Source organism: Bubalus bubalis, chromosome 1 (genome assembly GCF_019923935.1).
Source record: "Bubalus bubalis isolate 160015118507 breed Murrah chromosome 1, NDDB_SH_1, whole genome shotgun sequence".
NCBI lineage: Eukaryota > Metazoa > Chordata > Mammalia > Artiodactyla > Bovidae > Bubalus > Bubalus bubalis.
Genome location: NC_059157.1, coordinates 118,429,153 through 118,547,660, shown reverse-complemented (window position 1 = coordinate 118,547,660; position 118,508 = coordinate 118,429,153). Strand labels below are relative to the sequence as shown.

Sequence of the window (118,508 nt, the reverse complement as noted above, 5' to 3'; positions counted from 1 at the left end):
TTCAGTGGATGTTCCCAACCCAGGGATAGAACCCGGGTCTCCTGCATTTCAGGCAGATTCTTTAGCATCTGAGCCACCAGGGAAGTTCCTGATTGCACTAATTGGTTTTAGGAAAACACTCTGTTGATCACAATCACTCAAAAAGTCAGATGGTACAAAACTTCAGTTTTTCCACTGCATGGCTCTTCAGTGCCTATGGGGTCAGCCTGGCACGGGCATCCAGGGCCTGTCCCCCTACTTCTGTCCTTTCCCAGGTGGCCCTGTTCAGCCCTCACCTGTTCTTCCCTTCCCAGTGGCCCAGCTGTCTTGGAGGCAGAGAAGGCCATGGCCCCTGAGTTCCAGATGCATGGTTGTGGTTCCAAGCTCATTCCCACAGCCCTGGCTTCTCTCTGAAGGAGGAATTTTAGTTTTTTCCTCAGAGCAGTGAATCCCAAAGACAGGCATCGCTTTTGCTCACCTGGACAGCCTTTCATAACAGGACTGGGATGCAGCCACCACCTGTCTCTGATCACTTACTCCATTTTATAAAAAACCAACACATACAAGGAGAAACAACAGAGGACAGTGCAGGTGAGAGAAAATTTCAACCAGCTATACATCTGTATTTGTGTGTAAATTAATACATATTAATACATACATACATATATATTAATACATATGTTAATACATACTTTGTCTATATCTCATATATAAACACATAGAAAAAGATCTAGAAGGATACATATAAAATTGCTACAGTAGTGGGGAGCAGGGAGCAATAATGGAGGATTTTTTTATAACTGTGTATTGTTTTAAGTTTCTCTTAAGAAAATACACAGATGAACTTAATTCTAAAAGAGAAAGGACTCACGAACACAGAAAACAAACTTATGACTACCAAAGAGGAAAAGGAGGTGAAGGGAGGGATAAATTAGGAGGCTGAGACTAATATATGCACACTAATATGTGTAAAATAGATAACCAACAAGGACCAACTGTAGAGCACAGAGGACTGTACATCAGTACTTAAACAATATTGTAAATCAACTATACTACAATTTTAAATTTTTAAATGAACACACATTCTTGAATTGCATCTAATTGATCATTAGAATGACTATTTTAAAAGATAAAAATAAAATTCTATTTTTTAATGTTTCATTTTATTGCATTGAGACCTATCTCCCTGGGCCCTCTACCAATGGTTCTCTCCCCCTCTTCAGGCCCCATCATGCCCGCTGTCACCCATGGGCCAACCCCTGGGATGCTTGGGGCCCGTGAGCAGGCTCACCCCTTTCCAGAGCCCCCTCCTTTCCTACCCCTTTGGACACATCATACAGTCACTTCCCTCCACCATCCTGGTTGCTCAGCTTGGAGCCCCAGCATTCACTCAGCAAACTGAGTGTTCAGTGAAAAGCAGGTCTGGCCAGGGGCCCGCATACAGAAATGAATTTGTCTGAAAGGGACTCACACACGTGAACAGTCAAGCATAAGGCCTGTGTGAGGTGGGGCCACACAAGGGAGCTGCCCAGCCTGCCTGAGCTGCAGGAGGAAGGCTTCCCCTAGGAGATGACTCTTGGTCTAAGTCTGGTAGGATGGGCAGGCCTTTGGGCACTCTGAGAAGAACAAATAGCATTTGCAAAGGCACGCAGGCACCAAAGACCATGGCGTATCCAAGTTGTAGCAAATAAACCACAGGCAAGGTGTGTGTGAGGGTTCTGTAGCAGCACCATCTAGGGAAGAAAGCAGAGTGTGCCGTGTGAAGGGTCCCACCAGCTGGACTCATTCTGCAGGCAGTGGAGGGCCATGGAAGGGTTTAGTCAAGGAGAGATTTATCAGCTTGGGGTCAAGCAGTGGTTTTCAACCAAGAGTGATTTTGCCACCCTGCCCTCCCAGGGACATTTGGCAATGACTACAGACATTTTTGGTTGTCACAACTTGGAGAATGCAAGTAGCATCTAGTGAGTACAGGTCAGAGATGTTGCTAAACATCTTCCTAGACATGAGACAGTACCCCTACAACAAAGAATTATCCGGGCTGAGATGTCAAGAGTGCTGAGGTTGAGAATCACTGATACAGAGGATGGACAGTTCTGGCAGCAGTACAGAAGATGGATTGCACGGGAGGAGGGGGTAGGGGTATGGAGACAGGAAAACAATTACAGCAATAGCTCAGATGGGAGACGGTGAAAGCCTGAGCTAAGACAAGGCAAGGACTGAAAGAGAAACCTGAATCAAACATTATATTAGGAGTTAAACTGGTAAAATGTAGTGATGGATTGGTTATGGTGGTTAAGTGAGAGCTGTTACTATATGGATAAGATGACAACAAAGTGAGCCCCCAAAAGCAAGAGTTTAAATGAGTGCTTATTTTCCATCTAGAGCTGGAATGGTGCTGCATCAGGTACTGGGTTCCCATCTATCTGATTGAGATGGAATTCCCATCTCAATCCATGGTTGCCATCTCATATCCAAAATAGCTGCTCCAGCTCCAGCCTTCACATTCATATTCCAGCCAAAGGAAAAGCAAGGAAAGAGGAAGCGAAGGACTTAGTCCTTTTCTTTACAGAAATGACCTAGAGGCTATACATACCACTTCTGATCACATTCCATCAGTCAGAACTTAGTTGCGTGGCTGCCGCCATGTATAAAAGCAAAGCTCTTATACCTATGGAAGTAGGGGTGAGCAGCCTTGGAAGAACTCGCAGCAGTCCATGCCACAGGTGATGAAAGAGAAAAAAATCATGAAGGAAAATGGGCAGGTGTTCAGCTTGGGTGACTGAGTGGGTGGTGGGTTCTGTTAAGAGGAGGAAACACAGGGAAGGGCATGTGGGGAGATGGCAGAGTCACTTGGACAGACTGTATTTGAGCCCTATGGGACCACAGTGTAGACTGTCTAGCAGAGTCCAAGATCAGGGTCTGAGCTCAGAGGAAGGGTCTGGGTGGGGATGGAGATGTGAGGAACTGTCAATAAGGACACTGTCCAGAAAAGGTGCTGGATGTGGAGTCCAAGAACCCCAGCCATTCAAGCAGGCTCTACACATAGAGGACGAGAGGGAGAGGCCACCTGTGACCCCCTGATATCGCATGTCAAAGCATGTGCTGTGCAGGATCACTTTTCTAGGGAGACAGCTTGCAGCTGGCATCAGATTCTCAGGGGTCTGGGTGCAGAGTAAGAAGGTAAGAAGGGGTTCAGAAAGGCAGTCTGGGGCTCCCCAATATTATCGAGGCAGGCAGAGGAAGAGGAGCCCAGCAGAGGGACCAGAAAGCAGTAAGGAAGGTAGTAGTGCTGAGCAGCAGGATGGAGAATTAAGATGGGGATGGCGGTTGACAGGTGGGGCCTATAGACATGGCATTAGTGTACAGGACCAGAACAGATGTAGGAGACGGGGTCCCGGAGGGAAGGATGGGAGAAACGGCCCATCCTGGAGGGGACACGGGGCTTCTGGGATGACAGAGGATTAAATGTGTCAGACGTTGAGTGCAAATGTCCAGCAGAGAGAGTGGGATTGTGAAGAGAGAGAGAGGGCAAATTATATCTTCTTCTTGAAACCAGTTCCTGATACCAGCTTCAGGTGTGGTCCACCAGGGACCACAGATGCACTCTTTTCTTGCTGCCACAGAAAAGGGCTCAGACTGCTGGAGTGTCTTCCACCTCTGCCTGTCTTATCTGACTGGGTCCTTGATAAGTTAGTCGCCTCTCCAAGCCTCCTTGTCTCCGTGTGTGAACTCAGATGAGAAGAAAAATCATGGGTGAAATACCCAGCTCAAGCCTGATCACAGAAGGTGCTCAGTGCTTGGGAGGGCCCATCTCTCCTCCCCATCCTCCCTTTCTTACAGGACAGCTGCTTTTTACTTCTCAGGGAAAGGACAGTCTTTAAGAAAATGACTTTATAATCTTCCTACTTATCCCAAAGTATCAGGATTTGGGCCATTTAAAGGATTGTACACCAGCCTCACAAAGGAAGAATGAAATGCTTAAAATACACAAAGTAGGACAAACAAATTAATGGGACAAACAAACAGAAAGTCACCTTATTTTTCTTCCATCATAGTTTATTACAGGTTCTTGAATATAGTTCCCTGTACTACATAGTAGGTCCTTACTACTACTACTACTAAGTCGCTTCAGTCGTGTCCGACTCTGTGCGACCCCATGGACTGCAGTCTACCAGGCTTCTCCATCCATGGGATTCTCCAGGCAAGAACACTGGAGTGGGTTGCCATTTCCTTTTCCAATGCATGAAAGTGGAAAGTGAAAGTGAAGTCGCTCAGTCGTGTCCGACTCTTAGCGACCCCATGGACTGCAGCCTACCAGGCTCCTCCATCCATGGGATTTTCCAGGCAACAGTACTGGAGTGGGGTGCTATTGCCTTCTCCGAGTAGGTCCTTACTGTTTATCTATTCTATATATAGTAGTGTGTATCTGTTAATTCCTCCTAGTTTATCTCTCCCCACTCTTTCCTCTTTGGTAACCCTAAATTTGTTTTCTATTTCTGTGAGTCTGATTCTGTTGTGTAAATCCGTTCATTTGTTTCATTTTCTAAGATTCATATGTAAGTTATTCATAGGGTATTTGTCTCTCTGTCTGACTTACTTCACTTAGTATGATAATCTCTAGATCCATTCATGTTGCTGCAAATGGCATATTTCATTCTGTTTTCTGGCTGAGTAATATTCCATTATATATATAACATCTTCTTTATCCATTCCTCTGTTGGTGGACATTTAAGTTGCTCCCACATATTGGCTGTTGTAAAGAATCCAGGTGTGAACTTAGGGGTACATGCATCTTTTCCAATCAGAGTTTTGTCCAGATATATGCCTGTGGGATTTCTGGATCATATGGTAGCTCTATTTTTAGTTTTTAAAGGACCCTCCATACTGTTCTCCATAGTGGCTGCACCAATGTACATTCTCACCAACAGTGTAGGAGGGTTCTGAAAGTTACCTTAAAATCCTCGGTGACAACTCCTAGACTCATCTCCTTCCATAACTGGTTATTAGTGGTAGTTCTCCAAGTGTCATGAGATGGTTCTTTATCCTCGCGTTCTGTTCCTGATGATGATGATGTGTTTAGAGTTATGAGTGTCCCAAGGAGGCTGTTTGGTCAGAGGCTGTCAAGCCTGGAAGCAGTGGGTGGAGGAGAGAGGATTTCACATGTGAAAAAGCAATCTTAAAAACAAACAACCCAATTAAAACATAGGCAAAGGACTTGAGTAGATATTTCTCCAGGAAGATACACAACTGGCCAACAAGCACATGAGTAGATGCTCAACATCACTAGTCATCAGAGAATTGCAAACCAAAACCATATGTATCACTTCACACTCATCAGGATGTCTGGTATCCCCAAAATAGAACCTAGTAAATGTTGAAGAGGATGTGGGGAAATTGGAGCCTTTGTGTGTTTCTGGTGGGAATGAAAAATGGTCCAACTGTTGTATATAAAAACATGGTGGCTTCTCAAAAATTGAACAAAGCAAGGCCCTGTACTTAGTACTCTGTAGTAAACAATATAGGAAAAGGATCTGAAAAAGAATAGATATATCTATTTGAATAACTGAATCACTTTGCTGAACACCAGAAACTGATACATTGTAAATCAACTGTACTACAATATAAAATAAAATTAAACACAGCATTATTGTATGACCCAGCAATTTCTCACACACACACACACACACACACACACACGTATATGTTGTTGTTTAGTCACTAAGTTGTGTCCTACTCTTTGTGACCCCATGAACTGTAGCCCTCCAGGCTCCTCTGTCCACAGGATTTCTCAAGCAAGAATACTGGAGTAGGCTGCCATTTCCTTCTCCAGGGGGATCTTCCCAACCAGGGATCGGACCCAGGTCTGCTGCATGTCTCCTGTATCACAGGGAGATTCTTTACTGCTAAGCCTGGGAAGCCAAATTTGGAAAACTCAGCAGTGGCCACAGGACTGGAAAAGGTCAGTTATTCTGATCCCAAAAAAAGGAATGCCAAAGAATGCTCAAACTACCGCACAATTGCACTCATCTCACACGCTAGTAAAGTAATGCTCAAAATTCTCCAAGCCAGGATTCAGCAATATGTGAACCGTGAACTTCCTGATGTTCAAGCTGGTTTTAGAAAAGGCAGAGGAACCAGAGACCAAATTGCCAACATCTGCTGGATCTTGGAAAAAGCAAGAGAGTTCTGGAAAAACATCTATTTCTGCTTTATTGACTATGCCAAAGCCTTTGACTGTGTGGATCATAATAAACTGTGGGAAATTCTGAAAGAGCTGGGAATACCAGACCACCTGACCTGCCTCTTGAGAAATCTGTATGCAGGTCAGGAAGCAACAGTTAGAACTGGACATGGAACAACAGACTGGTTCTAAATAGGAAAAGGAGTTCGTCAAGGCTGCATATTGTCATCCTGCTTATTTAACTTCTATGCAGAGTACATCATGAGAAATGCTGGGCTGGATGAAGCACAAGCTGGAATCAAGATTGCTGGGAGAAATATCAATAACCTCAGATATGCAGATGACACCACCCTTATGGCAGAAAGTGAAGAGGAACTAAAAAGCCTCTTGATGAAAGTGAAAATGGAGAGTGAAAAAGTGGGCTTAAAGCTCAACATTCAGAAAACGAAGATCATGGCATCCGGTCCCATCACTTCATGGGAAATAGATGGGGAAACAGTGGAAACAATGGCAGACTTTATTTTTTGGGGCTCCAAAATCACTGCAGATGGTGACTGCAGCCATGAAATTAAAAGACGCTTACTCCTTGGAAGAAAAGTTATGACCAACCTAAATAGCATATTCAAAAGCAGAGACATTACTTTGCCAACAAAGGTCCGTCTAGTCAAGGCTATGGTTTTTCCAGTGGTCATGTATGGATGTGAGAGTTGGACTGTGAAGAAAGCTGAGCGCCGAAGAATTGATGCTTTTGAACTGTGGTGTTGGAGAAGACTCTTGAGAGTCCCTTGGACTGCAAGGAGATCCAATCAGTCCATTTTGAAGGAGATCAGCCCTGGGTATTCTTTGGAAGGAATGATGCTAAAGCTGAAACTCCAGTACTTTGGCCACCTCATGCGAAGAGTTGACTCATTGGAAAAGACTCTGATGCTGGGAGGGATTGGGAGCAGGAGGAGAAGGGGACGACAGAGGATGAGATGGCTGGATGGCATCACTGACTCGATGGGTGTGAGTCTGAGTGAACTCCGGGAGTTGGTGATGGACAGGGAGGCCTGGCGTGCTGCGATTCATGGGGTCACAAAGAGTCGGACACAACTGAGCGACTGAACTGAACTGAACTGGGAAACCTATATATATTTATCCAAATGACTTGAAAGGTTGGTTCTATGACCTGTCCACATTGGGTGAACCAGGAACCAGATCATTTAGACTGGGTCTCTGTGTTTATCTTTTTCAAAAAGGCCTCGTTTTTAATTGCATAGGAAAACATTTTACCAGTTAAACAAGGATCTTCAACTCTGTCCCACATAATTCGATATGAGAATTGCTTTTTTTGTGTTGTAAAATACATATAACATAAAACTTAGCATTTTAACCATTTTTAGGGGTACAGTTCAGTGGCATTAAGCATATTCATATTATTGTGCAACCATCATCACGATCCATCTCTAAAGTTTTGAATTGCCCCAAACTGAGACTCTGCACCCATGAAGCACTGGCTCCCCATGCCTCCCTCTCTTAACCCCTGGCAACCACCATTCTACTTTCTACCTTAATGAATGTGAATGCTTAGGCACTTCATATAAGCTGTGTCATACAGCATTTGTCCTTTTGGACATTTGGGTTGCTTCTCCCTTTTGGTTATTATGAATAATGCTGCAATTAACATGGGTGTACACTTATCTTTCAAGTCATTTAGAGATACGCATGGCAAAAAGTGAAGAGGAACTTAAGAGCCTCTTGATGAACATGAAAGAGGAGAGTGAAAATGCTGGCTCTTAACTCGGCATTCAAAAAACTAAAATCATGGCATCGCTTCACGGCAAATAGATGGAAAAAAATGAAACAGTGACAGACTTTATTTTCTTGAGCTCCAAAATCAATGAGGATGATGACCTGAGAAATGAAATTAAAAGACTCTTGCTCCTTGAAAGAAATCTATAACAGACCTAGACAGCATATTGAAAAGCAGAGACATCATTTTGCTGACAAAGGTCCATCTAGACAAAGGTCCATCTAGACAAAGGTCCATCTAGTCAAAGCTATGGTTTTTCCAGTAGTCATGTATGGATGTGAGATTTGGGCCATAAAGAAGGCTGAAAGCCAAAGAATTGAAGCTTTTGAACCGTGGTATTGGAGAAGACTCTTGAGAGTCCCTTGGACTGCTAGGAGATCCAACCAGTCAATTATAAAGGAAATCAACCCTGAATATTCATTGGAAGGACTGATGCTGAAGCTGAAGCTCCAATACTTTGGCCACCTGATGCAAAGAGCCAACTCATTGGAAAAGCCCCTGATGCTGGGAAAGATTGAAGGCAGAAGGAGAAGGAGACAACAGAGGATAAGATGGTTGGATGGCATCATTGACTCAATGGACACGAGTTTGAACAAGCTCTGGAAGATGGTGAGAGACAGAGAAGCCTGGTGTGCTGCAGTCCATGGGGTTACAAAGAGTCAAACATGACTTAGTGACTGAACAACAACAACTATATATATATATCTCATATATATATAGATATATATATCTCATATGTATATAGATATATATATCTCATATATATATATGAGATACATATATGTATATAATATATATGTGTGAACAATTCTCATACTGAATTATACTGGACAGAATTGAAGATTATAGTTTAACTGGTGAGATATTTTTCTATGCAATTAAAATTAGGCCTTTCTGAAAACATTATCAAAGATAAATATAGAGACTAAGGCAGCTGGTTCCTGGTTCAGATGGACGTGGACAGGTCATAGAACACACCCTTCTGCTCTGGCCGGAACTCAGCTCACTTCACCCAGCAGACATGTCTGAGCCTTTGAGAGAGACTGGCCTGCCTCTGGGTGACGAGCATATGAGCCATCTTTCCCTCCCCTATAATTTTTTGTCTTCTGTAATTTTTCCACATTTTCTGTAATTGATTTGATGATTTTTACATTGAAGAAAACATTCCTTAAATTCCCCATATTTTAAAGACCCCATCCTCCATGCCTGCCCCTATGATCGAGGGCTCAGTATTTCTCAGGAGGGACCTCCATTGCTCAGGACCAGCCCTCGAGTGAAACTCTCTTTTGCTAAGTGAGTCATGCAGGTAGGACCACAGGGATAGGTTAGGCTCACAGTCCAGATGAACAGGCCTCCCAGCAAACCTTCGTGGCCATCAGCTGAGCTCCTGGTAGGCACTTGTAGAAGACAAACTGTCTGCAGAGACAAACTGGAATGACCTTCAAGGCCGCATCCTGAGAGGTCAGTCTCAGGGGCCTGAGACACATAAACAGCCACCATAAATCATCCCAAACCAAAACAGCTCCTGACCTCATGCAAGCAGAATGTCCGGAAAGGACAGAAGAGGGCAAGGTTCCCCAGCCAAGACTGATCAAGGAAGCCAAGGTGGGGAGGTTGCAGGCTTCAGAGAGTGAATGGGGTTCTGAAAGGGTTTGAGGTGGATGAAGAAGCATTCCAGACAAGGGCCACGGGGTGATCAAAAGCAGGAAAGGGTACTGTTTGAAGGGTGCTGGTTGTCAATCGTGAAGCCCTTGTATGTCCAGCTGAGAGATTTGGGCTTCATTAGCTGACTGCAAACCAGGAGGGTGGTTGGTGGTGGCCATGGTTTCATTTACTTTATCAGGAGACTAGCCCACCTGGACCATGAGGCCTCAGAGTCTGTTTTGTTGTCCTGGCAGCCTCAAGTCATGCCAGGAGGACAGTGTGAGCCTAACCAGTAGCTGTCTCAGAATCTACAGACTGACTCCAGCAAGCCTGCCAAATGTCTTTTTAAACATTGCTTTTCAAAGAGCCCCATCCTCCATTTCCCTCAAAGCGATTCAGGGAGTTTTAAAATAGTTAACAGACAGGAGTGGGAAGGGGACAGAGCTAGAAGAAGGGAAAAGTTCTCTTTGGCCTAAAGCAATTTATTTGAGTTACATTTAATTGCACATTTTAATGTGAGACTTCCAAATTTTATGCCATAATAAAACAGAGAAGCCTTTGAAATGATTATACTAGCAAGTTCCTGGTCCTCATGGCTAGAACAGCTTCCAGCGCGTCACCACACCTAATTAAAGGTCAGAGATGAGCGAGGGGAGGGCAGCTGTGTTTTCCTTAATTATGACACGAATGAACAGGTCTGTTTTGAATGCCCTACATGACTGAAGTTTACACAAAAACACAGGGGCACGTGGGCTCTATCTGAGGAGCTCTATTCTTCTCCTGGTTCCCACTTTGAGAAACTTGCCTGGCTCATCACTCCCACTACAAATGCCTCTCTGTGTACAACCCAAAAAGGAGCAAGAAGATGCTTTTAGCTAGACCAACATGTTTAAGACAGTCAGGGACAGCCAGGAGCCCAGAATCTGGACCTTAGTAAGTCCTGTTCCCTTTTGGGTATCAGTTTTCCCATCCATAAAGTGGGGACATTATGTGAGCTAACTATTTATAACAGTCTGTTTTTCTGTGAAAAAATCATAAATTTTCATCCAATTCCATCTGATAAAGGAGAAGAAAGAAAGGAGGGAGGGAGGAGAGAAGGGATAGAAGGAGGTGGGAAATTTTTGTTCATATTTGCATTTGCCTTGACTCCTTTCAGGCTTCCCTAGTGGCCCATATGGTAAAGAATCTGCCTGTAAAATAGGAGATCTGGTTTCAATCCCTGGGTCGGGAAGATCCCCTGGAGAAGGGATTATTGGCTACTCACTGCAGTATTCTTGCCCAGAGAATTTCATGGACAAAGGAGCCTGGCAGGCTACAACCCATGGAGTTGCAGAGAGCTGGACATGATTGAGTGGTTAACACCTTAATTTTGACTAATTTCAGACCCTTTTGACTCCATACTGTGCACCACATACATCAGTTCCCAGACTCGACAGCTTCCAGCTTAATTTATTATTGTTGTTGTTTATTATATATAAATGGTAAACAAGATCAGAGAAGGCCTTCTCTCACCACAGGTGCATAGAGGGAACCAGGCTCCTTCTAGACTTGGCTGGGGAAGTGGAGGCTCTTGAAGGATGGGAGTCCGCTGGGCTGGGTCTGGATAAGTCCCAGACCCAGATTTTTTCACAGAATAACAGACTGTCATAAATAGTTAGCTCTTCAGAGGTTTCATCGCACTTGGAGCCTTCAGCGACTCAGTTCCATAGTAGGACCTAAAAAGAGCATTTCAAATTGCAGCCCCTTCAGATGGCTTGCCTGAGCTGAGGCCTCTGTAATTCTGCTCCTGTTTGCTTCAAAAAACTCCCAACTTGTGTTTTTAGGTCATCTATTCAATCCTGTACCTTGAAAGGTCATGACACCTACTGTTCAGAAACAGAGACACTTTCATAGCAAGGTTGCCATTTCTCCTTTTAAGGACTTGTGCAAAAAGGAAATAAATCTATAAACTTTTCCAAATAAAATCAGTATCAGACAGAATTGGGGTTTCTTCTTTCATTCAAACAATTGCTTATACATGTGTTATTCTCCAGAACAATTTCTGTCACTTAAAAGTGGTCAGGGTCCTCACAATACTACCCACCCAAACCATATGCTTTTGGGGAGGTGTTGGGGGGAAGCCAAGATCTGGAAAGGACCCTAGACCTCATCTAGTTTAAATCTACACTCTTCTAGAAAAGGAAACTGAATTCCAGAGAAGTCTTGGTCAGAGATTGAGATTAGAGTCCTGCATTTTCTATTATACAGAGTGAAGTAAGCCAGAAAGAAAAACACCAATACAATATACTAACGCATATATATGGAATTTAGAAAGATGGTAACAATAACCCTGTATATGAGACAGCAAAAGAGACACTGATGTATAGAACAGTCTTTTGGACTCTGTGGGAGAGGGAGAGGGTGGGATGATTTGGGAGAATGGCATTGAAACATGTATAATATCATATATGAAACGAGTCGCCAGTCCAGGTTCGATGCACGATACTGGATGCTTGGGGCTGGTGCAATGGGATGACCCAGAGGGATGGAATGGGGAGGGAGGAGGGAGGAGGGTTCAGGATGGGGAACACATGTATGCCTGTGGCGGATTCATTTTGATATATGGCAAAACTAATACAATATTGTAAAGTTAAAAAATAAAATAAAATTAAAAAAAAATCCTCAAATCAAACAAATAATAGAGGGGAAAAAAAAACTGCCTTCTGGTCAGCTTTTGCATAAGAAATAAGGCAAATGAACAAGCTGCTGCTCTTCATTAATGACGCTGTGGTTACTGCTCGGAGGGGAAAACAAGGGTAAATGACGGTAGTGACTGGTTCCATCGTCAGAGCCATCACCCGACAGGCTGTCTTCTCTGGCATCAGTCATTTCCCTGGTGACAAATTAAGGGACATAACTAAGCTTTGCTCCTGACAGCAGAGGATTTTGAAGACAGAAGTGCAGTGCTGGAGCTTATTACAGCTGGAACCTAGAAGGAAGTGGCAAGTGGTTAACAGGCTGAGTGGAGACCCAGGTGACAAGTGACAAGGAGGAGAGAGCTGATGTCAGAGCTGGTGTCAGGACTGAACAAGGATTCCCCCTGGCTTTCTTCTGCTCTGATCATCCATCCCTCCTGGGAAGCCTTTCCTCACGTCTAGGATGGAGTCACGGTCCTCAGGACTAGTGACTTCGGGTGGACCAGCTTCCCAGTCATCTGAGAACTGTGTATTTATCCAGACACTCATTCATCTTTTTGCATATTTACTCTCATCCCTTCCAGTTCCAGAATGGATTTGAGGTAGCTCAAATAAAAGGTCTGTATAGTCATGACGTCCATCTAGTCAAAGCTATGGTTTTTCCAGTAGTCATGTATGGATGTGAGAATTGGACCATAAAGGCTGAGCACCGAAGAATTGATGCTTTCAGACTCTGATGCTGGAGAAGACTTGAGAGTCCATTGGACAGCAAGGAGATCAAACCAGCCAATCCTAAAGGAAATCAACCCTGAATTTTCACTGAATGGACTGATGCTGAAGCTGAAGCTCCAATACTTTGGCCACTAGATGTGATGAGCTGACTCTTTGGAAAAGACCCTGATTCTGGGAAAGATTGAGGGCAGGAGAAGAAGGGGATGACAGAGGATGAGATGGTTGGATGGCATCACTGACTCGATGGACATGAGTTTGAGCAAACTCTGGGAGATGGTGAAGGACAGGGAAGCCTGAGGTGTTGCAATCCACGGGGCCACAGTCAGACATGACTGAGTGACTGAACAACAACAAAATAAAATGTAACAAAACATTTATAAACAAAACCTAAGTTAAAAGGAAGAAGGAAAGAAGGAGGAAAAGCAAAAGTGAAGGACTAAAAGGGATTCTGAAGGAGACTCAAAGTGGACACTTCAAACTTCATTTTGTGATCATTCATCCAGTGGCACACATGTGATTCATGTACTTTTCTGTATGGGTTTATGGGTGGAAATTTAAAAAACCGGTTCGCAGCTCTCTACACTGCTTGCTTGTCTCAGGGACATCTTCTAGGGGGCCTGGGGGAGTGCCTGAACCACTTCCCATGTCTTCTCTTTCCAGCAACTTGCCCTAAACATTGCTCTACTCACCTGAGATTTGAAAGAACATCATGTGGCCATGAGGCTAACTCTGCTGTCTAGGCCAAGTGTCAAAGTACAGGGCTTCTCCCCAGAAATCCAGACCTACCCATGCTGGAGCTGACCTCTTGTAAAATCTAAGTGTTTTTGAAAGGGAGAGTCTTTAAAAGCCCCCAAAAGGACCACCTGGTTAATCTGAGCAGAAGCAGGTATTCCTCAGGAAGAAACAAAGATGTGGGAACTGGTTTTCCACTGGGTGTTTAAGTGACATCCCATAACTCGCTCTATAAGCCACGTCCAAAGGGCAGGGCTCTGATTAAGAGGCTGGCACTGCAGGCCCATCAGACCCGTCAGACTCCTCAGTGCGGGAGGGCTGTGGGGGTATAGCCCAAGCAGGGATCTCCATGGCCCCACTGGCTCCCTCCTCTGCCCAGACCACTCTGGTTCCCTGCTGCCTCAGCCTTGGTGACAACTCAGGCGTCCCAGGGAGGCAGAGAAGAGCCTTGAGTTCACTGAAACTCACTGAGAGCAGGGGCTTGTGGTGGTCTGACATTGACAGCAAATTTCTCGATTTGCAGTTGAGGGGACTGAGATCACAGAGATGGAGAACTGGCCGAGGGCACTGCAGTGAGGGGCGTGGCCAAGAAGGAGTCCACACGCAGTCTTTGTCTCATTCTGTCTCTCTGTCTCTGTCTTGCTCTTTCTCTCTTTCCAGGAAGCATCTGACTCAACGTGTCTAAGCCCAGTAGCCCCAGTTGACCTAACATGCCTCCCCCGATGCTACCAATGAGAGCCCAGCCACCGGGAGGCCCTGCCTTACTGTCCCAGTTGACCTCCCAGATGTGGTCATTCCTCACAGAGAACTCTGCTGCTTACAAAACACTTCCTCACCCAGGTCTCACCATGATTGTTCCAAGAACACCTGTGTCCAGCCATCGGTGGGGGGAGAGAGCAGGGCCAGGATCACCCAGAGAACTCTTGCCATTACACTAGGATGAGCGAGATTCCAGGACTGCCAGAGGGTGGCAGGGACGAGGCGGCAGGCAGCTGCTGCAGGACAGGCAGGCTCTATTCCCAATTAGCAGGGAGCCCTGGGCCCAGCCACAGCGCCAACTGAACCCAGGTCTCAGAGGGGACCTTGCCAGGTGGCCTCCAACCAGGAGTCATGAGAACAATGCTAAAATGTGCTTCTGCAAAGGTGGTAGGAATGCATATGGGGACAGAGACACTTGGACAGACTCAGACTCTGTAGTTGCTTAAGTATTAGGAAGGAGATGAGACACTCAACTATTCAAGGGCAGCCTAGGGTGGGGAGACAAGTGGCAGGGATGTGTCTTTGAAAGGACAGAGGCAGACGGACAAAGGAGGGAAGTGTTTTTTTCAGGGTCTAGACTCTGGGCTCCGGTAGCATCAGAGTGGGAGGGGCCTTCTGATTCAGACCCCTACTTTACCAGTGGGGACACTAAGGCCCAGGGAAGGGAAAGAAGGCATTCACAGTCACACAGCTGGTCAGTATCAGAGTGAGGATCTGATCCCTGGGTGGCAGAGTGGTGGAGCTGGGGGAGTGGGTATCTAAAGGAAGGGCACAGGAAGTTAGGAGAAAAGCAAACACACATTTTGGCCAGGGGCCAGCCCTCAAAGGACTGTGGGAACCTAGGACTGAGCTTTTCCAAAGCAATCTGGAATATAAACCCCTGGGAGGCCCTGCTGGCCAGTGACAGGCCTCCTCCCCAAAAAGAGCAAGCTGCAAAAATCCTGCTATTGGGACAGCAGGCTTTATGTCTGAGGACGGGACTGACCCCAGGGCATTAGGCACCGACACCAACACAGTGTCAGCAAATCGCTCTTCCTTTTTGTTCAAAGCAGCTTAACAAGGCCATAGCCAGTGTCTCCAGAGGCCAGAGTCTGGGCAGTGGGTTACACCCGTATTTGCCCAGGTCAACCCGGGGCAAGGTAGAGTAATCACAGGCTATATGAGGGAGAAGGGATCTTAAAGGGCATGATCCAGCCTCACACCTGTCTCCATCAAACACTGGAATTCCTTCCATCTCCGGGTGGCTCAGCTGTAGCTTGAGCAGCTCACAGAGACAGCTCATGCCCCCACGTGACGGCCACTCCAATCCTTGGGCCAAGCGTCTCCCCCACCACCCACTGTGTGTTCCCTGCCAAGTGGTCCTCCTTCTGTCCCTTGGGACCAGAGGGGAGAGGGAACAAGTCCCTCTCCCTTCCCCATAGCAACCCTGAACTGGTTAAACACAGTGATGTATGTGTGCTCAGTGGTGTCCAATTCTTTGCGACCCTGTGGACTGTAGCCCGCCAGGCTCCTCTGTCCATGGGATTCTCCAGGCAAGAATACTGGAGTGGGTTGCCGTGCCCTCCTCCAGGGGATCTTCCCGACCCAGGGATCAAACCCCAGTCTCTTGTGTCTCCTACATTGGCAAGTGGATTCTTTACCATGAGTGCCACCCGGGAAGCCCTGAACACAGAGATCAGCCCCCCAAATCCTCTCCTATCCAGACTAAACACCCCTGCTTCTCTCAACCAGTTTCCTTATACCTGGGTTCCAGTCTTTCACCAGCTCCCCCTCCCACCCTTCGCCCTAATCATTTTCTACTACACTGCCTCCACTAGATTAATTACTAATCCTGGTTCCACATAACATTCAAGGTGAAGGCCAACATCTCAAATCACCCTCCTAGAGACCTAAGGAGGCAGCTTATCCACAGGCCCCTTCTCCTTCCTGCCATCTCTCCTCTAAGCTTCAGAGGCACACACACAAAGGCCACAATTTCTCAGAGAACAGTTACGTGAACCTGTGCTCATAATTACATGCGTGGTAAATCCTGATTTTCCAAAACCTTAAAAAGGAAGAATATTTAATTCTTTAAAAGGCAGGACATCTGTGTGGCAGCTGACCTCTGTCAGGTCTGATTCTGGAGTTCAAATTAGGTAAGGAATATTCATTTAGGAGAGCAAGCTCTGAGCACCTATTAGACCCAGGAGCACCATGGCAGAAGGCTACTTAATATATAGCTTTTATTCCAAGAAGCCCAGTTAAGGAGATCCGTACATGTAGAATTACAGTAAACATTGCTAGATGCTGTGATCAAGGCATGGAAATGGGAAAAGCTAGTTTCCTATTGCTGTAATAATGAATGACCACCAACCCAACATGTGTCTCCCTGGTGTAAAATCAAGGTGTCAGCCGGGTTGGGCTCCTTCAGGAGGTACCAGAAGAGGACCCACATCCTTGCCTCTTCCAGCTGCTATCGGCTGCCTGCGCTCCTTGCCTCACAGCCCCCGTCTCCATCTTCAAAGCCAATAGCATTGTCGTCGAATCTTCAATTCTTTCTCCAGCTTCTGCCTCCCTTCACTTATGAGAACCCTTGTGATTGGGTTCACCTGGATAATCTTCTCAACTCAAGATCCTAAACCTAATCACTTCTGCAAAACCCCTTTTGCCTTGTAAGGTAAACTATTTATACATGCATAGGTTTGGGGACTAAAACCTGGACATCTTTGGTGGCCATTATTTTGGCCATTATGTTCCACAGGGAATAACTAATTGCTTGTGGGAATAGATTCTTTAAGGCATTGTAGTTGTATGCAGGAGGCTTCCAGGTGGTGCTGGTGGTAAAGAACATGCCTGCCAATGCTGGAGACATGAGGCCAATAACTCATTAGAACACTAGCATTCCCAAAGCTGGGTGGGCTGCAGGGTTTCACTGCAGTCCTCTCCTCTACCTCTGCCCTACAAATTAACTGAAAAGAATTTAAACTGAGGCTGACTTTGACCTTGAGTTTGAAGGGGGCAAAAACACAGAAATACTGACATTTTCTGTTTCTCTTTTGATGTCACTGAGGATCTGAATTGCTAGGGGTTTGGAGCCAGGAAAGAGGCCCAGCTTTCTGCCTTCTGTCAAGGCAGAGACAGCCCCTAGCTCTGTCAACCCCCAGCTCTCCGGGGTTCTACTGGGGTTCAGTCTGGCAGCCCCCGCTATGGTGGTCGAGGGGAATGTGGGTGCTCTGGGCTGCAGGGCCTGTGGAGGGAGGCCAGGACCATGGGAAAGGCTTGTGTCCCTGTTGTCCCTTTGCATCCTCTGCTGTGTTTTTCAATGCTGGGTCTTCTTTGTGTTGAGCAGGACTGTTCTGGGTTATGCTCTGAGTTGTGGAGGCCGTGGATGAAAAACCACCCTGCCCTCATGGTGTGCTGACAACAAGGAGACTATTCCCTGCTGAACAGAACTCTGGTTTACAATGCACTTTTACACCCATGATCATCTTAGACTCGATTTTTTTTTTGGCTACATGCGACATGTGGGATCATAGTTTCCCGACCAGGGATCGAAACTACTCACCCAACAGTGGAGCTTTAACCAGAGTCCCTTTCTTTGACTCTGATAATACCCCCAAAGTCAGTCAGGGAAGTCAGTCAGTGGCATTGCTGAGACCCACAGCTGAGACCAACCCTCTGCCACTCCCACCGCACAACAGTGCCTCCCGTGGGCTCTTGATGGTGACTGCTGGGTTGAGGCCATCCTTGCAGCCACCGTCAGAACTTCCTTTCTCTTGTTTCCTTCTCCTCTCAACTACCTCTCTCCCACTCTTTTTTCTTCCCTATTCCTCTCTCTTTATCTCTCTTCTTTCCTCCTTCTCAGCAACCAAAGCCCCCCAGATAACTCTCAGCTCTCAGGGAGCCCCCAGTAGGCTTAAGGGACTAGAACTCCTAGGTCAGGATGTCTACAACCACAAAAGAATGTCCTCCTGATGCTTGCCTCCCATAATCATCATGTCCTGGGTTGAGCGGGTGACCTGTCCATACCAGGAGAAGCACTGGGGGCTTGGAATAGTCTAGGCCAGAAGCCAGGACACCAGAGCTCACAGACAGCTCTGCCAGTCATAACCTTAGGTACATTACTGCTCCACTCTGGACCTCAGTCTTCTCATCAATAAAGTGGGACAATAACAACTACCTCTCAGGGCAGTTTGAGGGTTAGGAAAATTGGTTTCATGGTACTAAGCATGTATTAGATGTTTAATAAAGCTTGGTTGAATGAGGCAGATGCTGGAACACAGAATCCTCCCAAGCAGTGGACTTGAAAATATCAATATCTGTGCTGGGGTAATAAAAGTCAAGAAGCACCTGGAAGCATCAACAGAGAGGTGGAAGGGGATGGACGAAGAGTGTCATTGGGGAGGGGCTGTTTATTGTTTCTCCCTGCTGGGGGCATTTCACGCTCCCTGTACTCTGGATCCAGCCACTGAATTCAATTAATGCTTGTCTCTTTATGATGGTGAGGAAATCATGTTGTAACATTCCAGATGCCTAATGAGGGTGTGTGCAACGACTGGGCAGTGAGTCTCGGAATCTCCCTGCCTTCGACACGCCCTGGTAGTAATGGTGATTTTTAAAAGCTGGGAAGCCCAGAGTGACTTCTCCCAAAACAGACTTGGTCAATCCCAATGTCAGTAGAGATTCAAAGTCCAACTTGCAGTCATTCCAGAAAGAGAAGCCAATTACAACACGCTGGGGGGAGAGGGGATTGGAAACTTGGAGAAAAGAAATGGATGGACTTGCAGTTACACATGCAAATTGATTGTCCCCATTTATCTCCTCTCCCTCCAGGGACCCCACTTAGATAGTAGTAAAGGAACTGAAATGATAAACCCACTACATCACAGGGAATGGAAAAAGATTATCAATGGAGTAGAGATTTCAGCACATTTATGGAACTAACAGAGCTCCAGAGAGGTTTGAAAAGTGATTATACTGGGAACAATGCAGGACAGTTTTCAGGCTTCCCTGATAGCTCAGTTGGTAAAGAATTCTCGTGCAATGTGGGAGACCTGGGTTCAAACCTTGGGTTGGGAAGATCCCCTGGAGAAGGGAAAATCTACCCACTCCAGTATTCTGGCCTGGAGATTCCATGGACTACAGTCCATGGGGTCACAAAGAGTCGGATACCACTGAGTGACTTTCACTCATTCAATGCAGGACAGGTGGGTGTGAGATATGGGATTAAAATCCAGGGGGCTGTTTGAAACTATATGGGACAGTTGCCTCTGCTTCCGTCCCTAGGAAAACAAACAAATTAGTTTTTAAAATTACATTGTGCTAGAGAAAACAACCCTCCACAAATATTCTGGCCTGTCGAGATCCCCAGGATAATACTCAGCCTGCTACTCCAGAACCCTTAACATGAAGCTTGCCCATGTGCACAAAGCTCTCAGAGTCGGTGATTTTTATTGCCTCACTTTTCAAATGTGAGCTAATAACCAAGCACTTAAGGGAAGCAAATAACAACAACAAATCCCAGAGAAAATAGATACAGCTCAGAAAGGAAGCCTTTAAAACCTCAAAATTTTGGATAACCAACAAGGACCTACTGTACACGTGGAACTCTGTTCATGTGGCAGCCTGGATGGGAGGGGGAGTTTGGGGGAATGAACACATGTATATGTATGGCTGAGTCGCTTCACCATTTACCTGAATCTATCACAACACTGTTTGTCAATTGGCAATCAGTTCAGCTCAGTTCTGTCGATCAGTCGTGTCCAACTCTTTGCGACCCCATGAATCGCAGCACGCCAGGCCTCCCTGTCCATCACCATCTCCCAGAGTTTACTCAAAGTCACGTCCATCGAGTCAGTGATGCCATCCAGCCATCTCATCCTCTGTCATCCACTTCTCCTCCTGCCCCCAATCCCTCCCAGCATCAGAGACTTTTCCAATGAGTCAACTCTTAGCATGAGGTGGACAAAGTACTGGAGTTTCAGCTTTAGCATCATTCTTTCCAAAGAAATCCCAGGGCTGATCTCCTTCAGAATGGACTGGTTGGATCTCCTTGCAGTCCAAGGGACTCTCAAGAGTCTTCTCCAACACCACAGTTCAAAAGCATCAATTCTTCAGCGCTCAGCTTTCTTCACAGTGCAACTCTCACATCCATACATGACCACTGGAAGAACCATAGCCTTGACTAGACGGACCTTTGTTGGCAAAGTAATGTCTCTGCTTTTCAATATGCTATCTAGGTTGGTAATAACTTTTCTTCCAAGGAGTAAGCGTCTTTTAATTTCATGGCTGCAGTCACCATCTGCAGTGATTCTGGAGCCCAAAACAATAAAGTCTGACACTGTTTCCACTGTTTCCACATCTATTTCCCATGAAGTGATGGGACCAGATGCCATGATCTTCGTTTTCTGAATGTTGAACTTTAAGCCAACTTTTTCACTCTCCACTTTCACTTTCATCAAGAGGCTTTTTAAAAAGTTTAAAAAAAAACTAGGAAATTTTAAATTCTATTATCCTAAGAGAAATCCAAGAGATTGCATCAATAAAACAAAAGTCTATGAGTGCTAAATTGCTTCAGTCCTGGTGGCTCAGTGGTAAAGAATCCACCTGCCAGTGGAGAAGACACAGGTTTGATCCCTGGTCCAGGAAGATCCCACATGCCGTGGATGAACTAAGCCCATGCACCACAACTATTGAATCTGTGCTCTAGAGCCCCGGCTCCACGACAAGAGAAGCCACTGCAATGAGAAGCCCGAGCACCATAACAAAAAGTAGCCCCTGATCTCTGCAACTCGGGAAAAGCTCACACAGCGACAAAGACCCGGAACAGCCACATAAATAAGATTATTTTTTAAGAAAGTCAGATAGTGAAAAAAGATACTTGCAAAGAATATAATTTACAGAACATTAGTGTCCAGGATATGTAGAGAGTTCTTACAAATTAGTAATAATGAAAAGACAAAATGTCCCATCGTGAACTGGTTGATGTATATGCACAGATAATTCAAAGAAGGATCAAAACATTCAATAAACATTTAAAAATAAGTTCAAGTTCACTAGTTATCAGGGAAATATAAAATAGCTATGAGATATCATTTCATACTTTTCAGATTGACATAAATCTAAAATTTTGATGTTATCAAGAGTTGGTGAAATTGTAGAGTAATGGGGCATAAAAAGAAAAGAAAAACACTGGGAGTGAATGTCCATCAACAAGAGAACAGGTAAGTTGTGGTATATTCATTCACTATTATGTAGCTATTAAAATGAACTCGAGCCAAATACTTCATGTGGATAAATCTCAAAAATGTGAGCCCAGGAAAAAATTTTAATACTACATGCAAAGTAGCATTTATATACAATCTTGAAAATAGGCAAAGGATTCCACTTGCTTAGAGAGTTGTGGGCACAAGTAGTAAGAGTATAAAAAGACACCTAGGGATGTGAAAGATTCAATTTATTAATGCGGTTACCTCTAAGGAAAGGAATGAGAACAGGGGAAAGACGGAGACAGAGCCTTAAAATTTATCTGTTGCATTTTATTTGGTTAAAACAATATTTGAAGCAAATAAAGCAAAGTATAAAGATTTGACACAGCTGGTTAACGTGTCCAAAGACATTCTCCACACGTTTCTGAATGTTTGAAGATAATGACCAGGAATTTGGAGGAGATGTTTTAGTTGAAGGGGACACCAAAATGTAAACATTTTGTTTTATTTGCTATTTTTATTTGCTTCTTTATCCTTCTGCTTAGAAGACTGCCTGGTACAGAGGAGGTAGTCAATAAACAATTGCTGAATAAACACGTGTGCGCAAAGGCATTGAGACGCGATAGAACATGCTGTGTTCTAAGAGAGCAAATCACAGTAATAGCCAACTTCTGCTGCTGCTACTGCTAAGTCGCTTCAGTCGTGTCCGACTCTGTGCGACCCCATAGACGGCATCTCACCAGGCTTCCCCAGCCCTGGGATTCTCCAGGCAAGAACATTGGAGTGGGTTGCCATTTCCTTCTCCAGTGCATGAAAGTGAAAAGTGAAAGTGAAGTCGCTCAGTCGTGTCTGACTCTTAGCGACCCCATGGACTGCAGCCCACCAGGCTCCTCTGTCCATGGGATTTTCCAGGCAAGAGTACTGGAGTGGGGTGCCATTGCCTTCTCCGAATAGCCAACTTCTATCAAGCCCCATATGCAGTGGCCTGGATTATTTCATCCTTGCAAGAAAGCATGGCGGTTAGGACTAGAGTCCATAGTCCATCAAAAAAAAAAAGTCTGAGTTTTATGCTGTAGGTAGTTTCAAAGTGTGGAGGAGTGGAAATAAATAAGGAGGCACACACATACACACACTCCCCTAGAGTGCAAGGTGAGCGGGCCAGATGGGGTGGGGAGCATGCCCAATGCCTGACAGCCTGAGAGGGGGCACACAGAAGGGGACACTTTTAGTCTGCCAGGAAGACTTCACCAGGAGGAGACATCTGAACCTGACCTTGAAAATGAAGTGCACCTACAAATGCCAGGAACCCCTAGCTCTTCCTGTTCCATATCCAGTGGTTGTTGTTGGGGGATCTATTTCTCTGGACCCTGAGCACGGAGCCTGACTGCACAGGGCTGAGACCACTCACAAGTGAAGACAGACTAACTTGAATGTAAGCACCCATTCCAGGATGTTTGGTCTCACCTTTAAATACAACAGAGGAAAAAAGAAAAAAAAAAAAAAAAAAAAAAACTACCAGCTCAAAGCTCTTTTAAAATTATGACAGCAGTAATAATTGCTTGCCCTTTAATAATAAGAGCTACCATTTATTGAGCATTTACTGTATGCAGGGCACTGGGCTAAGTCATCAGAAGCTTGTCTTTAGTTCTTACAACAACTATAAGAGGCAGGTACTATTTATTCCTTTCCAGGGATGAGGAAACCAAGGCTTGGAGATTTCAGGGGTGTTGCCCACAGACCTATGCAGTTAGTAGGTGGAGCTGGGATCCCAACCCACCAGTTTCTGACTCTTCTCCAGCCCATGCTTTAACCACTGCTTCTCCCAAGCAGACACCCAATTAAAGAAAGGAGGGTTTTACTGCCTTCAATTGGAATAAATGAGAACGTGATCCGAGCATAATAAACTAGAACCCAAGCTCATCATTACATTCATGAACACCTGTCACTGTCAGGTGTCCCGTAAATGCTTGTGAAATGAGGTAGCGTTTAGTTCCAGGAAATGAAACCCAGTGTCAAAATGACAGACTTCACCCTTGTGGGACTCCAGTCGGAACTCACAGATCATGTGAACAAGCAGAGCAGGGCTCCTCGGGCACGCAGCAGCCGGGGACAGTCGAGATCAACAGCATCTCCCAGCAGCACACTGAGAGCCCCTGGAACGTCCCACCCTCCCTGATGCCCGCCCTTCTCCAGCTCCTGGGCACTCAGCCCGCACCGCGCTGGGTACCGAGCTCTTAGAGAAAGGGCTGGGTTGTCTCTCTCTCAGCCCATCATCAGTCACACAAGCCTATCCACACTCTTGCGTGGATGGAGTTCAGCGCTTTCCCCCAAATCCGACAGGTCAGACATATGTAAAGTGAGAAAAAACGGGACGAAAAGAACTGTGAAATAGTTCTGCTTTTCAGATAAAGGGAAAGAGAGCAACCCATCTTCTCCCCTAGGAAAAGCCACCATCGCCGGATCCCACGCATTCTATTTATTCATTTCGCAAACATTTGCAGACATCTACCAGGTGCTGGAGGCAGGCCCTGGCCTGGAGCTGGCTGTCTCCTTTGCACCCAACTCTCAGTTCACAGTTCAGAGACAGCTTTCGTCACCCCACCCACCGACCCCTGACTGTGGGCACAGGGAGGAGCCGTCGCAGTCCGCGCTGCCAGGAGCACACTGTGAGTAGGCAGACAGGCACAACAGACAGTCACGGTTTACCACTGTAAATGGTACGGGGGCTCAGAAGGAGAGGGGTCACTGAACGGGGAGGAGAGAAGGAGGGAAGGAGATGGCAGAGGAGGAAGGGAGAGGAAGATAGCGTCAGCGGGTCTGGGCTCTCTCCGGAGCCGCGTCCGCAAATACTCCGGTCACGTTTTAATTAATTGCAAGGTTTTCTCACCGCCTCAAACCAGAGCTCTGTGATTAATTTCCGAAAGAGCCTGCCGAGTTTAATCATCGCAAACACAATGATCCCGGTAATTAGGGCCTGAGCAGCTAAAAGCAGAAAATAAAGACCCCAGAACAGGCTATGGTCCTGACTTTGGCCCTCAGCCACCGGCCGGGTCCACGACTCGGAGCGCGGGCAGCCGAGGTCGCCGGCCTTCAGGGTCCAGAGCAGTCGGCCGGCGTGCGGCCCGGGCCCGTGACACCGCGGGGGCTCGGCTCGACCCACGAGGCCCACGTGCCGCCGCAGCCACGCCAGGAACGGCCCCAGGCCACAGTCGCAGCGCCAGGGATTGTGTCCCAGCAGGACCCCCGCCAGCCGGGGCAGAGCTTCAAATGCGTCGCCCGGCAGAGTCTCCAGCTGGTTGTGGTCGAGCTGGACCTCCTCCAGGCTGCTGAGGTTGCGGAAGAGAGCGCTGGGTAAGGCGCGCAGCCGATTGCTGCGCAGCGACACGTGGCGCAGCCTGCCGAGGCCGCGGAGCAGGCTGGCGGGGAGGGAGGCCAGGCTTGTGGAGCTCAGGGCGAGCACCTGCAGCTCGCCGAGGCCTCGGAAGGCGTCCTCAGGGAGCGCGCTCAGCCTCGGGCTCAGCGACACCTCCAGGACGCGCAGGCCAGTGAGGTTGCGGAAGGCGGCGGCCGGCAGGGTGCGCAGCTGGGTGCTTTTCAGCCTCAGCTCCCGCAGGCCGCCTATCTCCCCGAAGAGCACCTTGGGGAGTTCCTCCAGCGGGTTCTCAGACAGGGTCAGGAAGGTCAGATTGTGCGAATGAAGAAAGAGGGCGGAGGGCAGGAACTCGAGGCGGTTTTCGGAAAGGGTCAAGGAGCTCAGGCTTCGCAGCCGATCGAAAGCTCCGGGGACGATGGAACGGAGGTGATTGGTGTGGAGCTGCAGCTCCGTCAGGGCGCGCAGGCTGTCCAACAGCCCCGACCCCAGAGAGGCCAGCCGGTTTGAGTGGAGCAGAAGCTTCTGAAGCTTAACCTGGACCCCAAAAAACCCCTCGGGCAGGTGGGTCAAATTGTTTCCCGATAAATCCAACAATTTAAGGTTCCCCAGGTGTGCGAAGAGGCTAGCAGGCAGGAAAGCGAGTTGGTTTTGGTTCAGAAAGAGCTCCTGCAGGTGAACCAGTTTCTGAAACAGGTTTTGGTCAAGGCTCTTTAGTTCATTGCCGTCCAGAAACAACTGTTCCAGGAGCACCAGGTTATCCAACAGTGCGCTTGGGAGATGAGTGATCTTGTTGCGCGATAACCTCAGGGTTTTAAGTTTTATAGGGTCGTTGAACGTGCCCGGGGCAATGGCGGAAACGTGGCTGTCGGACAGCAACAGGCGCTGCAGGACGGTCATGCCACTGAAGCTGTTGTTCTGCAAGGTGCCGCGGCCCATTTGGAAGAGCAAGATGTGCGTGAGGTTGGTGGGCAGGCCGAGCGCGGCGATGCCGGCCACCGTGCCGCGCGAGCACTGCGCGGAGTCGCGGAAGGCGCACCTGCAGGTGGGTGGGCAGGAAAAGGGCTGCGCGCGCAGGAGCCAGAGCGCTGCGCATAGCAGAGCGCTCCTCAGCATGTCTGAAACGGCGTCCGCGGCAGATCTGTGGGCTACAAGCAAAAGGGCAAACGCTCGTAATTCTGCATGATCCTTTCACCCGGATTATCACTGACTTTAAATGTTACCCGGATCCACGCTACGTCTCCCTCTTAGCAGTGCTGATTTTTCCTGGGTGGTGAAAAGACATTCATTTTGCACTCCGAGGTCTCATCCTCTTGTTTCACTGATTTTCCACTCTTCATTCAAATCGGTAAAATTAAAGCATTTGCAAGCTATGGAAAAGGTAATAATACCTTTAAATCTTTACATAGCAAGAACTAAAGTAATCTTTCTCACAATCAAGCTTGGAGGTATCACAGAGCAGTGCCCGTTGTGAAAATAACCCTGCTCTTGACTTTATTATTATTAATTTTTTGGATTCACCTTAAAAATTTTCTTTAATTATTTATAATTTAGCCAGGGGTGCCTATGACCTACAGCCCTGAAGGGAACAGCAAAGTCTGTTAAAACAGCAGCAACCACAGCCTGATTCTTTTAATCACTATCACACTGTATCTGCAGTGCCTTCTTACTCCACTAACACAGGAACGGCTCAAAATAATGAATAGTCTCAGCTACACTGAGACAAGTAGGTTAACAGTACTTCATCACGTTATGCCACACACTGGTCTCAGCACTGTATTTAAATTAATGCATTTACTCCTTACAGTAACCCTGTGAAAGTGAAAGTCACTCAGTCATGTCTGACTCTTTGCCACCGTAGCAGGCCAGGCTCCCCTGTGCATGGAATTCTCCCAGCAAGAATACTGGAGTGGATAGCCGGTCCCTTCTCCAGGGGATCTTCCCGACCCAGGGCTCCAACACAGATCTCCCGCATTGCAGGCGGACTCACTGCAGTCTGAGCCATGTGAGTTGGGTTATCCGCAATTAAAGGATGATGCAACTGAAGGCACAGAAAGGGTAAGTAACTTAACCAGGGTCACAGAGCTAGAATTTGAAAGTATTTCTGATTGTGCCATAAATAAGGAACTATTACTTCTAACATGCTAAATTAAAAATTAGTACTCAAGGCACTGAATTATCCGTGAAATACACACAGTAATACTAATCTGCCAAAACCATGTTTCCCACGTGTAATTTCAAATAAACTGCATCTTGTACTAAATTTCACTTATTTGCGCAGACTAGCCAAGCCGTCCAGTTACCCACACTTAATTTTTAGAATATTTGGCCTTACCTGAAATGGTGCTGCACCCCAAAGCAACTGAATGGTTTAGAGCTTTGCATGTGATTTGGCACTTTCCAAAGGAAGAGAGGAGTATCTTTGCATCCTGAAGATAAAGACTTTCCCAGAACAAAAGTCATGGTAAGAGCCCTATCGCAGAGGGCATATTCTGGTTTTTTAATGACAAATAAATGACAACTATCTTCAAACTTGGAAAGAGACTGTATGTAACCCAAGTCCTGCTGCCAAAGCCGAAAGATGAGCAGGAGGGGTGCAGTTTCTTCATAAATGGCACAGTATGACCTGGTGATGTGTGTCTAGTGTCACACAGAAGAATCATTGCAGCAGCCATATATCCCTGGTTGGTCTACACTTCCTTGGGACGTTCCTTTATCTGCTACTTCACTACAAGTCTACTCAGGTTCCCCTCTGCCCCTTTTAAGAACAATAAGGTTAAGGACACTCTCAAGTGCTCCACTCATTTTTTAAAAGTATTTTCAAGTATGTTCCCTAATGGCCTTGCTGGGTTGAGGGTGTCCACATGTTCAACTGAACATAGGAATGTCCAACTGCTTTGCAAAGTAGTTGTACCAATATATGTTGTCACGTACCATGTATGACAGGTCCTGTACTTCATCTCTGCCCATGCCTTGACATTTTTTTTAACTTTAATTTTTGCCATTCATATTAAAGAGTTGTGTGGTTTTAGTTTTTCATTTTCCTACTGAACAACGAACTTGAGCATTTTTCACATTTTTAAGGGCCAATCTTCTGAGAAATTTGGGTTCTTCTGACCATTTTTCTATATGGAAAGATATGTCTTTTAAAAAGTAAATTGTAGGCATTCTTTATATATTGTGAATATTAATCCTTTGTGGATTATAAGTGTTTGTTGCAGATATCTTCATCTAATATGTGCTTTGCCTTTTCACCTCCTTTATGTCTTTTACTGAACAGAAGCCTTAATATAGGCAGTTATTAATATTTATGATTTGTTTTTTGTGTCTATCAAAATAATTCCTCTTCTCGCAAACCAAAAAACTTCTCCTATAATAACTCACTACACTTTAGAATATTGTCCTTTGCATTTAGGTCTTTATTGCACCTAGAATTGATTTTTGTGTATGATGTAAGAACAATGTTTTTTCCAATAGATGAGTTGTTCTCTATATATATCCTTTCTTCCCTCAGAGCTACAATGTCAGCACTGTCACAGATCACCATGGATGAATGTGTGGTCTGTGTTCTTGGCTACTTGATAATCCCTGTGCCAACACCACACTGAAATATAAAGCCTGAAAATATCCAGCATTTTATCAAGTGTGAAGTAGTAGACATTCTCATACATTGGTGGGAATATAAATAGTAGCAAACTTTGGGAAGGGAAACTTAATTGTATCAGCCAAATTTTAAATATACATATTCTTTGTCCAGTAGTTCCATTACTAAAAATACACACTATGGAAATGCTCATTAAGACATCTACACAAAAATTTATTTGCAGGATTGTAATAGAAAAAAGGAGATCCAACCAATCCATCCTAAAGGAGCTTAGTCCTGGGTTCATTGGAAGGACTGATGCTGAAGCTGAAACTCCAATACTTTGGCCACCTCATGCAAAGAGTTGATTCATTGGAAAAGACCCTGATGCTGGGAGGGATTGGGGGCAGGGGACAACAGAGGATAAGATGGCTGGATGGCATCACCGACTCGATGGACTTGAGTTTGGGTAAACTCCAGGAGTTCGTGATGGACAGGGAGGCCTGGCGATTCATTGGGTCACAAAGAGTCGGACACGACTGAGTGACTGAACTGAACTGAATAGGAAAAAAAAAAAGCCTAAATGGCCATCAATAGGGAAGTAGTCATTTAAATTATAGTACATCCATGCAATAGGATGCCTTGCAGACTTTGAACCGATTTGAGCTGCAACTACTGATATAACTTTCTAAAATACACTGAATGACATAAAACAAGGGCTGTGTAGCATGTAACAATGGGGTTCTACACAAATGTGTAGGATTTTTAAAAACATGAGCATATATATATTTTTTCTAGAATACACCCAAGAAACTTTAGTATTCACCCTTTGAGAGAAACTAGGGAAAAGGCGACTTCCTTACATACCTGTGAGGTTGAAATTTTATCAAATGTGCTTAATGTCACTGTTAAAATTTTTTTAGTGCAAATATAATTTGGAAGGGAAAATGGCATTATTTAAGAAAAAAAGGAAAGAACATAGGTATTTTAAGATACTGGGAAAAGCCAGCGGCTGAAATGCAAAAGAATAAACATTAACTTCTGGAATTATTGACTGGAGTGGTGCTACAGAAATGGTTTTTCTTTTATCCTGGTTGGGAAAAAAAAAAGTCCCCCAAACCGACACTGGCAGGTGTAACAGAAAAGGAACTGAAATCTATTCAGCCTTTGATGTAGCCAAATGCAGGCAAAGCCCATTAAATGCTAAACTGACTGAAATTACCTTCTAAGGCATATAGTCCTAAACCACAGGGAAAGCCACTCCCTATGCCAGGTGTTGTGGGAGGCCTGTCTTCCCACTCAAATCAAGGGAAGCAACTCCAGAGCTCAAACCAGCTCCCCAGCAGGAAGTCTGTCATGCACATACATGGCCATGCCAAGTGAGAGGCCCCTTGCCCATCAAATGCCAGGATCCAGCCCTGGAAGAGGTGCTGTGGATCAAAGTACAGCTTCGAGTCAAACTCAGGAGAAGCTTCCTTGGCCTATTGCCCCAGGAAGATTTCCAAGAATTATCTCCAAGTTTTATTTTGAAGAGAGGACATTACAATCACCCAAGGAGGGAACACGGGGCACAGAAGTTGCAGACAGTAGAGGAACACTGAGTTCATTCAATGGACAAACTGATGAGCTACTGAGAACTTTGAGCACTGAAGTAATGACACCAGTGTTTCCAGTCCTTTGGATTTTGAATCCATGAAACAAGTCAGGAACCTGCTGTCCTAAGTGGCAGCTTCTGGATCAAAGTCACAGAACCCTGGCTTACAGGGTTTGGCCATTCAAAAGCAGGTTATCCACCGGAATGAGATATGCTTTTCTTCCTCCATGGAGGGGAAGATTCCAAGGCCAGGGCACTGCAGGGATCTCTCTGTGCTTGGAGAGTAACCACAACCCCAACTTGGCATGGGGACAATCTCATTCAAACTCCTAGGACTCCCTCTGTCCTCTCCTGCAGTATACACGTGGAATTGATGGAGGGGGAAGAGGATGGAGAGACAAGCACAACTGTACTACCACCAGCAGGCTGTGGTGCAAGGGACAGGATCAACCCACACTGAAGGGAAGGAACTTGGGCTCAAACTAGGTCTTAAACCATATAACCATCCACACAGCTCACAGCAGACACAGAGCTCCTGCAGAACCTATGATACAAGGAAAGCCCTCCCACCCAAACAGAAGGCCAGGTACAGTCTGCCCTCTCTGGGATTCCTATGGTCAGTAGTTAGTTCCAAGTTTTCCCACTCCATGGAGTGCTCTTTTCACATTCATGGGTGCCACTTCACCTCAAGTGTACCATGGCTTACATGGCATTAGCTTTTAGTTTGATCTTCCTAACTATTAATAAATTCTGAGTCCCTAGTCTTCTATTTCACCATTCCCCTCAGATCTCCTGATACTAACATTTGGCTCTACAATGCATCTGACTGATGGGTTACCATGGGCTGGTCACAGACATGTGACATGTAAAGCTGCATTGTTTTCTTGAAAAATTCAAAGTTAAAAAAAAGAAAAAGGAGAAATATTAAGCAGGAAAATAAATCCAGAGTGGGCAGTATTCATGTAACTGAAGAACAAACAGATGTATATAAAGACACAGAAAAAAAGAAATGTTATATCATTCATTTAAATCTTTATTTTGATCAGCTTCAATCAAAAAAAAAATTCATAAGGTTATTTACAGTGCTGAATGTACAATTTGAATGTATGCCTTTTTGACATCAGGGTACCATTCTTGAGCAGCAATACAATTTTAAAAATATAAAGATGCAGTATCATTTCTGATATAAAGTTACTTAAAAAAATCCAAAGTCTTAGGGAATTCACAAATCATAACAGAAAGTAACTATTAATTTAATGTGCACATAATTACCAAATCTTAATGCATTAAAAATATGTGTAAATGCCCACAGACTGTACAAAAATTAACATTTTGTTAAAAGTTCCCAACCACCTCCCACCACAAATATACAAAAGTCTATTTTCAGATATGTCAAAACTGCATGCGTGAAATCTTAGAATGTTTTCTAAAGCTGGAATTCTGCTCTTCTCTGGACACTGCCATTTTGGGAACAGAGTACATAAATGGTGATATAATTTTCCATGCCTTTGAAACTGTGCAGTTACTTTCTTAAACATGGGAAACAAAATAAATAGTAAAAACTGCGACAGTTTTATTTAAATGCAAGTAGAATTTGGAAAGCTTTCCAATGGAGGGATTACAAAACTAATATAAAAAGTTTTTATTTTATTGTTGGCTTAGCCACTTTTTATTCAAGCATTATCTGCAGCATTGCTTTACAGCAGTTGGTGCTAAAAGTTACAAAACATATAGTTACCACTATTTATATTTGAGGGAGGGGAAAAAAAAAACTTTAAACAACCCTGAGGGAGACACACATTAAAAATCTTGTTATTTATTTAAAAAGTTAAAAAGTTACATATTATTTAACAATTACTTTTCTGGACATTTCTGTCCTTTAAGTATATGCATAAATAAAATTTAAATCAGCAATATTTATTAATCTTAATACATCAAAATAATATATGTACAGATTTTAAAATTTAGATCTGTATACACTCAAATAATTTAATGTGAAATTCAGAATCAAAATTACTATGTAATGGTGACCTACAGAGAGAGGAGGACTCTATCTATGGCACTGAGCAGGACCCGCACCTGGACTCACAGACATTCTTCAAATCACATTCTGGAAGCCATCCAATAACCACCTGATCTACCCACCCTGTCTATATTCAAATCTAACCTCCTACAAATGCTTTGTCTACCTACCTAAAAACCTCATTCCTCTGAAAACAATATGGGAAGATGTGATATAAAACCCTTATAAAATCTAAAAGTTAAAAAAGGGGGGAGGGTGTCAAAAATATAGCTCTTTTATGATCATGCTCTTAAGGATGTTAAATACAATCTAATAACTGGATTTTAAGCTGCTACTTAGCAATTAATTATATGCTTCAGTATTTAAATCAAAGGATACACTCATATGTATTGAAAGTGAATTAAATGTGGAAATTATAAAATGATTAAAAGAGTAACTATAGAAAAAAGTGCTAATTCACAGCTCAAGAGGTCTAAGATGCATAGCTTCATAGAATCATTCATGGAACAACTGTTCTTATCATCTAATGTGTATTAACATAGTATCATACTTTTTGATGGAAAACTTCGATTATATTTTTGTAAGAATCATCAGTGGCCATAGCAGTAACAGTGATCCTGAGTGTAACTTACATTTTTCTACAGTTACCAAACATCATCAGGTCTCTGCAGCATAAAAAATGAGAACCATGTGGTTCTACCGTTCTGGGTAACATGTGATCAAATTGGTAAATATGTATCAGGAAGATAATGATCAGCTAGAAGCAGAAAGCACAAGCATGCTACTGGTCAAGGAAGAACAGAGGATAAGATCATACAGTCTTAGTAGTTTAGTAGCTACTTTACAGCAGTATCAGTTTTCCTGTTTATCAGAACTCGGCTTTGCCAAACTACTGGATCTTACCTATAAAGACATTTTTAAATCACCTTAATTTTGTTTAGAATTTAAACGCTAACCAGGAAAAACAGAAAGGTGAAAAACATGTTCCACATTTCTTTTGGCTCAATGAATGTTTTTTTTTTTTTTAACTTCATTTTTTTTCTCCCAGAAATTTCCACAACCCAATATGTTCATTTGCAAACACTCAATCCAAAATAGGTACGCTCTGACCTGTGGCGCCACCTAATGGCATAAAACAAACTCACCAGGTTCATGCTGGTTTGAAAAAAAGCAGTCATTCAAAGCCGCTCATTTTATAAGCCTCATTATTGACAGGAGAGACCTACATCAAACCTTTAAAATTTTAAGAGGGAAAATTCTAACTCCAAAACTAAAACACAAAAAACCAAAAGACAATTATCCTATGTCTTTAGGTAATAAGAGACGTAAATGAAAATAAAAAGGCATTTAAAATAATATAAAACCTGAGAGGGGGTAAAAAACAGGTATGAAGGGATATTAGAAAGACAGATCTACATCTACTTCCAAAAGAAATAAGCTTTCTTCCTACTGAAAAATATTTAAACATATAACTAAAGCAAATGACACTACTGACACCAGACGTAGCCCAAGATGCACTTAATAGCTTTGAGGGACATCTCAAGAAGGCAGTGAAGCACCTTGCTGATAGGAAAATAAAACCCAGGCAGTCTGTACAGAAAATATACAACCATAAATGGAAATTACCTGAGTTGTTCTATAAGCAACACCCTAAACTCACTCCTAACTCTAGGCTATCAAAGGGAACTGGTGTATGTATACAAAGTTTTCTTTGGGAGAAATACTGAAATCAAATGAAAACAGGCTTTTTACCTATTTTCATTGGAGGCTAATTAACACCCATTTTATTTATCAATCACAAATTTAGGGACTGTATATAAATGATGATTTTTTCTAAAAAGGGGGCTGTGAAAATAAAGGCATAAACTAATAAGTCTTAGAAAATAATATCTAAACACCTTTCAGATACCAACTTTCTTCTCTACCCTATAGAGTATCACTGGAGGGTAACAAGGAAGCAAGTTCTGGAAATATAATATTTAGAGTTACTGAATGAAGGTATAGGACTTTATAGATAATTATTTAGCTGGCAGGCCAATTTCTTTTTGTTTTTGTTTAAAAAAAAAAGCTCTCAATCAGCTACTCTATTGGAAGGGGTACAAACTGAAAGGGTGCCATTCTGACACACAGGATCAGATAAAGTCCTACATTTACACTCTCCTCAATACTGCTACTAGATTACCACTGAGACCGATTCACTGCTAGGTTATGGTGATGATCTGACATGACCCATTGTCCTTTACTAAAGCTTTAGCTTCTGTGGTTGTTTGAGGTTTTGGTGGCCATTCCGGGTCAACCAAGAGCTCCTGAGCCAGATACATGTACTTGGCCTTTGGCATCTTCTTCCTACAGTTCAGGGCCCAAGACAAGCAGCATTTCTCCCACCAATCCAGCGACTCCTAAGAACATAAGCAAAAAAAAGGTACACCCAGTAAATTAAGAGCTGCTGTTTTTAACAATTTTGTTAAAGCATAGTTCATCAAGCACAGAAAAATAAGAGGAAATGACTTCTGAGCACAAGAAATCATGAAAAAAAAAAAAGCTTCAAAAAGTCAGCTTTCAATTAATTAGGAACATTATTTTTTTTAAGAGTATAGTTTTAAAATTATCTATGTAATTTACTTCATTTTATTTAGTTCTATGTTCCTATCTCCTCTTGTATGCATACACATTTAAAAAATAACTTGTATACCTGGAGGCTATGATTCCATTACATAAAACATCTAATGTATTGAGAATAACTTTAAACTATTCAGAAAGAGAAAAAATTGTTAATATTATATGAAAGCCCCAACTATCTTTTGGTGCTATTGCTTCTAGCAACTTAACCACCTGATCATTTTTGGAAGAAAATGGTGTAAAGATACCACTGCTACTGTTAGTATCAGCTTTCAAAGTATTATTTAAATATTGTTAGGTCAAAATCAGAGCTTAGATCATGTTTAATGTCTATCACTTCTTTTAAAACCACATTCTCATTAACATAAAAAAACAAATTTATTTTATAACGATGGTTTCCCCTTGGTGCTCCACAACTGGAAAGAGAGGTATAAAGCAAGTACTATTTCTTAGTAATATTTCACTATAAAAAGCTCTGCTGTCACAGAAATCCTTCTGATCAATCCTAATGTTTTCACTGAATGTGATCTTAGATAGTTCTTGGAGAACAAGAAAGCAGAGTTCCTGGTTACTGTACAAAAAATGTAAATTCAATACAGGTCCTAAGAATTTGCCTTAACTGAAACTGGAAATAAAACCAAATGACTATACTGAGATCTGTAGTTACTTTCATCTCTGAAGAACAGTCAATCCTTAAATTACTTTGACTGTTTCTTCTACAAAGAAAATTTAAACCCTAGGTTGTTTTGTTTTGCCATCAACATATAACCCAGGCTTCAACCAGGTGTAATCTCAACTGCAGTAAAGATGACCCTTGAGCAACATGGGTTTGAACCTGCGCAGGTCCACTTACACGTGGATTTTTTTCAGTAAACAGTACAATACCACATGATCCATAATTGGGTGAATCTGAAGGTACGGAGGGACCCCATTATCTGAGGGTTCTTAATTATAAATTATATAAATCTTGGCAGATTTTTGGCTGCAGGGAGGGTCAGCGATCCTAATCCTTGCCATATTCAAGGATCACCTGTAATCTCACAGAATGGAAACACAACGTAACTGACAAAGACATTCTAATGTTAACTCTCAAAACACCTTCATGATGGAGAAAGACAAATTTGATGTAACACAGATCCTGAAACATAGGTTTCTCACTTGGCCAATGGAGAACAGCAAAAATACTTTAAAATGAAAACCTTTTTAAAATTTCTTCATACTTTTACTCGGTAGGTCTCCAGGACCTACTACTCTCTCTCTCCCTTCAAAACTGGGGATGGGCACGCGGCACAGCGCGTGCAGGAACGTAAGACACCACGAAAGAAGTGAACGCCGCTCAGTTGTGTCTGGCTCTTTGCAACCCCATGAAATGTACAGACACCATAACGACGTGCTTTTAAAGGCCTTCTAGTTTACTCTTGTTGACAAAACACAGTAAGCTGCACCATTACCAAGCGTTTAAAGGCAAAAACTGTGACCTGTCACAAGTAAGCTATACTGAATTAGTGGTGGGGTGGGTGAGTGGGGATACAGATTTGAGGGTTATTTATCTAGTAGCCTCTATATAATAGCTAAAAAGTTATTATCACCTTAAAGGAAATCCACAGGAGAACATCTGCCTTAGAATACAGAAGAGACTAGACAGAGGATTCTTCAGGCGATCAAAGAATAATTCCTTTCCAGTACAGGCACATGCACGACATACCTTAATATTTAATCTAAAATTATGGTTCACCACTTGGACCTATCTTTTCCCCAAGATTTGTTCAAATTCTTCAATCTAACTACAGAAAAAAAAAATCACTGTTCCTAAATCAATGTGAAAGCTGTCACTTTTTACTTTATAGCAAATGACATGGTTAAAGGGCGAATGGTGAAGGAAGGTGACTTTAAAAAAAAGAAGAGAGGGGGACCAGAAACATATAGGCATTGTTGCCCAGATGAGCCAGCTAGGCTGAAAGCAATGCATAACAGGCTGAATTAATAAAGTCACAGTCAGGTGTATTCAAATATAAGATACACACACACACACAAATTAAATTAAATCCATCATTCCCCACCAGTAAAGAAAGGCAAGCAATAACATTTTAAACAAATTCCATTGCAAACAGAATCACAACTGCATAGTATTCTTTTTAAAGTGTATGTTTTTTTAAAAAAATCCCCATGTCCCTATTAAAAGCAGCATACACTTGTTATAACAAATTAAGTCCCATGGAACACTAGGGATCCCCCCTCCCCATTAGATTCATATTTTGTTCTTGAACCTTCACCTCCCCTGAACATTATACACAAAAATACACCATAAGCAAGCACAGACTTGTTAGTTTACAAACACAAGCATACCACAAACATCCTCAAACAATGGAATTCATTGGTAGAGAAAATAAAAGGTGCTACAGGCATGCCAAAATGAGAACTAAATCAAGGGAGAGACGACGGTGGCAAGAGGACAAAGGCAAGCACTGTGCAAGGACAGGGAAGAGCTGCATCACGGGGCTAAGAGTGTGCACCAGGCCCCCCTAAACATCAAGGCCAAGTCCCTGAAGCAGAACACAGGAGCCCCAGTAACAGGATCCTGTGACTTGCTGCTGAAAGGAATGGTTAAATAACCAAGTGTATCCCTGAGAGAAATGGAAAATAGCTACTGCAGCCCAGCAGAGAAACCACAAAGAACTTTCAAAAAGTTAAAATTCTTCTGCTTTTTAGAAGACCAGTCCAAGCTGTTCATTACAGAACCCCAATGGTTACTCCTAGCAGTGTCTTTTAGGAAATGTTTTCAGGGGTAGAAAGTAAAATATAAAGCTATGCTACTGGGAAAATGTTGTAATGGTACTGTGGTATTCATATAAGTCTTTTTTCATACCAATCCTGAATATAAAACAAAGACAATCAGAATTAACATTCTATCTAAATAAGCTTGAATAATATCCTAAGTGGCATAAAGACTATGACTGACATCTGGATTTTTTTCCCTCTAAAAGGAAAACAAAATCAGGACAAATTCTCAGGCATATCAAAATACCTGATATTAATGACTTTAGTTTTACATCCAACACTAAGCAGCCTCGGTTTAACAGACACAGGATACACACAAACGCTTCTTTAAAAGAGAACATGCAGCACAGATCTCAAACACAGGGAAAAGTTGCATAGTAAGCCACAGGTGATGGGGTCCTCCACTGAACACTCCTCATTCAGCAGATGAAGGGTGGAGCTCAGGCATTTTGTGAATGTCCTTGCTTGAAAATCACTGCCATTTCAACAATCTTTTTTCCTTTCTCTACTTTTTCTTTTTGGTCAGAGAATAAGTATTAATATCTGGGCCCACTAAAGATCATTGTAGGAAAAAAAATAGTTACATAAAAGTTTTAACTTTGATTATTTACAAATGGTTTATTTAACCATTTGATTCAATTTGATTCAATGGACATTTACTGAGGCCACTGAGCGTTAATAAGAAAAAAACTTATTAATATTTTATTAATAATAAAAAATATGGGAAATAAATGACTATTATATAAAAACATTACCTGTATCTAAATTAGGTTAGCTGCATAAATGTTCAGTGGGCAAAAAAAAAAAAAAAAAAAAAAAAAAAAAAAAACAACCCATATCTAAGACATCTACTATTAAATAAAATGACACCTAAAAGTTTATTTGGTTTTTCAAGAATTTTCAGGCCTCTGAAGTCTTTCCTGGACCCAGATAAAACTGAATTTGAATTCCAGTTCTAACACCATTTCCTCATCTGTGAAGACAGGGGTATCTTTAATCTCTCTATCCTAATCTCTTAGGTGATTGTAACAATTAGAGAGAATTTATACAAAGTACCTCCCAGTGTCTACCATAAAAAGTAGGTATTGAAACAGCAGCTATTGCTTGTCTCCATTTTGTCACTTGATTGTTATGTTACTTTGCATCTCTATGGCCCCATAAAGCGAGGCAGTGTGGCATACTGGAAAAGACATTCCTCTTGAAATTGGAAACCCTGGCTTCAACTCCCAGCTCTGCCACTCTCATAAACTGCATAACCATGGCATGCTGACTGAATGCTCTTTATGTATTAACCGAAGTTAGAAATACCTTAAGATTGGAAGGGTGTGTGTGTGTGTGTGTGTGTGTGTGTGTGTGTGTGTGTGTGGCGGGGGGTGTAATTATTCCTGACTGAATCTTACAGTAATCTGACTAACTGATCGGTCTCCAAGGGTCACAAATATGAACGGTGAGAGTCAACTACAAACGGAAGTGTTAGAAGATGAAAGCACAGCATTCTGTGCTAAGAGTTTCTAAGAACTCTCTTTACTAAAGCCAGTACTTTTAAAAATGCTTCCTTAAATCATGACCATAGATAATGAAGACCAAAATCCTTGTCTACTCAGTGATGCTCAGAACTGGTAAACATGTGGGCCTGGTGGAGCTGCCTGCTCTAGACCACTCTTCTGCCTTCACTCTCCCCCACAGCACTTCAGAGGTACAGCTTCACATGAGAGGCACAGACTCCTAAAAACAATGAGGACACATACGTACTTATAAACTTTTAGAAAACAGATATAACAAATGATAGAATTTTCTGCCACTTAATTTTGATTGAAAAGTGAGGAGGGCTTTCCAATTCAAATGGTTTAAAGGAGCTTTATGATACCCACTTTTGACTTAATCAGGGTATAGTTCCTCTTCAGAATCTGCATTTCCTGTTTAGATTAATTGTCAGAGATCTCTTTGGAAAAACTAAAAACTCAACAGAAATGTTTTCCTGGGCCAAGGCTTTGACAGTACAGACATTTTATTTGAGGACTGATGGTATGACCCAGACTTAACCCTCTGAAGTAATGCAGTGAGGTAACCAGGACAGAGGAGGTCTTGCTCAGGACTTGAGTCTCTAATACAGCTCTGGTCACACTACTGGGGACAACTGAGTACTACACTGCATTGAGAAAAAGAAGTGAAAGCAGATTCCAGAATTATCACTTCATTACAAAACTATCCCTACTCATCATCGAGCATGAGAAGAGGAAATGGTGCTCTATAGGACCTCTTATAAACTGATCCTGTGATACTATGCTAGGCATCAAGCCTAATGAATTACTACAGCAAAGCTCAGAACACAGCTGCTCAGGTAAAAGAAGGCTAAAAATAAGTGAGTGACCCACGCCAGGGAATCCTCTTGAATTCGGAAAGCGTCTGTGTGGCTTGGGATGAGAGAAAGGTTTAGAACTCATGTGTATTAACTGTACCTAAAAATAGCAATGGGCAAAATGAGGGAGTGAGGCTTTATGTTGTCAAGTTCTCTGCACTCAGTAAGCTGGCTCAGTGCTGTGATTCAATGGTACTGGTTTAAAAAATAAGACTAACCTATATTTTCTGTCAAGAATTTCAACATCCTAATACCAAAAAAAAAATTGGTTCTATTCTGTTTCTCTTTCCTTTTTACCACAAAAACAGTAAAAAGTCCTAAACCATGGTTTGCATAAAAATGAGCACTCTCTCTGAAAATTTTTCTGAATGATGAGAGATTGGGGAAACCCAAAATTAAGATATAGTAACTAACAAAGAATCAGAAATAATTCCTCAAAATTTTGACTTCTGAACACTGATCCATGAAGAAACAATCTCCATTTCATAACTTTATTTACATCCATCTCATTTAGCTTCTAATGGGACTCTCTATAAAAACCAGAAACAAAATTAAAGCCAGACAGAAATGAGAAAATTAATTCTTACCAGTGAGGACAAGACCTTCGCATACTGACATGAAAGAGATCGGAATGGAAAAGAGATTTTGAAATTTCTGAAGTCCTAAAACATCTGTAACAACTGCTTGCCATGAATTTTCTAGGATGTCTTTACAAAAAAATGAAATACCAGGCACAGAGGGAAAGGTTGAGCAACACACAACAGAATACCATCCTACACATCCTACACAATGCAGAGTACACAAGTGATGTGAAGAATTGAGTAAGGCTGATTTCCAACCTGTGGTGGCTGTGTGGTGGTGAAGCGATATTCTCCTTGTTTGTCTCGACTGAACACAACTTTCCAAAGGACCATGTCAAGGAAGAAATTCTGAGAGACAGTCCAGTGAGTTAAGCATTAAAAACAACTACATCATTCTTTATTAATGCACACGTTTAAAAAAGCTCTCACAATGCAGAAACATTAGTGAAAAACATGATTTGGTTTTCACACAGAATTTCAGTTAATATTGAAAAAGGATAAAGAATACAACAGGACTTTTGTAACAAATATAAATCATCACAAAATTCTTGGTAAAATGGGGTCTCTAAATTTTCCACAAAATATGGCTTTTATATGAATCCTCAGGCCCTTCTCATATTAAAATAATGCTCTGTAATATGAATTATTTTTTGTAACAATGAATTATTTATATTTAAATATACCTATGTGAGCATGATGAAAAGTAATTCTTTTGATAGTGAGCAAGAATAAATCAATGGAGATTAGAAAGGATTCCCCAGAAATCTGTTTTTTTTAAATATTTTATCTTAAATAACATTAACATGAAAAGATAAACTATAGAAAAAGGAAAGCTTTTAATATACATTATCTTAGATGTGCTTTCCATAAAATAGCAAAAATACATTAAATTGGGCAACCTAAAAAGATTAGTACCATATTACCAGGCCACCACTATGGCCCCAATTTTAATACAAAGTCATTTTTTGGAAAGATAACAAATTAAACATAATTTCTAAGTCTAGAACTATTATCTCTAAAGTATACATATTTTCCACAAATACCTAATTTTAATTCAAAAGCCTACTCTATGAAACCCTTAACTTAAAAAAATCACAACTGGAACTTCCCTGGTGGTCCAGTGGTTAAGAATCTGTCTGCCAATGCAGAGGACACAAGTTCAGTCCCCGGTCTGGGAAGATGTAACCCATGCACCTCAACTACTGAAGACTGCAAGTTCTAGAACCTGTGCTCTGGAGCAAGAGAAGCCATCACAATCAGAAGCAAATGCAGCACGACCAGAGAAAGCCCATGTGCAACGATAAAGACCCAGCAGAGCCACAAATAAATTTTTTTAAAAAATCACAACGGTATCTCCTTCTTCATTTGATATACTTCTACTCTAAGAGTGAATTATAACAGTAGTTCTGAGAAGAGACCAAATTTTATTAATAAGCATCAAATGAGAACTTACTATCTCCTTTTAGAAAAGCTGACCTAAAGGCAATCCTAGAGAATAACCAGATGGTATACAATGGATCAAAGAGTACTTAAGACCTCTTTCTTCTAGGGAAACTTAAAAGTAAATACCAAGGGAGAAGTTCCAGCAATTGAGTAAGTTTATAACAGTCATTATTTTATATTTTCAGTAAACTCTCTTACTATTCATGTTTACTATACTTCATGGAGACAGGCCTGTCTGTCCCTCTCCTCCCTTGAATGTGAGGCTTTACTGTACATCACAGGACTCGGGTGGTACTCTTAGCTCATGGCCTCGGTTTACCAGTTTATGGGCCACCAGAGCACCAATCTTCTCTCAATCACTAATTTTTTATTTTTAACTGCTTATTTATGATGGTACCTAAGTCATATCTCTCTTTTTTGGGGGCCACACTGCATGGCTTGCAGGATCCTAGTTCCTCGACTAGGGATCAAACCTGTGTCCTCCACAGTAAAGGCATGGAGTCCTAATCACTGGACCACTAGGGAATTCCCTCGTATCTCTTAATATGACTATTATTAGCTCATAGAAAAAGTGAGAAGGGAAGGCTAAATGAATTTAACTAGAGTGAAACAAACTCTCTGTGGATCTGCATAATGTTACCTATCCTTTTCCTGCATTACCATTAAATCACCAAAAATCACAAAGAAGCAAGGTAGCCATTTGATTATGTGAAGTGATTACTTACCTCTACTGCGATTGAAACAACGGCATTGACAAGAACGATGATGAGCATAGTTATACGCCACTGATACGGTACACACACTATCTGTAAGACAAAAGTTAATATAGTAATGTAGCTGATATAATAACATTATATCATAATTTCCAAATTTATTTAATACCTCTTATATACCAAACACTTTCACGTATACTATCTACTCAATCCTCAACAACGCCACAAGGCAGATACTACATCCACTTTTCAGATGATAAAATGTAAAGTGCAGTAACTAAATGTTTAAAATATGCATTAAACAGCTGAACTTAAAGAGACAATTCCTATTCAAATTCAAACGCCCATACTCTACTAGATTATGAATTCTAACATGTCCCTAGTTTTTAAAAAAATCCTATCTTTAAACAATGAAGTAGACACTGATCTAACAATGAGGTAATACTCAAACTCTATACTGTTTAAAGCAAATTCATAAAAAAGAACTACCAGTTCAGTTCAGTTGCTCAGTCATGTTTGACTGTGACCCCACGGATTGCAGCACACCAGGCTTCCCTGTCCATCACCAACTCTAGGAGCTTGCTCAAACTCATGCCCACTGACTCGCTGATGCCATCCAACCATCTCACCCTCTGTCATCCCCTTCTCCTCCTGCCTTCAATCCTTCCTACCATCAGGGTCTTTTCTAAGGAGTCAGTTCTTCACATCAAGTGGCCAAAATATTGGAGCTTCAGTTTCAGTCCTTCCAATGAACATTCAGGACTGATTTGCTTTAGGATCGACTGATTCGATCTCCTTCCTGTCCTAGGGACTCTCAAGAGTCTTCTCCAACACCACAGTTCAAAAGTATCAATTCTTCAGCACTCAGCTCTCTTTATGATCCAACTCTGACATCCATACATGACTACTGGAAAAACCATAGCTTTAGACAGACCTTTCTCGGTAACCAAGTAGTATCTCTGCTTTTTAACATGCTGTCTAGGTTTGTCATAGCTTTTCTTCCAAGAAGCAAGTGTCTTTTAATTTCATGGCTGCAGTCACCATCTGCACTGACTTTGGAGCCCAAGAAAATAAAATCTCTCACTGTTTCCATCGTTTCCCTATCTATTTGCCAGGAAGTGATGGGACCAAATGCCATGATCTTCGGTTTTTGAATGTTGAGTTTTAAGCCAGCTTTTTCACTCTCCTCTTTCACTTTCATCAAGAGGCTCTTTAGTTCCTCTTCGCTTTCTCACATAAGGGTGGTGTCATCTGCATACCTGAGGTTATTGATATTTCTCCCTGCAATCTTGATTCCGGCTTGTGCTTCATCCAGCCTGGCATTTCAAATGATGTACTCTGCATGTAAGTTAAAGAAGCAGGGTGACAATATACAGCCTTGACATATTCCTTTCCTGATTGGAACCAGTCTGTTGTTCCATGTCTGGTTCTAACTGTTGCTTCTTGACCTGCATACAGATTTCTCAGCAGACAGGTAAGGTGTTATGGTATTCCCATCTCTTTAAGAATTTTCCACAGTTTGTTGTGATCCACAGTCTAAGGCTTTGGTGTTGTCAATAAAGCACAAGTAGATGTTTTTCTGGAATTCTCTTGCTTTTTCTATGCTCCAACAGAATTTGGCAATTTGACCTCTGGTTCCTCTGCCTTTTCTAAATCCAGCTTGAACATCTGGAAGTTCTTGTTTCATGTACTGTTGAAGCCTGGCTTGGAGAATTTTGAGCATTACTTTACTGGCATGTGAGATGAATGCAATTATGCGGTAGTTTGAACATTCTTTGGCATTGCCTTTCTTTGGGACTGGAATGAAAATTGATCTTTTCCAGTCCTGTGGCCACTGCTGAGTTTTCCAAATTTGCTGGCATATTGACTGCAGCACTTTCACAGTATCATCTTTTAAGGTCTGAAATAGCTCAACTGGAATTCCATCACCTCCACTAGCTTTGTTTATAGTGATACTTCCTGAGACCCACCTGACATCACATTCCAGGATGTTGGTTGTAGGTGAATGATCACACCATTGTGGTTATCTTGGTCATCAAGATCTTTTTTGTATAGTTCTTCTGTGTGTTCTTGCCACCTCTTCTTAATCTCTTCTGCTTCTGTTAGGTCCATACCATTTCTGTCCTTTATTAGCCCATCTTTGCATGAAATGTTCCCTGGGTATCTCTAATTTTCTTGAAGAGATCTCTAGTCTTTTCCATTCTATTGCTTTCCTCTGTTTCTTTGCATGGATTGATGAGGAAGGCTTCCTTATCTCTCCTTGCTATTGTTTGGAATTCTGCATTCAGATAGATTTATCTTTCCTTTTGTCTTTTGCCTTTCACTTCTCTTCTTTTCTCAGCTATTTGTAAGGCCTTCAGACAACTGTTTTGCCTTTTTGCATTTCTTTTTCTTGGGGATGGTTTTGACCACTGCCTCCTGTACAGTGGCACGAAGTTTTTCAGGCAGTCTATCAGATCTAATCCCTTGAATCTATTTGTCACTTCCACTGTATAATTGTAAGGAATTTGATTTAGGTCATACCTGAATGATCTAGTGGTTTTCCCTACTTTCTTCAATTTAGGTTTGAATTTGGCAATAAGGAGTTCATGACCTGAACCGCAGTCAGCTCCCCCGTCTTGTTTTTGCTGACTGTATAGAGCTTCTCCATCTTTGGCTGCAAAGAATATACTCAATCTGATTTTTGGTATTGATGTCCATGTGTAGAGTTGTCGCTTGTGTTGTTGGAAGAGGGTATCTGCAATGACCAGTCTGTTCTCTTGGCAAAACTCTGTTAGCCTCTGCCCTACTTCATTTTGTACTCCAAGGCCAAACTTATCTGTTACTCCAGGTATCTCTTGACTTCCTTCTTTTGCATTCCAGTCCCCTATGATGAAAAGGACATCTTTTTTTGGTGTTAGTTCTAGAAGGTCTTGTATGTCTTCAAAGAACCATTTAACTTCAGTTTCTTCAGCATTGGCGGTTGGGGCATGGACTTGGATTATTCTGATACTAAATGGTTTGCCTTGGAAACGAACAGAGATCATTCTGTCACTTTTGAGATTGCACTAAGTACTGAATTTTGGACTCTTTTGTTGACTATGAAGGCTACTCTAGTTCTTCTAAGGGATTCTTGCCCACAGTAGTAGATATAATGGTCAAATGAATTAAATTCACCCATTCCGGTCCATTTTAGTTCACTGATTCCTAAAATGTCGATGTTCACTCTTGCCATCTCCTGTTTAACCACTTCCAATTTACCTTGATTCATGGACCTAACATTCCAGGTTCCTGTGCAATATTGCTCCTTTATAGCATAGGACTTTACTTCCATCACCAGTCACATCCACAACTGGACGTTGTTTTTGCCTTGGCTCCGTCTCTTCATTCTTTCTGGAGCTATTTCTCTACTCTTCTCCAGTAGCATACTGGGCACCTACTGACCTGGGGAGTTCATCTTTCAGTATCATATCTTTTTGCCTTTTCATACTGTTCATGGGGTTCTCAAGGCAAGAATACCAAAGTGTTTTGCCATTCCCTCTCCAGTGGAGCACAGTTTGTCAGTAAGACTATAAACTGCCAAATTCTCCCGAGTCCAGTAATACAATGTTTATAAAAATTCAGATTCTAGATATCCTTGCCATCCTTTGACCAAGAAATTCTACTACTGACGTTAACTTCTAAATATGTCTTTCTTAATGAAGTATGCAAGAATCTGCAAATACAGCACTGTTTATAATAGCAAAACAATGGAGACAACCTAAATATCCATTAAAGGAATTAGTTAAAATATAGAAAAGTTAATGAAATAAAGCTCATCCATAAAGTTCATATAAGTTTTATATCCAAACCTGTCACTAACATCAAGAAAAGAAAACTAAGTCTGATTTCACTCATGCAACCAAAAGCAAAAATTTCGAAGAAAATCTTAATAAACTAAATTGAGCAGATATAAAAAAGAATGCATCATGACCCAATTGGTGTTATTCTACAAATGCAGTACTGGTTCAACATCTGAATATCAGTCAACTGTAATTCACCACATTCTCCTGGGAGAAACACTATGTGATCATTTCAACAGCTGTAGAACAAGCATTAGATAAAATTAAATATTTATGTCACCAACACCATAGAAGTAAGCTTCCTCAACCTGGTAAAATGTATACCAGAAACCTACAGCCCTTAATATATCCAATGGTGAAATACTAGAAATGCTCCCCATAGAGATAAGGACATTACTATCACACCAACATTCATGTTGTTAACAGACATGAAAAATACACAGAAGACATAAGGATTAAAATGTGATAAAAAAAAAAAAAAAAGAGTCACTATTTATAGATGATAAGTGTCTAAAACAAAATCCAAGAGAATCTAAAAATCCAAGAATAAAGTCTGACAAAGCTGATAGATGTGAGATGAATGTCCAAATAAATGCACTGATTCACCAGCATAAAAGGATCACACAATGTAATTTTAAACAGATACGTATCAGAGGAACAAACCTCGTTAATACTACAGGAATAAATCTAATAAAAACTTGTATAAAAACCTTTAGAGAAAAAGATATTCTGAAGAAGTAAGAGAGAGCCTCCCCCTCAATTTTTGATAAACCCAGTGTAATTCTAATAAAAAATCCAAAAGGGCTTTTCCTGGTACTTGACAAACACACTTAAAATTTATATGGAGGAGAAAAAGCTCAGGAATAGCCAAAAAGATCACCATAAACAACAACGTGAGGTGAGGATACGGCTCCTACCCATCCATGTATCAAAATTACTTATAAAGTCACATGACATTTTTGTACCCATTAGACAAATGTTGGCAATGATGTGGAACAAAAGCTCTCATACAGTGGTACAAACACTTTGGAAAACAACTGGGACTTTAGAAACGTGAAGAGGGCATGCTCAAAATTATACTAGAATACACTAGAAGAAAGAAACACAGTCAGTTTAGTCTCTTCCCCCAGTAACATAAGAGCAATGGAGGGGGATAAACCTTAAGCCCTAGCAATCACCCAGCACTCTCATCTGTGTAAAAATAATGTGTCATCTTCCCCTACTATCTTATTAACCACTGCAATCCCAGATCCTATCATTTTTCAGACAACCAGTAATAACTGATGTGCTTAAGCCTTACCTGAAGAACCTGGTCAATAGAGTCAACTGGATGCAACATGATGAATAATATGAAAGCATACAACATAATCACAGATACAACAAAAAAATCTGGAAAAGAAAGGAAAACAATTAAATTAGGGAGTTCAAGTAAAAAGGCATATATTAACAACTGGTATAGTGTCAATCCTAAATTTGATTTGAATACTTCTACTTAGGTGGATGAAGTATATAAAATGTGTGCTATATGATATTTCCTAGAATATGATAGATCATACAGGCCCAAAGGATTTATTTATGTAATGTGAAAATAATCAGCATTTATAAAAAAAATAAGGGATGGACCTTTATGGACATGTATTTGTACTTATCACAGATAGCCACTTTATAAGATAATCAAGCCAATCTATAATTCACAAACAGGAGACCAGACTGTTTACGGCAAAATGAGATTATCATTTAAAACTATATGCAAAGACAATTATTGTTGATTGTAAAAATGCTGATAGCATTTATCATCAGTATTAGTTATAATCCTAAATAGAGGCATTCTAAGTTGAATGTAAGTATATTTCTATATCTATACTTACATTTCTATACTCAATATACTTAAGTGAATCCCACTTTTTCATTAATCTCCTCCATGAAACTATTTCCACAGAAAACACTAGCCAAAACCTAGGAATTGCTTGATCTGCTACTTTAAGGGTGGGCTAACCCTGTGGCTTGCTGTTGTAGGAAGAGACGGTAAATTCCATCCATCAGCACTCTGTATCACTTTCCTAACTCAAAAACAAAAAACTCTCTGCTCATGACGCTTTTGTTAACTGTACATACATACTTTCACATGCACATAAAAGCACACCCTTATATAACAAGCTATGAGGGGGGCTCAGAGATAATCTCAGTTATATTGATAGATTCCAACTTTTTCCTCCGTTTTTCCTTGGTCTGGAATATTTATTTCTAAGTTCCTATTTGAAGTCAGCTTCAAACTCAAACTTTACTATGACCACATATAATCAAAACCTTATTGTGAAGCCTTCAGATTGAGTAAAGAAGTTTAATATCCTATTTACAGACTGTAAATGGGGGGGAGGGGTTCAATATTTCTAAATGTGGGAGACATTTGTAAATATGAAATTTGTTACTATGTCAGTTGAAAACTATAGGCCAACTGTTATTATTCTATAGAAACAATACTGTTTTATATATATATTTGTTGCTGTATATATATTAATATACATTTATTGTTCTAGCAGCTTAGGCTGAAAGTTGTGTTACCAATCATGCCATAAGTGAGGAATCATTTCACTACGAGCCTCTGACCAACAGGGTGAAAAATTTGGAACCCATTTAAGATAAAAGAAGGGGCACATAGGCAAAACACTCTCTGACATACATCACAGCAGGATCCTCTATGACCCACTTCCCAGAATATTGGAAATAAAAGCAAAAATAAACAAATGGGACCTAATTAACCTTAAAAGCTTCTGCACATCAAAGGAAACTATTAGCAAGGTGAAAAGACAGCCTTCAGAATGGGAGAAGATAATAGCAAATGAAGCAACTGACAAACAACTAATCTCGAGAATATACAAGCAACTCCTACAGCTCAACTCCAGAAAAATAAATGACCCAATCAAAAAATGGGCCAAAGAACTAAACAGACATTTCTCCAAAGAAGACATAAAGATGGCTAACAAACACATGAAAAGATGCTCAACATCACTCATTATCAGAGAAATGCAAATCAAAACCACTATGAGGTACCATTTCACACCAGTCAGAATGGCTGCAATCCAAAAGTCTACAAGTAATAAATGCTGGAGAGGGTGTGGAGAAAAGGGAACCCTCTTACACTGTTGGTGGGAATGCAAACTAGTACAGCCACTATGGAGAACAGTGTGGAGATTCCTTAAAAAACTGGAAATAGAACTGCCTTATGATCCAGCAATCCCACTGCTGGGCATACACACTGAGGAAACCAGAAGGGAAAGAGACACGTGTACCCCAATGTTCATCGCAGCACTGTTTCTAATAGCCAGGACATGGAAGCAACCTAGATGTCCATCAGCAGATGAATGGATAAGAAAGCTATGGTACATACACAATGGAGTATTACTCAGCCATTAAAAAGAATACATTTGAATCATTTCTAATGAGGTGGATGAAACTGGAGCCTATTATACAGAGTGAAGTAAGCCAGAAAGAAAAACACCAATACAGTATACTAACGCATATATATGGAATTTAGAAAGATGGTAACAGTAACCCTGTGTACAAGACAGCAAAAGAGACACTGATGTATATAACAGTCTTATGGACTCTGTGGGAGAGGGAGAAGGTGGGAAGATTTGGGAGAATGGCATTGAAACATGTAAAATATCATGTATGAAACGAGTCGCCAGTCCAGGTTTGATGCACGATACTGGATGCTTGGGGCTGGTGCACTGGGACGACCCAGAGGGATGGTATGGGGAGGGAGGAGGGAGGAGGGTTCAGGATGGGGAACACATGTATACCTGTGGCAGATTCATTTTGATATTTGGCAAAACTAATACAATTATGTAAAGTTTAAAAATAAAATTAAAAAAATAATCCAAAAAAAATTAAATTAAATTAAATTTAAATAAATAAATAAATAAAAGAAGGAATTTTTTCTAGATTTTTTTTTTTTTACCAAACTTCTACTAAATTGCAAACAGGAAATTCAACATTCTATTCAATAAATGTAGCAACAAAAGTAATACATGTTACACAGCCATTCAAATATTTATATAGTTAATTAAAGAAAAAGTGTTTGGAAAGTTGCGAGCTGGGAGTACATGAACATACACAAAAACACACAAAGACTAAATCAGAAAGAGGACGGGGGGGGGGGGGGGGGAAGGTCCAAATATAAATGCCATAGAGAGACACAGACAGAAAATGTTTTGTTTCAATGAAGTAACAACCTATACTGAATGTTTTCCAAATCCTACTGCATTTTTACAATGATAAGCAAAAACAGATTTTCAATCTAGTTCTCACACATTACCAGGAGAAAAAACAATTTTTTTTTACTCAAGCTGAAAAACTTCTTACATCTACCTCAACAATATTCTCAAATTCTCATCTGTCTTTCTCCTATAACCACTACCTTTGATCACACCTCTAAAAATCTGCCAAGATTTCCATCTGAAGGAGAAAATAAATAATTGAATCCTTCCTTTGTTTAGCCAGGGGAGAAAAAGAGGTCCCAGCCTTGGCGTCACAGAATTGTTCTTAATACCAGTTCCTTTTTTTGGAATATGGCATCAAAATAAGGCACCATAAAGGATTTCCTTCATATTTACCTTAGTAAGTAACTCAAAAACAAAAACCTATCTAGAGTAAATAGATCCAAAATACTTGTCTATGGCTCTGACATATACCTCTTGCTCCTTCTTCAAAAATACCAACCAGGATTGTCTGACTTATAACCACAAACTTCAAGTCTTTTTATTCCTAATCCTTCCTTCCTTACCCAGTTACTTGTCTTTACAAGGTCACCTTATCCTTCAGAGCCTCTAGGTATCTGCTCCAAGCAATTCAGGCAAGGAAAAACCACACAGGCCTGAACAGGAGAGACACTGGCAAGTCAGTAATAATGCCTTCAAAAACTGAAAAAGAACCTGGATTTCACAAACAGTAAATTATAGGGATCCAATTTTTTAAAGTGTAGCAAAAATTGAAGCCAGATCCCAAGAAATCACATCTAGTTAAGAGAGAGTGTTAGAACTACATCCGTGTCATCACGGTCCTTGAAATGACAGCATAGTCAAGCACGAAAATATAACTAGGCTGAACTAACATCAAAAATAGGTAACCAGACTGAAATTAGGTTTTACTTAGAATCAAACTGAACCACTAGAAGTGAGCAAAAAACTCTATAAAGCCTTACATGCCTAATATTGAGGTTAATTCTTGAAAAAAAACCACCTCAAGATAGACTGAATATATTATACTGTTTAGATATCTAGAACAGCAAGTAGCAGACCCCAGTGAAGACCGGTTTTCTGTATTCTAGAAAAGGAAAGGCGAATGTCCACTCTAGGAAAGCCTTAACCTTTCCCCTACTCTTCTCCATCCATATTTACACTTTACATTGTATATCACTTTATAGAGTAATACTTTATTTCTGTCATTTCTTACTTTCTTCTCTACTTTTCTTTCTTTACTTACCAGTATCAACTACATTCCAAGATCAGGGGACTTCAATCACAGACAGACAGACAAGATGTGAAAATCAGCAGAGTATGTATTAATATATATTGACTTTCCTGTTTCTATTATATTTTCCAGGAGGCATGTTTTATGACAGTATGCACTTCCATGACTACTGACAGAAACGCACAAGCTGGTAACAGTAAGGACAAAGGTTTTGTGTCTGTATTTCTACTAAAATATCATTTTTAACATACATTTAAAAAAAAAGTATGGCCATCAACAATTGAGTTTATTTAAATCAATTTGAAGTTAAATGGAAATACAAAAATATTTAAGCCTTTAATTTTTTTTGAAATTTCCCATAATAATATAAAAGATGCATTTGAAAACAGGCATCTAATATCTAATAGGGTGGACTTACTTAGATCTCTAAAATGAACTTTCCTGGTGTGACTGTCTTGCTTATTACCAACTAGTTTTGCTCTTTGATAGATGTTTTAGCTGCCCTTGGGCATGCTCAGTATTTCCTTGAAATTTTAAGATCAGATCAGATCAGATCAGTCGCTCAGTCGTATCCAACTCTGTGCGACCCCATGAATCGCAGCACGCCAGGCCTCCCTGTCCATCACCAACTCCCGGAGTTCACTCAGACTCACATCCATCGAGTCAGTGATGCCATCCAGCCATCTCATCCTCTGTCGTCCCCTTCTCCTCCTGCCCCCAATCCCTCCCAGCATCAGAGTCTTTTCCAATGAGTCAACTCTTTGCATGAGGTGGCCAAAGTACTGGAGTTTCAGCTTTAGCATCATTCCTTCCAAAGAAATCCCAGGGCTGATCTCCTTCAGAATGGACTGGTTGGATCTCCTTGCAGTCCAGGGGACTCTCAAGAGTCTTCTCCAATACCACAGTTCAAAGGCATCAGTTCTTCGGCGCTCAGCCTTCTTCACAGTCCAACTCTTACATCCATACATGATCACAGGAAAAACCATAGCCTTGACTAGACAGACCGTTGTTGGCAAAGTAATGTCTCTGCTTTCGAATATGCTATCTAGGTTGGTCATAACTTTCCTTCCAAGGAGTAAGCGTCTTTTAATTTCATGGCTGCAGTCACCATTTGCAGTGATTTTGGAGCCCAGAAAAATAAAGTCTGACACTGTTTCCACTGTTTCCCATCTATTTCCCATGAAGTGATAGGACCGGATGCCATGATCTTCATTTTCTGAATGTTGAGCTTTAAGCCAACTTTTTCACTCTCCACTTTCACTTTCATCAAGAGGCTTTTTTAGTTCCTCTTCACTTTCTGCCATAATTTTAAGATACCCAACTAAATATAAAATGTATCAACCTTAAGTTTGACAAATTCATCTTATAACAACGTAACTTTAGTTATGAAGTTCTCTTAAAAAGTACAACCTTCTATGCAAGGCCTTTTGTCCCCAGTGGTTTTAATATGATTTTCAGTAATACAGTCTTCATTTGCTAGATAAGAAATATAAGGTCATTTTTTAAGGAAAAAAGTAAAAACAAATTTCAATTATTATTGGCATTTAAATTTTTGAACAGTCTTACCTGCTTAAAATATAAAGTAATAAACCTGCCCCTAAGAACCAGAGGGAAGAAGTAAAAACTAAATAAGAAAACATATGTGAATATGCTTTGTAAACGCTACATGAGATGGAGATGTGCACAGTAATCCCTCCTATGAGACACCAAAAGCTGCGACCCAACACTGAGCCAACCAGAACACTGGGACTTCCTTACAGCAAGAGAATAATCACTATTCACCCCAAGATACTGCAAAAGTCTAAAGTCCTATACGAAAAAAAAAAAAAAATTAACGTTGTTTGATATATTAATTACTGCAGTTTCAATTTCTTAAAACCAGCAACTTACATAAGGTGAATAATTTTTTTCCCCCCAAAACCCTAACTGTGATCAATCAAAATGCTGTCTTTTACAGCCACAGGCAAACAAGTTTTCATAGGCACAAGCCTCCATTCTACTGGCCCCTTCTGCGGCAGATGCAAAGGTGACAGAAATGGAGAACTCCAGGTGAATACTGGCTGAAACGGTGTCAAAAATGAGAAAAGAGCTGGTACTGTGCAGACCACCCAGATGGAAAGTATAATATCCACTGTTCCAAGTGAGGAGCCTCTGTTCTTGCTTCTAATTCTAACTTTCCAATGGGCTGTAAAAATAAAAGTTGGAGCCAGAGGAATAGGATGTGAAAACCAGGAATGTTTAGAACTGCTGACTTTAATTTTAAACCTAGGGTGGCAGCTATCACGAGAATAAAACTAAGACCGTAAACATCTAAATCACTAGGTTCATTCTATTTGTGAAGATCTACTTATTTTGAAAGGACAGCTTTAACTCTACTCCTGCATTACTTTTGAAGAAGGGAAGCAAGATGGAAATCACAGTAAATGCCAGACTTACAATTCTTGTAGCAAGGTTGCCTGAAGGGTTTTCCTTTTGAAAAGGCAATTGCCACTATGAGGTACTGAAAACTGGAGATAAAAAATACTGTGGTATTTTCATAATTTTCTATGTTATGTTTATCAGGATTGGTTTCATCATTCACATGTGAAGAATTCCCATCTAGGCTTCCTGTTGTATTAAAAGCACTACAACACACAAAAAAACCCTTGTATTAGTAAACACAGTATCTACGTCCCAAAGGAAACCAATTTTTCTTTCTAGTCACATTCCAGTCAATTTAAAAAAATTAGAAGAAAGAAACTTCATTAATTAATAAGCCCCTCTTATTTTTAATAAACCCTTTCCCCACTCTTTTAATTTGCGGAGTACTTCTAGCACGGGGCTTCCCCAGTGGCACTAGTGGTGAAGAATCCAGCAGCCAATGCAGAAGCAGGTTTGATCCCTGGGTTAGGAAGATCCTCTTGAGGATCAAGTGGCAACCCACTCCAATATTCTTGCCTGGAGAATTTATGGACAGAGAGCTTGGCAGGCTACAGTCCACAGGGTCCCAAAGAGTTGGACACAACTGAGTGACTGACCATGCACTTTCAGCATAGTAAAGGTAAAGAGACTTTATGTTTATCTATGTGTAATTAATTTTAAAAATGTTATAATTTGTGAACTGGAAAACATTCAGCTCATAAACAAATAAAAGATCCCCTTAATACTTTTACTCAAATTTTTTAAGTTTCAAAAATGTCATTTCCCAAAGTGAGGACAGAGAAGTTAGACACATACTCTGAGTTTAGAAGAGACCCTAGTAATTAATTTCACTTTTCTCATTTTACACATAAGGAAAGCAAGGCTCAGTAGCAACTTAAGAAACTGGTCCATCTGGGTCATGATTATTAGGACCTGGCCTGACCACCTTCCTACAGATAAAGTCAAATGCAATTCAAATTATTTAAATGTGTAATCAAGCTGCATGCAATTTTTACATAAATCTAAACATATTTTTACATGCATATACATTGCTGTTGTTGTTCAGTCGTTCTAAGTCATGTCTGACTCTTTGCAACCCCATACACTCTACACATTTTTTTTTAATGGATTGACCAACTTACTATGAATATGGATGTGATTCTTTATACCAAGTCTGTTGCTTGACCCAAAAGAAACCCAAAGACTGAAATCCAATGGAAATGATAATCTGAGACAAAACGGAGAAGAGAAGGGCTCCAGATATAAGACCTGAAGGTGGTCTTTGTGCCACAAGTTCCTTCCAGGCTGGATTTAAACTCACTACATTGAGAAGAAAGAGAGGAAAGGTTTGTATCTAAATTAATTTGTCATTATAAAATACATAATCAGATTCATTTAGGAACTTAGAAAAACTATTTTTCTCTAACAAATCTTTAACATGAAAAATCTCCAAAAACCAAGCCAGATGCCATACATGTTTAAGTAATCTGTAAAAGTGAACAATTTAAGCTTTTTTAAGAAATGGCTCAGGAGTACTTTTTACTCTACTAAAATTCAAAGGAAACACTAGTACAAGTAAAAAGCATACTAAATAGAAGCACATATCATCACCACCCTTATATGTTTAACTAAGAATTTATTTCTGAATCTTTAATTGTAAAGCTACAGTTAAAATAATACATATTTCTTCCTCTTAAGGAGACATTAACAAAGGTTTGGAACTATATAAACATAACAATAACATTAAAAAAAGACTTTGATCACTTATTAAGGTGGTGGCTGCCAAGTTTCTCCACCGTAATATTTCTATTTTTCTCTTTGCAATTAATAAGTAATTTGTAGAAAGATGCTAAGACTGTGTAAAAAATCCTGTTACTTATTGACTTCCATTCACTAGTTTCAGCATTCACTAAAGACTGTCAAATTCAGTGGTTCACAACCAAAGTAAGTATGACCCCTAGAGAACATTTCACAATGTCTGGAGATATTTTTGGATGCCACAAATGGGAGAGTGCTACTGGCATCGAGTGAGTAGAGGTCAGAGATACTGGTAAGCAACCTGAAACACAAAATAGTACCCCCACAACAAAAAATTATTCTAAAATGTCAATAAGACCAGGGTCTTTCCACTGTATAAGCCAATCATTCCTTCTATATTGTTAGTTAGCATTTTACTATAAGGAAGAGCTTTCCCTTCTCTCACAATTACTTATTTATTTCCAGTAATATGGACTTGTGAATTTTCATACCATTAAACAGATCATATCTCATTACCATCATTATTTATTTTGATGTTAACATCACCAATACTGAAACAAACCAACACCTTGTCTCCTTATATGATGTACTCAGGAGGACACAGCATCACTTCTTTGATATTCCTGCCAAGAATGCATAGCCTGAGTCTAATAAGAATACATCAGACAAACCCATATAACTGATTATCTTCTTTCAAAAATGTCAACATCAAGAAGTCCCCCCCCCACCAAAAGGCTGAACGTAGTATTCTGAATTAAAGATGATAAAATAGATATGATAACTAAATGAAGTTTGTGAGCTTGGACTAGATCCTGGGCCAAGAGACTAGGGGGAAAAATGGGTATAAGGGTTATTTTTGGGACACATGACAAGACTTGAACACAGGTATGAATTAGGTAATACTGTATCAATGTTAAATTTCTCGGTATTTATAACTGTGTTTAGCTGGATAAGAGAATGAGTTTGGGGCAATATATACTAACGCATTCAGTGGCAAAAGGGCAGGATAATGTGAACATATTCTCAAATATTTCAGAAAAAAATGGAGAAAGAATAAAAAAAAAAATGTGGCAAAATATAAACAATCAGAAATAAAAGAACCTTACATAGAAAACAGAAAGATGTGCACTGTGTTATAATTGTTCATGTAAATTTACCAAAGTTTAATAAGCCACATCAGAATTTCCTATGCTTTAAAAACAGTAATAAAACAAAATACTTACTTGTAAATACTACTACCAAAATGATTGCCAGATCAATGAAGAGAAACTGGAAGTCTCCCAGGTTACTTAAGATCTACAGAAGGGATTTTTTTTTTAAATAGTTAGCGTTCAGGAACTATTCTTATAGTACCATTTTTATACTATTTTCCCCCTGGTTTTATTAGCTTTTTCCTCCTTGGTTTTAATTTTTCTCCCCAATAATGACAACTTCAAAATAACACTTGGCCTGCTTAAAAATTAAACAAATTTGCTTTTAAATTAGTGAAACAGAAGATATTTACAATTTAATATATTAGTATAAAAGGTAGCTTCTAAAAATCCATTCAATAAAAACCTTTAAAAAGTTTTTTGGCAAAAAGAAAGCACAGACTTCTACCCATTCAACATTCTTGAAAACTAGTATCTTGAAGCTTTCTTAATATCCAACACCATCCCTCTTGATATTTTCCACATATGGTAAAAAGGGATAGTTTCACAAAGACTCCTTGGCATCTCACCAATGTTCACTCAGAGAAAAATCTAGTGAGATCACTTCAACCACAAAATCCATGGCATACCTAGGGACATCACTTGTTTACACAAGTCCTAAAAGTACAGCTGAAACATCTTCTCTCATTCTGGCCTTTTCTTATAAATGTATAGCAAAGTTAACTGCAATTCTAAAATATGTCACAGCTTGACATTTTGAAGAGTTCTGAAAAAAAAAATGTCCAATCTGTGCTAAAGGCAAAAAAAGAATATAGTTATCTTTTATTCACAAGGCTGAAGCCACAGCTGCTGGCCTTAAAGAAAATGTTGTTCCAGATTAACGAGATTTTCAATTTGCTACTCAAAATTCAGTAAACTATAGGAAAATTTATAGGTGCTAAGTTATTTAAGTTTCACAATTAATGAATATATTCAAACTGAAACATATATGCCCAATATTTTTAATTTAAATGTCTTAACACTAAGTACCATCTCTGTTGGCAATGTCAGTACTCACAGAATACAGCAGAGTAACACTGAAGTACTGTATAATGCTGTACAAAGCCATAAATTTAAACACACAGAAGGAAGTCATTAAAGCTGCACGGCCTTCCCTGTGAAAACAAATGTTGGCATGTGAATAGAAGTATTCTAAATGCCTCCTCCAAACCACAATTATATCTTGAGAGATAAATCAACATTCAAGTTACAACAATGCGCTTTTTGCAAAAAAGAACTAAGCCAAAGCAGAACTGGAAGAAATGAGGAGTTAGCAATCAATCTGTTGCTAAAGCATTACAGATCAAGTACACTAACACACCATTAAAAGAAATTCATATTACTTTCTATGACCTTTTTTTCTGTATTAATAGAGCAAGATTTCTAATGTATACTACCTGATAAGGTTTGGCACACAGGAAATACTAGGAGTTTTGGAGGTAAAGGGAGATGCCACTGAAGCCTCGAGCTCTGATAAGGAAATGCCTCCATGTGCCCTCTTCAGAGCCTAATGGATTAAAGAAGAAAATTCTTTTGAGTCCTGGGTACTTGACTTAGCCAGAGAAAGAACTGTAAATCACAAAGTCTATACTTACACCACAATCATTTGCACCGTCACCGCACATCCCAACATAGTAACTAAGAAACAAAAATTATGTTAAGATTTTTATTAATTTCTTAAAATACACAACTTTTAATTTCAGATTTCCTCCAGTATGGTACTAGGAAGAGTTAACAAACTAAGATTCCCCTAGTGCTAACTAATGAATCATTTTCATTATAATGACCACAGGCATGTTACTCTGCAAATAGCACCAGCCTACAACTCAAATGACTTGGGTCACTGTTCTACTTCTATCACATGGACATCTCAATTGCCTAATCTTTAGCACAAAGGACTCAGGCCAGCCTAGTCTTTAGTACTTACTTTTAAGGCTATCAGTAAAGATTTCTCCTTTGAAAACTTGAAAACATCATTACTTACTAAAACTGCAACATTACTTCTATCAAGCTGAGTAAATGAACTCTACCTCATGGATATCACCTAGAAGAGGAATGGTAGATAGGTACTTTAAATAAATAAGCACTTGTTGGTTGCTTAGTCACTAAGTCATGTCCAACTCTTCTGGGACCCCATGGACTATAGCCCACCAGGCTCCTCTGTCCATGGAATTGTCCAAGCAAGAATACTAGAGTGGGTTGCCATTTCCTCCTCCAGGGGATCTTCCCGACCCAGGGAGAGAACCTCGGTCTTCTGCTTTGGAGGCAGATTCTTTACCACTGAGCCACCAGGAAGTCTCTTTTAAAGAGGTTTACCTGTCTTAGAGTTGACACATTTATATACATGAAATATTAGTTACTTTTCTAGTTTTGAAAACAAAACTACAATTCATAAATATTAAAAAACAAAAACAGGAAAATCCCTGGAAGTTCTGTGATTAGGTTTCAGAGCTTCCACTGCAGGGAACACGGGTTGGATCCCCAGTCGGGGAACTAAGATCTTGCATGCCGTGCAGTGTGGCCAACAAAACAAAACAAAAACAAGACCCACCAATACTTACTCTACATTTTGCAATGCTTCTATTAACTGGGTCTTCTGATCAGGTGCCATACGAGCAAACACAGTGCCATGCAGCATCAACTGGAAAAAACATGAATTTCTTTAACATACTGTTTGCCATATATTCATATGAAAACATACATACCCAAATCACTAACCTTAGGAACAAGGTCTTGAAAATGCTCCAGAATCACTGAAAATGATTTTCCATTCATTGCAAAGTGATAACGAGTCACCTGAAGATCCTCTAAGTTATCATGGACCAATTTAATTGGAATAGCCTGTGTATAAGATATCCAGAACAGTATTTAGGCAGCCAGATCAAGTAAAAGAATCCTATTTTGAATATATTTGACCCAAAACTAAATTTTTGCATTTGATGTTTTATATAAAATGCTGTGTTAAACATTTATTGAATGTTAAAGAAAATTCAATTTTAAGATAATCCATCTATATTGTTTATTGTTTATTTAAAGAATAACACTTAAGGAAGTCTAAATATCAGCTTCAATTTGAAATGATCCATGAGCCAAATATTATGGACCATCTGCACCATTTACTACTACTTTTAAAATAAAATAAATACTTGAGATTCTTATAGTATAAAACTGTGCTTCTCAACTTTGGCTAAAAACATCAAAACTTAAACACTGAGATACTCCATCTGGCCCCATTCTAGTGAATCCAAGTCTCTGAGGAGAGGGCTCAGGCTTCTGTTTTTGTTAATTTTTTGTTTTGTTGAGTTTTAATGTGCCACTTTTTATTATTTCAGAATAAATTAAAACAAGCTAGCTTCAAAAAAGAAAACTCTACTTGACATTACCTCCGGGTCAATTGCTGATGAATCATTACTCTGTGTTATGGTGTCTGCATAATGCCAATTTATCTTGGCAACTTTCCCATCCTTTGGAGGTAATGCTTCAGCAATAATAACTTTATCCTGAGGTAGTATCATTCCACAGTCTCTGGCTACAGAGACGGCAGTCAACATGTTGTCACCTAATTTTCAAAACATTGAAAATACATTAACGTTAAAATGAAAATATAAATGTATTAAACAACAAGTATTTACTGAGAATCTACTACAGTCCCTATAAGTGGGCTGGGCAAAATGAAGTTAATGTATAGTCCTTACTCTTGGAATTTAAAAGTTATCTTGGAGTTAAAAGTTAATCAGGACATACATATATCAAAGGAAGCCTCAAATCAAAAGAAGATAGATACTAAATAGTCAGAACATTCTCACCCACAACTGTTAAAGTCAAATACATTCTCAACCTTTGTGAGTCATGCACTAGGGGTACCCATTCAGTGCTTGGCACAGTGCTCAATAAATATTGTTGAAATAACCAAGGAGTGACTGGTAATCTATACAAGAATATGAGCACGACATAAAGAAAAAAGTGAATTACAAAGGCAAGATTACACACACACATACACACACAAAAACAACAAAAACAAAAAAAAGCAAAGTAACAAGTATACAATCTTTATAAAACATAAAGAGAAGCAAGACAGACAACTTCTCAGTCATGAGAGGAAAGTATTAAAGACACTGGTAAAGATAAGATCAAGGGGGAAAATACAAATGTACAGGAGAAGCAGGCAAAGGTTTGGGGAGCCCACTGCTACCAGAACAGAGGTACTATTGTGTCCTCTTCCCTTAATCCCACCCACTGTTTCCAAGCCTGTCTTCCTGTGACCTGACAGATCCTCTTGGGACACACCATATTCTGTCATGGCAAGACAACAAGGACAAGCGATACAGACAGAGAGAGCTTTGAAGCAAAGTCACTAGAACCAAGAATTGCTGGGACGCTAATAAATTTGGTTACTTAAGCTATCTGGTATCAGATGGACCTCAGAGTTTCTAAACATAAAAACATACACAAATCTTCTCTATAAGTCTCTTACTGAACACATAAACTTATAAAGTGAATGCCTTAAATCTGATTCTTTGCTAAGAAAGAAAACTTCAGAGCTGCCACAATTTCATACAGCTAAGAAATGGTAATTATCTAATATTATCAACAGTGTTAACACCAAGAGAATCCTTTGAATGCAGTAGTCAAGAAAGAAACCAAAAAATGGCTCTTTTCACTATTACACATTCAAACAATAATACATGTACTATTCTATATATAAAAATATAATTCTAACCAATCATTTCCCATGTATCTGGTGGCACAGTTCTAAAAATTATAGACAATCCCAAAATAAGTCAATCATATTCTTAATCCTCAAAAATCTTATATTCTAGTAGAGAAAACAAATCTACAAATAACTAACACAAGCAAAGGAAAATAACTGCTATAAGAAACATGATTAAAGAGAGATAACAAAAAAGAGCACAGCTAAATATTTATAGTATGTCCTTCACTAGTTTATTATACTTATTATAAACACATCTAAAGGATTTCCAAAGTGTATTGTGAAGTTGTCCTCTATCTTAGAAAAGTATTCAGAGCTGAAACAGGGCAACATAGGATGAAGCTACTCTATGATAAATCTAATTACTTGACTTATAAGATAATAATGCAGTATTAGATGGAATTATGTAGTAGCAAGGAGGCTTTTATAATGCACTGATCATTCCTTAATATTGGATAACGTGAACTCTAAGTATCACACTCAATTTTTTTGTGTGTCCTTTTATAAAGTCTAACCTGTGACCATGACAGTGCGAATGTTGGCTTTATGCAAATCTTGAAGTACTGCAGGGGTTTCTCGCTTTAATTTGTTCTGCATTATTATTAATCCCATAAAATCCATGTTGTTCTCAATGGCATCTCTGCAGAAAAAGAAATTTTAACGTAATGATTTAGTCAAGAGAACAAGCATTTGTTCACTTTGTTGACAATGCAATTTAAAATAGCCATCACTTATAAATTAAAAACATTTTATATGCTGAATAAATGTATAAGTTTGTGAGTTCAACCTCAAAAAATTTAAATCTGAAAAAGTAATTCCCAAGAAATACATTCTGAAATTAAATTTTGCCCTTTGAAACATGGGTATATAAAGATTCTTAGGAAATGTGTATCTTTGTAATAAGACACAGAACTCTTCCAGTACTAAGGAATATTCATCTTGTATCCTACCTACAAAATGAATGAACATAAAATATATCTATTCCTTACTGTCCTCCCACACAACATACCTTAATTTAAATGTTAAGAGAAAAGGAAAAAACTGTACCACAGGCACATTCAACAGTTATACTGAATTCACTATCAAGTCTTTGGGGAATTTTATAAAACTCTTGATCAAAATCTTAATCTTGGAAGTACGATGCAAAAACTATTAGCAGTCCAACAATGAGATCTATTCAGAACCCAGAGATGGGTCTTCTACAATGTTAATTTTCAGTAGTTATCAAGATGCTGTTCCTTCAAAGAGGTGATTATCTACTATGCACCAAGTACTACACAAGTCACTGGAAAGTCAAAGATGAAAAGCCATGATCTCTACTCTCAACTTCCCTGTAGCTCACACAGTAAAGAATCCTCCTGCAATGTAGACCTGGGTTCAATCCCTGGGTTGGGAGGATCCTCTAGAGAAGGCAATGACAACCCACTCCAGTATTCTTGCTTGGAGAATCCCCTGGACAAAGGAGCCTGGCAGGCTACAGTCCATGGGGTCACAAGGAGACAGACAGAACTGAGTGACTAACACTATTACTCTTCCTCCTCTCAAGACCCTTTTGTGGGGAAACAGACATGCAAGCAAAGAGATCACACAAAAATAATATGTGCTTCAGTACTCTAATGGAGAAGTCTGTTCAGCGATAGCAGCATTCTTAAACTAAACCTATCGAAATCCTATTACAGAAATACTCTCTTCAATGGAGAAAGCAGGGCTTGAAATTAGGGACCAAAATTTCAGACTTGGATTAACCAAGTGATTTTTCTACACAAAATTAAACTATAAGGGTGCTTAAGTAAACAGCAACTAAGTCTAAACACCTTTAAAATTATATAATTTATACAATGGGTGGTAAAGATATTAGAGAATAATTAGAAAACTTTATACAAATGATACTGCTGGAGGTAACAGGAGAAATAAGTCTTGAAACTTGAAAATGCATTTCAAAGCACAAAGCTGTGCCAATGTGAAACTACTGGGTCAAAGCTCTGTAACCATTTTCCGGTACTGGTTTCTGCCTGCAGTCGGTTTCCCAACTCTTCTATGAATGATACCAGTCATAGAAATCTTGCCCTCTAATTAATGAAGAGTACAATAATCAATTCAAGATACACAGGTTCAAGCTATAAGAAAAATGCCAAAACCTGTTCCCACAGGTAGAATGGAAACACAGAGAAGATCTTGATTGAAAGATGAGGAAGGGAAGCAGAGAGAGAGAAGAGTTGATAGGGAGGGTAGGGTATCCTGGGCAGATGGAATAGTTGGTCCAAGGCTGGAAGGTTGCCTGAAAGACAGGCTCAAGAACTAGAGGCAACTCAATTCTCAGTCTTTAAGGTCTGGGAGGAGGAGTGGCAAAAGGCAAAGCTATAAAGAAAGGCAACTCTAATGTACCCTTCGTAGGAATTAGGATACAGTATTTTACATGTGTGGCTCCTAATCACAAATATGCCTCAAACCATTTGATTACTGCTGCTTTTGTCATGCCCCTTCTTAGGCCAAATCCCCCCCAATATTCTGTTTTAATGGGTAGAATTCCTAAAGTTGCTTTTCCTTTCAGTTATTATTTAGCTATCCACTCTACTCCCTTAATTTTCATCCAGAAAAATGGAATTGCACTATAAACACTGCACTTCGCTTTTCATTTAATGAGCTCAGAATAATTAAAAGAAGTATTAATGCTTCATAATTTAACCATTATCATATTTATGATATTTACACTATTTTAACTTTAATCTTATCTAACATAGACATATTTCTTTCGGCTGAATTCCTTGGACTGTACATGCTGGGTCAAACTGCATAAGTAAATTTAGATTTTAATAGGTATTATGCAAGTTCTTTATGAATTTACAATAGTTCAGCAGCAGTATTTTTGTTAAAATTTTCTCAAGCCTTTGCTAACACTTGATATCATCAATCTTTTGAATTTTGTAAACTTTAAGAAAAAACTCTGGTTGTGGTTTAATTCTGTAGTTCCCCCAAAACTGAAGTGTCTCATCATTTTCATGTGTTCAGTGGCCACTTATATGCCCTTTTCTGATAATTATCTGAATCATTTACCCTTTTTTAAAAATTAAGTATGTGTTTCGTTGTTTCTTTCCTGATTTATATTCTTGATCAAGAACTCCTCTGAAAGGTGATGGGGAGCCATTTATTATAAGAATTCCAGGTAGAAGACTGATATTAGATTTGAATATTAAAGACCTCTCGGTGGACAGAGTGTGGTACACAGATTAGACAAAAGAAAAAGTGGAGAAAAGAGCTAAGTCCCTGAATTAGAGACAATGACAGTGGGGATGTGAAAAGAAAAGTCTATTTGATAGGCAGAATTAGCAGGAGAGCCAATAAATCTTTCCTTCTGCTTTGAAATGCTAGGTACAGCATGAAATATTCCTAACCAAAAGTGTTATTTTCAAAAGATCAGACTAGATCAGTTTTACTCTAACAGGACAATCCTTGAATGTGAAACACAGCTGTAACTGGAGGTAAATGTGATGTTGGTAATGGCCATCTGACCTTTGGCGGTGAGGGTGGAAGGTGTATTTATTGTGACTCATGATACTCTGGTCAAATGAGCACTTGGTTTCAACTACTAGGCAAAAGCAAGTACGGGTGACCCTTGAATAACATGAGTTTGAACTGTGTGGGTCCACTTACACATGGATTTTTTTTCAATAAATACTATTAGTACAAGATCCACAGTTGAATCTGCATGGCAGGTCCAGGACCCAATCCCCTATAGATACCAAGGAATAACTGTAGATCATTGGAAAATAAACTTCTGTAGAAGTATGTTTACCAAAAACATAATTATATTCCTCGAACATGCCCAACACATAGCAGGCACTCAATAAACATTTAAAAAGTAAATTAAAAATAGTTCCAGGGAGTTATACTTTTATCTCAATTGCCTAAAACATTGAATTATGCTATATATTTGCACATATCCAATAATCATTTACTTAATAAATAATAAATTGAATATAAATGATTGCACAAGACTTTCATAAACATAAATGATGCCTTACTGGAAAAACTGTAGGCAAAACCATTCATCAACGTTTACCTGCCAACATTCTGCACTTTGTGCCATGTCAGTTTTGACTCCAATTTTCTGTGTGCAAGAGCAATCACACGGAAGCCCTGTTTGGTATAATCTTCCAAAACTTTTTCAAAATCAACAGGAACTTTTAAAAAAGAGAAAATGGAGGTCATTGTTAGAACTGTGATTACCAGCTTACACAAATATCAGAATTTCACTCAAAGCCTTGTGCTTCCTTACCTGTTTCAGGCTTACAAAGACCAGCAATGACTTCTGGTGCCCCTTTCATGTAGGCATCCATCTTTCTGTCCCCGAGCACCCTGGCCACCACACACATTCGTTGCAAAGCAGAGGAGAATGGGAACTGGCGAACAATTCCTATCTCATAAACAGCCTACGGAATTTCAAAAGATGCACAAACCATTCATTATTTTTCAAAGAATTAAAATAGATATACCAGTATATTGACTATACCTCAATTAAAAAAAAATTTTTTTAAGATATACTTAGGTAATGAGTAAACATTCTTCACTTACTGGAAGTTCAAACAGCTCCTAAAAAAAAAAACAAGACAAAAAGAATAAAGTAAAAGTACAGATTAAGTCAATTAACACACTCAAGTGAAAAAAAAATTTAACTGCGTATCCTCAAAAAATTATTTGGAAAACAACACAGAATTTTTAATATTTCAAAGTCAGGTTTTAAGATTGCTTCTCTACTAGCTCCCATTTCTTAAAAAAGAAAAGTTTATTCTTGAGTATTTTAAAACACTCTGCTATTCTAGGAATATTAACGTATTAAGTTCTTAAATGAACTAAGAGGTATATATTCAAAAACTAACCTAAAAATAAAGGCTTCCACGTATTCTTTTTATTAAATCCTAGGAATACAGATGCAAACTAAAAGTCTTAACCACCATGTATCTAAATCACAAGGCTCTAAGCTGTTTGGTAAGTAGGAATGCAAGAACAGCACTGAGAATTAAATCTCAATGTTTTACATGGAATGCCTCCAACACGCCAGGCGTAGTTTCTGATAAATGCAGTAAAGATATTCATATCTGCATTAGAGTTTTAAAAAGGACATGTGATTCCATCTTCCAGCAGTATTGTAAAACGAGGAGAAAATGTGAGCACCGGAAGTATTATCAAGCAGTTCCATACCATTTCTTGGCTTCCTGCAGGTGCAGATTCAGGAAGCAGCTGTTTTGGAGGACGAACCACAGTTGGCATAATTCGATTATGAAGTGCTGTTTCCTCTTCAGTTGCTTCTTCCAGAATCTGAAAGGAAAACAATCAACACATTGATTCATGAAACTCATAAATTCAACTCACTGGTTCCATTTTAAAATAAAACATTATGGCTATCTTCAGTTAAGGTTTTTTGGGTTTTTTTTTTTTAAGTAAAACAAAATATAAATAAAGCTAGTTTTAAAGTCCTAGTAACCTGTGGGAGAGGGGAGGCAGAGGTTAGTAAAGAAATAGAGAAAAACTTCTAATATTGTTCCTATAACCAATTAAGTCTAGAGACTAGTTCTGTAAAATACAGAAGATCCCTGCAGTTTCAAAACTTTTTAGTCTATCATCCAGAGATTCCTTGCTAACAGAAGAGGATTCAATATATGCAGAGCTCAGATATGTTTAGTAGAACCACTGGGTCAGGACCTCACTGAGGTAGGAATCATAAATTTAGATTTCCAGCTTGTTGTTATTGTTTAGTCACTAAGTCATGTCCAACTCTTTTGCAACCTGATGGACTGTAGGCCCGCCAGGCTCCTGTCATGGGATTTCCCAGGCAAGAATACAGGAGTGGGTTGCCATTTCCTTCTCCAGGGGACCTTCCTGACCCAGAGATTGAACCTGCGTCTCCTGCATTGGCAGGTGGGTTCTTTATCACTGAGCCACCAGGGAAGCCCAGTTTTCCCAGTCTGAACACATCTAATTAAAGCACAATTATCCTAGCTCCTTGAAATTTAATATTAAACTATTTTTGGTGGAAAATTCAATAAAAAAACATATATTGCATACACATATATGAATAAGAAACTAATTTCACTCTGTAAGTGAAGGAATCATGAGTGGGAAAATGATGGGGAAGAGAGCTATGCTGAATTAGCCAATTTTACACAATTCTTAAGAAACATTTTAACACCTCTGAAATTATGCATCTTACATGGTATTAATCACTTTAAATAACAGCAGTGCCTAGTTATGTAAAAACATTCCATAGATACTCTGTGGTAAGATCAGCTATCAAAGCATCTCAGAGTCAAAAAAGCATGCTATTTACTATACAAACTGACTTACTAAGCCCACTTTTTAAGGGTCACATACAGAGCAATAAATCTACCAAAATCAGCTGGAGAAAAGCTTTAGAAAACATCAAGATGAATCAACTATACTTTGTTTTACTCTTTATAAAAGAAGTGGGCCTCTTTTAAGGAATTAAAGTTGATGAGTATTTACTGTGGGCTTTCAGAAGATGGCAGAGAACTTTGTCACTCATCCCCCCTACCCCCACCTGTCAAAATATTAACCAAACACACAGGAAAAGAAATAACACTGTAAAAGTAAACAGAGTAGAACTGAAATACAATGATGGACACAGCAATAAGGAAACAGTAGCCCAGGATAAACATAAAGGACATAGAGGAGAGGTGGGATCAAACTTATTAGTCAGAATAGCTTATCAAAGCAAAAGAAAAAAAAAAGTCACAGAGGTCATACCTATAGAGAGATAAACTACATCCCTGAGAGGAGGAAGGGCTGCTAAAATGAGGGGCAGTATTCCAGGGTACTGCTTGTGCAAGCACTGTGGGAGAGAGTGGGAAAGCAACCAAAAGACTACTACTTCTCTCCTGAACTCAAGGCCTGCTGATGGGGCCCCAATACAACAGGCTCCCCCAGGCAGCCTTCCCATTCAGGGAAGACCCTTCCCAGGAAACCAACATACCAACATACTTCTCAGGACCAACATACACATGGAAAAGGATAAAAACCTTGCTGCAGCACCTACCCAGAGCATCAAATCAAACCTTCACTCTCAAATATGAAAGTAGGATGAAGAAATATACTGAAAATCAACAAGAAGATGTCCATGACACCTCAATTTTTTTAAAAAGTATAAAGGAGAAGATTAAGTATAGGAAGGGGGAAAAAACTGAACCTAGAGAATATGAAAAATTCAGAAGCAAGAAGGAACTTTAAATACAAACTAATACCTGTAAAACAAGAACTGGATGCTGGAAAATACTAACAACCAGAGCAAGCACTCAGAAATTAAAATAATCAATGACAAAACAAAGAAGTGAACAAACAGAAACCTCTGTGAGCATGTGTGTGTAGACATGTGTGTGTTGAGAAAGAGAGAGAAAGGACACAGGAAGTAGAATGTGGGGACTGAAGACACATGACCACTCTATACTTTTTCCCTATGGCCAACAAACTGAGTCACTTAGATCACCTTACTGCTTAGACCTACTGCCTCAAGATACTGATCCCGCGTTCTCCTGTAAACATAAAATAGGGCCCTGAGCAGGTCCTCTATTAAAGGTCTTCCTCTATTAAAGGTTGTTTGAATGAGTCAATTAAACTAAAACAGAATTTCTACACAACTGTAAATATCTCTCCGGTGACACACCTTTAGAAATTACATAGTTCCTTATATGAGACAGACCAAAATCAAAACAAATTAAAGAAATAATTCTTCTGCAAGTTAATTTTTACTATTTTCCTGAAGTTAACTGTACTTTAAAACACTGAACTTACCCATCCGATGGCTTCAAACATTTTCAAATCAAGTGGATCTCCAGAAAGCACTCCTTCAATTTTTGTAAGTGAATGACAAGTAGCCATACAAGCAACAAACTGAGACTTTACCAACATCTCACTGCAAACCTTTTCTTCTGGCAAAAGAAAACTATACAGAAAATGCACTGAATTAGATTCATAAACCCCAAGACTGAAGAGAGTAGTTTAACAGAACTTTTCAGGTTTTATTATTTTAAAAGTAGAAATAAAATGTTTGCATTTATGTACATATTGCATGTATTCATTTCATTATAGATTTTGACATTCAAAAACATTTTCTTCCATGAAAATTATTATACATGAGTAAAATATAGTATTATCTTAGATTCTAAATAACTAGACCAGACATACCAGTACAGAAAATACTACATACTAAATAATAATTAAAACTCTTGCTTATGGACATATGGGAAATTAGAACACACAAAAACTCTTTTGCAAAAACATAAAATGACTGTGTAACACACTACCTTTCAAATATAAAACTGAGCTTGTAAGAAAGAAAGGTAAAATTTTAAGTGCCAAAAACAGCGAAAGGACAACCAAAAGGGTGTGACCTTAAACAGATGCTGTGACTACGGGGGAGAAGGAAGAAGGGAGGGGAGCCTTAAGTACCCTTAAGGCCTTGGGTTTTAATAACCACACAAGAACAAGAGACAAAGCCCTGGCCACATACAAAGTAGGAAGTTGGAACTGAGGGAATCCCTCTCACCAAGACGCTCTTGAAGAACTACAACCTTGGAAAAAGAAAAGATTCACCCATAGATTCAAATACGTAAGAATAAGCTTATCTCTTTCCCCTCACCCAAAGTTCAAGAAAATAATTAATATTTATGTAATATTTACTATGTACTGGGCACTATTCAAAGAACTTTAAATCTATTTGCCTCATCTCATCCTATACCACAGAAAGGTGTTTATTATCACCATTTTATAGATGAGGAAACTGAAGCAGAAGGGTTTAAGCCACTTGCCAAGCCACAGCACACAGGTGGCAAAGCAAGGGTTCAAACACAAGAGGTCTGGTGTCAGGGCCTGAACTCTAAACCATTAAGCTGCTCAGGATGGGATCTGGGTTTGAATATATATGCTACTGTCCAGTCCAGAAATCCCCAAGTTATAAAAGTAACATTAACGTTTGCCTGGTACCACTGACACTACTTTTGGCCAAGAAAGGTCAAAACTCTCAGGAGAGGCACTCCCACAACACAGCTACAAAGGAGTCTCACAAAAAAATTCCGCTAAGGATGCATCCATAATTTAAAAATGAACCAGGAAATAATTCTCACGACTCAACAGACACAACAAAGACAGAATTAGAATCCCATAAACTGGAGATAATAGAATGGTGATCTGAAAGAATGCAAAGAAGGCATTTTAAAATTATAGACTTCGGAAAAGAACAAGACACCATGGTGGGGAAAGGAGAAAGCCAGATTTGGAAAAAACCAAATGAAATTTATTATCCAGGATATGGTTAGGATTCCCAGATGGAGAGAAAGAATGGGGAGAAAGCCACAATGGGAATAAAAAGAAGCTGCACACTTTCCAGAATTTATGAAAAGAATGAATCTTTGGAATCAAGAAGCAAAATTAGTCCCACACAAACAAACAAAAAGATCATGGTGAAACTGCAGAAATCAAGCATAGAGAAGTATTTTTTAAACAACAAAGGAGAAAAAAAATTACTAAAGAAGACTAAGACATCTACAAACATGGCAATTTAATCCACAGGAATGGGATATAAGAAACAATGGTTACCAAAGCCATCCATCAACCTAGGTACATCTTAGCATGTAGACTGTATACAAAACCAAAATCATAAAAATCATAAAATGCTATACAACAAATGCATACAAAAAGGGAGGTAAAAGTAGTCTACAGTCCATAGGTTTTATGGAGTTAGAAACTAATAAAGACACCCATAGGGTCTTCCCTGGCGGTCCAGGCTTAAGATTTCATTTTTCAATGCAGGAGGTATAGGTTCGATCCCTGTTCAGGAAGCTAAGAGCCAACATGCCTTGTGGCCAAAAAACTAAAACTTAGAACAGAAGCAATAAAATCTTAAAAAAAAAACAAAAACCTTCATAGACTTTAGACTCTAAATATGAATATTAGTAACTTACGGGCAAGTAATAAAGATTAGGATGTATAAATTCTGAAAAAATGAGAGAAATATGAAAACTGTGTGGGAACTGGGGTAAGAGAGTCAGTGGTAGAAATAATTTCAAATATATCTGAAATCACAATAAATGTGAACACAATGGCAGAGAAAGAGTGAAAAGAGATGGAAAAAAAAGATACATAGGTATATATTAGGCAAGAGCAAACTGGTATGTAAGCACACAAATATTCGATGAAACAGAATTAAAAGCAACAGGCCCCTCCATTCCAATTGTAATTTCTTTCTCTTTTCTACTCACAGTGCTTCTGCTACCTTAACTATAATGTTAATTTGTAGTGGAGAGAGTAGATACCCTTGTGATTTTAGCATATAAACACTGCTAGTGTTTCCCCAGTTAAGTGCTGGATTTGGGGAGATGTATATAAATACATATACATACATATACAAATATAAATACATATACATACACATAATTATGTTAAGGGGGAAACCATATATTTCTCTTCTGCTGAATTCCTTTAATAAAGAATGGGTATTGAATTGTGTCACATGGTTCTCTGGGATCTCTGAAAATGATGATATAATTTTTCTCCTTAGATTCACAATGTTAGATTATATTAATGATTTGAATGATATTGAATTAACTCTACATATGACTGGAATAAACTCTACATAATCATGGAAAAAAAAAAAAAAAAGCAACAGGCCTCATTAGGGATAAGTAAGTTCACAATGTGATATGCTATTTACCAAGATGTGCCAACTCTGACAATACATGAACCAAACAACAGTCTCTCAAACTGTATAAACCAAAATCCCATACTTTCAAGAGAGGAAAAAAAAAACCAGCAAAAACACAACTATAGTAGTAAAACTTCTAAGCATCAAAAGATAGCAATAAAGTAAAAAAAAATATGAGACAGGAGAAATATTTTCATAACGCATAGTACTGAAAAAGATTATCACCCAGAAAATACAAAGGACTTCTAATAAATGAATAAGATAAAGACAAACAACATCATTAAAAAAAAAAAAATCAGGATATAAACTGACAATACACAGAATGCCAAATAATCCTCCTTCCAAAAATTTGAAAAAATGTTCAGCTTTATAAGTAATGAAGAAACTCCGAACAAAGCCACAATGAAATAACATTTCATAGCTATTCATTTGGGAAAATTAGAAGTCTGGCAAAACCAAGTTTGGCAAGGATGCAGGGCAACAGGATCACCCATACACTGAGGGAGAGTGAGTTTGCACCATCACTTAGAGAGTAAGCAGAAGGTACCTACTAGAGCTGTGGCCATGCATGTGCTGTATGATCCAGTACTGAAACTGTGAAGAAACTGGTTTACTCAAACTCAACCACATACTCACAGGAGTTGTAACCCTAAGAATTTTAATTGCAACACGGTTTATGAGTATGGAAGAAAAAATGGAAAAAAACTGAAACTGCCCTTGGGCTGAAGAACAAATATTACGGTTTAGTCACACAATGGCATACTAAACAATAGTTAAGATTAATAATTTGGATCTATACATATCAACATGCAGGAATCTTGGAAACAATGTTATGAGGCCAAAAGGCGGCAAAAACACATACAGTACATATCAGTCGTATATACTTATTTATGGACAGATCTTGTTTATGGGTAGATACACAGGAAGTAAACTATGCAAGGATAACAACACAACTTCAAAACAATAGCAAGGATAGACAAAGGGATAGGTAAGACTTCAGCAGTATCTGTAATGTTTTAAATCTTTTTAAATCTTTTTGCTTCAGAGATCTGAAACAAACATGGCAAAATGTCAACTGTTTAATCTCAGCAGTGGGTACAGAGCTGTCTGTCGTATTACTTTCTATAAGTCTGAATGTTTCATATATTAATATATTTATTAGAAATAAACTAATAAAAGACCCTGATGCTGGGAAAGATTGAGGGGAGGAGGAAACGGGGACAACAGAGGATGAAATAGTTGGATGGCATCATTAACTCAACGCACAAGAGTTTGAGCAAACTCCGGGAGACAGTGAAGGACAGGGGAGCCTGGCATGCTGCAGTTCATGGGGTCAAAAAAAGTCAGACATGACTGAGTGACTCAGCAACAACAACAATAAATGGTCAAGTCTAGCCAATAATTACCGTGCATTTTCCACTCGTTGAATCCCCCAAAGATCTAAACCATCTTCAGTAAGGGTTCCAGTCTTAAAAAAAAAAAAAAAAAGCAACATTTACAAAATCATGAAAAACTATGCTATGTCTACATAATAGAGTGCTATACAGACATAAAAGGGGGAAGGAGATGAGTAAGATCTGTGTGTGTGTGCTAACAGAGAATAACTTTCAGGACAAAACTGAGGAAAAGGGTGCAGAACACTCCCTTGGTACAGTTCCTCTATGTGGGTGGGGTGGAGGGAGATATGTACAGAAATGTATACTTATGTGCTTTTGTTATTAAACAGTCGAACAATGCACCACTCAACCTATCACAATAGATGCCAACACAGGAGGGAGAGATTAGGGTACATGGAGCCAAAACAGGGAAGAAGAACAAAGTTAAATGACATCAAGAAGTGTAATCAGCCAAATTCAGGAAATAAATAACCTGGGTTCTCCAATAAGATGACTGGAAAAGAAGGGCAAGAAAAACGATGATTACGGATTAACTGCAATCGTTGCGATCTGTATTTGGATTACAACTGAAAACACAGACTGTAAAGCAGGGAAACCTGAATATGTACTGGATATTAGGTAATACAGAGGCTGTTAATTCTGTTAAGTGTAGCAGTAAGCAGTGATAATGGTATTGTGTTTTTAAAACATTGTTTTATCTTCTAGAGCTACATACTGAAGTATATGGATAAAGCAATATAATGTCTAATGCTGCCACCTTCAAAATGAGGGGACAATAAAGTTAAGACTGACAAAATGCTGGTTAACTGTTTAAGTAGGATAATGGGTAAATGAGGGTTTATTTCACTTGCATCTTTTTTTCCACTTCTGGGTCTGCTTAAAAACTTTTTAAACATTTCCAAAAAAGATCAAACATAAAAAAAATTTTCTGAACAGACTAATTTAATATGAAACAGTCATTAAGTCACGACCTTCTTTTTTTCTTAACAAAATACACCTCACTTTTTTTTTCTTGATAATAAAGATGATACACAAAAATCAAATGTGTATCATATCAGTTACCCAGAAGAACCTGGTCAAGATTTAGTTCTCTGAACTTTCAGAAAAACTGATCCCACGTGAGGAAAGGAGAACCCTCTGTATTTCAAACAAGTAAAAAAATCTGTCATTTTCACATGAAATTATATAATCAGTGTCCTTTGTAATTTTATAACACATTCAATAAAATCATAGAGCAAACACTAAATGTATATACTTCATAGCAATAACATTCCAGAAAACATTATCTATATGAAGTCTATTCTGTTAAAAACATGAAAGAGCAAATAAATTTAACTACTACTACAAGGTATAATTCTAGAAGAAATGGTTAATTGCAGATTTGGGCAAATAAGCAATATCCAAAGTAATAAAAATTTTTAAAAATGAAAAAATAATATAAAAATGATACAGGTGCCAAATAAATTTTAAAAAAGGAAAATAGAAAAACATTTCTTTTAAAATGTGTGCAAATTAGTTGATAAAGAACACAGAAACCATTAATCTAAATACTTTAGCTTTACAAAACTACAAAGTGACCTTTAAGAATGATGAAACTGAACCAACCTTGTCAAAGCAAACAAGATTCAGCTGTCCACAGATGTTGATCCTTTGGGGACTGATACAGAAAATACCCACTTTCTTCAGTCTTCTTTGGGCATACACAATGCCAGCGGTCATTGCAGCAGGAAGTGCAGGCGGCACAGTAATTGTAATGATATCAAGAGACTCGATAATTATATCCCCAACTTCAACCTACAGTTAACATAAAAATAAATGTCAGACCCCCTAATATTAAAATTTATTAATCCAATCAGTATTTCTTTAATTTTATATATTTTTTAAGCACATATATATTCATCTATTAATTATTTATAATTTTTTTTCCCCTTTAGAGATGCTGCAAAATAGAAAGCTCAATGAATCATCAGCGGGCTGTAAAATGAGAGCTATTATTTTTTTTAATTCCTACTTTAATAGTCCCATATACTTCATACACTACATACTTCAAAGTAAACATTTTTAGATATTGACTCTTACTACTATCAGCGTCTTTACAAGGGATAGAAAAAGAAATCTGACAAGGTCCCTTAGAAATATCTTCAATTCAGTAATCACCAATAATTTTAATGCTGTATATACCAGAGGTTAAAAAAAGAAAAAAGAATAAAGCTTTTGGTGAGTATGTGATCACTCCTCCCTTAAGTCACAAGAAAGCAAATAAAAGACCATCTAAACCTGATAAAAACTTTCTGCTATGATGGTGATGTTCTACATCTGTACTTTCTAACATAATAGCTACAAGTCTCATATGGCTCTACGTTAAATTAATTTAAATTAGGATTTCAATTTTCCAGTCTCGCTAGACACATCTCAAATCCTCAATAGCCACGTGATAATTAAAAATCAAACTCTATTAAGGGTTTCCCACGTACATACCTCATTTAAAATGTTATTGATAATAGTGTAGATAAACCCAATTGCAGCCACACCCACTAGACACAGTAGAAATAAGTAGGCATCTCTGTAGAGTTTAAAATCAGTTGGTTTGGGATACAATATGGAGCGAACAAGCTGTCCTTTGGAAGTACTAAATCCTTTTTTTAAAAAAAAAGTAAAGAAGAAAATGATTCTATAGTAACTCTATATGAAAATGATAATTATCTTTCAAAATAGAATCTCTTTTTAAATATGCAATAAGCATCAAATGTGCTAAACCATGCAAGAAAAGATTATTTTCTACCTGTTCTAACTACTATGGCTTTGACAAGTTCTCCAGTGTAGAAACGAGTCTGAATAACAGTTGTCCCACAAAACAAAGTATGTCGTCTATGTGTTTCTGGACTATATACTTCATCTCTCGTTCCTTTCATGTCCACTGAAGGATTTGGCAAATTAGTTTTTGTCACTGGAACACTTTCTCCTTTTAAAAAAAAATTCATAAATTAAAGCATAGAAATCAGTATCAAACATACAAGTTTTGAGTTGTTACATTTACTAAATGTTAAATACTGTTGACAACAGTTATTAAAAGTTCTCAAATGTGAATAATACAGCTTAATCAATCAGCCTTTTGTCTTCCAATTTCCTTACCCAGAAATAGCAAATCTTGTCTTCCACAGTATTTCTCGAAAGTCATCTGTGACTCAAAGGTAATGACTTGGAAATAATTACATCAAGTTTCATAAGAAGACAAGGTTGTTGTCATCACCACAGCACCTGTTCTGTGATCACCACAGCACCCCTGAGAACTAACTTGGGAAGCACTCTGCAACCCCAAGAACACACAACATGTGAAGATCCAGTCCTATCCGCCCTCACCTCCAAACTACCCCCCAACACACACACACACACACACACACACACACATACACACACACACACGAAGAGAACAGACATCTGAGCAAAGAGGAGTACGGTAATCCTCTAATAGTAACAAACAGACAAATCATTTTACTGCTACAATGTTATGCTCTGTAGCATCCACGCTTCTTGTGTCAAGGGCAACAAGTGTGCAGGGATGTTTATGTGCATGAGTGTGTTTTAAGACAGACTCTTAATAGTTAAAAAATGTATTATATAAGAATCACTTTCTTGCCAGATTGACTATGACAGTTTAAAAAGTCATATGATAAAAAGGTATAAAGCTCTACCTCTAGATTCTGAATTTCCAAAGGGAAGTTATTTTGAAGTCTATTTCTCCCCAATTTAACAAAAATATCAACTCTTTTATTCCTACATTTTGCACATCAAAGTGAACAGCAATAAATATGCTGTGGGTAAAGAACTTTTTTCCTAGTCCCTTCCTATAAAGCATTTCCTCCTGTCAGAAGAATTAACAGAAGCTGCACAAGAGATGTAAGCACCAGCATTATACTTTAGTATTACAGCTGAGTATAATGCAGGATTTGGTTCCCTCAAAAAAAAAAAAAAAAAAAAGAAAACTTCAATATCTATTACATGACATTTGTGAGTAAAGGATACAAACTGCATAGTTAATGCTGATACAAGCTTAATCAGTAACTACTTAGTCCTAATATCATTATAAGCAACTCAGCTGGTTTTTACTCATTTAATTTAGTTTACCTGTTAACATGCTTTCATTTACAATACAAGTACCATTAATAAGCACTGCATCACAAGGCATGACCATCCCATTTAATGGAATGACCATGACATCTCCCGGCACAAGGTCTGTAGAGAAGATCTCTTCTATTTCTGAATTTAAGAAAAGAAAAACAAATAAAGGTCTGAAAAGAGTATTCTTTAACTTGTAATAAAAATACAACAAACTAAAGATCTATCCAAAGGTCACCTGATCTCAGTAAGACATTAAAAATATACTGGAGTTAAATAAAATTCCAATAGATGAAGAGTACTGACAGACAAAATTATTATTCCTTAAGCTAACAGAGCACAGCGTCTATAATGTGTCAGCTAGTGTGTCCCAGGATAGTACACCAAGCGCACACAGGTAATGCCAAGTCCCCTCTAAGCTAAGAGATGGGGGATTTCAACACTCATTTCAACAGTGGATGGTCAATCTTAGCTATCAGCCCTGTGAGCTAAACGGGCAGTAAGTCCACCCAGGACACCCCCCTGCAACAGGTACATAACCTCAGATTTCTATAATCCCTTGGAAACAGAGAAAAGCACTGAAATTTTAGCACTTTCTTTTCTAACAGCACTCTTTTCCTTATGGCTACTATTTATAATCCATATTGTTTCATGGTCTTCTCAATATTCCTAAAATAGTTCCAAAATATCTTAGACATTATTTCAAATAAATGTATAAAATAAAACTATCATATATAGTTCATTATTTCCTTAGAAATTTATGTATTATATTCAAGTTAGTTAAACACTTCTTTCAAGATCTTCACAAGTAAAAGGTGGCCTTATATTTGGGCATTCTTTCTTCCCCTACCCCTAGATTTTATTAAACTATGCTTAGAAGAGACTTACACTACTAGTTTTTAAGCAAAGATGGATGAGGAGAAAACTACTGTTTGTGATGTTGGCCCTTAGGACAAATATTCTTTTCTTTCTTAAAAAAAAAAAAAAAAAAAAAAAGGTATAAGTAGTTTACTAAGCTAAGAGCAAAGAATTCTAAAGTTATTTAGCATGTATTAAGTATAATACTCTTCATTTCTTAATATGATCCTTTATTTTAAAAACTTGACTCAATACCCTCATGCCACTTGAAATTCTAACCCTTAGGTATATGGGGAAACTAAGTATCAATAATCTGTTGGACTACTGAGGGGGTAAGGAAGAAACACATTGAGAGATGCCCAGCATCTTTGGCAGTGGCAGAGTGGGAAGGGGAGAACACCAATAAACCATACATCTTAAGACTGCAGCTAGGAAAGGTGATATTATCAGCTAAAGCAGCAAGTGACCAAGAAGCACAAAGAAGAAAACAACTTGCTAGGCTAACTTGGGTTCACACTTGGATGTGGGATACCAAGTTGAAGAGAATGCACACTGATTTGGTTTTCCTGATAAATCAAAGAGGCTGCGGTCTCCGAGACCCATGATGCTGAGTTGCCTCCCCTGTATCCTTAACCTCTTCCATATCTCACTGGACAAACCAATGTGTCCAAAACATTATCCTTCCCTACAATTCTGCTTCTCCTCCAGTGTTCCCTATTTAATTAAATGACACCAATAACCATCCCCCGCCAGCCTGACACCACTCTATCAACAAATCTTGTTCAATGCCCACATTTAAGTATCTTTCAAAGCCATCTCTCCACCCTCCATCTCCACAACCCTCACGCTGATTCATTTCATGCCTTCAATATTACTTCCTTCTAAGTAAGTCTGAACATGGCAATCGGAAGAATTTTTTCAAATAGGCAAATACGATCATATCACTTTCCTGCTTAAAACCCTTGAATGTCTTTCCACTGCCTTTTGGGAGAGTCCAAATTCCTTCACAAGCCTTAAAAGACTGTCTACCCTCTAAATGCTGCATCTGCCACACTGAATTTCTTTCAGTTATTGCAATGAACAAACTCTCTTTAATTTCCAGGCCTTTGGGCACTAGAATCCTCTTATTTCCCTCTCTCAGTGCAGTTCAGTTGCTCAGTCGTGTCTGACTCTTTGCAACCCCAGGAATCAGAGCACGCCAGGCCTCCCTGTCCATCACCAACTCCCAGAGTTCATTCAAACTCATGTCCATTGAGTCGGTGATGCCATCCAGCCATCTCATCCTCTGTCGTCCCCTTCTCCTCCTGCCCCCAATCCCTCCTAGCATCAGAGTCTTTTCCAATGAGTCAACTCTTCGCATCAGGTGGCCAAAGTACTGGAGTTTCAGCTTTAGCATCATTCCTTCCAAAGAATACCCAGGACCGATCTCCTTTAGAATGGACTGGTTGGATCTCCTTACAGTCCAAAGGACTCTCAAGAGTCTTCTCCAACACCACAGTTCAAAAGCATCAATTCTTCGGCACTCAGCTTTCTTCACAGTCCAACTCTCACATCAACCCTGCCTTATCACTTTCTCACCTATACTTTATCTGGCTAATTCAATCACTTACGACCCAGAGGGATGGTACAGGGAGGGGGGAGGGAGGAGGGAAGAGGGAGGAGGGAGGAGGGTTCAGGATGGGGAACACGTGTATACCTGTGGCAGATTCATGTTGATATATGGCAAAACCAATACAATATTGTAAAGTTAAAAAATAAAACAAAATTAAAAAATAAAAAATAAATAAAATAAAAAAATATATATATATACCTGTTCAAAGCAGCCATCCTATATTAGAAGGATGTCTATATAGAGGACACCTATATTAAATGAGCTCTAATATATAAGTTCCCTGGACTCTATCATTTATCACACTTCATTGTTCTGTTTTTCATCTGTCTTTCCAACTAGACTGAAGTTCAATGATGCAAGGACTATGCCTATCCTGAGAGCCTAGTATAGTGGCTGTCACATTACAGAAAAAAAAATTTCACATAAATGAATGAACCTGATACAGACACATGACTATAAATCCAAACACACGTTTTTGTTTCTTATGGAACTACGTGTATATGCATAATATACTGGGCTTGCTTCACACATTAGTGCACAGTGGATATTTTTTTCTATTTACTTTTCTAAGAGTAAACTGAAGTACTTACCTTCATTTACTCTGCAAACTGAAACTCTCACAGTACTGTGAGCCGCCACCATGTCATGTAACATAATATATTGCTGAATCAGAGGAAAAAAATTTTGAATTCATTAATATAAACTCACTCTTCAATGTATTAGAAAGCAAGGGTAATATAAAATAAGCTAAGCTAATATATAGTGGTAAAGAACCCGCCTGCAATGCAGGAGATGCAGGACTCGGGTTCGATACCTGGGTCAGGAACATCCCTTGGAGGAGGAAATGGCAACCCACTCCAGTATACTTGCCTAGATGATCCCATGGACAGAAGTCTGGTGGGCTACTGTCCATGGGGCACAAAGAGTCAGACATGACTGAAGTGACTTAGCACACAAGCTAATATAATAAACACATATTACTCTACCTTTAAAAAGGTCAAGACCAAAAGATTCAAAGATCATTCAATGTGTCAGCCCCAAACAAAAGAAGAAGCACTTTAACAAGACAGCCCTAAAAACAGGAGATTCAGCCCTCCAGTATTCCAGTCTAAGATAAGCAACTAGAGACCCCTACAGTCCCAAAGCAATCAAGTGATACTCTGACTTTAAAAAGCATCTGCCTTCCCCCACTTCAAAAAGAGGGCAAAGGAGTACATATTCACATAACTAAAAGAAAAACTGTATCAAGAACGTGCTTTATACCAAATATCATTCCGCACATCTTATGTGTTATTACAAAGTACAAATACAGTTGTGAAAACCATAATAAATTGGACTCACCTTTCTAATGGCATACAGGGAGCTTATAATTGATACTACAGACATAATCACAATGGCTATAGCATAGTAATAGTATTCATCTGTGCTCCAGAGTATAACACTAAACAACTGGAAAATGTAAAATGGGTTGAGAACCTAAAAAACAAAATTTTTAAGTCAAATTGAACGAGATATTTAAAACCATACAGATTTAAGAAATAACTAACACGATATTAATAGGATAAGCTCTATAGTACCCTAGGGCAACATGTAACTAACTACCCAAAGAGTAGAGCAAGATACTACCTTTTTAGAAAAGAATCATTAAACTACTAGAATTTGACTAAATAAGCTTAACTGAAATTGGGAGCATCCAGTTAGATTAATACCAAATCCAAATACAGATTCAGCTAGTAACAGCTAAAATGTGTGAATTTAGCTGTTCTTCACTTTGCCTTAGGAACAAAGCACATTTACTTTCAATAATTACTGTGCTGCAAAAGAGTACAAAACGTTTAACCAAATGGAACAAACATTTACTTATTATGAACCTGAAACACTAGGTAGAAGTCAAAAGTTCACTGAAGTCCAAAGAGAAGACAAATATGAGCTAAGTTACACTGCTTTGCTTTCTCTGAAGAAATAAGGATTAAAACCTGAATGGGAAAAAAAAAAGATAAGGTGTCCTGCTAAACACAAGAAGCAGAAAAGACCTACAAAAATAAAACCCAAAACAATTAGTGACAGAATCACCCATAGTGATAATTACCTTAAATATAAATGGATTAAATGCACCAACCAAAAAACATAGGCTGGCTGGGTGGATGAAAACATGTGCATGTGTGCACTTCCACACTTATTATTTTAGTGACTTAAAAAAAAAAATTTGAATGAGGTTTGAAATTTCTAATCCAATTCTGAGACTATAAAGAAATATTAAAAAAAAAAAAACCCAGGAAATTAACATGTGATACAGTATTATTAACAAAAGCACAGATTTTGTTCAAATTTCACAAAATTTTATGCTACTGTCCATTCTTTTGTTTTCATACCTTATTCAAGACTCCACATTGTATTCAGTTGCATTGAGCAGCTTCAGTTGCATGCAACAAATTCTGATAAATTCTCTTTTCATTTTTATTCTATTACAAATATTTTCTAATTTTCCTTGTTATGGCTTCTTACACACACCCATCATTTAAACATGGATATTCAATTTCCAAATACATGAGACCTTTAAAGTATCTTTGATATTAATTTCTCATTTAAATCCTTTCTTCTCTGCAATCACCTTCTGAATTTTTTCAGTCTTTTGACTTTATTGAGGCTTTTAATGGCTTAGTCAAAGATCTCTAATGGTAAATATCACATAGCACTTGAAAGTATGTGTGTTATTTTCAAGTATATTTTGATATTGATTTCTAACATAATTCCACAGTGATAAAGAGAACAGACTGTGTGATTTCAATACCTTTAGACCATGAAATTTTTCCACCTTGTTTTATGTCCCTGGATATGTTCCAGTGTCTTCTGGTTTATAGTCTATGGGAACTTGTATAGAATTTGTATCCTGCTGTTATGTGAAAATTATATAAATCTTAATTATTACTATGTTGAATTGGTTCATACTGCTTTTTAGGTCTACTACATCCTTCTACTTTTCTGTCTATTTATTCTATTAATTTTTGAGAGTTTGATATTAAAACTCCAATTAAAAACCTTAGTTTACTTAAAAAAATCATTGTAATGTATAGTGGAACTACATGTAACTTTCTTCTGCATTTTCCAAGTCTCCTGTAAATGTGTTATCATACTTTCATAATCTAAAAAAAATTTTTAAGATGTTTGCATCTGATTTGGCCAATAAAAAACCAATTGGCAGGTTTACTTCAAAAAAAAAAAAAAAAAAAAAAAAAGGAGTCCTGCTAAAGGACTTTGACTACCCAAATTTTATAGTATTTTTATCAATTTCATTAATAATCTCCAATATCTTAAAACTGATGTTTCTGTACTTTTCAAAGCACTTTTACATACATAATCCTATTTTACTTCAAAATCAAATGAGGCCATTAAAGGATTTACTACAATTTTACCAATACAAGAGCAGCAGGGAGAAAGGTCTTCTAATGATCAGAGCTAGTTACTGATGGAGTCATGTTACAATCCAGTCTTTCTAATGCCAACTCCTTACATGTTGCTGTGCTCTAAAGCTCCATTACACAGCTACTCTCAAGAAATGATGGAAGGCAACCTAACTTCTACTCAAAGTATTGACCCAGTACAGCTAATTCTGATCTTTAGCCCAAAATCAGAAAGAAGACTGGAGAGCCTAACTCTCCTAGGCAAAGCCACTTACTCTCTTTCTTTACATGCCACAACCCTTTACTTACACCTCCTCTGTGGCTCTTAGAGACTGAAGTCACTACAGTAACTACCGACATGCATTCCCCCTAGGCTAAAGTGCAAGTTCCTCACTGTCACTCATCATGTTATGTTTTTATTCCAAACATCTGGCATGATGCCTAGTCACTAAGAGTGTACCACATGAAGAAAACATGATAAATTATTTTTAAAATTGGGGGGTGGGGGGGGGGGGAGACAGAGGTACACATCTGCAAAATAGGGCACGGTTTAGATGCACAACTTCCTGAGAATAAGAAAAAAATCTACAGACAAGAAAAAGTAATCATGCCCCCAAATGACTGATCTACTGGAGAAAGATCTTTCTGACCTTCCAAGTAAAAAAATAAGCAAAGAGAAGTTAGGAAACGAAAAAACAAGAATATCTTCTTATTACTTAAATCCTGGCTCTTTTCAATTGACAAACCTATTGATCACAAATGTTAAGACAGGTACAATTGTCTTACCTCCTTAACCAGGAGCTTAAAAACTGAAGGCACTTTCACAGCAATTTCATTTACTCCATAAAGCAATTTTCTATAACAGGAAAATATAATAACAATAATATTACATTATACTGTATTATAACAGTACAATTTACAGAAGGCACTGCATTAGATAAGGCTCAAAACACCAACTGCTCCTAAATTCTGGAACTTAGACATTCGTTTTTCTAAACAGTTGTCTTCTACAATTTAAATTCTCTATCTACAGTATTTAAATCAACATAGTCAATATTGGATAACTACACTGTTATTATTTTATCCTTTTTGTGACAAGTACCTCTCCCACTAATCTACAATAAACCATATCAGCAAAAGATCTTCTTTTCCACCCATAAACACAATACAGCTCAACAATTCTGAACTGCAATTAATTTTTTCAAGAGACTACATAAGTAATTTGAGGTGTCCTATACTATTTTTCTAATAAGAATACTGCCCTAAAAACGTTTATTTCAAAACAGCATACATTTGGAGCCTTTTTTTTAATGCTTAAGAAAAGTTGCTTAAAACCTTCCACTTAAATTCCTTATAATAGTACTTTCTAGATGATAAAATTCTCATGTTTTATGAAGCAGAAGTCTGAATGAATTAATTTATATTGCAACCCTACAGGAGTACAAGAAAATTCCTAATTTAATTTGAAAACGGCATTGTATTTACAATACATAATACACTGGTATACTTTTATACCTTAGCAAAGAATAACACTATAAAAAAGATATTGTCTCCCAATTTACAAATTTTCATTTTAGTGAATCTGAGCTCATGCTTACAATTCCCAATATTTCAGTAAATCGAAGATGCTATCAATTGTAAGACATTCCATGATTTTATGTACTATCAAGAAAGATTAAAATGCTGTCAAGTAAAGGGTGACACTTCACCCACTATATGACACACTCTCCTTTTTGAGATGTTAAAATATAGGAAAGTGTGCACCTTAGAAATGATGAAATACAGTATATTTTCAGGGATATTCACTTCAAAATCGGCTTCAACACTTTTATAATTCTTAAACTGAAGAGTCTCACCCAAATAAAATATCAATAAGCTGTCAATTACTATGTTATAATATTTAAATAATTGTTAACATTACAACTATATGGTAAAAGGGTAAACTATATATACTACTTTATTTCGGAATTTTGATAATAGATCTAACTTTAGTTGGATAAAGATTACCTGTAGGCATGCATCCCCTTTGTCAGTCCTGCACTATGCTTTTCATAAATTGACGTACAAGAAACACCTTCATCCAGTCCCCTAAATAAATCCAAAGTTTTTACTTTAAACAAAGTTTAAAATATCCAAATTTCTTAATGCCTCATTTTTCTATATTTCTGATTTTAAAGTGTGATTTCCTTACAAATAGAAACCCCTAACAAAAACTGAGACAACGGATGAGAATTTTTAAATTTCTACTTCCTAAGATAAACAGTAATAAAAGGCCTAAATCTCAATTGTGGCAACTTTCTAATTGATACATTGTGGCTACACAATGTATCTATCATGGGATAGGATTATATAACAATATTATTATCCTTTAAGTCTGTGCCAAAGCTGTAACAGTTAATAACCAAAAAAATTAAAGGTCAAGCATGACTAATTCAAATGTTTCAAACTTTACTTTTTATCAAGTTTCCCTTCTTAAATAAGTTGAAGCTTCACACTAGTAAGTCCTACTCAGTTATTTTTCTTTCTACAAAAAGCATAAATCTGAATTCTCCTCTCATCTAAGGAGAAGTGCAGAATCCGTCTAAGTCACAGGCAATGTCTAAAATCTGTAATGATTAAAACTGGGATTCGACTAACATACATGCTTTCCTCTCAAGGCTTATTTTAACAGATACTATTCCCAAAAACTCTATAGAGAAGCTAACGCATCATTTAACTCTAATCTTATTCTACTTTTTCCAAAAGAAAAAACTAAGCTCCCTAATTAACTGCTATCATTGGAGTAAGTTTAAATCCTACAAGTTGCTATGGTTGGCAAAGGCTACACAGCAAACATGTTTGCTATTTTCCCCCAGGGCACTCCAAGTCAAAAATTTTTTAAGAACAAAATGACAGCTCACTGGGAGTATTCTCTAAAAAATAAGCAATGGTTCTTAAGTAGGAATGGTCTTCACAACTAGGCAGGTGGAACTCCCCTGCTCCATTCCATAATATTCCAATTCTTCAGGAATATTAGCAATATCCTTTAGGAATTATCTAATTCTTTAGGAAATGTCTAAGGGAAAAAGTCCAAGCATGAATATTTTAAACATTCATAAGGTGATTCTCTTTTTACTGCTAATACTAAGAATTCCTTTGCCACTCTCAAGCAAGGATACTTAATGGGTATTTACGATAATCACTTTAACAGCAATAAAAATAAAATCCTAAAGGAGTTCCCTGGTTTCCTAGTGGTTAGAGTTTTGGGCTTTCACTGCAGTGGCCCAGGTTCAATCCTTGGTGAGGGAAGTGAGACCCCACAAGTTGTGTGGTGCAACCAAAAATAAATAAATAAAATCCTAGTAAATTCAGTCCTGATGTAACTTGAAGTCTCCATAAAAATCAAATTTTAAGGAATTATTCCAATTTGTCCTACCCAAGGCTTAACACATTTGACCATGTCCCATCTTTATCCACATATGAAAGTTAAATTTAATGTTTGTCTATTACTCCATCCCTCAAGTACTGAATACAAATGGATGAAACCATCAGCAAATTGAGAGGTGATAATTCAGATACTCTGGCAGGCTAAAAGGTATACTCAAAATTTACTCTGAGATGAATCCTCAAAAAGAAAAGGACTCAGACTGGATTTTGGGAGCATGGTGCTTTTAACTTTTGTGTCAATTTTGCCAGGATACAACTTGCAGATGGGGTTTATTCTAAACTGGTTACTGAGTTATTACTGAGTATTCAAACACCACCAGGGAGTTATTAAAATTAAGTGAAGGGAAATCTTCCATCTTATATAACACTAAAATGAATTATTATCTATCTAAAACATAATCAAGACACTCATACAATCCAAACAAAAGAAGAATACTTACTTTAAGAAATCAAAATTGTGAAGGGTATCATTCCAGAAGTATTTCATACTATGGTGGGTGAAATAGCGAATCTGTAGAACATATAAAAAGGTTACATCAAAAAGCATTATCATCACTTGTTAATAATTAAGTTTACTAACACAAATTTAGCATATAACAACTATTAAAATTAAAGCAATCACATGTGACATAATCCATTTCTTCTAGTAAATATTTAAAATGTTTACATATAGTGATAAACAGGTATTTTATATGCATATAGTTTTATCTTAAAAATAAGTACAAAATTATAGACTATCTACAGTAGCATAAAATGTAACAATTCCAGTTTTTAAAGAAACATTGACAGTAAGATCACAATACCTGTTGTGACTGAGGCTGTGAGTATTTATTCATCTCAAGCCTATTCTCTTCAGCCAGATTTTCAGTTAAGTGAACTGCATGGCCATTTGAAACTTTATTAACCAGAGATTTTGAACTTGAAAATGGGGGAGTTTCTAGAGAAAGGAAGCGAATTTTTGCACAAAACCACGTTCTGAATTCATCCTTCAAAGAGAAAGGAATAACGGTAAAGAGTCAATTATATATTATATAATCATATATACAGTTTCCATTCTTTACATGATATATTATTTATTAATACTAATCTCTAAATGAGAAAGTGTCACTTTCTACTCACTAAATGTTAAACTATTTCATGAAGATGCACAAATTCAAACATAAAGTGTTCTTGATCGCTTACCATTTTATATACATCATTCTTTACTGATAAAGGATCTCATAAAAGATTATGTGTAATTTCTTGATTTAATCCACCTACATATTGAGACTAGGTATTAAAGCCTCTTATAAAATGCTTCCAAGTAGGATTACAAAACAAAACCTGGGGAGCAGCAGCACTGCACAGTAGAAGAGGTCTGGGATACAGCCCTTTCGGGTAACCTGGACAGACCAGCTATCTATCTAATCTCTCAGTGCATCAAGAGCTATAAAAGAAGGGTAGATTTGAGTGGCTCAGACAGTAAAGAATCCACCTGCAATGCTGGAGAGCTGGGTTCCATTCCTGGGTTGGGAAGATCTCTTGGAAAAGGGAATGGCTACCCACCCAGTATTCTTGCCTGAAGAAGTCCATGGACAAAGGAGAGCCTAGTGGGCTACAGTTCATGGGTTCACGAGGGGTCAGACATGACTGAGTGACTAACACTTTCACTTTTTTTTTCACTTTCAAGATTCCTTTAAACTCAAATCACTGGGATATTAGTCACTTGGAACACAGATGCTTTAGAAATACCAGGATTAGTATTTCTTATTGTATCCTAGCAATGATGTTCTCATCATATTTTATTTTGAACAGAATACACATAAACACATCATTTTACCCCACAAATAATTCACTACAAGTAATCCTGTGGACTTACAGTAGTCCTCAGCAGCACCACTTCACAGTCTTTGATTGCAGCTCTCACACAGGTCACCTTCACCCGCCACTCAGGCATCCAATAAAGGAGTAGGAGAAGAAAGCCGCCGGTACACACCACTCCAAGAGAAACAATGGCAAGCTTCCAGCGACACAAATTATAGCCGTAAATCTCCTGCATGGACACAGTGATTAATAATCACGTATCAAATGTTATGAGAGTTCCAACATAACAACCCTATCTTTCCCCTACATACACCACCAAGAAAGAGTTGAGTTTTACCAAGCTGATTCTAAACTTTCTTATAAAGGAAAAATTAGAAATTTTGCATTTAGGACTATATATAAGCATTAGCTAACATAACTTCTTAAGTTATATCAAATGAAAAAACATTTTCCTCTGAGTTTTAACAGTTCACAAGTGAAATAGGAAGCACACTAGAACCATACAAGAACATACTAATACCAGAGGTATTACATAATCCCAATTCAAAAACACAGCCAGAAGGGGAAAAAAAAATCACACTGACTTAGCTGCTGTTTTATTGTATTTTATTTTAGTGTTTTTTTAAATGTACTTTTCTACTTCCCTAGAAAAATAAACTCACACTTCACAAGTAAATTGTAAAAGCTGGTTACCATTTCATCTTCCTGACCCTGGTTGATAATCTTTCTTTCTTCTTTGTCCATATCTACAGTGGTTGGAAAGGTCGTGTGCTTCAGAACAATTGAAGATAACTGAGGGAAAGAGGAACAAACATCTTAGTAGATTATAGTATCTTACAGTAACTGCATACTATCAGACTTCTTGTTTGGATAAAAGTTTAACTGATATTTAAGTGATCACTAAAGTGCTAACTGATTCTCTTAACATTTTCAATGGTGTGCCAATTCTTGAAACTGAATGACTTACTACTATCATAAAACTTGATATATTTCACTAATTAATTTATACTAGCACTAGCCCTGCTGCTAAGTCATTTAAATTCTAAGAGAAATTACAGTATTTTCCTTTTTCACTCTCCATACTCATCTACTGAGCACCTATCACATGTATGGCAATCCCTGGCCAATGGTCAATCTCTAATGCACGTGGACCCCTACTGGAGACCACCCTGATTCCAAGTCCACTGAGTAATCTTATTGTTCCTGACTACCCATGATGCTCATTTCTAGGAGAAACTTTATTGAGCTCATTGGCAAAAAAAATCTCCTGTACTAAAAAACAGATTAAATTCAAATATTAAAGAGAGCTGCAAAATGTAAAACAATGCAGGTTTTCTTGCCTTTTTTTTTTGGATTCTGGAAAATATATATATTTATTTGGGAAAATGTACTTATCTATTACTGCTTCAGTAAGTTAATATTCTTAAAGATCTATATGGCAATAACAGATATAACCCATATAAACAAAATCTTCTTAGAGTTCACAATAGTTTTCAAGAATGTAAAAAGGTCTGAGCCCTGAGGTGGATGAGTTTGAGAGCCACTGCTTTAGACATGGCTGACCTCTGCAGAACACAGTGCAAATGTTACCTCCCTCATTCAGATGCCATGCCTCCACTCATCTACCTGGTGGATAGCACAATCCTGACACGTGGCTGGTACTCAAGAAATACTTCCTGAGTGACCTAATAAAGAATTTAGCTATATAATGTTTATCTGATATGAATTAATAGCAAAGTAAACCAACTGCAGAATTTAAACTTAATCCCCCATATCAGACTACTGAAATCTCCTGATTTATGTCATCAAGAAAATGACCAATAAAAAACACTGATGTGTCCTGAATGGGCACTCAAAGTTTCTCTACCTTGTGGTAGCCCTGAAGACAGGGCCAGAGGTTAAGTAGAGTCAGGGCTTTCCACGGGAATAAAATGCAAGAATTTGATGACAAACACACACACATACACACACACAATATACATTGGACTTGGTGCCATCTTAGAAAAGAAGCCTCAGAGTTATCCTGTTTTTCAGAGGAAAGCAAGTCACATTATCATCCAAAACCTTTTAGGTAACTTAGTGACAATTTCTTCTCACACTAGGGTGTGTTGCAGCCTGAAAAAAGTACAATACTAGAGTCATCCCACCAACGTAAGCTTGTTCCGTCAAATCAATATGACCTGAGGTAGCAGTTGTTCTCAAGGGCTATACACCTGATGCCATAGATTACATGCAGAATGAGCAAATCCAACCTCTTTCCGTGCAGAAAACGTCAGCTGTTGCTGCCTGAGCCTGTAAGGTTTAGTCCAATCCTGCAAGGTTTCAAATGTACACATGCCTACCTTCAAAGCATAAGGCAAAGGAACTCTCTGCTCTGACACTGTCCCCACTAAAGAATCCAATCTGGGGTTCTTACCCTTTCATCTGTGCTCCTTCCTTAAATCCTGGCCTGAATCTCAGGATCATCACTCAGGATTTCCCAGAGTCATTTTTAACAACCAAAACATATAATTCTGACGCCCATTTCCCATCACCACCTAAAATATGCTTCTTGAGGGGAAGAACTTATTCAAATACTTAAATGGAAGAGAGTTCTGCTTCCAACCAAGATGTAAAGACACAGACCAGACTAGCCATCCTAACTACTGGGTTGGCCAGAAAGTTCATTTGGGTTTTTCCGTAAGATATTATGGAAAACCCAAATGAACTTTTTTGCCAACCCAATAAAATAACAAAATTAATAAAATATCTAAAACTATATAGTTTTCAAGGAATTGGACGTCAACCAAAGTTGTTGTTGTTTAGGCATTCAGTCACGTCCAAGTCTCTGTGAACCCATGAACTGCAGCATGCCAGACTTCCCTGTCCTTCACCATCTCCTGGACCTTGCTCAAACTCATGTCCATCGAATCAGTGATACCATCCAACCATCTCATCCTCTGTCGTTTCCTTCTCCTCCTGCCTTCAATCTTTCCCAGCATCAGGGTCTTTTCAAATAAGTCAGCTCTTTTCATCAGGTGGCCAAAGTACTGGAGCTTCAGTTTCAGCATCAGTCCTTCCAATGAATACTCAGGGTTGATTTCCTTTAGGATTGACTGGTTGGATCTCCTTGCAGTCCAAGGGACTCTCAAGAGTCTTCTCCAACACCACAGTACAAAAGCATCAATTCTTCCGAGTTCAGCTTTCTTCATGGTCCAACTCTCACATCCATACATGACTATTGGAAAAACCATAGCTTTGACTAGATGGACCTTTGTCAGCAAAGTAATGTCTCTGCTTTTTAATACACTGTCTAGGTTTGTCATAGCTTTTCTTCCAAGGAGCAAACGTCTTTTATTTCATGGCTGCAGTCACTGTCTGCAGTGATTTTTGATCCAAGAAAAAAACGCTGTCACTTTCAACTGTGTCACCATTTCTTTCAACTGTTGACAACTGTTTCACTCAATGGAAGAAACTGATATAAAAATGGGAAGTATCTAGGTGAGCTCTATAATTGTCCCAGTTTACAAACTGAGTAATTACAGGATGCCACACAAAAAAAAGGTAGGACAGGGAACCTAGGGGGAGCCCAGCAATCAACCGAGTTGAAGAGATGAAGCTGTGAGTCTGAGGAAGTGCCAAAGTGACTGGGTTTGCAAGGCAGATTACCAGAGAAGAGGTGTGTACAGAGAATGAACACTAAAAATTTGCAACATGGGGACTCTTCTCAAGTCTTCAACTGAATACTGATCAGCATTTCTGTGTGAGAAAACTACCAAGACCAGGAGAAAGCCATTCAAAAGGTTTTAGGAGAAGAATGCATCAGGTTCACACGGGGGAGAGTACCTGTTCTCACCAACCACAGTGGAAAACCTCATTAGTTGTGTGGAATCAGGGGGACCCAGAGGATTTTGCTTCAGTGGGTTTCCCTGGTAGCTCAGTTGGTAAAGAATCCGCCTGCAACGTGGGAGACCTGGCTGGGAAGATCCCCTGGAGAACAGAAAGGCTACCCATTCCAGTTTTCTCGCCTGGAGAATTCCATGGGATCACAAAGAGTCAGATTGAGAGTCTGACTTTTCTCAAAAAGTCGTGACTGAGCGACTTTCACCTTGCTTCAGTAGTAGGTTCAAATTAGCCCCAAACTAAAAGCTACTCTGGTCCTGCCAAACAAAACTTCTAGGACTTGAAAGAATAAAATTGTTTCCAAGTAAATGCTTCACAGAACACAGTCCAAGGAGATTTACAGGAATGCAAACTATCTAGTTACCATGTCTGCTATCCAATTGAAACTTAACAGTCTTACAAAGAACCAAAAAGAGACATACCATAATGAGAAAAATCAAGGGACAAAAGAGGACCTAGAACTGACAGAGGTAACAGAATTGGTAGACAAGGCCATTAAAACAACTGCTGTAACTGCAGTCCACATGTTCAAAAAACAAGAGGAAAGACTAATCATGTGAAGCAGACACATGAAAGATATAAAAAATAACCAAACTGAACACAAAATAAAAAGTATAATGTCTGAGATGAAAAATATACTAGATGGAATTAACAGCAAATTAGATATGACAGGGAAAAAAAATCAATGAACTTGAAGACAAAGTAACAGAAATATTGAAAATTAAAAAGTGAGAGGAAAAAATAGACTAAGGAGGGGGGGAAAAAGCTAGCATAACAGCATCAGTAAGCTGTGAAACAACCTCAAGTACTCTGATATACACATAAGGTAGAAAGGAAAAAAAAAATATATAATTCTATAATGGCCCCAAAATTTCCAGATTATATGAAAAGCTATAAACCCACAGATCCAAGAAGTTCAACCAACACTAAGCAAAAACATTAAGAAATTACATCAAGGCATATCACCATCAAACTGCTCAAAATTGTAATGAAAATAAATTTAAAATGACATTAAATTTTTTGCTAAAAACAATGCAGGTAAAAAGACAGAGCAAGATCTTTCAAGTATTAAGAAAAAGAAACTATGATGAGAATTCTATACCCAGCAAAAAAATATCTTCCAAAATCAAAGTTGAACTAAGTCTTTCTCAGATATAAAAGCTGGTAAAAATTCACCAACAGCAAACCTACACTATAAAAAGTTAAAGGAAGTCCTCAGACACAGGGGGTAAAAAAGATAACTGATGGTAATACAGATCTCTACAAAGGACTGAAAAACACCAGAAATGATAACTATGTGGGTAATTATATACAACAACAGCACAGAGAACACTGAGAAATGAAAGGACTCTCTCATAAGGTTCTTAAGAAAGCAGGAAAAGAACGGCAAGAATACCCAGTGTAAGCAATTAAGAGAAAGACTAAAATTTAGAGAATAAATAAATGAAATTAAAGAAAAAAAGCTGGTTCTTTGACATCAATAAAATTATCATTTCTAATTGCACGTGGGGGTGGGGGGTACAAATTATCAATATTAGGACTATGGCAGGAGACATTGCTTTAGATTATGCAGACATCAGAAGGAGAATCAAGGAACCAACAAGCAACTTTATACAAACATACCAACTTTTCTGCAGGTCTGAACTTACTTTCAAAAAAATTTTTTTTCTTTTAAATTATTATGGACCAGGGAATGGCCATGAGTTGGTAACTACTAAAGCTCACTTAAAAGCTGAGTGACGGTCCATTAGAGTTCATTATACTAATTATTCTACTCTTTAATAATGATACTATTCTATTCTTTCTACTTTTTAATATGTATAAAAGATGGATTGGGAGTTTGGGATTAGAAGATACAAACTATTATATATACAATGGATAAACAACAGAGACCTACTGTATAACACAGGGAACCATATTCAATATCTTGTGATAAACCATAATGGAAAAGAATGTGAAAAAGAATATATATGTGTGTGTGTGTGTGTGTGTGTGTGTGAATAACTGAATCACTTTGCTATACAGCAGAAATTAACACAACACTGTAAATCAACCATACTTGAATAAAATAATTTTTTTTAAAAAGCCACCCATCTGAGGTGAAAATAGAAGAAAATTTTCAGAGAACAGTCATTCCTGGCACCAAGGGATAAGATCCTGAGGACTCTGCCTCTGAGTCCCAAATCTACTGACTCAATGTATTATGTATCAGGTATTATCCATAAACTCTTACTCCTGGGTTTTGAATCTAATCCTTCTTCACTCTCGTCTTTTATCCATTACCTACAAATACAGATGCACTTCCTCACTTACATAAGTTCTAATTTTTCAACACAGAATACATTTGTAGATAAATAAGCATGCTTTTATAATTTTAGAAAAAGAATTACCATTAAAAATCAATGTTTTCATTAATTTCATATACTCATAACTATTTAAAATATCTCGAGAGAATACACATTAGTCCAAGATAACTACATTTTCATCTCATATGACCACAGCAAAAATACTTAAATGAGCTATTACATGATGCACTGCTTAGAACAATCTGAATTCCCACTTGTTTAAACATAATTCTTGACCATATTACCTCATTACTCATCTTACAGGTGTTATTTTTCTGAAATTTAACTTACTTTTTAAGGCAAAATTCTTAAGTCTTACCAAGTTTTACCAAAGTTGAAATAGTAAAAATAATTTAAGTAATTCAAATTAAAAGTTTCTCTAAAAGTCACCAATTACTATTCTCTTTAGACATACTATACTTCAAAGGCAATTACCAAGATTTCACTTTTCACATAAACTTTTAGTAAAACCCAGTGAGACAGCTGCAACAGCTTACATTTGAACATAAACATGCTGAAAACATATATTTAAATTTTAAAAAATGTACATAAATAGAAATCCCTTATCATTTCTATGACATATCTATGAAGATAAAAATCTACATAAGCATTTCAAAATATATTACTTATAAAGGTGAAAATACATGTTAAACACTAGTCTACTAATTATCTAATTAAATATTTAAAGCTTTAATATCAAACTTCTAAAATCCACTGACTTACAGAAGTATAACTTCTGGTGGTTTGAGTGCATGTGTTTTTTAATCAAGTCAATTTCTAGATCATAAAAAACAAAGAAATTTTTCTTACCAATAGCACTATATCATCATTCCTTCCAACTGTGATATTAGCAGAACTTTCAAAAGCCAGCTCTTAACAATAACAAAATAAAACTACACATAAAAATTGATTCAAGTGAGAATTTTCTGCCATGTACTTGTTTGAGTTCTTTTTGAACTGTTTTCAAAATGACTAAGACACTAAAATTCAGAATTTTTTTAATGCACCAATTTTAAGTGGATTTTCAAAAGATATACCTTCTGCCATCTGACTGCCACTGAAGAGCTCCTAATATTTGAATAACTCGCATCTAGCTAGTGTACTGAAGTCCCAATTCCACAGTGCATGACGAGCCTTGATGTTATCTAAACAGCAAGCAGCTTATAGGCTATTGTGCTTAACCAAACCCTTCCTTGCATTTACAATGAACCTGATGTTTTTGTGTTGAGTAAGAACAGCAGCACAGGACAAAATGAAGCTATCAGGAATAAAACTCACTAAATCTAATTTTTGTGAAAGTTAACTTTTTTCTACTAATGTATAGTATTAAATCTAGAATAAGAGTCAGATCTCATTTCCTAAAACAGGATGAGTTGGCCTCAACAAGAACAGAAATCCCAAAACTTAAGGTATCTTTGCTTCAAACCTGAGTTTCACACGAGCTGTAACAATATTATAAGAGTATATGTGGAGGATTTTCTTTGAGGATATGTATGTGCCTAGAGGATATGTATGTAACAATATTATAACAGTATGTGTGGCGGGTTTTCTTTGAGGATATGTACCTGCCTAAAATTCCAAAGTAGATAATTTTACAAGGTGATTTCATTAATGATCTGCCACTCAAGTAAAACCTCAAGCAAACTATATTCTGAATAAATATTTTTAATTTTTTACTTCAGGTGGTATTTGCCAACTTCAGGGAGACTGGAGTTAAAAGAAATAAAAACATACTATTTAATGTTCACAAAATTAAGAGTTAAAAAGTTCTCAAATGATACGTTTCATAAGTTTGTAAACATGTACTTTTGAAGTCTTAAAACTGCACTAAACTTTTGGGCTACCTTGTATTGTTGAAAAAACAAAATGAATCATCCTACTTTATTCTGTAGTTCTAGATTCTTTTTCCGGAGAATTAAACATACCTACTCATGTTAAATAAAGATTTGATAAATACATCTTTCAAGACCACAAAGCAAAAGATATCATAAAAATCCTAAACAATAAACGGCACAGCCAGCATTCTGAGTATTATTTCATTGTCAAATGTGTAGCATCCTCAGCAATTAAGATGACCTTCTGCAATTCAAGAACAGTTCTACTGAAATAAAATGTGCAGTAGTCAACTGAAATAAAATGTGCCCTAACAAACATGAAATCTTTACTCACTGTACAACCTTAATTTTAATATCTATACAAATATTTCTGTAAAAAGAATAAAAAAAATCTCAATCTCCCAACTGCAGTAACAAAATTGTGAAAAGGGTAAAACTTAACACTCAAGTCAGCTCCTAACAATAAGAATGACATAATATAATTTAGTGAATACATGGAAATTTTACAAGGATACCAGCTAAATTTTAACAAAGCTCTACTCAATACCCATTTTATCACTTCCCATCTTGAACTTTCTCTTATAATACATGCTTTTGTTTCTGTGTTTAGGCTTAAGGAAGACCATTGTATCCAATACACACCAAACCAAAACTGTATTTACATTTGCAAAGTGCAGTCTTTGTATAATTTATTTTTTGTGAGTTACAAAACAATGTGATAGCTTAACAAAATAAGTTATAATTAGGAAAGGTAATGCAATTTTCTGTCTTAGGGTCAATTTAAGAACATTAAGAGCTCTAACTTAACCTGCACTATAGCATATATGCATACATTTTAATAATTTTTTATTATATACACTATTTAAAGAAAGAAAGAAACCCATTTATTCAGAGAAACTCCATGTGGTAAGACTATCATTACACAACATAATGGCTTTGAGTATTACAGTCAACTGTATAGCATTTAATCAGTACAAACTGGGAGAAGGCACCTTTGAACTGACAAATGGCATCTATGCTTTATTTTCATTATTTTAATTTAAAAAGGAAATGACTAAAATTAATCATTTACATACATCATAACTAAGTTTGCATAATTAAATAATTAAGTTTGTTTACTTAATATGAGATTTTTTTCATTTATTCAAGTTACTCTGATCTTAACACTTTTATACTTCCCCTTAAATCTTCCTCATGTATTCAACTTTCTAAAACTCTCTACTCAAGGAGAGTTTTGAAAGTACTGTAATTGCTAGATTTATTTCAAAACCTTACTAGTAGACAGGCTCACTGTGGTTAAGACCAGTCCTAAAGAGTGAATATTCAAAACTGGCAGAACCAAAAAGGCCTCAAAAGAAAACTGGCACCCACCCCTAAAACAAAAGGCTGAACAGATCTGTAAACTGGTGACATAGCTAGTGTGTCAGGATGGGAAGGGAGGCGACTTCAGTACTCTTTGAATGCTCCTACCATCTATGTGCAATAATATTTTTAAATAGATAAGGAGAGAAAGAAGAAAGACTGAGCATGTGTACAGAATTCTAATTCTACCACACACGGCCACCTGTGGGCCTGAACCTATGGGAACCTCCAATGGTCTCTATTAAAGCATTCCACTCTGTGCCTGCACAGCACTCTCTCACTGTTATTTTACCCCAGACACAGTAAAGTAGCCATCTGAAGGCTCCCTTAACAAATATATTCCAAGAAAGCTACAGTTGGCTCATTTTATTTTTTTATTATTTTATTTTTCTATTTCCTCCATATTTTGGCTCCACTGAGGAAAAGTACTAACCAGAGATACAGCATAAGCAACAGCAAATTCTAAATTATTTTATCAAACTAATTCATCTATAAACCTTAAGTGACCATATATGCCACGTTCGTTACTATATTAGGAACAGCAAGAGATATACAACATTATCCCAAAATACAAAAAAAAAAAAAAAAAAAACCCCAGAAAGAAGAGTACAGAACTCAAGAGTCAGCTTTACCTTGTTCTTAAATGTCAACTAACTCCACATGAACTATTTTGCAAGTTCCTTCACCCATCTTGGTTTCAATTTCTCCACTAAAATGAGATGGTTGTAATAAATCACCATTCATTCCAACCATGAAAGTTTTTGACCTCCTGAAGTATTGCCTGTGTATATAGCCCGCTGTTGCACTCTTTCACCATTAGGTGGTGCTCCAACACTGGTAAGAAAGACTGACAGGTTTCACAACTTTGACAAGGCAATCACTGATTTAAGTATGATTAAAGGTAAGAAATTTTATACACTTTTTTTAGTACCAATGCAAATACTAATATGACAAAGTAGGAGCTTCTCATAATAGAACTTCTGTTTCATGTGTCTCAATGGAAAATAAGACATCACAATAAACATAAAACACATGATAATGGGGAGAGGAAGGCAGATATTATTCCCTTCATACAGACTCCCCAAATCACACTCATCTGAAACTAGAATTTAGGGTACAATGTTGTAGAACCAGGGAGGAGGGAAAACAGTAACAGTTAAAGAGCTCATGATCCTACTGGAGAACAAGATAAGGTAAAGTATGAAGTTATGTGATAAAATTACTTATCTATTAAACTGGCAACAATAACAAAAAAAGCACCTTTATACATTGCTGCTAAGAGTGAATCTGTACTAGCTTTTTGGGAAATCAACTGACTATATACAAAAACTTAAACCTCCTACATACTCTGACCCAACAATCCCAATAAGAAATCACACATGTACCTATACGTGTATGTTACCACAAACCCTTTCTTCAAATTCCTCTCTGCACTGTTAGACTTCTGAAACAGAATATAAAAGTTTTGCACTTTTTTTTTTCCTTTGGGAGTGAGAATGGGTACTTACAAACAAAAAACCTAGTTGAAACAAATGAGAGTATTTTAAACACTCACAGAAGAAACTGTATAGCATGGGCATTTGATACAACAGAAACTGACAAATCAAGAGTTCTAATAACTATGTAAATAAATCAAATTGTTTGAGCCTAATTCCCAAACTAAAAGTTAGACTTTTAGGGTTAAGGGTTTAAATGGTACAAACTATTATGTATAGAGTGAGTTACAAGGATATATTGTACAAAATAGGGAATACAACCAATATTTTATGATAACTATAAATGAAGCCTAATCTTTAAAAATGTGAATCACTATTATTTTACACGTGTAACTTACATAATATTGTACATCAACTATACTTCAGTTTTAAAAAGTTACTTTATAGAGGTGCAGTAAAGGTTTTCATTAAGCCATATATACATGAATGCTTCTTCTATTTTAATGCAAATTAATAACTATTTCTTCTAAACTGTAATGCTTAGTCCAAATCCCTAATAGCTTGTTTGACATTTCAATCGGCAATTTAAAAGGTGGTCTTTGAAATCTAGACACATTAATTCTAAGGCTCATCTTTCACATTTGAGCACAGTTACAACTGGGATACAGCTTAGGTGTCACTGTTGCAGTTGACAGTTAACCCCAGCGATGCAGCCATCAGTGCATGCTCCTAGGACAGTGTTTATAGCTTTGTCATTTCAGCTGAGTGAAGTGCACTATTGCACTACAATGCTCAGTTTAAGTTGATGATTAAAAGTATTCCAAAAGACTACATTGTAGTTGAATATTAAAACATAAAGTGATCATTTGTGCAGAAAAGTATCAAAATAGAGAAGCAGGGTGGAAAGGAAGGACTAGGATTAGAAAGGGGCGGGGGCAGAGAAGAGTAGAGAGAGGAAAAAAAAAAGAGGGGTGAACAGGAGAACTTTCCAGAGAATTATACTTCTAAATCTTCAGTACGTTAAAGAGTCACACATGGACTACAGATTTGTTCATTTTTCTTATAACAACAAACTCTAAATAATTTTTCTTCATTAACTCAGCAGTTCACTTCAGGATTACTGTATTATGCTTGTAAGAATATAAAATTTACTCATGATCTATACTACAGTATGGCTCACATTTCATTCTTCCAAACATTATAAAGACTCAACCACAAAGAAGCACAAAATCACCAGGAAACCATCCTGTACAAAGAGTCCAATCCTGCAAATTTACAACTACAACTGACAGGCACTTGGATCAGCTTTTTTCAATTATGTGAATGTGGGAAACCCCACTTTACTCTTTTTTCTCCAATTTGAAATCTACCCAGGTTGACTCAGCACGGAAAGCAAGTATAAAGCCCTTTTATCTGCATTCAACGAATACTTCAATAATATGGAACTTTAAGTTTCTGTTGGAGAGGATAACGGCCTTACTCAAGGCACAACTATCACAGAAATCTAAACTTCCTTATTTCCTGTGGTCATTCTGTAATCCACTATTCAGGATTAAAGAAAAAAATCAATGTGTTTGGGTTCTACTGACTGACATTTGTAGAAGGATTTTTAGTTTACAAAATATTTTAACTATTTGATATTTGGCAAATCTAATACAGTTATGTAAAGTTTAAAAATAAAATAAAATTTATAAAAAAAAAAAAAAAAATTTTAACTAGCATTATCTACTTTCAGTTTTCAATCAATATTGTCTTTTAAAAACTGAAGGAAAATAATCTTCACTTAACTAAGATTAGCATTTTGCACTTTCCCTAGAAGGCCAAGCATGGAATGACTTTATATAGAAAAGCCTTACCAACAAATTAAGGGATGTCATGTAGATAGCACCATCCATTTTCCAAAAATTCATCTGAAAGCAACACATACTTGAAATGCATGCTTTCATATGGAAAACAGTGACTAAGTTCCCAAGACAGAGCACAAATGACCTTTCTACCTACCACAATGCAGCTGAATTCTACTTCCTATCATACTAGCCTGGGTCACGGGGCAGGCAGCCAGGTGACCAAGCCTCTACTTCCTCTGCCCACTTCTTAATTATTAATATTCCCCAAGCCTCCACTTCCTCTGCCCACTTCTTAGCCATTAATATTCTCTATGCTTCTGTCAGGGGCAAAGGGTGATACCACTGTCCCATCAACCATGGCAACCACCGATCAGTATTGTCAGCACTGCTCTCTCCCAGACCCACAGAGTCAAACATCTACTGACCACATTTTGCTAACACCAAAAAGGCTTGTTTCATGTTCCAAAAACCTGCTCTCCCACTTGCTGCCACCACTACTGGCTCCCCTCTACCCCTTTAACAGGTAAGATAGCCCTTGCCTCAAAAGCCATGCCAGGAATTTGGAAGTCACCCTAGACTCCTACCTATCCCACACCTTCTATATCCATCTGGGCTCTGTCTTATCATCTCTGCTTTTCTCATACCCACCTCCCCTATCTGCACAGGCATGCCTCAGCTCGGGTCCAGAGCCTTCTCCAGTCTCCCTCATTCAAATCAATAGAAGAACCAGATAGGATCATTTCTCTTTGTTTAAAATTTCCAGAGCTTCCTATTGTCTGCAGCAGCATATCCCAATTGATAAAAGTCCCTCCAAAATTTTAAAGGCATTGCCTGCTCATATAAATTGAAGAAAAGTACTGAATTAAACAAAGTGCAGCAGCCTTTTTACTAGCAAGTCTTTGGAAAGTTTACAACACAGTACTACTATGCTTGCCCTCCATGGGAAACTGGGGCAGAAGAGGCCCGACAGGGCTCCAAGACAAAGTCACAACTAATTGGAAGACAAAATCCTTCGGAACCTGGCCCTGCCTAGCTGTCAACATCCTCCTCCAGTCAACAATGGTTATTATTCACCTCCTACAAACCTTAATCCAGTCTATACAGAACACAGCTTGCAGTTCCTCTAAGAGCCCTACTGATTCCTCATTCCATTCCTTTATATAAGTTGTTCCTTCTGCAAAAAATGCCCTCCCCTACCTAACTTAGTCTGGCTGAAGACCTCCTGCTAGTCCTTCCAGACCATGGTCAACTACCTTCTCTAGGAAGCTCTGATGAATCTCTAAGAAATGAAATTTTTCTTTTTTAAAGTATGGAGCGGGCATTGTGGTTCTAGCACGCAGAGAGGCTGGCTCATGTAAGAGTCGAGAGTACATCTCACTGAGTTTCCCTGAAGGGTCTCCCCATCGTCATTTCACCCACTCCCGCCCAGGAGCAGCAGGGGTGCTGCCGGCAGCGGTAGATGGAGCTGGTGCTGTGGCAACCCCATGGATCACCCATTCTTCTTGGACTGAAAAGCTTTGTTTCTGTTTTAGAGACAATTTTTCATTATTATGGACAGAAAGTCTCCCAACATGTTCATCAATGAACTTAAAACAGCGCCTTTATCTTAACCAAGTATTAGTATCTTGAAATCTAACCCCAGACCAATTGTTTGATTTAGGGAAAGGCAAATTGAAAACACCAAGATTTTGCCAAAGTACTCTAATATTTCAAAATAAATCTAATAATATTACATTAGCATTCCAGCAAGAATCATTATGGTTGATCACTACTTCTTATTTCATAAAAAATCATTTGTTGGAATGTCATGTCCACACATGCCAAGTACGTGCTACATTCTGGAGATTACAAAGATTACATTTCTAACCTCAAGAAGCCAAATCTAGGTTAGACAAGTAAGTAAGCAAACATATCACACAAAGCGGTTGCATACCGCAGTGAAGTATGCATCACGGGAGCACTGAGAGAAGGGAGGGGCACAGGGAGGGAGGACAAGGCGTGAAGGGGACAGAGAAGTCTGCAGAGAAGAGCTAGCTCTCCCTTGATCTAAGACCTGATGCCCTGAGCGGTGAAGTTCATCAGGCAAACAAGCCATACAAAGACGGAAAACGAGAGAGGGATGGAATCCAAGTAGAGGAATTACCACATGCAGAAGTGCTAAGGTAAGAAATCTGAGAAAATGTCAGGGAATACACGTTGCCTGAACTAGCTGGAGCAGAGGATGGCCTCTGAGGAATGGTTGGAAATGGAGCTTTAAAAGACGGCACAGAATCAAATTATGATGAAAGACCTTGTTTGATAAAGTTATGGATTAACTTGTATGTAATGAAGCTTCTGAACTTTTCTCAACTCAAAGAGACCCAAGGCCATGAGGAGGGGCCCACATTCCCAAAGAATACAATGTGAATGGGGTGCAGTACAGCAGTTCTGAGTTCCCTTGCTAGACTGTGTACCTCTAAGAAGGCAGAACTCACTTATCAGTGTATACCCAACATTCAGTCCTGTGCTGGGCACCGACAGGATCTAACAAAGTATCCAATAGTTAGATATGCTAACACAAACTCAGGGCTCAACTAAGAAGCCCTAACCCAGCCTCCTTCCTTACTGCCTATAAAATCACAACTCTTATACACTACAGTAAGTGGTAATTGCCACAACTTTTAAAAGAACATACAGAAAGGTCACTTACTATGGGATGCAGAGAAAGGATCTGGGGAAAAAACACATTAAGATGCTTTTGAACCTGACAAAATTAAGCAGTTTTTCTATTCTTCTCACTAAAAACTGAACAGAAAATACCTGTGGATTATAACAAGTATATTTTCACATCAAAAGAACTCAGATAAAAATAGATTAAATAAATAAAATAAAAATAAGTAAATAACAAATAAATAAAAATAAGTAAATAACAAATAGATAAAATAAAAATCTATTTTAACTAAGAATTTGCTAGATTAGTCTTTCAAGTACTTAAGTGCTACTTAAGCCACCTGCCTGTAGTACTTTACATTTTACTTAGTAAACTGAATTATATTATGATAATTAGCAGTCAAGTAAGGACTCTGGTGCTTGGAGATATAATAAAAATAGTAAGGAAAAAATATTTGGTCCAAGAAGAACCAGTGACTCACATTTTAACGAAATCAATCCAAAGGCCACAGAAGTGAAACAAATGTCAAGCCCTCTTTTTAAAGAAAAGATGAAGACATACTTCACTAATCAGAATTTCTAAATAAGGGAACATAAAATCCTATTAAGAAAACATAATTAAACATATTTTTAAATTTTATAATGTAGCCAGGGAGAGGAAAAAGAAGGTAACAGTAATACAGAGGATAGGGGGGTGAAGAGTCTGAAGACACACCCAGGAACATCAAGATAAAAATATACATCAAATGTATAAGAGACACATGAAATTAACACTTTTTAGGATGTTGCTACCAAAGACACAAAATCATGGTATTTTTCCTATGAAAAGCCTGAATTAAACAGTATGTCATTATGGCCTGCTACTCTAGTTGAAAAAAGCAATCCTCAATCACAATCCATACACTCTCTCATCACACACACACACACACACACACACACACACGGCAGCTTGTTTTGACTATGTTAAATATTATTAAACTAACAATAGTAATTTAGCAATTACTGGGCCTCTTACCCTCAGAACTCTCTAGGTTTTATTATCTCCATTCAGCAAATGGAGAAACTAAAAACTACTTAACTACAGAGGTAGTTAAGCGATGAGGCTGGAATTCAAAATCTCTTATATGTATAAGGTTCTGAGATCACATTTTAACCAATATACCATGCCCTCTACTGGGGCATATGACTGTTAAATCTTTAGAGACCATGACATTTCTTTAAAGAATGGGGTCTTCTTACTGTGCTACCCCCAGAGTGATATTAAGTTCAAATACTTTAAGCTTCATGGAAAATATTACCAACTTACAATTGTTTCAAGATAATGCAAATCTTGCTCCCAGTAAGGTGACATTCACTCTTAAAAACACTGAAAGTAGCTGAATATCCACCTAAAATTACAAAAAGTACCAACAGTGCCCCAATAATCCCAACTTTATTCCTTAGCCCTTAATTATGCTAGTGTGTGGTATAAAACACCCAGTATAACCCTAGGGAAATAGATTTTCTTAAACACCTAATTTCTTTCTCTATTATTCACACGGTAGAATCACATCACATGTGGATTTAATTACATCAATCCAATTATCTGTGCTGCAAGAAAAAAGAAAAACACTCTAAATAACGGTGGTAGGATGCTTGCCCTCACATCCTGGTCCCAGAGTGCGCAGGCAATGGAGACTAACTCTGCTGTTCCTCAGTCGATCCAAAGTCCAGTCACCCGTCGAGATTACGACTCCAGAAAAAAAGTCACCTGTACTAACAGCTGGGGAAAACACTAGCTTTGAGAACTGAAAAACAGTACGTCGGTTAACCAGTTTTCAAACTGGTGCCTTCCTAAACCACTTTTTCATGGGTAATTTTGACTACACAGGATTTTACCTTAAATGAGAATTTAAGTCCAAAGCCCCTACATAAAACTGGATTTCACTTTACTCAGGTCTTCAGATCAGAAAGAATTAGGATCCAAAACACTTGTCTTTTATATAGCAGAGTAAGCTACTAACGTATTTTTCACCCTACTTCACAAGTGGGAAAAAGAGAGCAATAGGATGCTGTAAAGAAGCCACACTAAACACATGTGAGAGCTGTTCCATGACTTACTTTAAAATAAACTAAAAATGTAATAGAAGTCTGTCAAATGATCAAAAGCAATACTTTAAAGCTGGTTCTCAACGGAGAAAAAAAAACAAACCCACAAACATCCACCAAGCTTTGAGGTGTACCATTACTACACAGTTCAAACTAAAGACAGGGTGAAAAGAATACCCAAACAGAAAGCTTCTCCTTTACCAACATGCGGTCACTTACCTCTCCAGACATCAGTTTCCTTTTCTATAAAAAGAAGGGACTAATCTAAATAACCTTTGACTGTTCAACATTATTATTTTCTCATCTCATACCTCCTTATTTCAATGTCCAACTCATAAATCTTTTGTGAAAAAAATAAGAAAAAATAAGTAAGAGTCAATTAATCAAGTGTGCTAAGGTAGAACAGTTCTTCACTTCGCTATCAACAACAGTCAGAAATATTTTTATTTAAAATTTTTGAGAAAGATTATATAGACATCAGCAAGTTTCATATCATGTACTCAGGAAATTCTACTCTAACTCACTGTTCCTAGAAATTTTATTTCTAATCTAACTAGTATCTGACTGTCAAATGGCTTTTTTTTTTCAGGGGGAGGTGGGGGGTTGTGGAGGGCGTGGCTTGTGGGATCTTAGTCCCCCAACCAGGGACTGAACCCAGGCCCCTGGCAGTGGAAGCAGAGTCCTAACCACTGGAATGCCAGGCAATTCCCTCAACAGATTATTTAAAAGCAAGATCCATAGCAAGTAAGTGAAAGGGTTAACTAGACAGAAATTTTGATTAAGAGATTGATTACAACTGACTTCACACATCTCAGGTCACACGCAAAAAAGAGACTTCAAACAGAGTACTACTCCTTCCTGCATTCTCAGCTCATCCTAGTTTTAGTGGCCTTTGGTGACAGAAGGGGTGAAAGATGCATTTTCATCTGTAACTTCAAAGACACATGCCTCTGGGCAGCTCCATTCTCATAAATCTGCAAGAACTCTTCCCTTGGGGAGACACCTTATGGTACATTAAGTCCTTTTTAAATTTGGACAGTCTCTAAGTTTGTTATTTGAGTTAATGACTTACCATCTCACCTAGCAAAGGCCCCAATACAAGCCTTTGGGTTTAAGTATCATGAGGTCTGGTGTTAGGAAAGTTCTCTCTGGAGAGTTGGTCTATGGAAACTCTTCAGCATTCCACATCCTTGACTTTCCTCACTCTCAGACATTTGACACCTGGCCAACTCTCCTTTTCCTTCAATCCACTTTTTTCCTTTCTTACTGAAGATCAAAAAGTAATTTCAACTCACCATTTTAACAGTGATCGTTTCTTCCAATTACCATTTATTCATGACATTTCACATTATCTCTCTGTTTAATCTTACTAATACAAATGTTTTTATCTCAATTTTATAATTACTAGTTACCATTAATTTCCCTTGTGGCTTCCCTTGTGGCTCAGCTGGTAAAGAATCTGCCTGCAATGTGGGAGACCTGGGTTCAATCCCTGGGTTGGGAAGACCCCCTGGAGAAGGGAAAGGCTACTCACTGCAGTATTCTGGCCTAGAGAATTCCATGGACTGTATAGTCCATGGGGTTGCAAAGAGTCGGACATGACTGAATGACTTTCACTTCACCATTAATTCAACATATTCTACCCTATAAATGATACTGACTTTTCTCCAGATTAAAAAGCTTAGAACCTTTTATTTTTTAACCTGAATGTTAAAATATGTGGCCCAATTCTGATCCTCTCTTATTCCTCTACTCTCAACAAATGAAGATTAAAGACACTATCACACACACACAAAAAAGACGCTAACTATCATTTCCTTGCACATTACCTGGACTAGTTAAATGGGTCAATTAGAATACAGTTTGATAACTACAGATTTACTCTCTCCAACAAACCAGTGCTCTTCATTTCACACAGAAAAACTATGTTCCAAAACCAAAGACTAAATCTCATCAGCTAACTCTTAGATCCAGATTGAACCAGATGAGCTATCTAGCACATTCAGAACACATTCCATCACTGGAACAAACCTGAATATGTATCAAGTAGATCTCAGACATCAGACTGTGTTCCTTTAGCATACCACTGACAGTTGTTTTAAGAATGTTGTTTTCAGTAAGTGATAAGCTGCTAACTCCTATTCAATTTAAGATCCATTCACAAGGTCATCCGCTTAGATTACCCCATATACCAGTGAACAGAAACCAGCTTTAAATGAACCAAGTAATCAATATCATTACGAAATTCTATTTCTGTCTCCTAAGATTTTAGAAATTACAACCCTCATTGTCATTCACAGGCATGAAGTTCCCACTTCCACCATCACCTAGACCAGTGGGAAAAGTTACAAAAGAAAGACAGAATTTCACAGGATGCCCCATATCACTCATCACTGCCCATTTCCTAGGACTGCCATCAATTTTAGCAATAAAGTATATTCACATCTTGAAACTTTATATTCACAGTGGTTACAAAACCACCATACTAAACAAGCACAGCCAGATTCAGTATATAGAATGGAAGGGGCAAAAAAACTATTTACTACGTGCCAGGAAGAGTGCTCTTTCCTTTACATATGCTCTCAGCAGGTCCTCAAAACTGTGATGTAAGTACTAGTATTCTCCTTTGTTAATAAAACAAGAAAGAAAAAGAAGAACAGGGAAGTTAAGCAAAGGAACAGTATGATAATTTTAATAACTAGAACTACCCCAAATAAAGCTTCCTGGACAAAGAACTCAGCCCTCTTACTACATAATTTGAACACGGAGTCAAAGTAACGACTGTCAACTTTATTTTCAAAAGAAATTGCTACTTAATATTTTTATTATAACTACACTACTTAGGATTTAAAGCAACCAGGATCAACATTTTTCCTACTCAATTCTCTGATCAAAAACAGGCTTTGTTGTTCTAATGTTCAAAAATCTCACTTAGCTGTCTCACCCTCACCTGATCTAATGGTGGGTAATGCAAAAACAAGGACAGTAGCAAAAGTAAACTTGCATGACAGTGATTAATAATAGGCCCACTATTTCAAGCAACTGCCTTTAAAAGGGGTTGCTAAACCACAATGGGATGCTCACAAACTTTTATTTTGGCAACTATAGCCTATTCTGCAAAGCAACAATCCTAAGAATACCACATATATTCCAGTGAAACAAAATTAATACGTGTGCTGAATTCTAAGCAAAGGCAGAGCATTTTTAACTAGGTAATCACTCTTCAAAAGACAATCAAATCAGATTAGCAGCAGTCTTCAGAAAAGTGTTCATTTTGCAATAATCTTAAATGTTCCTGCATTTCTCAAAGATTTAAAAAAATTCTAACTTCCTGACTCAGAGATCCAAACTAGCCATTACATACACAAATGTTCTACTCATTTAGTTTGGAATCATGTGCAGGAAACCTAGGTTTGTGTTTCTAGGTTTACAACCCCATACCCATTCATTTTGCACTAATATAACCACTAAATATAGCTCTAAAACACTGATGATTAAAAGTAGTTAATTATGTGAGTGATTCATACCTCCTATGTCCAGACACTAAAATCCAAGGATGTTTTTGTCAGATCTATAGGAAAAGGAATGATAAACACCTGTTACAAAAGCTTTCCAAATTCGGAAGGTCTGAATTTTTGTCAATCCCCAATCACTGGTGGTGCTGGAGAAGACTCTTCAAAGTCCCTTGGACAGCAAGGAGATCAAACCAGTCAATCCTAAAAGAAATCAACCCTGAATACTCATTGGAAGGACCGATGCTGAAGAAGCTCCAATAGTTTGGTCACCTGATGCGAAGAGCCGACTCATTGGGAAAGATTCTGACGCTGGGATAGAAGGCAGAAGAAGAGGGCGACAGAGGATGAGATGGTTGGATGGCATCACCCGTTCAATGGACATGAATTTGGGCAAATTTCGAGACGGTGAGGGACACGGAGGCCTGGAATGCCGCAGTCCATGGGGTCGCAAAGAATCGGACACGACTTGATGACCGAACAACAACAAAATCAGATTCCCTCGGCTCCCCACGCCCGCAAAAGAAAAAGAAAAAAACCAGGTCACACATCCATCAGAACCTAACTTTTCGGAAGACGTGGGGAGAAGGAAAAGCTATAAAGAGAGCGGTCACGTAACTACTGGAGGAAAGGGCCCTTAGGTGTTTCTAGAGTCGAAGTGAGAGGCCCTTGGCAAGTTGTTAAGTCACTTTTCCCCTCTGGGCCTCACTCGGCTTAATGCGGTGACTGGCAAGGCTATTACTCCGTGATTCCTCAGTAAGCACCCAAGCAAACCCATCAAGCTCCCTGCCAATACTGCTACCTTCGATCTCACCATCTCCATGACTTTCTAAAAGCGCTGGACCACCTCGCCATCTCACTCTCAAACCCCAACACACCTGCCTCCCCAACTAGCGGCGTGTCCTATCCAGGCCTTCACACCCACAACGTGGAGCCCTTCTTCTCGCCGCACCTGTCCCAGACAATCAGCAGTCTCAGCGCTCCCCTCCTCACTCTACACACACCTTCCCCGAAAAATGATGCCCAATTCCGGCCCGAGGAGGCCGACCTGGTGCCCGCCACCCCCAACAATACCACTCACCTCTTCCAACCTCCCACATCACCACCACCACCCGCTCCACGCCCCGTTCACCCTGCCCTCCGCCGTCACGGGGAAGCTGGAGCCACTCACCTGGCGCCTCGGCGCCGTCTCCCGGGCGGCCTCCCGTCCGGAGCTGCCAAAGGGCCGTGTGGGGCCGGAGCCGGGCTCGCAGCTGTAGCCGCCGCCGCCGCCGCCGCTTCACCTCAGCCCAGCCCCATCGCCCTCGGCCGGCGCGGGCGGCCGCGGGTCGCTCGAGCTCGAGGAGCCGCCGCCGCCGCGCGCTGCGGCTCCGGGTGAGGGGAGGGAGGCGCCGCGGCGGGGCCCGGGCCGAGCCGGGCGCTGGGGCGTCCGCGCTCTCCTCCTCTGCGCCCGCGGCGGCTGCGTGCAGCCGGAGCAGGGCGAGAACAAGGGCGGGCGACAGGGGGAGGTAGGCAGGGGAGGGGGGCGTTCTGCACTCCGAAACTGCCTCTCGCAGCCAGCGACGAAGCGAACCCCCCTCCCCTCAGCGGTGGCGCCTGGATCACGCTGCGGGGAGAGCCAGCGAGCGGACAGGGGAGCGCGCGCTGCTAGCTCGGGACTCCCGCGCCGGATGTGAGGTCACGTGCTTGCCTCATCCAGCGCGAAGGGCGGAGGGGCGCAGAGGGTACGCTGGGAGGGGCGGGGCCGGAGTGGGCGGGGGCGATGGCCAGGTCCCGCCCACATCTTCCCCTTTAGTCCCCCTTCCCGAGACCAGAGCAGAAAAGAAAGAGGGAGGAAGAACGCTGCTGAGGAGCTGTGTGTTGGGTAGGTTACTAACGCAGGACGGCATTTTTTTTTTTTTTTTTTTGGCGGGAGGAGGTGATATTTGCCATCTTGGCCGCCGTGCAAAGACCAGATTACAGTCCAAATCCTCATTTTATGAACAGGGAAACCGAGTTGTAGTGAGGGGCCTAGCCTGACTTGCCCAGAGTCAAGGTCACAGAGGTAGCTTGTACAAGAATGATGGAGAGGAGGTCAGATCCTGGCTCGGCTCGCAGTTCCTTAACATTACACTCCCCCTTGCAGAAACCAAAAACTATAGATCGCATTTAACAACCGACTCAGCGGTGCCCAGCCTTGGGAGGAGGACTAGAAGGCGTACCCAAGAGAAAGCTCCCACGCGCCCACTACACCTCCTCCAGTGATAGGGATTTTCTTCCGACAGCGCTGGATGCAAATTAAATACTTCCCCTAGCAGAAGATTTATCTCGGGGCACAGAGATGAACAAATCTTCCGGCCGGGTGTGCAAATCGCAAGTTCGATTTTCGTGGCGTCCCTTGGGCGACCCGCACAAGGAGCGCACTCAGCCACCTGCTGCCTCGGGCTCCGGCCATCTTTTCGCCCTGAGACTCTTGCCCGCGCCCTTTAGGCCCTGCCATCACTGTTAGTGTCATTCACCTCGCGGCCAACAGAACTCCCATCTGCAGGGGTGGAAGTACGGAAGAGACTCCCGACCTCTGGTGCACCGCCCTTGGGAGCTATCAGGCTCTGGCTCCTGGCACATGATCCTGCAAGTCGGGGGTTGCTACCCTTGATCCACAACACGTGGTGACACCTCATCTGAGACAGCACATACCCATGACATCGATGTCACCTCACCAGGAGCCAGGAACACGCTGCTCCTGGGCCTCTACGTCACGTGAAGCGGGACAGTTTACGCGCACTTTCTCGTACCGCGTGGTGTGGCGCACACTGTACCCAGATGGATCTATAGCCCTCTCTGTAGCCCATGGGATCAGTCTCACCGTCTGTTTCCTCCCTCAAATGAATAAATGAGATAAGGAGTGTGGTAGTTGTTGGGCAAACTATAAGAAGCTGTCTTGGTGGGGTTGAGCCCATAAAGCTTCCTTCCTCACCTCTCACTGCTCCTTGGATCCTTGCTCTTTTCCCTCGGCCATTAAACAAGCTTAGCTCCTAAAAACAAAACTATGGCGCCCAACCTCCGCTCCAAGTGCCCTCTCCAGTTAGCCTCCAAGGGCTCCACTCCCTCTCATGACCTCTTAAACAGTGGTCTCTCTGCTGTCTCCACTTCCTCATTTCTCCGCACTGGGCATTCCAGCTTCCCCTCTTCTCCCCAACACACACCCTTCCTCATCCTGCTTGGGTAAGAGAACCCCTGAGTTTCATTCTCCCAAATCTTAGTAGGTATTCTGCAGGCATTCTCTTTCTGGGTCTCTCTGCTACATTTGACAATTCAGATGACCCCCACCTTCCGGAATCTCAACATTCTCTTGGTTTGCGGAAGAGTATACTCTTCCAGTTCTCACATCTCAGTAAATAAGGCCTCTGCCTCCTTGGGCGGCATCCTTAAGTGCCACTAATTGTGAGTCTCCACCTTATATGCAAGACTCCAAACCCACAGTTCTTCTCATTCTACTCTTAGGAGATCACCTCCAAATTCACGTTGCAATTACCCAATCAGCAATTGCAGCCCAGACCTCTTCCACAAGAGTTAGACCCAAATATCCAACTGCCTGCCAGGAAGCTCTAACTAGATATCATAGGGGTGCCTCAAACTCAGCTTGTCCAAAACTAAACTTGCCCTCTGCCTTCAAAGCAGCCCTTCCCTCAGCTGTTGGCACCAGCATCCACAGCCATCAGAATTAGAAATTTGAGAATGAATGTGTTTTTATTTTATTTTGGCCTTGCAGCAGGGCATGCGGCCTGACCAGGGATGGAACCTGGCCACCCATCCTGCTTCTTCCCCCTGCAGTGGAAAGCAAAGTCTTACCCACTGAACTATTAGAAAAGTCCAAGTGTGAGTCATTATTGATTCAGCCCCTTGTCTTATCCAATCATCTAGTCATTTCTATTTCACCTCCTTAATAAGCCTCAAATCTCTACCTGCATTTCCACTGGCAAACATTCCAGTCATCCTTTCCAACCTGAACTATTACAGTAGCCTCCTAACAATCTCTTCAGACAAATTCATCCTCCACTCAGCCTCCAGAGTGAACTATCTAAAACACAAACGTATCTAAAAGTCAAGTGGGCCTTAGAAAGCATCACTGCGAACAAAGCTAGTGGAGGTGATGGAATTCCAGTTGAGCTATTTCAAATCCTGAAAGATGATGCTGTGAAAGTGCTGCACTCTATATGCCAGCAAATTTGGAAAACTCAGCAGTGGCCACAGGACTGGAAAAGGTCAGTTTTCATTCCAATCCCAAAGAAAGGCAACGCCAAAGAATGATCAAACTACCACACAATTGCACTCATCTCACATGCTAGTAAAGTAATGCTTAAAATTCTCCAAGCCAGGCTTCAGCAATATGTGAACCGTGAACTTCCTGATGTTCAAGCTGGTTTTAGAAAAGGCAGAGGAACCAGAGATCAAATGGCCAACATCCGCTGGATCATGGAAAAAGCAAGAGAGTTCCGGAAAAACATCTATTTCTGCTTTATTGACTATGCCAAAGCCTTTGACTGTGTGGATCACAATAAACTGTGGAAAATTCTGAAAGAGATGGGAATACCAGACCACCTGACCTGGCTCTTGAGAAATCTGTATGCAGGTCAGGAAGCAACAGTTAGAACTGGACATGTAACAACAGACTGGTTCCAAATAGGAAAAGGAGTATGTCAAGGCTGTATATTTTCACCCTGCTTATTTAACTTATATGCAGAGTACATCATGAGAAATACTGGACTGGAAGAAACACAAGCTGGAATCAAGATTGCCGGGAGAAATATCAATAACCTCAGATATGCAGATGACACCACCCTTATGGCAGAAAGTGAAGAGGAACTCAAAAGCCTCTTGATGAAAGTGAAAGTGGAGAGTGAAAAAGTTGGCTTAAAGCTCAACATTCAGAAAACGAAGATCATGGCATCTGGTCCCATCACTTCATGGGAAATAGATGGGGAAACAGTGGAAACAGTGTCAGACTTTATTTTCTGGGGCTCCAAAATCACTGCAGATGGTGACTGCAGCCATGAAATTAAAAGATGCTTACTCCTTGGAAGGAAAGTTATGACCAACCTAGATAGCATATTGAAAAGCAGAGACATTACTTTGCCAACAAAGGTCCGTCTAGTCAAGGCTATGGTTTTTCCTGTGGTCATGTATGGATGTGAGAGTTGGGCCATGAAGGAGGCTGAGCACCGAAGAATTGATGCTTTTGAACTGTGGTGTTGGAGAAGACTCTTGAGAGTCCCTTGGACTGCAGGGAGATCCAACCAGTCCATTCTGGAGGAGATCAGCCCTGGGATTTCTTTGGAAGAAATGATGCTAAAGCTGAAACTCCAGTACTTTGGCCACCTCATGTGAAGAGTTGACTCATTGGAAAAGACTCTGATGCTGGGAGGGATTGGGGGCAGGAGGAGAAGGGGACGACAGAAGATGAGATGGCTGGATGGCATCACTGAGTCGATGGACGTGAGTCTGAGTGAACTCTGGGAGTTGGTGATGGACAGGGAGGCCTGGTGTGCTGCGATTCATGGGGTCGCAAAGAGTTGGACACGACTGAGCAACTGAACTGAACTGAACTGATCTAATCTAAAATCCTGCAGGAGTTCCCCCTGGTGTCTTGCTGTTACATGTATCTCCAAGGAACCCAACAGGAACTTGTCAATGCACTCTTGCCTTTAAAAGACCACAGAGAGGTCCAAACTTCAAGAAACAGCCAACATCCCCAAAGTAAGGCAACACATAGCCAAACAAGAAAAAGCTATAGGAAGAAAAAGGGCAATTGAATATTTCAAACAGTTTTCTGTTACAGATGTTCTGGGTAGGAAAGAAGAGAATTTGGACACTGATGGGAGGAGCTCCTGAGTCACTGGGAAAAGCTTGAGCATGTTTATAGGTTAAGGGGAAAGATAAGCTAGAAAAGGAGAAGCCAAAGATGAAGAGAAAGGGAGTGGAGTGAAGCTTGAAAAGTTCTGGAAGGCTGGCTGGTTCTTGGCCCAAGATAATTCTGGGCCTGCACTTCTGTTCCTGCTGAGCCCAGCCCTTCCCTCCTCTAATCCTACTCATTCCTTGAGACCCAACCTCCAATCACAACTCCAAATAAGTAACAGTTCTCCATGTGTGCATGTGCTTAATCACTCAGTCATTTGGTAAGCTCTCACTTCACTTTCCACCCTTATTCTCCATTGTCTTCCCCTCTTACATCATCTTACCTTTCTAGTTCATTGAAAAGAAAAAAAAATTGTAGACCATCAAGAGGGAACACCCACAAATCTATGCATTCACCCACACCGGCATGGAGTATCTCCTTCACTCACCTTTTTGCAGAGGGGCAGACAGTGCCTCCTTCCAAGAGCTCTAACCCTTTGTAAGTATAGTCCTGGGCCTCCCAAAGGTCACTGCTATTGCCAACTCCAGTGGATACTTTTCAGTCTTTATCTCTCAGCCCTCTCAGCAACTTTATCTCCCATTCTTGAAACACTTTAATCTCGATGTCTCTTTGCTATTTCCTCATCCCTCTTTGTGTGTATCATTTCAGACTCTTGTGGCTACTGCCTCTGTCTCACCTCTAAATGGTGTTGCTCCCCAAGGCTCAATCCAGGGCCTGTTTTTCTGTTTGTACAGTCTGTTTGGATGTGTTGTTGGATTTTGGTCTTTGTTTTGGTTTGCTTTGGTTTTGTCATCTATGGACCTTTACAAAACTTGTGGATGGGCTTTGGGAGGTCTATAAATTCCTTAAACTTGAATGAAAACAAATACTTTTAAAGGAAGAAGTAGAGCTTCTATCAGCTTTTCAAAGTCATCTGGAACCCCCCAGAAGGATAAGAGCACTTATCTATATTTGCTCCCCCAAATGATATAAATCACCATGGTGATAGCTATCATCTGTATGTACATTTATAACATAATGATATATATATGTATCTGTAGCCCAGGTCTCACTTCAGAATCCCTGGGCCATATGTCCATGAGCCATATGTCACATAATGTCTCAGTAGTACCTCATCAATTCACTCATCCAAAACTCAACTCTTGCCCTTCTTCCCCAAACCAGACATTCACCTAGGCTTTCTGGTCTGGTGGCACTGTTACCTAACCAGCTCCACAAACCAGAAACCTAGGGGTCATTCTTTCCAATTCATTATCAAATCCACTACAAATCCTTTCATATCTCACCATCTCTACTTCCACTAGAATAATTCAAGCCACCTGCATCTCTCACCTGGAACTACTGCCTTACCCTCCAACTGATTTTTCGAATTTCATCCTTGTTGTTGTTCAGTTGCCAAGTTGTGTCTCTTTGTGATTCCATGGACTGCAGCATGCCAAGCTTCCTTGTCTTCCACTATCTCCCACAGTTTGCTCAAATTTATGTCCCTGAGGTCCATGATGCTATCTAACCATCTCATCTTCTGCCATCCTCTTCTCCTTCCGCCTTTTGTTTTTCCCAGTGTCAGGGTCTTTTCCAATGAGTTGGCTCTTCACATCAGGAAGGCCTGCCCTCCCAGAAACCATTTCATTCTTACCCATTTCCAATCCCATTCTTACACAACAGCAAAGTGAATTACTATGTGTGACTTGGAGCATAGCTTCTGATAAACATTTTCAATTGCTCCTTATTTCACTGAAAATAAAATGTGAACGTCTTTGACCTACAAAGTCCAGTGTTGGATGTGGCCTGCCCAACATTACACCTTTCCTGGCACTCCTGTCTTTCACCTTCCTCCCAGCCTAGATCTTTCCCCACTTCACCTCATTCTAATCACAAGCCTTCTTTCAGTTCTTCAAACAGATTGCACTTTCCTGCCCTCAGGGGCTTTGCACAACCATTTGTTTCTCTCTTTCCCTTGTTTCCTTGCTTGGCTAACTCTCGCAAATTCAGCTCTTGGCTTAAATGTGTGTACATCAGTTCTTGATAAAGGCCTTCCCTAACTATTCGTTCTTTCCTTTATTTTCTGATGCCCTCCATTTATTTTCTTTATAACCATCATCCCAATTTTAATTACCTGTGAGTTTATGTATGTATTTAACACTATCTCCCCCACCAGATTTCAACTCTGTAAAGATGAGGACTTATTACGGTGCCAGAATTTTTCTAGAAGGGGCTTAAAAGTAGTAGTCTTTTT

General features: G+C 39.2%; 2 protein-coding genes and 1 long non-coding RNA gene across 10 annotated transcripts; 1 reads left to right on the top strand and 2 right to left on the bottom strand.

Annotated features, from left to right (window-relative positions):
• Positions 1–22,532: 22,532 nt before the first annotated feature.
• Positions 22,533–29,011, bottom strand: GP5 (glycoprotein V platelet). The gene has a single exon (XM_006071646.4). It carries the CDS (start codon positions 26,165–26,167, stop codon positions 24,548–24,550), a length of 1,620 nt encoding a protein of 539 aa, XP_006071708.1. The 5' UTR covers positions 26,168–29,011; the 3' UTR covers positions 22,533–24,547.
• A 2,227-nt stretch (positions 29,012–31,238) lies between these two features.
• Positions 31,239–112,056, bottom strand: ATP13A3 (ATPase 13A3). Of its 8 annotated transcripts, XM_025286248.3 has the most exons (35): positions 111,548–112,056; positions 110,392–110,435; positions 90,114–90,212; positions 89,476–89,649; positions 88,421–88,603; positions 88,058–88,128; positions 86,199–86,279; positions 84,978–85,047; positions 82,132–82,266; positions 81,381–81,453; positions 78,330–78,461; positions 76,987–77,166; positions 76,683–76,840; positions 75,810–75,998; positions 74,214–74,275; positions 69,900–70,050; positions 67,296–67,412; positions 66,669–66,686; positions 66,373–66,526; positions 66,157–66,277; positions 62,612–62,736; positions 60,769–60,944; positions 60,104–60,226; positions 59,947–60,026; positions 58,981–59,023; positions 58,783–58,892; positions 58,404–58,500; positions 57,419–57,491; positions 55,580–55,757; positions 54,474–54,661; positions 53,448–53,513; positions 47,866–47,954; positions 42,757–42,837; positions 40,847–40,936; positions 31,239–34,650 (listed from the first exon to the last, which is right to left on the bottom strand). In XM_025286248.3, exons 3-35 carry the CDS (start codon positions 90,162–90,164, stop codon positions 34,453–34,455), a joined length of 3,837 nt encoding a protein of 1,278 aa, XP_025142033.3. In that variant the 5' UTR covers positions 90,165–90,212; positions 110,392–110,435; positions 111,548–112,056; the 3' UTR covers positions 31,239–34,452. The 8 variants fall into 8 exon arrangements, with proteins under 8 accessions (XP_025142033.3, XP_044799357.2, XP_025142037.3 ...); XM_044943422.2 differs by lacking the exon at positions 86,199–86,279; XM_025286252.3 differs by lacking the exon at positions 110,392–110,435.
• A 60-nt stretch (positions 112,057–112,116) lies between these two features.
• On the top strand, positions 112,117–114,026 carry LOC123333767. Its single transcript, XR_006551310.2, has 2 exons — positions 112,117–112,240; positions 112,502–114,026. It is a non-coding gene; the product is annotated as an uncharacterized LOC123333767 (long non-coding RNA).
• Positions 114,027–118,508: the final 4,482 nt, after the last annotated feature.

Excerpts from the sequence above, each read along its gene's own strand:
- GP5 (XM_006071646.4), bottom strand. The coding sequence starts at position 26,167 with ATGCTGAGGAGCGCTCTGCTATGCGCAGCGCTCTGGCTCCTGCGCGCG.
- ATP13A3 (XM_025286248.3), bottom strand. The coding sequence starts at position 90,164 with ATGGACAAAGAAGAAAGAAAGATTATCAACCAGGGTCAGGAAGATGAA. Across the intron at positions 89,650-90,113 it reads AGGGTCAGGAAGATGAAATG|GAGATTTACGGCTATAATTT; the intron begins GTAACCAGCTTT and ends GTGTCCATGCAG. Across the intron at positions 59,024-59,946 it reads GAAGCATTGCAAAATGTAGA|TTACTATGTTGGGATGTGCG; the intron begins GTAAGTATTGGT and ends TTTGTTTCTTAG.